This window comes from Myodes glareolus, chromosome 24, assembly GCF_982192425.1.
Source record: "Myodes glareolus chromosome 24, mMyoGla1.1, whole genome shotgun sequence".
Classification (NCBI taxonomy): Eukaryota; Metazoa; Chordata; class Mammalia; order Rodentia; family Cricetidae; genus Myodes; species Myodes glareolus.
The window spans coordinates 9,691,114-9,835,292 of NC_142049.1; the positions used below are offsets into that span (position 1 = coordinate 9,691,114).

General features: G+C 43.2%; 3 protein-coding genes and 1 pseudogene across 4 annotated transcripts in view; all 4 read left to right on the top strand.

Moving 5' to 3' along the window:
• Nucleotides 1-6,773: 6,773 nt before the first annotated feature.
• On the top strand, nucleotides 6,774-65,834 carry LOC125401005 (lysosomal Pro-X carboxypeptidase-like). Of its 2 annotated transcripts, none has more exons than XM_048435218.3 (9): nucleotides 6,774-6,904; nucleotides 29,428-29,568; nucleotides 33,954-34,055; nucleotides 44,032-44,213; nucleotides 45,034-45,191; nucleotides 46,093-46,262; nucleotides 54,354-54,518; nucleotides 55,346-55,533; nucleotides 65,102-65,834. In XM_048435218.3, the coding sequence occupies exons 1-9, from the start codon at nucleotides 6,899-6,901 to the stop codon at nucleotides 65,316-65,318; spliced, it is 1,329 nt and encodes a 442-aa protein (XP_048291175.1). In that variant the 5' UTR covers nucleotides 6,774-6,898; the 3' UTR covers nucleotides 65,319-65,834. The 2 variants fall into 2 exon arrangements, with proteins under 2 accessions (XP_048291175.1, XP_048291174.1); XM_048435217.3 differs by lacking the exon at nucleotides 6,774-6,904 and adding an exon at nucleotides 7,493-7,664.
• Nucleotides 21,058-22,172, top strand: LOC125401057 (endoplasmic reticulum-Golgi intermediate compartment protein 2 pseudogene; annotated as a pseudogene).
• A 45,485-nt stretch (nucleotides 65,835-111,319) lies between the features above and the next one.
• Nucleotides 111,320-113,167, top strand: Fam181b (family with sequence similarity 181 member B). Its single transcript, XM_085683032.2, has one exon. The coding sequence runs from the start codon at nucleotides 111,435-111,437 to the stop codon at nucleotides 112,716-112,718; it is 1,284 nt and encodes a 427-aa protein (XP_085539158.2). The 5' UTR covers nucleotides 111,320-111,434; the 3' UTR covers nucleotides 112,719-113,167.
• Nucleotides 113,168-143,629: 30,462 nt separating this feature from the next.
• Nucleotides 143,630-144,179, top strand: part of LOC125401071 (olfactory receptor 5V1-like) — a 960-nt gene continuing 410 nt past the window's right edge. Inside the window, exon 1 of the mRNA XM_048435302.3 lies at nucleotides 143,630-144,179. This exon is cut by the window's right edge and continues 410 nt beyond it. Coding sequence (XP_048291259.3) covers nucleotides 143,642-144,179 — 538 coding nt within the window. The 5' untranslated portion in view covers nucleotides 143,630-143,641.

Consider the following 144,179-nt stretch of genomic DNA (forward strand, 5'->3'; position numbering starts at 1 on the left):
ACTGTATGAATGGTTTCGGGATTGACCGTTTGGTATGAGTAACAGTTGATGTGTTTTTCCCTGGGGAAGGCTATTACTCCATCTCTCCACTTTCTTTAGTTTTCTGTAGCTCTTTGCATAGGGTGAGGCCTTGTGGGAATTTTCCCCATCTAATTTGGTGTCGTCGTTGCTTAGCTCACACTTAGGATTGGACAAGGTCTAATGGAGGGCATTATTACTTTTATTTTGGGATTTTAGGCAGTTTTCCCTAAAATCTTTTTACTAATTTGCAAGCTTTAAGATACTTTGACATTTGATGCTGTATTAGCTGTTAGGTGAAGTTGAAATTGAAGTTTTTGAAGAAATACATTGCAAAAAAATTTACGCAAGTATAATTTGGTTTTACTTCTGTGTATCTTATGTATATAACAATAGCCTTCACCTATATTGACCTTACTTAAATGCTCTTAAGTTAATCTTAAATTGAAAGAGAATAGAATATAATATAAGCCCTATTAAATCTTTACCCTAGCTGTGACAGATCCGCTTGTAACCTCTGTTAATTAAGAACCTCAGGCGGGAAGATAACTTCTGCCCAGGAATTCAAAACCATTGCAAACAACAAAGTGAGACCCCACTGTCGAAACAAACAAACAAAATATTTAAATTGTCCTTATATTTGATAATGTGATTACTTTAACACATAGGAAATGAGAAATGTACAAAATTAGAGTGCCTTTTTTTTGTCTAAAATTGAAGTGACTTTTTTTTATATCTTTTGTTTAATTACCTAGATTCAGTTGAAATAAATACATTTAGAGAACGTCTTTAGGGTGTCTGTGGAGTGAGAGGTTATAACCCTGGCCGCAGAGCTAGTGAGCAGCAGTTGTGTAATTCTAGTGTGAGCTGTTCTGCTTTTCCTTGTTTCCAGGGCAGTCTCCCTGCAGCAAAGTCAACTACCCCTAGGTACAGGCACCCACTCCTTACCCTCCCACCCCAGCACCCACTCCTTACCCTCCCACCCCAGCCTCTGCAGCACCCTCTGCTTTTGTCCATTGACCCTCACACTGAGGGAGTTCCCAGTCTTCCAGCTCCAAGTGCCTGGGACTGGCCATTTGCAAAGTCATTTCTACCTTGATCTTTCTTCTCTCCTCTCTCCTCCCTCTCCCTCTCTCAGAATAAGGGAAACATGAGAATATAAATCCCTTTTGTTTGTCTTAGTGCTCGATGAAATATGCACCCTCTCTGGGTGGTGTAAGCGGTTTAGGTACCTTCTATAAAAGGAATCTCTTAAGGACAAAACTAATGTGATTATCCGAGTGTGAGAGGCGCAGTCAAGGCTTAAAGGGAATCTGTTAGAATAGCTGAATGTATCTGCTTAATCCCCTCTTGAATGTGGCTGAACAATGCTCTCAGAGCTATTGGTCCTTCTGTCTTCTAGTCAATGCCTGTCTCCAGAGGAAGGGGCTGTTTGCAGCTTTTGGTAGCCCTGTGCTTCACCTTCTCAGCTGCACAGCAACACAGGAGAAGCCCGGACAGGCCTGAAGCATCGATGGACAGATACCCGTCTCTTCTGGGTACCGTGAGCAGAGCACATGGTCCAGGGCCGGCCTTTTCCTGGGCTTCTCTGGAAATGAGGTCACCAGGAGGAATGGCATTTGGAGAGCACTGGTCTCAGTAGCGGGTGACAGAGTATTTGTGGACATTTAAATTCTCACACCTGAGTTAGAAGAAAGGCTGAGCCGCTCACTCCCTGTTAGGGCAGATGAGGAAGGGGAGCATGAGAAGGGGAAAAGTGACAGGGAGCTGAACTAGGCACACTGTCTGTGAGGGGGAGGGGAGGTCACAGTTAAATGTCAGCTCTCTCATTCATAAGCTAGAAGTAAAATCTGTCACAGGAGATAATTTTGAGAATGAAAATGGGGAATGACCATGGAAGTACAGTGGTTAATCCACGGCATTTATGTGTGACATCTATGTGTTTCTTCACTTTTTATTTCATTTCACATTGCAAATTCTTTTTCTAGAAGTGTACTCCCTTTCCAGACGTGTAATTCAATGCAGCAATGCTTTTTTTTTTTTTTTTGAGTACTCATACACTGGACAGAATGCACAGATCTGGGAAACCGGCTTGAGTAACTGAAATTTAACAGGGTCATAGTCTTGTCAGGAGGAGGCAGGGAGGTAGAAGATATATCTTGAAAAATGTGTATTGCCAGTGATTGGTGATTGGTGATTAGCAATAACAGCCAAGCCTTGGGACAGTGCCTGCTGTTTCCCAGAGGAGGAGCAGAATGTTTTACCCGAGTTTCTCACTCACTCTGCAGCCGTGGTAGGCGGTGACCTCATCTCCCAGATGCTTTCTCCCCGTGTTATAGCTAGTAAGAGGTTGACCAGCAGAGTCCCTGTGACCTCAGTCTAACTTGCCCATAGTGTAGCCTGAGTTATGAAATCATCTTTAGAGGAGTCGACCACAGGTGGGTTCCAGGGTAGAGTTGGAAGTGCACAGAGTACCCAGGAGACAAGACGTTCCAGGAGGGAACAACAAGATTATATTGCATTGTTGGAAAAGCGCTTGTGTGGGAAAGCAGTGTGGAACAGTTTGAGACCAGCTGTGTGGACATCTGGGGCAAAGTTGTGATGCTTACTAGGCACTGTCGGCTTGACTGGGTTTAGAGTCACCATGGAAACGCAAGTCTGGGTGTGTCCATGCGGCTAATTCCAGAAAGCCTTAATCGAAGAGGCAAGACACATTCTGAATGTGGGTGCCACCATTCCATGGGCTTGGAGTCCTGGGGCTGAATCAAAAGCAAAATGTCAGCCGAGCATATATATACACTTGTCTCTCAGCGCTCTGTCTGTGTAGGCAATGAGGCCCATGGCCTCACTTCTGCTGCCCTGACTCCCCCACCATGATATGCTGTTCCCTCAAGCTGAGCCAAAGCAAACCTACCCTTTTTTCCTCCCTTCATCCCTCCCTCCTTTCCTTTGCTGCTTTTGTAGGATGTCTTTTTTTATAACAATGAAAAAGGTAGCATGCCCAGGTTATAATCTCCCTCACTGACCTTTGTGGGAGAAGTAAGTAAAGTGTTTAATTAATCACCTGATTAATAGCTCATTTTATTTATTTTTAGTGTTCTTTTTTATTGTTTTTATTGAGCTATACATTTTTTTTATCTCTTCCCCTTCTCTCTTTCCCTCTAATAGCTTATTTTAAATAAAGTGTGCAGCAAGGTTGGAATGATTGCCACTTTATGGTGCAGAATCATAGAATGTGCTCTCAGTTATAGATTCTAAACCTCTGAGGATGGGAGCCTCTTAAGATATGGTGGGCGCATCTTTTCAAGAGGAAATCACGCTGAGCACTTGAGAATGGAGTCATCAAGATTATAAAGCAGCGTGACCGCTCAATCCAGGACCACTTGTATTTTGGATGAATGATAGATTTGATGTGAACCTTAAATGAGAATTACGGGATCAACTTGAGATGCATTTATATAAAGTATTGAGTTGAAAAGAGGGAGGAATACAGTTGGCAATTCCAGGAAATGGGAATAGAGACCTTTGTTCAAGCTCCGGGGAACTCCCATGGCAGGTTTCTTAAGTCAGTGTTGCTGGGTATTGTGTGTTTCAGCTGAGGTCAAACTGGAAATCAGGCTTGCCCAGGAGGTAGAATTTGGAGAGGCCTTTCCCCTGTCTGTTCCTTAGTTTCCATTGGCTACTCTGAGTGAAGGCCTGGAAAGCTGCGGCTGGTGCTTGTTTCTATCAGACTGACAATGTGAGGGGCAGGACCGGCAGGAGGAGAAGCGATTGGAGCAGAGTGGGGTTAGCCGGGAATGTGGAATGGATTCTGTGGTGTGAAATGGATTCTGTGGCCGACAGGGAGGGATGGGAACCTGACTTAACTGTTTCCCTGGCCATACTTCTGGACAATGAAATCCAGTTGGTATACCATACAAAAAACAAGTGTTTTACATTGCTCCTCAGAATAGTTCAGTTAGTACCTAGGGAGGTTGGGGCAGAGGTTTTTGACACAAGCTGGTCATACTCCAGGACTCAGATTCTGTTTTTTTTGTTTGTTTTGTTTGTTTGTTTTTTGTTGTTGTTTTTGGTGTGTGTGTGTGTGTGTGTGTGTGTGTGTGTGTGTGTGTTTATTTCACCCAAGCTACTCACCATCCATTGGAGACTCTCCCTGGGGCTCATATGATGGCGGTGCCAAGAGTTGGAGACTGAAGCTGCTCTGTTTTCTCCATGTGGCTTTTCTCAGAGGGCCCTGACAGGGGCCTTCACATTCTTCAGAAACCTGAGAACTTGGTTTGCTCCCTTCTGCTCCCACCATTCCCTGCTGCTTGCTGCCAGTATTAATAACCCACAGGAGGCTTCATATCAGCATGTGGGCTGTGAGGACAATTATGTAGTAGCTTAGGACCAACCAGTAAATTACTCCATGACCTGGGAATTCAGCAGGTTACCAGCTTCTCTCAGGTTCGCTCACTTTATTGCTCTCCCTCCTGCTGCACTGATATTCGTCTGTCTGGTCTGCATTCGGCTCATTCCTCTCATGACTTCTCCTCCTCCTCCTCTTACTTCCTTCTTTCCTTCCTTCTTATCTACCTGCTTTTTCTTCTCCTCCTCTTCCCCTCCACCTCCTCGTCTCCCTCCTCCAAAGTCTAAGAGGCGGATAACTGCCCTTTTAAGGAGACTGTTCATTAAGTCAGTGGGATGCTCTGGACACTGGGAAGGGACTTTTTGAGCTTTTGTTTCATTGCATTCATCCAGTGTCCCCAGGCATGCTAGCACCTGCCTTCCATGGTCCTCACCAACGCATTCCAACCTTTCTTTTACAGCTGCCACATGCTACTAACAGGCTTGTGCATGGAACATAGCCTGACGTGGAAGGAAAAGGCAGGGAAAGCTCTTCGGTCACTCCCGTGTCCCCTCCAGCTATTCCAAATGAGAGGCGTACACACTGTTTTCCCAATTGTGATCATCTTCCTGGCACCTTTGAACGCATGGTTCCCTTTATCCAGTGTGTTCTTTGCCTTCTTCCACTCGTTTATTCTCATCCTCCATATCTTTTCTTTGGATATTACAATCTCCAGGAAGCATCTTAGTTTGGGTTAGCGCACATAGTCATGCATTTTGTTTAGAAGGAAGTGTGGGCAGATAGATGATTAAATACTGATTTGTGGGCTGAAGCCAATTGCTTGACTGACTGGCTGGGGACCTGGAAACAATACCACTGAAAAAATGGTGAGAAAGCCATCCGGGAAGAGGGTACACATCCAGATACCTCACAGTGAGCAGCAGATGTGAAGATGCTTGTGCCCCATGTTAAAGGTTCACTAAAACTCGGGAGGAGTCCAATAATCAAGTATAAAGGATGACCCTTTCTGTGTATAGAAAGTAGTAAGTTCTTTGACTGGCTAGCCCTGTCATTGTTTAATGGACACATAAACAAAATGGTCATGGTGGCAGAGATAGAGGTTTTTAATCGGTTCAACAGCTTGGATGTCCATTTACCAAAGATCACCTGGCTATAGATGCTGCCGAGTACCAGATCTGTCAACAGGGAGAACAATACTGAACCCTCAACAAGGCACCCATCCTTAGGGTTACCAGTCAATGACCTGGTGGCGTAGGACCACTTCCATCATGGAAAGGCCAGTGCATTATCTTGAATGGAATAGATAATTATTTTGGGGTGTAATTGTGCCTTTCCTACACATAATACTTTCATCGAAATTCCCATTCATGAGTGTCCAGACTGCCTTAGCTCCATGATGGTGTTCCAGGCAGCATTGTTTCTGACTAAGGAATTGACTTCATAGCCAAAAAAATGTGGTAGTGGTCTCATGTGTGTGGGATCCACCGATCTCACTTTATTCTTTATAGTTCTGAAGCAATGGCTTGATAGAACAGTGGGATGGTTTCAGAATGACGGTTACAGTGCCCATTGGATGCCAGTAATCTAGAGGACTAGGGAAGATTCTCCAGAAGGCACTGTATTCCTGGGATTGGAATCCAACAGATTGCACTATTTCCCCCATCACCAGGACTGTGTGTCCAGAAACCAAGGGGTGGAAATAGCAATGAAGAGGTAAAAATAATTACCAATTAGCTAAATTTTGTTTCTTGTTCCTAGGACCTTATGTTTTCATGGCCTAGAAACATTGTTTTTGGAGCAGGGAGTGCTTCTACCAGGAGGCTCAACCAAAATTCCATTGACCTGGAAACTAAAGTCACCCACTTCACAGATAACCGTGAACTCCCGGGGCTCTGAATCAGCACATTAACAAAGGAGTTACAATGTTAGCTAGAGTGGTTGGTTCAGACTGTAAAGAGAAACTCAGATTGCTTCCCCACCAATGGAGGTGAGGATGTCTGTGGTTCAGGAGATCTTTTACTTCATCTCTTGGTGTTACGATGTCCTGTGATTAAGGTCAGTGGGAAACCACAGCAGTCCAATTCAGGCAACGTGATAAATATTCCAGATTCTTGACAAGCGAAGGTTTGAGATGCTTGCTGAGGGTGGCAGTGTAGAAGGGAAGGACGCCTTGACCATTTTCTGTCAAACTGGCGTAGACAGAATCTGAGGGATGTCCTTCACCTGTTACAGGAACGGCTGTTCCTTCTGGGGAGTGCAACTCTGGACCAGGTACTGTGCTAGAGGAAGAGGCCAGAAGTGGGGAGAACCGTTTTGGACGGGAGGGGCTGAGGGATTGAGGGCTGTCAAAATGAGGAAAAGGTGCAGAAGCAGGTGCCATTAGGAAGGAAGGAGGGGGCGCTGTTGGAGGAGGGATCTGCCATCTTTGGTGCAGGAAGACAAAGTTACCTCAGAAAGGATGAGTTGTGCCTGCTATGAGGCAGCCGGGGTGACTGGAGAGCAGAGGATCATGGAACCGGTTAGGCTGGCATAATGAAGGTATAGAGCCTGAACAGCCCGCAGGAGGGCAGAGCGATCTGTCTAGCCTTGCTTCAGTCTTTGCTTCCTGAGAGCCACAAAGCTGAGGTCCTTTCACTTCTTTTAACCTGCTTCCTCTTTTGTGAGCAGAAATGACGGTCATGCGTGGTGCACACGGTTACTGCGGTGGTTGAGTGAGCGGAGGTCACATAATGCTACCACGCCCGGTGATGACCGCCAGTGAATTGCCTTGGAGTCTTTATTGGTGCCCTTATGTAGGATTTGCTGAGAACAGAGCTGTTGCAATGGGGCTGCTGCCGTGCCAGCCAGCAGCTTGGCAGGGACAGTGAGGCAATTCTAAAGCCTGACCTGAGCAGTAGGCTTCCGGAAGCCATAAATAACTGTGGTGCGAGCCCTGGCTGCCGCATAAGGGCTGACCCGGAGAACAGCCAAAGGGAAGGGGGGCTGGGAGGAGGACAGATGGTGCCAAAGGGAACCGAGCTGCCTGGTTTTGGGTTTCTCAAGGGAGCCTGCAGCCTGGAGCTGTGGGCTGGACAGGCGCGCGCTTCTGCCGGTGGCCGTCTCTCTCTGCCACCCGCCCTGCCGGCCAGCCTGAGCCATGGGCGGCCTGGCTTTCCTGCTCCTGCCTTTCCTGGCACCTGTGGCCACCGCAGCCGTCAATCCAGCCCTGAGTGCCCTCGCCAACCTAAACTTGCAAATCTTCCCCACATTCCAACCTAATGAGGTCAATAACTACTCAGTGTTTTACTTCGAACAGAAGGTAATTAGGGGTTGGGAACTCAAGGTCCCAGATCCCAGTTATTTGATCGTCTGTCCTCGGAGGTTAGACACCAGAACACACCCCGAAACCCAGACTTCTTAATGTCTAGGACCTGTTCAGTCTTTCACTCACAGTTTACAGAAACCAGGCATTCAAATTTCTCCTCCCATGACCACTTACTTAATATCGCCCCTCCCCCACCAACGGAAATGTATTCTCTTCCAGTTCTGGAGGTCAGGCCCCCAAGACTTTAGATTTTTGCTTATCTGTAGCTGACTGGCTACCACTAACCCTGCGTGCGCCCAGCCAAGGGCCTCGGCCGGAAATCCCTTTACTTTCTCCAAATTCAAACGGCTGGGGGTCGGCTCTTTCCCCTAACTTAGCATGGTAATCATCCTTTGCCCCGCGGCAGCCCCTAAACATGAATTTCAATGCCTTTACCTTTGAGATAATGCAGAATATTAATCAAATCTGGAGTGCCAGCCTGTCGTCTTTTTATCATGCCAAAGTTGGCCTTCCGGGCGTTTAGTAAGTGTTTAACAGGATTCGTTTCCTTCTAATGCTGAACATGTACAGCCTGGACTCATAGTGGGGGCTGAAGGTCTGTGTCCACATATGACGTGGATGAGTTCAGGTCTCTGACCTGTAGCCAGGTTTTACAAAAAGCTTTCTGGATGCTTCATGCTTGTCTTCAGGCATGGAGCATTGCCCCACAAGTCTGGATGGAAGAGGAACTCAGGACCTGTGACAAAGAGTCCTAACTTCTTGTTTGCATTTCTAGGAGTCAGAATAGAAAAAGGCATGCATGTGGAAGACAGTGGGATTAGAAAGAGGGCCAGACTCTGCTCGTGAAGAGGCAGAACAAGAATCTTACTCTACTAACTCTGTAACCTTGGACAAAACAACTCACAGTTCCTGAACCTTCTTCCTTCCATGCTGTGGTGGTTAATGTTGGTTAAGTAAGAGCTGATGTGTTTCTTAGCAGAGGAAGTTTAGATATCTTAAAAAGGCATTTACCAATGAATGGTTACAGACCTGTGTTAGGTTTGGGTTGGAATGAAGGCATGCATGCCATGGCTTTCCAGGATGATTTTTGGGAAACGATTGGGGGTGGGGGGAAACTTGGTTTGAAACAGGATATCTCTGTGTAACTTTGGAGCCTATCCTGGAACTCTCTCTGCAGCCCAGGCTGGCCTCGAACCCACAGAGATCCACCTGCCTCTGCCTCCCAAGTGCTGGGATTAAAGGTGAGCGCACCACCAGACGCTGGGAAACGATTTTTAATCAAATACTTTGGACTGGTGAAGGAGAGGAAATACTCTAATTTTAGCAGAGGTATCAAGAAACGGAAGTCCTCTCCTGGGATAACTGCTTCAGTCCTTTAGGCGGCATAGTTTCTGCCTTTGTAAAACCCTCCTGTGCTTTATACATTGCTGAGGAAATGGAGGACTTTTGGGTGGAGCCAGCCACAAAGGACCACAGCCCCTTCTCCCTCTGACCTCTTCTCAGCAGGAGCATTCTGTGTCTATTTGTTTTACGGGCGTGGGGCTGTCTGTTCGTTTGGCATCCTATTGCTAAAAGTCAAACTGAGAGAAGACTGTTGAATAGATATTCTTTAAAGTCCCTTTGAGAATGATGAAGAGAAGCTGTAAGAAGAGAACGGAAAGGTAGAATCCATTTCTGCTGCTATTTCTTCACCATAGCTTCCTTGGCTGCCCTTTACTCCTTAGAAATGTAATTAATTCTCTGTTGGTTTTCATTTTTGGTGGTTTTGCAAAATCTGTTTGGCTCAACAGCAATTTTTACTTCCAGGTTTGGATTTAGTTTGTATTTCAGGTCATAGGTTCCATATGTCTATTTATTATCATAGAGAAAATGTTCTTAAACTAACTGATTGAGGTTTGCTACAGTTTTAAGAAGAGCTCGTGTCCATGTATTTATTGTACCCTCCAGTAGCTGTCTATTTATGGTCTCCATATTTTTAAGTAGAACTGCTATGGCGTTAAAAATTAACTCTATGTTAATCTTTTTAATAGAACTCCTGAAATACATTTGTTATCTCTTTACTACTCCACCCCTTTGGGGCAGCACTGGTGATTAAACTCAGGTCTTGTGCAGGCAAGGAAAATGTGATAGCTAGCTCTAATTGTCTCATTGTCTTGGCTTCCCCACAAAGGTGGGTGAGTGTGTGCTCAAACTTTAGCTCTTTCTGCCTCCTAGTCCTGGCTCCACTTGGGTGCTGAAATTAAAGGCAGGGTAACTGCCTTTCTTAACTCGTTTATGCCGTCTAATATCATTATTATATAATTATCATTACAGTTAAAGTTTGGTTTCTGTCTAAGGTTTCCTTGCCTGTCATTATATCTGTCCAGGAAAACAGGCTAGTCCTGGAGGTCCTTATATACACAGAAAGGGTGTTTTAGGGAGTAGATCCTGTAAAAGATATAATCCACTGCTTTATTTCCCTCCCCTGCTTAGAAGTCCATCATAACTTAAAAACATTATTTCGTGTGTATAGGTGTTTTGTCTGCTTGTATGTCTGCGTCCCATTTGTGTGCCTGTACCCGAGGAAGCCAGAACAGGGCATCAGATCTCCTGGCACTGAAGTTATAGATGTTTGTGAAATGAACCCAAGGCCTCTGGAAAAACAGCCAGGGCTCTGAACTGATGAATAATCTCTGCATCCTCCTTATAACGCTGATAGCTTGCAGGATAAGGGCCAAACGCTTGGGCATAGAGTATGTTGTTCCTCACCATAAAGTTCCAGCTGCCGGCTCCTTTCTCACACATTGCTGGCTTAGCATCCCGGAGCGAAAGCTTCCATGCATTTTGCTGTTTGAGGAATTCTGTCCAGAATATAATTCGTATTTTCCATCTTTGTCATCTTTCTTTTTAGACATGCCCTTCTATCTCAATTGAACTGCTGCCTGTCTTGTGAAATCTTGACTTTAGGGCAATTCGACTGTTTTGTTTTGTTTTTTTTTCTTTTGGTCTTCTTTACATTCTGTATGTATCCTTCCAACTTGAGAGCATCCTCCAGCGCTTCCTGTAGAAGAGCTATAAAAAGAGTAAGGGGTTTCCATTTCCAACTTGAGAGGAAGGTTGGGAAGTAGGTGGTGAGCGCATTGTTAGCCACAAGAGCAATAAAAAAATGTCCTTGAGACAGCCAAAGCAACAGGCCAAGGAATGGGCAGAATAGACATCGCAAGCTGCATCAGAAAGAGGAGATGAAGAAATAAATGCAAGGGGATAAAAATCAAGCGCCAAAGACACTTTACATCCTCACCCCTGGATACAGGAGGAAATTAGAAATCTGGAGAAAAGGCAGTCATTTCTTATGTGTGAGATTTCACTAACACCATTAAAACCCCTGTCTTGTTTTTTTTTTTTCTACTTCCCATGTAGATTAGATCCATGTATATCTCTCTTAGGGTTCTCATTGTTGTCTAGTTCTCTGGGATTGTGATTTGTTGGCTGGTTTTCTTTGCTTTATATTTAAAAACCACTTATGAGTGAGCACATGTGATAATTGTCTTTATGGGTCAGGGTTACCTCACTCAAAGTTATGTTTTCTAGCTTCAGCCATTTTCCTGCAAAATTCAAGATGTTGTTTTTTTGTTTTGTTTTGTTTTTTCTGCTGTGTAGTACTCTATTGAGTAAATGTACCATATTTTCCTTATCCATTCTTCGGTCGAGGGACATTTAGGTTGTTTCTAGGTATGACAAACAAAGCTGCTCTGAACATAGCTGAGCACATGTCCGTGTGGCTCAATTGAGCATCCTTTGGGTATATACCCAAAGTGGTATTGAGGTCTTGAGGAAGGTTGTTTCCGAATTTTCTGAGAAACCACCAGTTGTGACTTTTATCATGCCTATGAGAAAGCAAGCCCAAAGACACAAAGTAAGTCCCTTCAAATTCAAATTGCTAATACATAGTAGAGTGGACGATTAGGATCAGGTTAGTATTTTAATTCTTTTCTCTTTCCACTATATCACAGAATACGTGTGGTCTTGAAAATAAAAAATTTAAAAGGTAATGGCATTAAGTTTTAGTTAAGTAAAACAGGAACTGATTCCCCACTTCAAATATGTTGGAGCCATGATACAACTGCACCTTGTGGAAGTTTTCCATAGGAGTCCACATGTAATAGAAAGTGTGCTATATTTGTCTACACCCAGTGAGTCTGGCCAACTACACTGTGATTTAATAACCCCATTTAAACAAAGAGCTGCAGGCCAGACAATGACTCTGACTCATCAGATAGGAGAGTAAGGAAGTAGTTGTTATTCTTGGTCAATTTTTATTTCTGTGTAGTTTGAGGCAGGGTCATGCTGCAGACACGGCCCTTGTAAACACTCGGGAACCTCTGCCACTTCCTGAGGCTGATGGCTTCTTCCTCTGAGGGAGCAGCTCAAGGGACCCAGCAGGGAAAAGCAGGGTGACAACTCTCCTGTCCTTGGTGCTGATGGGCTTCCTATCCCGCCCCCCCTCCCCCGAACAACTGACTTTAGGTGGTGCCAAGCTGTGCAGATGGACGATAGAGACTGGGATCGTTTTTGTTTGCCTGTTTATATGGTTGGTGTCTAAAATACGGCTGCTCTTTAAAAAGAAAAGAACTCATGCTTACTGAGTACTTTTCTGGGAGTGTGTGTGTGTAAGTATAATGTATATGTACAGAATTCATTGTGCTCAGGTAGTTACTTGCCAACTGGTACGGAAGCCTTTCAATATTTGAAGACCTTGATGAAGAACGGTTTTGGTGCCCCCAGGTAGTCAGCACTTTAAAGGCAGGAAATTGCTTATGTTTCTTAATGTTCCTCTAACAGTGACTTCCTGATTAGTTTTTGTTGTCAATTTGACACGACCTAGAGTGACCTCAAAGAGTGAACCTCAATGGAAGGAGTATCTACATCAGTTTGGTCTGCATCCACGCCTTTGAGGAATTGTCTTGACTGCTGGCTGGTGTGGGAGCTCTCACTGAGGGTGGTACCATCACCCTCTCTATAAGAAAGCTTCCTAAGCGTAAATCTGGTAGCGAGCCAGGAAGCAGCGTTCTTCCATTGTTTCTGTTTCAAGGACTTATCTTCATGTTCCTGCCCTGATCTCCTGCCCCAGTTCTCTTCCCAATGGACTGTGATTGAGAAGTGTAGGATGAAAGCCCTTTCCTCCCCTGGATAGAGCAGGTATCCAGAACAGGTTAAAATAATAACAATATTAGTACTGTCCCCTAACCCTCCTCGATAAGACCGCTGGGAGTTTTTTTTGCATTGCAGTTATTGGCACACACTTCCAGCTTACTCTGCCTTGGGAATGGTAGAATTATCTGATTCATCCTTACATCCACACCCAACTCCAATCACTCAGAGCGCGGCTCCTTTATATTTTATGTCCTCCTCTCCATTTCCCATATTTAACCACAGCGCGCTGTATCCAGACCAAGTTATTTCAACGGCCTGTCTAGTCCCTCTGTTCTCTTAGGGTCAGCCCTGGTTTCTCTTGAGCTTCTCTTCCAGTCCTTATTTTAAAAGTCCCCTTAACCACAGGGATTTTTGTCAGATGATCTGAACTGATAGAAGCCACCTTTTCCTTCACTCCTGTAGTGCTTGCCATTTGAAGCATTCAACACTCTGTTAACCGGGCCCTGCTCTGTGAGACCGCCTCAACCGTAATTGCCTCTCTTACTATGACATAGCCACAGGTTGTTTGTCTTCTAGCAGAATTGCTACCCCCAGAGCAGTAGAATTCCTCAAGCCGCTTGGATTTTTGTTTGTTGATAGAAATGGTTTCAGATTCTTTAGCGTGTTTGTGCAGACATATGTAGTTTTGCTTGAAACCAAAATGTTAAAATCCATGAGGACATGGTGGTGTGGGCCTATAGTTAGAATCCTGGGGCGGCTTAGGCAGCAGGATGACTGGTTTGAAGGGAACCTGGGCTCCTACAAAGAGTTCCAGGCATCCAGGGCTGGAGTTACATAGTGAGGCAGTATCACTAAAATGAGAGGGGGAGAGAGCAAGCGAGCGAGCGAGAGAGCGATGATAGGATAAACGTACTAGCGTTCGTTGGATTGACTTTATAATTCATGATGACTGGATCCCAGCCTCCATCGTATCAAACATCTACGTTGTACAGGCCTTACAGAGATGAGCGTTTTCCTTATGTTGGCAAGGGATGGCCTAGAAGCAGGGTGAGCAGGAAGTAACTGAAAGGAGGTGAACAGAGTGAGAGTCAGAAGGGAAAATGCTACGATGAAAACAGCTCCCCACTGAGGGAAAGAGCCCCGGCTCTCTCTCAATGGTTTGCTGATTTTCCCTTGATAACTAAATTACCCCTTGCTGAGGACTGTGTCAAGTGAGGGAAAAGAACCCCATACACTTGTTTCTCCTCTAGTTTCCCCTGGGCTTTTATTTATTCTCCGTCTTGCCTTCTACCATGTGCTTGCACAACCGTGGAGCCTGCTGAGAATCTCTGACTGGCCTGGTGTTCCTAAAGGCTACCTAGAGTGAAGCAGTGGATGGCGGGGGGGGGGGGGGGGGGGGGAGAGCTCGGTGGGGGAAAAGACCTGCTTGTAAGCTTGAGGACCTGAGCTCTGCTTCCAGCACTCTCTGAAAAATCTGGGCAGGGCCTGGTGCAACCCTAGTGCTTGCAAGGGGAGTGGCAGAAGCAGGGGGGTCTCTGGGGCTCACTCACCTCTATCGTAGCTCCAGGTTCAGTGAGAGACCCTGTCTCAAGGGAATAAGAGAGAGAGATGGAGCAGGCCAATCAAAATACTTCTATTGGCTATGTGTGCGCCCAGTCACATGCACTTGCATACACCGGTAGGCATGTGACTCCACACAAAAAGGGACACAGGCTGCAGCAAGGGAGACATCTCAAGTTTAGCTGTCATTCATCTGGGGCATGCTGTGGATGACTAAAAGCAAGCATTCCCCAAAGGTCTGAGGCCACAGGAGGAAAATGTTACCACTTGCAAACAGTAGTGATTATCTTCTCATTGTGGTGGGTGGGGGCTGTAGTTTTAAGGGGGAGGAGATGCCCCATAAGAAGTAGAGATGGCAGACTAATTATAGTCCCCGAATCTGTTTACCTCCATTGTGCCCCTTTGCTTTCCATTAACTTATTATGTAAATGGAAGCCTTTATGGTGAAGGTTTTCTCGTTTGTGTTATTTAGGGCAATTCTTTCCCTTGTGAGGCTTCCTTATTAAAGGCTTCAGCGCCTCGTTCTATTGTTGTGTGAGAACAGAACTGTGTCTGGAAAATCTATCTCCAAACTGTTTTTTAGTTTCTCCAGGGTCATGTGCCGAAAGTAAACAAAGACACAAAGTTATGATACATATTGGTGTGCTTTATTTGTATCCCATTATGAGCTCTCCGATGGCTATTATCCTCATCATAATCATTTGCTATAACCAGATATATGTTGAGCCTTTGCTGTAGGCAGGGACTTCTAAGTGCACCACCTGAGACATTTGCCATCCAGTAGGGAAGGTTTCAGTGCTCCTTTTTGGATGGGGTGGCTCAGACGCAGAGATACGGCAATGCTCGCTGGAAGTGGTTACTAGCAAGAAAGTGGCACCATTAACACTTCAGTTGGGGGTTTGTATGCTACAAGAACTGGGCACTTTGCAATGCTCTGAAGGAACGCAGAGGCAGGGCAATGTGGTGACCTCTGTATTGAGGACTTAACAGGATCAGAGTAGGTTCACTCCTTCGGCCCTGTCTCGTCTTACAAATCTTCATGGAGGGGAGAGCACAGAAGTGCTTGGAGGACGATGATGGAGGGGGTTTCTGCAATGACTGAGTGAGAAAGGCATTCTAGGCAGAGGTGCTTTGTGCACAGAAGCCCAGAGACTGGATGGATGTGTCATTGCAGAAGCGTTCTGAAATGTGAGGTGAGAGGGGCAGGTTGCAGGAGGTGAGGAAGAGGAGGGTGGGCAGGGCCCAAGAGAGACACCATCCACTTCTTAGAGAGCTGGCTTTCGCTGCAGCCTCTTAGGGAGCAGTTGGCAGCTCCTTTTAGCTGTTCTTACCCACGTTCATCACATGCGTTTCTTGTACAAAAATAATTTCTGTTGCCCTGTCATCACCTCCTTTGACTAGCCAGCCTTCTGTCCTGGCTAGTTTTATGTCAACTTGGCACAAGCTAAAGTCTTTGGAGAGGAAGGAGCCTCAATTGAGAAAATGTCTCCACAAGAGCCAGTTACAGGCAGGCAAGCGTGTGTAGGGCATTTTCTTAATTAGTGATTGATGGGGGAGGGGTCCAATCCATTGTGGGTGGGAACATCCTGGGCTGGTGTTCTAGGCTATGCGTTTTAAGCCAGTTGAGAAAGTCAGAAGGGGCAAGTCAGTAAGCACTCCGCCATTGCCTCTGCATCAGTTCCTGCTTCCAGGTTCCTGTCAGATTGGAGTTCCTTCCAGTGGCATCCCTCAAAGTGACTCAGGATATGTAAACCAAATAAATCCTTTCCTCCCAAAGTTGCTTTTCGTCATGAAGTTTCATCATAGCAATAGTAGCCATGGCTAAGGCAGCTTCCTTGAGAAACAGAGAGGTTCAACTTAACCCTTGTTTCTAATATGGCCAGACACACAAAGTAGGCACTCAAATAATGGGAGGGTGAGAAAGGCCTTGGGCTTGGGAAGAAGCAACTGGGAGCATGGATCGGTGTTAATGGCAGTCATTTATGTGTTTATGCTACTCTTCTACGCTTTCAAGGTTGGATTCTCAATAATCTCGGGTTCTGTTTACATAACCCTGTACTGACCTGCCTCTGAGGGAACAGTCACAGAGAATCTCTGATGGTGCCCAGGCCAGCACTGAGCTATGTAACCTAAGTCCTACTGGTATCAGTCTTCTGGTATCATGCCATACTTCCCACTGTTTTGATCTTGTCCTCTCTTACAGTCTTCCTGACCCTCTTCCACAAAGGCCCTCGAGCCTTGGCAATGGCATGATGTAGATATTCCATTTGTGGTGAGCATTCCATTGACACTCTGCACTTTGACCAGCTGTTCCCGTGTCAACCACTATCCATTGCGTGAAGAAACTTCTCTCAGAGGAGGTGTGGGAGCTGAACTACTCTATGAGTGTAGAGATTCGAATTTAGAGGGATGTTTGATACTAGGTTAATTTAGCATAACAACAGTGGTAGACTAATTCCTGGGACTGTGAGCTACCAACCATGGGTTCTTGCTCAGGTTTATGGCACTGGGTATGTGTTTCCTTCTGTGGAAGAGCCCTTAAATCCAACCAAATAGCAGTTGGTTGTCTTTATAACATTCATGCGCATCTTAGCACATGTCTCGACATGTTGGTCATTATTGTTGTTCACAAGGTTCACAGCTGAGTAAGACTGCTGATGACCTCTCCAGTAAGCATCCATGGCACCTTCCAGCACTGTGAAAGATAGTCAGCATGAAGGAAGCTTCCCAGTCAATACCAAGCTGATTTCTCCACGGCCTGCGACCAAACTGGTGTCTTCAGAAATAAAGTCTTCCTATCACGTCCTGATGGATAGCCAAGAGCAATGTCAATGGCCTGTGTTGTTTGGGGATATGTGTTTCTGTCTTAGTTAGGATTTCTTTTGATATGACGAAACATCATGACCAAAAGCAACTTGGGAAAGAAGGGGTTTATTTCAGGTTTTACTTCCAGTCCATCACGGACGGAAGTCAAGACAGGAACTCAAGCAGGGCAGGAATATAGAGGCAGAAACTGATGCAGAATCTGTGGAGGAGGGCTGCTTATTGGCCTGCTCCCCATTGCTTGTCCACCCTGCTTTCTTATGCCTTATGGGACCATCTGTCCATGGATGGTGCCATCCATAATGAGTGAGACCCTGCTGCTTCAACCATTAATCAAGAAAATGTCCTACAGATTTGCCTATAGGCTGATCTTATGGAGGTGTTTTCTCAATTAAGATTCCCTCTTCCCAGATATGTCTAAGCTTATTGGATTGACAAAAGTCAAACAGTGCCGGGTTTCAGGGACATCCCTGGCTAACAACTCAAGGGGAAGTATTCAGTTCTTTGTTTGTCAGCCATGGCTTCTGGAAGGAGCATTATCCAGTCTGTAGGGAAAGTCCAAGTAAACACTCTCCCCTCCTCTCTTCCACACATCACACACACACACACACACACACACACACACACACACACACACACACACCTTATAAAATAGGTTTCCATGGGCTTTTCCAATTCTCTTTAGTGTTAATTGTCTTCCCACCTCCTTCTTTGGCCCGTGTTCCCATCCCTTTCTCCGTCTGAACTTCACTCCTCATTAATGTCTCTCCCTGTCATATCACCTACCAGCCCTACTCCCTGAAGATCTTTCTTCCTTGTCTCTTCCTGAATGGCTCCGTACTAGATGACTGGTTTCTAGAGGTACTCCAGGTAAACACACAAATCTAAATATTCAATGCTATGATCCGCATATGTGCGAGCCCATGGGGTGTTTACCTTTCTGGGTCTGCTAATACAGACCTCATTGGATATAGTGTTTTCCAGCTCTGTCTATTAACTGAAGGTTTTATTTTTCTTTATAGCTGACTACAGTCCTGTTATCTAGGTAGCACATTTTCATCATCCGCTCATCAGATCATGGACATCTAGGCTGTTCCCGTGCTCTAGATACTGTGAATAGAGCAGATGAAGGCAGAGATGAATATGATGTCTCTGTTATAGGAAACAGAGTCCTTTGGGCATATGCCCGGGAATGGTGAGGCTGGGTCATGTGGTAGGGTCTGTTTCTAGTTATTTTAGGAACTGCCACACTGATGATGCGATGGCTGCACCAGTTTGTTTTCCCACCATACACAAGAGACCTAAAAAAAATTCCACCAGGAAATGCATAGAACTGGTCAACACTTTCTACAAAGTGGCAGGATAAAAAAAGTCAGTAGCCTTCCTCTATCCTAAAGACAGTCAGACAGGAAAACACAAATAAACAAAACTGGAGAAACAATCCCATTCACAATAGCCTAAAAAAAAGTAACCCTAAAATACTTAGTCAATGAATTTAATAAAGACTTCTGCAATGAAAAATTTTAAATGCTGAATAATAAAATTAAAAAAGACACCACAAACTGCAGAGACCTCCCAAGCATGTGAATTGGTAGAGTTAAACATGTCAAATTGGTCATCCTACCAGAAGCAATTAATGGATTCAATATAATCTCCATCAAAATTCCAATATAATTCTTTCTGGGAATTGAAGAAGCAATCTTAAAATTTATGTGGAAGCAGGAAAAGGCCAGAATCTACAGATTTTTTTTAAAGATTTATTTATTACATATATAATGATCTGCCTGCATGAATGCTTTGCAGGCTAGAAGAGGGCACTAGATATTACAGATGACTGTGAGCCACCATGTGGTTGCTGGGAATTGAACTCAGGACCTCTGGAAGAGCAGCCAGTGCTCTTAACCTCTGAGCCATCTCTCCAGCCCAGAATCTACAGATTTTAAACTTATATTGGCTTCCTTGTATTTCAGACTTGATAATAGTTTTGCTGATAGGTGATGTGTGTGTGTCAATAACCACAGAGCAAGACTACAGGAGAGCTAACCACAGACAGCTCTGATATGGAGCAAAGCTTGACAGGGGAGCCCGAGAATGAACAAATGCTTCACACAGAAAGTGACATTGAATAGTCAGAGCAACGGGCAGCCTTCAGCATGAACAGCTGAACTTTCTTTGACTTCCTTTGAGAAAGATCTATTTGCCCGTAGTCATTCTGTAACCATGCTGTCCAAACTAGGCCTGCCCCTGGAACACGGTCAGAGTGGAACTCAGACAGTGCTCATTTGGGGAGTTTGTTTCTTTGCTGTCTGGTTCCTGTGTTCTGTCTCTATACTGCAAGTCCTGCTAAGGCAATGACCACATGTATGCAGCTTGCTTACTGTTGCACCTTTGCCACTGATCCCACAGAACTACTCCAGAAGCGTGTGCCCAGTGAGTCGATGTGACCGCTGGCTGTCATTTCTGTGTGTGCATCCTATTAGCTCCAGGCAGGTGTTATCCAAGATGTCAATGTGGTGCCAAGGGGATCTAAAAACAATCCAAGGAAGCCACTTGGCTGCATTTTTGAACTTACTGCTATTGTTCTGAGCGTTTTAGTTTCAGCTGAGGATGTCCTCCCCTTACCAAAGTGCTGACGTATGGTGCTCCAAACAATGCACACTCTGTAGCTTTTCAGATCATGATGAGCAATCCCTGGGGGCTATTTCACAGAGAATCAGCATGGAAAAGTTGATGCTGGAGTTCCCAAGGGGACAGCTCAGGACGTACTTTCTTCAGTTGCTTCCTTTTCTGGAGCCTATTCACGTGGGGACTTGGTAAGGTTTGATTTCCACAGGGGTGTTTTAAAATTGTTTTTCTATGTGATAAAACCAGCATGTGGTGTTGTATAAAAATATTGATGTGTTTGTGTGTGTGCTTGTGTGAAAAGGGACACATTCATGGAGGCTAGAGGGCAAACGTGTGCATGCAGGAGCCCATGGAGGCCACAAAGTGGTGTTGGATATCCTGGAACTGGAATTACAGGTGGTTGTGAGCTACCGTATGGGGTCTGGGAACAGAATCAGGCTTCTCTGCAAGAACGTTAAGTGCTCTTAACTACTGAGGCATCTCTTTAGCACCAAATTCAAAGCAACTTCCAAGACCATTGTTCAGTGGTTCTCAAATTGTGATTTATAGAAGATCCTCTTTGGGCAAGGAAGATTTTCATTGTAACATTCTGATGTATGTTAAATGTATACTAATTGGCTTGTATCTATTACTCTTTAAAAAACAGCTTTGCAGTAGCATCATACAGTGGACTGTGTTATGCGTTTCCAGACCCATTCATCTCCTGCCTCCTGCCTTCCTAGCTCTCTTTCTGTTTCACATCCTCTTCCCACATAGTCTTCAGACTTTCATTTCACATATATTTTAATATTCCATTATTCTCTTTTAATTCTCCCAACCCCTAAGATACATATTGCCTCTTTTATGGTCTCTTTTCTACTTTCATATCCCAAACATAAACACACACACATTTACTTGCTATAAACACACACACATAAATGCACATACATTTTGATTGATTTTTGTACAGAGTAAGCAATGGGGGTCTAGTTTTATCTTTTAACATATAGGTGTCTCCTTTTCCCAGCAGCCATTGCGGAAAGGCAATTTTCCAAGCGCGTGTTGTTACAGCCTTTGTAAGACATCAGGCCTTTGCAATGGTGTGGGTTAATTTCTGGGGCCTTCTTTTCTAGTTCATCCATCTGTGTGCCAGTGCCAGTGTCATGTTTAGTGTGGCTGCAGTGTGATTTGAGATCAGGTATTGTGAAACCTTCAGCGTTGTTCTTTGTGTTTGGGATTGGCTAACCAGGGTGTTCGGCGCTTCCATATGAATTTTAGGATTCCGTTAGAGATAGATGCCTTTCCTAAGGTTCCGGACAGCTAAGTGGAGAGAGACATCAGCCAGTGGGGAAACAGTTTCTCTGATAGCATTGACTACTATGGCTTTATTAACAAGAATGGAATCCTCAGTGTACCAAAATACATGGATGAACCACAAATATGAAGCAGATAAGGATTTTTCTAGCACGTTGAAAATCAGCACAGACACTGAAGTTGCCAGGAAGCGCCAGGAAGTCAGAGCAGACGTACTGGATTCAGCGGAGACTGTGGTTGCCCCTGCAGATGGTCTAGCCTGCGAACTAGGAGTGTCTGACCTTTCTCCACGGCAGAGAGGGTGGCAGAGCAGCTGATTCAGAGCAGACTGCAGGAAGAGCATCCGCTTCAAGGTGTGGTTCTCAGAAGAGCTTTAAAGTGCAGCAACGACCCTGCCGCCAAGGGAAGATGACTGCGTGCGCAGAGTCTACGGGCATCTCTCCGTCAGTAAAGCAGCAGGAACTTGCGCATAACTGCGGACGACTTAGAACTTTTCTCACAGAATGAATTGTGTGCCTTTTGGAGAGTGTGTTCTCGGAATGGAACTGAAAAGATGGCTGTAGATCACAAAATGTTCCATGTAAAGTATTTCATTACAGTTGTGCCAACAGAGCCACACACATAAAAGATGGGTGTCAACAGACGCCCATCAGTTCCCTGTGACAGAAAGGGAACGAATCATTAACCACACTGCAGGCAGCCATGCGTCTCTGGAATATTTATGAATCATGATCTCAGTTCTCTCAGTGACAGTCACTGGGGAACACATGTCTTTTTTTTTGTTGTTGTTAAGACTCTAGTATTATTGGAGATATTTTTTCAACAACAGACATGTTACATGGAATTGGAAAATTTATAGTGGAAATAATCCGCTGTCATTTCAGACTTGGCTCCTACAAGTCAGTCCATTTTCTCCGCCTTGAAGATGGCCATACAAGCAACCACTGACCTCTTTTAGAAATAATACACATCATCACCTCCTGCGTGGAGAAAGCTATTTGCCTGAAACATAAAACCTATTCTAATTATAGAATGCTTTGCGATATATTCAAACAAAAGAAAATATGAGAATCCAGAAACATGCTTATTAAAAAAAAGGAAAAAAAAAGCAGAGAAGGAAAAAAAACCAAACCGAATTTTCCTGTATATGTCGTGTTTGCTGCAAACGTGTTAGAAGAAATTATGCAGCTACTGGAGAATCTCCCAGCAGAGTGCCCCTGAAGGCAGCGCTCTCCCATCTCCCAGTCAACGGGCAGCGTGGAGAGCAGAGCCCAGAGGACGGAAGTGAAGTCGTGTTTAAGGGAAAGGGCAATGATGAATGCAAATGTGTGCATCCTTTTGTTTTTTAAAAGATGTCAGGGTAAAATGTGTAAAACATATGGAAAACTAGTTTAAAAACTGTAATCAGATCATGTGGTTAATAAAGAAAATGGGCTGGCCCTGTGTCACAGCCATGTTAACGTTAACCGTATGGACCTGTTGTCCAGTATTGGGTTCTGATGAAGGGGACTCTTTCCTTTAGGCTCCCCTCAACTCCAGTTTCCTGACAGTTAACGGTTGGTTCTTGGAAGACGAAGGTGAAGTTTCCCAAGGGCAGGTATATAAGTGCCATGATATGTGACAGGTGTCACTCCCAGCCTGTACATGGGGGCACTGCAGGGAGAAGAAGGCACAGTTCAAAACTACATCCTTGATAGAATTCCCAGCACCACAATAAAGAAGTAAAGAATGCTGTAGTGACCTTCTAAAGCTTGTCTCCCTATACACTCTATGGAAAATTATTAGACAATATTGACAATAATGTGTAGTTCAGTAGCCAATACCAGGGTGCTCTGCAAAGTAACTATAGAGTTAATTATACAAGAACATAAGGGATCTGCCGCTCCGTGTTTTTGCCTACTTTTACCATCTGCAGATTATACAAACCCTGACACACGTGAAACGGTCACTCACAGTGATTTGTGTAGCAAGGCTGAAGGTTGTTTCTTTTTTTCTTTTTTAAAAATCAACAAGTTATAGGTTACAATCGGAAAAGAGGTGTTGAGAATGGATCAGGGTGAAAAAGCAAAATCCACATTTGTAGACATTGCGCGTTTACACTCAGCCATGAGGCTATCCTGCACTGTGCAGAGCAGCTGCACTGGTTGGCAACCTCTTTGCAGGTGCAGTCCCTGGGCCCATGTCACGCAGCCCCCAGGCCGCAGGTGCAGCTGCTCTGCAGCCTTTGCACTAGCAGGAGCCTGCAAGAGAGCGGGTTGAAGTCATGATGAGGTGAAGTCCCAGGGCAGATTCTGACAGTTGAACTAGCAAGCGGCATGAGGTTTTCCATATTTACTGATCTAAGGTTTGTCAGATATGAATTTCCTAGTAATAACCTTTGCCCATTGTTTTGGCTTTTTCATATTAATTTACAGGAATGCCTCATATACTGGGGATTATAATCCTTGGTTATGAGTATTATGATTGCACCTCCATAGCTTGTTCCCACTATTTAAATTTTGTCTTTTAACGAGTAGAAGTATTCTGTTTGGTTGATCAGGTTTTGATTTTGCTTTATTTTGTTTCATTTTGTTTTTTGTAACATGAACTCAAGTCACCTAAACTGGCCTCAGACTCACTATGTAGCAGAGACTGATCTTTAACTCCTGCCTCTACCTCCCAGGTGATGGAATTACAGGAGTGTCGCACTATCAACCAGTTTAAAGGGTTTTTTGATAATCATATATTAAATTTTATTCTCTTAAAAAACCAAAAAGATAAAAGTCACCAATTTGTAAAACACCGAGGAAAAGTAGAGCGTTGTATGTTCATTCGGAGAGGAAAACAGATGGGCGAGGCAATGTTCCGAACAAGACAGTGCCAGGTCTGAGGCAGTGTAGGCATCACTGTAACACCAGGACCAGACTGCTGCCCCTCAGGGCTCTGGGTGGAACAGATGAGGCTTAAATAACTTAAGGGAGCCCTATCAGGCACCGTTAAAAGCTGTTGAACTTGTGTGCCAGCCTTTTTCCTCTTGTGGTTCTTTTTGTCTTTTTCTTTTTCCTGGAACTCGCTCTGTAGACGGGGCTGGCCTCGAACTCATTCTTAAAGGCAGAAGCAGAACCTGGAGGCTACATCATTGAGGGAGAAGACTGGGTGGGTTTCAGTCCCTATCAGACACATTGGCAGCGGTGGTTTAGAGGGTGGCCTGTCACAAATTAATGTCTCAAGTGGATGGTTTTAAAGATTAAAATAAAATGCTTTCTTGAAAAGAGGATAGGCAATCAGGGATGGGGGTGATAGCAACAATACACTCAGTAGTAATGCGTCTGGAAACTGGCATTTTGTATAAAGTAAAAATTTTTGATTAAAATACGCAATATTGAGTTAAGAAGTTAACTGACAAATGATGCAATACCTTTTTAAGTTTTAAAAATGAATCCAGGAATTTTCAAATAATGAGTGAGTCTTCTCTGAGATTTGGTTCTTTGTGTTTTGTTTGTTTGCTTATTTTGTTTCCCCTTAGATTTTATAGTTGGACTAAAATACAGCATTGCTCCAGAAAAATTTTGTTAGTGAGAACTGGGATATTGGTTACTTGAGACTGAATGTTGCTTTTCCATGTCTACTTGCTAGAAAATGCAGTCAGTTTCAGGGAAGAAAATACTGATTTTGAATTACTAAATTCTTTTTTTAGTAATTATAGTATTATAATCTCTTTAAAAGATTTAATATTGTTTCCATGTTTTCTAAGGACTGTGTTAAAATTTTATTGAGATGTATTTTTTTTCCATTAAAATCTATGTTTAAAGAAAAAAAAAAAAGCAAAAGAAATAGGAACCACAACGGAATGCTTCACCATTAGACCAGGTCAAACATAAGAAAATACTACATTCATATAGCAATAAAGAAACAAGCAACCAAGTATCTTAGTTACCAGGGAAACAGGAATCAAAGCTGCATTAAGAGTCCATCTCATCCCCAAAGGGATGCTGCCATCAGGGAAACAGACATAGCAACTCTCCACAAGGATTAGGGTGGCGCTACACAATGCTGGGAGGGTTGTGAATTAATAGTTACTAGGGAAAATATATAGAAGCCCCTAAAACAACTAAATAAGAAGGTACTGTAGGCTCTAGCCATACTATTTCTGCAAACACAGTCCCCCAAAATATATACTATCATAATACAGAGATTCCTATACATCCTGTTCATTGCAACAGGGTTCAGAACGGCCAAGATATGCAACCAGCCTACTTGACTACCAACAGACAAATGATGAAGAAAATTGCTATCTATCCAGAATGGAGTTTCTGTTTCATAAAACTCCAAGGAAGTGTATATTTATTTCCTGTACACAAAAAGTACAAAATTACGTCATTTGCTGAAAGTGGATGAAACTGGAAATTGCCGTGTTAAGTGAAACAAGCCAAACTGAGGAAGACAAAAATGACTTATTTCCCCCCATATGTGGCATCTAGATATAGATACCCCATACAAGGAGAGTGGGATTATTTATTTAGGCAGAGGAACAGGAGTAGCAGGAGGTGTGAATATAGTCAAAATGTTGCATGAAATCCACCTGTCTTGGTTTAGTTTCATCGCTGTGATCAAGATCACGACCAAAGGAAACTTGAGATGGTTTACTCTTCCAGGCTTACTCGTCCATTAAGAGAACCAAGGCAGCAATCTGGAGGCAGGAGCTGAAGCAGAAGCCTTGGATGATGCATACTGACTTGCTCGGCCTGTTTTCTTATACCACCCAGCGCCAACTGATGAGGGATGATTTTGCCCAGAGTGTACTGGGTTCTCCTACATCAGTCGTCAATCGAGAAGATGCTCCATCAGATTGACTTTAGGCAAATCTGTTGGGCATTTTCTCGATTAGTGATGGATTTTCCCTTTCCAGGTTGTGTTTTCTCTCTCTTCCCTCCTCTCTCTCTCCTTCTCTCTCTAGGATACCATCATTTTTATATACTGTATGTATGCTAGTAACCAGGATATCATCCCTTTGTACAATATATGTATGCTAATAAAAACTTAATAAAATATTCTGGAAAAATTATTCACAAAATTACAGCAAATCAAATTTGTCTTTCGCACTTTACAGTTTATGCAACAGTGCCCTCTGGTGGTACAAAAGTTGCTGCCCTTTTATGTATTCTCTCATTGCTTACTTACTTCACTAGGGAGTTTCAGTGGTTCAAAGCTTCTTGAAGTCATGGAAATTCATTGATAGTCCGAGTTATTTAGCAAACTGAGACGCCAGAGTCTTTTTCTGATGACACTGTTAAGTGTTACAAGCGCACTAATTTTGGCTGCCTCAGTGTTTTGGGTGCCCCGAGGGTAGGCAACTCTGTTTAGTTAGCAAAGAAGAGAACAATTTGCTTTCAGGGAATTTTGTCAGCTCTTCTTCAGGGCCCCAGTCTTCTGCCATAAGGAAGCTGTGTGCACTTCAATAGCTTGAATTATTGGAGAGTGTTCAAATTCGTTTTCCTACCCAGCAGACAGTGTTTTCTCAAATGTGCTGCTACTGAATTCTCAGTCACATCTCCTATTTTCTCAATTGCTAGCATTAGTTCAATTGCTAACGTTACAGCATCTTTATGAACATATGAGAAATTTAATAGCAACAAGGATCACATCCTTAGAACGGAGGAGCCAGTCATTTTGAACTCTATCCAAGTTTCTTAATACAATATCTGTCTTTTATGGTCACCACGGTAGCTCCTTTCAATCTTGCTTTTCAAGCTATCTATTCAATACACAGAAGGAGGGATTGCCACTTTTTTTTCAGTGATGGACTCCTCTACAAAATTTATATTCTTCCTTCTGCATTTTGTCAGTTTCTCTTTCAACCAGCATTTCTGTGAGCCTCCTCAAGATTAGGATTGAGGAAGAGAGTGCTTTTCTGTATCCCGATTAGTCAGGGCAAAAGGACGTGAAAAATAAGGTACCCTGCACAGACAGATGATCTCAGTGGGAGGGTAACAGAAATGCTCCCCCCCTTGCTCCCCCCCCTTTTTTTTCAAAGTGGAGGGTACTGCAGCTTACTGGAGAGCTTATGTTTACCATGCACAAGGCCCGGGCTCCAGTCCTCAGAACTCAAACAGAGCCACAAAAGCAAGCAGAGAGTATTAGACCTCTGGAGTCTCTGGGGAAGAGAAGGGAAGGACAGTTTCTGCTCCTTGGAGTCGTGTTCCTCTCGGACAGTCTTGTCATTTCCCAGGTGACCCCCACATGATCATCTGGGGTACCGTTTTCTCTGTAAATTTTTGATCCCTAAAGCTCCCACATCCATTTTGACCAGGAGAACAACGGTAAAGCATTGAGACAAGTTCTTAAAAGGCTTAAGAGTGGAAATAAATAAGTCATGTGGTATTGCTCAGGGATCCTGTTCTCGCATCTGGGACACCAAGCGCCGGCTCTGACCGGAGGTGGCCAGGCGAGGCTGGAGCTCAGTGCTCTGTCTTATCCTTTCTGCCTCAAATTGTCACCCAACGGTGTTTAATAAATTTAGTATTATTTCTGGATGTATACTTGATTCTTGAGCAGTTAAAAATGCAAACGAATCTTTGCCACATAGATTTTACTTAGAGGAAGTCCTCATTCCTTCCTGCCCTTCCTGCACTCAGATCCTTTCCACATTTCCACACGGTGAGGCAGGAAGCATCTCTTGAATTCTTTTTTACTGTGTTTTAGGAAGAGCTGCCGTGTGTGACCAGAAATGTGCTTTTTTTTCCAGGTCATGCCTGTGAGCCTTTCACGGCATACGACCTACTTTTGTTACGTCACTAAGGCAAGTTGTGGAAGGGCTTCGAAGTTCCATCTCTGTTGACCCCTGGCACAGCATTTGAGCTCCTTGAGCTCAGCTTGCTTAGAGCAGGGCAGGTGCCATGGCTTCTGCAGTCCTTTCATGCTGTGATTTCTCCAGTCCCCACTGCAGGCCTTGGAAAGGGACCTGTGGGTCTCAGTCTGGACGGCAGAGGGCGCGCTGTCCCGTGTGCCTGTGACCACTGGGTACTGGAAGCAGCCTCATAGCTGGGCTGATGTTCCTGATGGAGGGAGGGAGCCAGGAAGACGCCAGAAATTCATGTTGTGAAAAGTCTCTTAGCAAAGACAGGTTAAATATTGGATTCTTTACTGTTAATTTCCAACTTCTAAGTAAGCCATTAATTTAATGTGCATCTTAAACAGGTAGCTCTTTAAAAATGTTCTTACACATTCATGGATTTTCATGAATTTAATATTTAAATCGACTATAGCATATATTTCCTTTCTATCTTATTGGTTTTGTGTCCATTGTATTAAGATGTGAACCAATGATAATTTCTTGTAATTTACTTCTGTATCCGTTAATGTAGCTTTACTAATTTTTGAGTAGGATTTCCTTTTTTGTTGGCCAGTCTTGTAATTTTCTGGTCCCAAATGTCAATCACTCACCTCATTAAGAAGTTTTGTTTCTTTTGTTGGGTCTTGTTTTGGTGGGGGATAGATAGTACTGGGCATGAATCTTGCCACTTAGAATGTCTATTGGTGGGACAGTGTCAATGTTTATACACCTGTTCAGTGGTTCACTAGTTCTGGATTTTGACCCTGAAAGCTTAGGTAATGAAAATTCAGATAGTATGGGCTATCTTCATGTTGCAGGGGGAGGACACGCTTGTTCATCTCAGCTGCGCAGCTAGCTTAGTCCCAAAACAACCACACAGAAATTGTACTGATTAAGTCACTGCTTGGTCCATTAGTTCTAGCTTCTTATTGGCTAACTCTCACAACTTGATTTAACCCATTTCTATTAATCTTTGTATCGCCACGTGGCAGTGGCTTACTGGGAAATTCAGCATGTCTGTTTGTGGTGGATCCATGGTGTTCCTTGATTCTGCTTTCTTCCTCGCAGAATTCAGTTCTGTCTTCTCCGCCTACCTAAGTTCTAGCCTATTAGGCCAAGGCAATTTCTTTATTCATTAACGTATACAAGCAACACATAAAAAGAAGGACCTCCTACATCATCTCCATTTTGAAAAATATTGTGATTTACTCAAAACTGCTAAGAGAATAGATCCTAAGTGCTCTCCCTAGAAGATGTAGTAAGTATGTAAAGCAATGCTTATGTAATTAGTTCAATTTGCCAAGCCACAATGTACACACATTTCAAAAGATGTTGCACACTATATTACTGCAAAAATAATTACCATAATAGTTACTACTGATAAAACCAAATTAAGCTTCAAGTTTTTTTTTTGATTATTTAATGATCCAGGTTGATTTCCGTCAATTCCTTTTTATGCTAGCCTGATGACTTTCTTTGACATGTGTCTTGTCTGTCTTGTTTCCAATGTAGGTTGATCATTTTGGGTTTTACAACACAAAATCTTTCAAGCAGCGGTACCTGATCGCCGACAAGTACTGGAAGACGTACGATGGCGTAATCCTTTTCTACACTGGCAACGAAGGGGACATTACCTGGTTCGCAAATCACACGGTATGTGGCATGTAGACATCATGAGGTCACTTGAACAATTCGCCTTTACTGTGATGAACTGGAGATGTTTTCTGAGATTGATCACGAGATTTATTTTTCTCTTTGTGGCATTGGGACTTGAACCCAGGACCTTGCACATTCAGAGTAAGGGTCTGACCACTGAGCTGTGGCCCCAGGCCTGTTTTCATTTTTAATTTTGAGGTATGGTCTGACAAACACCCCCAGATTGACTTTGAACTCCCTGGAATCCAGGCAGTACGTAAATTTGAAATTCTTTTACCTCAGCCCCATAAGTAGCTGGGATTACAGGCCTGTACTACCAGGTCTCGGTTATTATTATTGTTCTTACTTATGAAGCTATTAAAAAGAGAAACTCACCAATAATTCGAAAAATAGCAAATTTGCATAAATAAACAAGTCTACAAAGAATAAATAAAGATAGTCAAGAGGACTCCATGTTCCACTTAATTGTGAGTGAGAACAACAGAACTCTATTTTCAGAAAACTGAGTTTTTTAAGTTAAAAATCTTGATTTATTGCATATAGAAGTTTTTGGGGGTTTTTGGTGTTTTATTTTTATTTATTTATTTATTTTATTTTGGTGCAGGGATTTAAGACAAGGTCTTTCTACATGGTCCTGACTGTTCTAGAAATGATTTAGACTAGGCTGGCTTAGAACTCATGGAGATCCACCTGCCTCTGTCTCCTGAGTGCTGGGATTAAAGGTGTGCGCCACTGTGCTCAGCATATATCGTGTGTTTTGATTATGGCCTCTGCTAGGTCAATAGAAGAGTGGGATTTTTCATACATTTGTTCAGCCTTGTGCGTTTGGAGGACGGTGTTATATTAAGCATGGAGTCGGTGTCCAATAAATGCTTGTTAAAGAGACGAACAAAACGGAAGCAAAGTGTGAACAAGTGTCAGAAGATGCGAGTTTCACCACCAGGTGGGGAGGGGCAGAGGTAAAATTGCCAGTGTATCTTAGTCTTCTTCCTGTTCTCTCTGTTCTCTGATATTCATACGCATTCACACAGTAAGATCCTTAGCTTGCTTCCGTACCTGTGTTTCTCGTTACCTTTCACTAGGCTTAAATCTGTTAGTAAAACCTAAATTAGAGCACGTGAAGACATGACGTCCCCCTTCTTGGCACATCAGGACTGCGAGCAGAAAATGTCAATTTTCCGCAAAAATGCAGGCTGAATTATGATAGAGAATATCGTATTTTCCAGAATGGGAGTATCTGCCACGGCGCTGGGCTTTCGGGAAGCCACGGAAAATACTTGCTCAGTCAGGTGAAATAAAGATGTGAATTCTCTTACAGCTTCTGAGTTCTTCATTTGTGATCCCATCCCCATAGAACTGTTAGGAATCTAAATATCTAGAAAGCAGGAGAAAAGAGATCCGAGACATGGGTCAAGGGCAAGCAGGATTGAGACTCACTTCCCGGCAGACTCCTGCTGTTACTCCTTGCGAAATCAGAACTGCCTCCTCTCTTTTCTCTTCTTTAGATGTGACTTCCCTTTTGTGCCAGAGCCACAGGGCAAGGTCTCCTGTCTAGGGCCCACTCTTTAGTTTAGGCGGAGAGCTGGTTCTGCCTCCAGCGGACCCCACTGCTGTACAGGCTCCGCAGTGGGAGTTAAGGCTCACAGGGCATCTCTGCCATTAGAAGGGGAAGAATGAAAAGACACTCGGGGTAGGAGCAGGTCCAGACAGTCGACCAGAAAGAGATCCTGAAAGGGCAGATCCTCACCCTCCCGAGTTCAATAGAGCTTCCTTTGCAGACTAAAACCTCACGATTGCGTGTTCACCTCTCTGTGTAGAGTTCCTGAGAGATTACATAGTAGAGACGATGTTAGCCAGATTTGCAGAAGTTTCAGTTCTTGCTTTGTAACTTGGTTGTTTGAATTTGGGTAAGCTTTTAACTCTACAGTTCAGTCTTCCCATCTGTTAAATGGGTATAATAAAATATCTCTTTCCTAGTATTGTTTTGAAGACTAAATAAAATTAAAGAACCTGTAGAAATACAGTGTGATGTTGTAGGGTATTTGTATACTGTGTGAAGAAGTATTACTGTGGTTGGTTTAATTAGGCAGGAGATATAGGAGGGGCTTCTAGTCTGACAGAGGAGGTAGGAGGAGATTATTGAGGAACAGATGAAATGCCAATAAGCCATGGAGGGAGTCAGGCCTACAAAATGAAAGCCACATGGCGAAACGTAGATTAATAAAACCAGATTCATAAGCTTTCACAATTAATAAGAAGTCTCCATGAGTATGAGCAAGGAGGTCAAGACCATGAGAGGTTCATCTACAGAGACAGTGTGCCTGAGCTAATGGGAGCTCACCAACTCCAACTGGACAGGGAATGAACAAGCATGGGATCAAACTAGTCCCTCTGAATGTGGTTGACAGTTGGGGCAGACTGAGGGGCCACTGACAGTGGCACTGGGATTTGTCTCTACTGCACGTACTGGCTTTTTGGGATCCTATTTTCTTTGGATGTATACCTTGCTCAACCTGGATGTAGTAGGGGGTGGGTCTTGGACTTTCCACAGGGCAGGGTGCCTTGTCCTCTTTTAGTACTGGAGGGGGGTGGGTTGGGAGGGCATGTGGAGGGAGTGGGAGGAGGGGAGGGAGTGGAAATTTGGATTGGTATTTTTTTAAAGTTAAAAAAAGAGAAATATCAGTGTTATTTGGGCTGGCAGCAGAAAAGACAGTCTGTCTGCAGTGTTAATACATGTAACACGTTATTTAGCCCTCTTTTGAAAATTAAAAATGCCTTTGAAAAAGCAAATAATCACTGATTGCACCAGGCATCGGTTCAGCTAAGCTGCTTCCTGCCAAAGCCTGAGGTCAGCTCCACAGAGGTCCATTTCCACTCTTAGACACTCGCAGCCTGGTGATGTAAGACGGACTTGTGAGTTCCTGTTGCGGCAGGTAGAGGGGTTCTTGCAGCACTCTGTGTGGAGGGGAGATGGACAGTTCTGCTGGGCTGGGGCATGCAGGGGAGGGTGTGGCTGAGCTGGGTGTGCAGGGGAGGGTGTGGCTGAGCTTGTGTGCAGGGGAGGGTGTGCAGAGGAGGGTGTGCCTGAGCTGGGTGTGTCTGAGCTGGGCGTGCAGGGGAGGGTGTGCCTGAGCTGGGTGTGCAGGGAAGGGTGTGCCTGAGCTGGGTGTGCAGGGGAGGGTGTGCCTGAGCTGGGTGTGCAGGGAAGGGTGTGCCTGAGCTGGGTGTGCAGAGGAGAGTGTACCTGAGCTGGGTGTGCAGGGGAGTGTGTGCCTGAGCTGGGTGTGCAGAGGAGGGTGTACCTGAGCTGGTGTGCAGAGGAGGGTGTACCTGAGCTGGTTGTGGCTGGACCTCGGCTATGTGGCAGGAGTGAGCAGCTCTGCAGAAGAGAAGCGGGGTCTTGAAAACCACAGGTATCAGGCCAACATGTCCATCATCACAGACAGCTCTTCTAGTTCCTTAGAGACTGCTCAAAACAACCAAAGCCATTTTGAGATTCCTATACCTTGTTAGGGAGTAGTAACTTATTCAACTCCAGCAGCAGCAGCAGGAATGACGTGGCTTTAATCCACATCTAATCAGTTGATGCTGTCTGCCTGGGATGCTTCTTAGGAAGGGTCTAGAAGGCACCACCCAGTCAAAGGGAAAGAGGCAGCAAAGGATTAGAGAAGATCAGTGTGGGAGAGTAAGCAATTCCGGTGGCCCCAGGTGACTGCTCTGCATGGCAGCCTGCATTTCAGTCTTGGTTCCGTCACCTATGTGAACACTGAGCCTTGGGTCTCAGTGTCCGTGTCTGTAAAACCACAGTGTCTGATCCCTGTTTATTGCGCTAATTAGGTGAATTATTACATGTAGTGGTTAGAACAATGTCGGAAACCTTGGAAGTGGGAGTTATTAACAGCTGATGTTAGCTAGTTTCCTAACATTTAAGATCAAAATCCCCAGGGAGTTTGGTGTGGGTATCAGAAGAGGAGGTGACATTTGTAGTGCAAAGACAACTACAACCTAGTTTTTGTTTTTTGTTTGTTTCTTCGTTTGAGATAGGTTTATCATTGCCAGCTCAGGCTGATCTGGAAGTTACTATATTATATAGGTTGGCTTCGTGCTAACGCTGGGGGACCCTCTGTCTGTCTCTCTACTGCTGGCGCTGCCACACTTGGCTGCAGAACCCATTTTCATTTCACTCTAAGATAGTGTGGTGTGATGTTCAAACACGCAACAAGGATCACGTGTATGTGGAACACAACATAAATTGCACAATTTTTTTTTTCCAGAAAACTCTTTCTGGTGTGCTTTAATATCTATTTTGTATGGTCTGCAAAAGTTCAATGTGATATTTTTTACACCTCAATTTTACTCCTGAATTTGTGATCTCTTCCCAGGGTTTCATGTGGGATGTGGCTGAGAAGCTAAAAGCTTTGCTGGTGTTTGCTGAACATCGATACTATGGGGAGTCCCTGCCCTTTGGTGAGGACTCATTCAGGGTACGTACACACTGTTTTTAAGGTTGTCCTTTTTGGGGGGTGGATAGGGCAGGGTCTCATATATCCAAGTATGTCTTACCTTCACATTTCACGTGTTAAGATTACAGGTATGCAACGGACAGTGTTGTATGTGGTTGTAGTGGTTGTATGTGGTTCTGTGTAGTGGTCTTCTGTTTGTGTTTTAACGAATAAAGCTTTCCTGAAGACCCAAGTGCAGAGTTAAGTCACTAGAGGCTTGGCGGTGATGGGACACATCCTTAATCCCAGGACTCAGGGGACAGATGGATCTCTGTTAGTCCACACCCTGGGCTACACGAAATTGATCCAAAAAGAGAAGAGAGCTCAGGCAAAGGCGATCCTAGCACTTGAGAACACAGGCCTTTAATCCCAGCACTAGGGAGGTGGCGACAGGAGTGATATGGCTGAGTGGAGACATGAGCTCAGTCAGTCTGGGGAGCAGTCAGTCTGAGGACAGGATCAGCCCTTGGTAGAAGTAAGAGCTCTTTAGTGACTGGCCACTCTGCTTCTCTGATCCTTCAGCTTTTGCCCTCTGATAGCTGACTCCGAGTTTTTATTATTAAGACCAATTAGAATTCATGCTACCTTCTGGGATTGAACCTAGGGCTTCATGCTAGACAGGTAGCCATCTTCCCAACACAACTACATCCCCAGCACTATTCATGTTTTTCATATTTTTCTTTCTCCTCCCCTTTACTGTTCTGGAGACAGGGTGGCACTACCAGCTCATGTTAGCCTTGAACTCATGATTCTTCTTTGTCAGCCTTCCAAGCACTGGTACTACAGGTGTGTGTGCTGTCGCCGGTCACGGAAGGTTCTTTTGCTCACCTGGATAGTAATTGTGCATGGGAAAGAATGCTGGTTTCTGGCAGATTTTTTTTTTTAATTTTCCTTCAATGTCCAAGAGCTACTAGTTATGGTAGCAGCCAGACGGAAGCAGTAGCAGATAGAACCTTCTAATGTGACAGTCCCGGGCCAGCTTTGGGTTTGGGGACCCCTAATCCCACGGGTTAAAGACCCCATGCAGAGCTTGGGTACTGGAACCCTTGGTTTTCGGCAGCAGTTGGTAAGACAGCTCTTATCCTAGGGCTTAAGGCCCTTGGCTTGGGAGACTTGAAAATTGTCTGGAATGCTTCTGGTGACCCAGACCTTCAGGGTCTCTTCTCTGGACTGTCATCAAATAACCTTTCATCAGTTTTCCATGCTCTGTCCTGGTCTAGTTTTGCTTTTCTTCTCACACTGGCCACTCTTGGGACTCTACTCACCAGCCTCTCACCAGGCATCTACGGCAGTTTATGACTCCTCCTGCCTGGCACAAAGTGTCTGCTTGGGCAGCCGCTGGCTTCTCTCAAGGCCGCTGTGCCCTGGTCAGGTCTGGTGCCCTGACTTAGGGAGTCACACAGCATCACGCCTTCCACATTGTATCGACTAGAACCAAGTCACTAGGTCTAGTACAAGTATCAAAAGGTGAAATTAGGCTGTAACTTTGAAAGGAAGGAATGTGAACAAATTTGCAGACTTTAAAAAAATCCCTCTTAGTTTCTGAGTTCAGTGCTACTTCACATTGCAGAGGGAAATGGACCCACACAGAGAGCCAAACCATCATGGAACTGGCGGAGTGGGCTTCCTTTACTCAGGGATCATTGTCTTCCAAGACACTTTGTTTCCCTCTCAGCTTTATAGCTGTTTGTGATTGGCAGCTGAGCTAGTTCCCACGGGTGCTGTAGTAAATACATCGCCTTTCTGGTAAAGAAGAGAGAGTTTATTTTGACTCAGGATCCTCTTCTCAGTTGTCCGCAGGATTTAGTTTGTATTGGAATGTATCTTAAATAGTTTAAATATATAGACTTGAAATAAAATTATAACAGCTGCATTTTAAGCTTAGTTTCATATTCCATGACATTTATTGCTAAATGTTTTCTATCACTTCTACAACCTCAACGAAGCCTTGAACAAATAGCATCTCGTGCAAATGACGTTTGGAAAGGAGAACACAGACAGGACATGTGACAGACTTGGGCAGAGAACACTGTTGTCCCCTTGGAAGAACAAGCTGGCAAGTTGTGCTGTGATGTTTGAAATGGTGATGTTTGCAGGGTAGGGCCAAGCCAGGGCTGCCTTGCCAAGGAGGTGGCAAGGTAGCATTTAAGCTCCTTCAAGAATCACATAGGTGGGTTCACTTCCCCCATGGCCAGCGGTCCTGCTGAGGAGCTATAGGGCTCTCTGAGGTGAAACTGGGTTGAGAGGCTGGAGAAGGGGAGGACACAAGTCTGTCAGTGCCCCGAGTATTCTTCACTGTCTGGATGGCTGTTGTTACTTCCACGCAGAGGAGCTTGAAACTGGGGCCCAGGCTTTCCTCAGTTATGCTGCTGGCTCACACCTCCTCTCTGCCCCTGTGTCTGACAGTTAGACTGGAGCTCTGAAGTCCTTTCAGGACACTTTCTCCATCCTCCCTGGCTTCTGACAGATCTTTGGGTTTGGCGATTGTTTCAATTCTTCTTTTTTTTTAGAAAGTAATTTTACTAAATTATAAAAGTTTCCATTTCCGCCCCTCCTCCCAACACCCTCCCACTCCCCCCACTCCCTCTCCTTCTCCCTCTTCGTCCCTAAGGGCAGTCAGGGTTTCCTGCCCTGTGGGAAGTTCAAGTTCCTCCCCCCCTCCCTCCAGGTCCAGGAAGGTGAGTATCCAAACAGACTGGATCCCCAAAATCCAGTATATGCAGAGGAAACAAGTCCCAGTGTCATTGTCAATGGCTTTTCAGAAAGACTCTGGGCCAGTCACATTCAGAGAATCCGGCCACATTCAGAGAATCTGGTTGATTCACGTCCTCGTTCAGTCCCAGTCCAACTGGCCTTGGTAAGCTCTCATTAGATCCGTCCCCTTGTATCAGTGGGTGATAGCATCCTTTGCAGTCCTTATTTCCTTTTTCATTTTCTTTGTCCTTCTGCTCCTCATTTGGACCTTGGGGGGCTCAGTCCGGTGCTCCAATGTGGGTCTCCGTCTGTATCGCCATCCATCGCCAGATGAAGGATCTATGGTGATAAGCAAAATATTCATCAGTATGGTTATGGGCCAAGGCCGGTTCAGGCACCCTCTCCTCTGTCCAGAGAACAATCTGGGGATCTCTCCTTGGACCTGGGATCCCATATATAATCAAGTCTCCTGTAAACCCTAAAATGAATCCCTTAGTTGAAATATATTCTTCCCTGATCCCCTATTCATCCTTTCCCCCCCCATCCCGGTTCACCGAGCTTTCCCCATTCCTCCCCTACTCCCTTCTCTCTAACCGTCTCCCCTTCCAACAACCCACCCCCCCCCCCCCCATGCACCCGAGGTTACCTGGGACTCTTGTCTATTTCCTACCTCCTGGTGGATAGCTAAATAATCTTCATCAGGTTCATCTTCTTATTTAGCTTCTCTAGGATCACGAATAATAGGCTGAAAGACCTTTAATTATGGTTAGAATCCACTTATGAGTGAATACATACTGTGTTCCTCTTTTTGGGTCTGGCTTACCTCACTCAGTAAAGCGTTTTCTATTTCCATCCATTTGCATGCAAAATTGAAGATGTCATTGTTTTTTACCGCTGAGTAAAACTCTAATGTGTATATGTTCCACACCTTTTTTAACCATTCTTCTATTGAGGGGCACCTAGGCTGCCTCCAGGTTCTGGCTATTACAAATAGTGCTGCTATGAACATAGTTGAACAAATGCTTTTGTAATATGTTAGGGAATCTCTAGGGTATATTCCCAAGAGTGGAATTGCTGGGTCCTGAGGGAGGTTGACTCCCAGTTTCCTGAGAAACCGTCACACTGATTTCCACAGTGGCTGCACAAGTTTGCATTCCCACCAACAATGGATGAGTGTTCCCCTCATTCCACATCCTCTCCAGCATAGGCTATCATTGGTGTTTTTGAGTTTGGCTATTCTGACAGGTGTAAGATGATATCTCAAAGTTGTTTTGATTTGCATTTCCCTGATCACTAAGGAGGTTGAGCATGACCTTAAGTGCCTTTTGGCCATTCGAAGTTCATCTGTTGTGAATTCTCTGTTCAGATCAGTACCCCATTTTTTAATTGGGTTAATTAGGGTTTTAGTGTCTAGTTTCTTGAGTTCTTTGTATATTTTGGAGATCAGACCTTTGTCTGATGAGGGGTTTGTGAAGATCTTCTCCCAGTCGGAAGGTAGCCTTTTTGTCTTACTGACAGTGTCCTTTGCTTTACAGAAGCTTCTCAGTTTCAGTAGGTCCCATTAATTCATTGTTTCTCTTATTGTCTGCACTCCTGGGGTTCTGCTTAGGAAGTGGTCTCCTGTGCCTATATCTTGTAGACTACTTCCCACTTTCTCTTCTATCAGGTTCAAAGTGGTCAGATTAATGTTGATGTCTTTATTCCATTTGGACCTGAGTTTTGTGCATGGTGATAGATATGGATCTATTTTCATTTTTCTACAGGTTGACATCCAGTTATGCCAGCACCATTTGTTAAAGATGCTATCCTTTTTCCATTGTATACCTTTAGCTCCCTTGTCAAAAATCAGGTGTTCATAAGTTTGTGGGTTAATACCCGGGTCTTCTATTCGATTCCATAAGTCGACTTCTCTGTTGTTATGCCAATACCAAGCTGTTTTCAACACTGTTGCTCTGTAATAGAGTTTGAAGTCAGGGATGGTAATGCCTCCAGAAATTCCTTTATTGTATAAGATTGTTTTGGCTATCCTGGGTTTTTTGTTTTGCCATATAAACTTGATTATTGTTCTCTCAAGATCTGTGAAGAAGTTTGATGGGAATTGCATTGAATCTATAGATTGCTTTTGGTAGAATTGCCATTTTTACTATGTTGATTCTCCCAATCCAAGAGCAGGGGAGGTCTTTCCATTTTCTGGTATCCTCCTCAATTTCTTTCTTCAAGGACTTAAAGTTCTTGTCAAATAGGTCTTTCAATTCCTTGGTTAGAGTTACCCCAAGATATTTTATGCTATTTGTGGCTATCATGAAAGGTGATGTTTCTCTGATTTCCCTCTCTGCTTCTTTAACCTTTGTGTATAGGAGGGCAATCGATTATTTTGAGTTTATCTTGTATCTTGCCACATTACTAAAGGTGTTTATCAATTGTAGGAGTTCTTTGGTAGAGTTTTTGGAGTCGCTTATGTACACTATCATATCGTCTGCAAATAACGAAAGTTTAACTTCATCCTTTCCAATTCGAATCCCCTTGATCCCCTTATGTTGTCTTATTGCTATTGCTAGAACTTCAAGCACTATATTGAAGAGGTATGGAGAGAGTGGACAGCCTTGTCGTGTTCCTGATTTTAGTGGAAAGGCTTTGAGTTTCTCTCCGTTCAATTTGATGTTAGCTGTCGGCTTGCTATATATTGCTTTTATTATATTCAGGTATGATCCTCGTAAACCCAATCTCTCCAACACCCTTATCATAAAGGGGTGTTGAATTTTGTCAAATACTTTTTCAGCATCTAATGAAATGATCACATGGTTTTTTTCTTTCAGTTTATTTATATGATGGATTACATTGATAGATTTGCGTATGTTGAACCAACCCTGCATCTCTGGGATGAAGCCCACTTGATCACAATGGATGATTTTTCTAATGTGTTCTTGGATTCGGTTTGCCAGTATTTTATTGAGTATTTTTGCGTCAATGTTCATGAGTGAGATTGGTCTGTAATTCTCTTTCTTGGTTGTGTCTTTGTGTGGTTTTGGTATCAGAGTAACCGTAGCTTCATAAAAAGAGTTTGGCAATGATTCTTCTGTTTCTATATTGTGAAATACATTAAGGAGTATAGGTATTAGCTCTTCCTGGAAGTTCTGGTAGAATTCTGCATTGAAACCATCTGGTCCAGGACTTTTTTTGGTAGGGAGATTTTTGATAACAGCTTCTAATTCTTCACGACTGACAGGTCTATTTAGATTGTTCAGCTGGTCTTGGTTCAACTTTGGTATATGGTACTTATCTATAAAAAATATCCATTTCTTTTACATTTTCCAACTTTGTGGCATATAAATTTTCGTAGTAAGATCTAATGATTCTCTGAATTTCCTCTATGTCTGTTGTTATGTCCCCCTTTTCATTTCTGATTTTATTAATTTGCATGTTCTCTCTCTCTCTGCCGTTTGATTAATTTGGATAGGGGTTTGTCAGTCTTGTTGATTTTCTCCAAGAACCAGCTTTTTGATTCATTGATTCTTTGGATTGTTTTCTGTGTTTCTATTTTGTTGATTTCAGCCCTCAGTTTGATTATTTCCAGTCTTCTAGACCTCCTGGGTGTATCAGCTTCTTTTTTTTTTAGAGCTTTCAAGTGTGCTGTTAAGTCTCCAATGTGTGCTTTCTCCGTTTTCTTTAATTGGGCACTTAGTGCTATGAACTTTCCTCTTAGCACTACTTTCATAGTGTCCCATAGGTTTGCGTATGTTGTGTCTTTGTTTTCATTAAATTTAAGGAAGAGTTTAATTTCTTTCTTTATTTCTTCCTTGACCCAGGGGTGATTTAGTAGTTGACTGTTCAGTTTCCATGAGTTTGTTGGCTTCCTGGGGGGAGCATTGTTGTTGAATTCTAATTTTAGTCCATGGTGATCTGACAAGACACAGGTGGTTACTAATATTTTTTTGTATCTGTGGAAGTTTGCTTTGTTACCTAGTATGTGGTCAATTTTCGAGAAGGTTCCATGAGCAGCAGAGAAGAAGGTATATTCTTTCCTATTTGGGTGGAATGTTCTATAGATATCTGTTAAGTCCATTTGATTCAATACCTCCAATAATTCTCTTATTTCTCTGCTAGGTTTCTGTCTGATTGACCTGTCCATTGGTGAGAGAGGAGTGTTGAAGTCTCCTACTATTAGTGTCTGTGGATTGATGACTGTCTTGAGTTCTAGAAGTGTTTCTTTTACATAAGTAGGAGGCTTTATATTAGGGGCATAGATATTCAGGATTGAGACTTCCTCCTGGTGAATTGTTCCTGTTATGAGTATAAAATGTCCGTCTCCATCTCTTCTGATTGATTTTAGTTTGAAGTCAATTTTGTTGGAAATTAGAATGGCTACACCTGCTTGTTTCTTAGGTCCGTATGCTTGAAAAACCTTTTCCCAACCCTTTACTCTGAGTAGATGTCTGTCTTTGTGGTTGAGGTGTGTTTCTTGTAAACAGCAGAATGCTGGATCCTGTTTTCGTATCCAATCTCTTAGTTTGTGCCTTTTTATAGGTGAATTGAGTCCATTAATATTAAGTGATATTAATGACCAGTGGTTGTTGACTCCGGTTATTATTATTTTTTGTTTGTTTGTTTAATAGAGTTTGTATGTGTCCCTTCTTTGAGTTAAGCTCGTGAAGGGTCGCTAGATGTCTGAGTTATTGTAGGCAGTGTTGGCAATGTTGGATTCCTTGGGTTGTGATTTTCCTTCTATTACTTTCTGTAATGCTGGGTTTGTGGCTACGAATTGGTTAAATTTGTTCTTATCCTGGAATATTTTGTTTTCTCCATTGATAGTGAATGATAGCTTGGCTGGGTATAGTAGTCTGGGTTTGCATCCATGGTCTCTTAGTTTCTGCAGTACCTCTATCCAGGACCTTCTGGCTTTCATGGTTTCCATAGAGAAGTCTGGTGTAAGTCTGATAGGTTTACCTTTATAAGTTACTTGACCTTTTTCCTTTGCAGCTCTTAATATTCTTTCTTTAATCTGTATGTTTTGTGTTTTGATTATTATATCACGAGGGGATTTTTTTTTTTTTGATCAAGTCTATTCGGTGTTCTGTATGCTTCTTGAACCTTCATAGGAATATTAGGTTGAGAAAGTTTTCTTCTATAATTTTGTTGAATATATTTTCTGGGCCTTTGATCTGCAGTTCTTCTCCTTCTCAATCCCTATTATTTTTAGATTTGGTTTTTTTTTTATTGTGTCCCAGATTTCTTGAATGTTTTGTGATGAGAATTTGTTGGATTTGCTGTTTTCTTTGATCTGAGCATTTATTTTCTCTATGGTATCTTCAGACTCTGAGATTCGTTCTTCCATCTCTTGTATCCTATTGGTTATGCTTGATTCTGTAGTCTCTGTTCATTTACCTAGATTTTCCATATCCAGCCGGCCCTCGTTTTGTGTTTTCTTCATTGCCTCCATTTCAGTTTTCAATTCTTGAACTGTTTCCATTACCTGTTTGATTGTTTTTTTCTTGGTTTCCCAGTGTATCATTCATGGATTTACTCATTTCTTCAAACTTTTTGTTATACTTCTCATCCATTTCTTTACTCATTTCTTCAATCCTTTTGTTGTACTTTTCATCCAGTTCTTTAAGGGTATTATTCATTTCCTGTTTAAGGGACTCTATTGCTTTCATCATGGCATTTTTTCCCAATTCTTCTGAATTAAGAGGTTCAAGTCCTTCTATTGTAGGGTCGTTGGGATCTGGTGATTTCATGTTGTTTTTTAGATTGTTGGAGGAGTTCTTGCCTTGGCGTCTGCCCATCTTTTCCTTCAACTGCTCTATATTGGATCTTCTGGTACCAGATCAGGTTCCCTTGTTGGGCAGGGACTTCAGTGACAGAATGTCTACCTTTCCTCAGGCAGTCTACTGAAACACAGGCACTCCCTCCTGCCGGGTTGCACTCACAGCCCCGGCCCAGTGCGCAAGGGAGCTGCTCTGGGGAGATCTTGTGGCCCCAGAGGGAGGGGAGAAAAAGAGGGTGGTATACCTGGATGAAGGCTGGGATGGGATTCGGGAGAGCTCCGCAGGGTGTAGCCACCACTGCAGGGCGACCAGAAAGTCGAGGGGGGTGGGGAAAGTCTGAATTCCTCCTAGCGGAAGACCTCGGGCCAGGAGCAAACTCACCCCTCCTCCAATGGATGTCTGCTAGAAGATCACTGTCTCTTGTTGGCCAGGAATGTGGCTGAGGTGATTCAGGGCCTGCCTGTCAGGCAGGCTCTCAAAGCACAGGAACTGCCCCTGTCCGGCTGAGCCCACAGCCCAGGCTCAGAGTCTGTTTCAATTCTTTTAGTAGTTGTTGTGTTTGTGTGAAAACCAAACAACCAGGCTCTGTCTGGGTAGAACTGGTGGACTCCAGGCAAGAAGGAGAGTTATGTTTTCAGGGTCAGACACTTGGCAACAATTTTGAAAAGTGTCCCAATGACAATCCTCTGCAACTTTCTTTCTACTTCAGAAACAAAAATATCCTTCAAACCTCTTAAGATCATTGACATTCATCCACTCACAAAACAAAACCTTTGCTTCAGGTGCCTGGCCTGGGAAGGCTACCTGCAGGGATGCCTCAGGGCCCACGTTATTCCTCCAGGCCAACATTGTATATTCGAGGGGACACCGAGCATGTGCTGGCAAGACCACTGCCATGAAAGCAAGCAGACCAGGAGCTTTGGCTTGACAATTGCCCTTGGTGCTCATGGGAAATTTCTGCACAACCTCTCACTCAGCCATAGGCTGATTGTTGTACCTAATTGTTTTATGTTTGTGACAAAGAAAGTAAAGGAGCCTTACAAATTTAAAATAAACATTATAAACCACATCAAATAGTTGTTTAAATTTCTTGACAAAATCAACACTGTGGCAGCAGAGTTCATGTGGTAAAAATCTTTAATTAAATAGGTCAAGTTCTGCTACTGCTAGAAAGTTGTGTTTAGAGATGTGTTTGGTCTTGCTTTTCGTCATGTATTTTTTTCAGTAAATTTAGAGAGAGAGAGAGAGAGAGAGAGAGAGAGAGAGAGAGAGAGACTGATTCCATTTAACACAAAATATATTACGTTGCACAAACTCAAATCACTTTTCACGAGTTGTTGAAATCTTGACTCCCTTGGCTTTCACTGGGCTTTTTGACTCAACTTCCTAGAAACTCTGGAGAAAAGCTTCCATGATTCAAGTTCTGTTCTGGATGTAAGCTTCGCCTATGCGGCGACTGTGGCCACATTTACAACTGTCTTCATCCTTCCAACCCTCAGGATGCCAAGCATTTGAATTTCCTGACATCAGAACAAGCTCTGGCTGATTTTGCAGAGTTAATCAGACACTTGAGAAAAACTGTCCCAGGCGCCGATGGTCAACCCTTCATTGCTATCGGGGGCTCTTATGGCGGTGTGCTTGCAGCCTGGTTCAGGATGAAATATCCTCATTTAGTAGTTGGGTAAGTAAGTGTATTTATACTGACTGAGAACTTGGTTTTTTTTTGTTGTTTGTTTTGGTTTTTGGTTTTTGTTTTCTTTTCCTTCAAGACAGGGTTTCTCTGTGTAACAGCCCTTGCTGTCTTGGAATTCGCTCTGTAGACCAGGCTGGCCTCGAACTCACAGAGATCCACCTGTCTTTGCCTCCTGAGTGCTGGGATTAAAGTCATCATGCCTGGCCCTGGCTCCACAAGCACTTTTTATGATCAAGACAAGAGATTCATTCTGGGTAAATTGTTCCATGCTGTTGTATAGATGTTTCTGGATCCTCCCATTAACAGCTATGCTATCTTTCCAATCATCTTGTTAAGGCTCAGTTTCCATTTTAATTTATTTTTTCAAATTATTTCAAAATTATAAATAATGTGTAAAATATTATAGAATATTTATATTTGAATTTTGCATTAGTTCTTATTAGTTATCGAATCTTTTATGCAATGTATTTCATCCTTTTCTTCCAACTTCTTTCTGATTCATCCCCTCTTCCCCGACTTACACAACTTTGTGTTTTCTCCTCTTCTTCCTCCTCTTCCTTCCTCCTCCGTCTCTGAACCCATCAAGTCCTATTTGTACTACCTCGTGGATATGGAGGGTGGTTGACCTTCATTGCCCACACTGTTAAAGATAACCGACTCTCCCTCTCCTAGCAACTGCCCATTGCCAGTTTGGCACGGGCTCACCCACCTCCCCTCTCTAGGCGAGGTTTTGTCTGACTGGAGCTTGTTGTTGAAAAACTTACTTGAGTTCCGTGTTCTTTCTTCTCTTGTTTCCCGGATAATTCAGAGCTCTTGCAGCTTCTGCCCCTATCTGGCAGTTTCAAGAGTTGATTCCCTGTGGTGTGTTTATGAAGATTGTAACTGAGGATTTTAGGAAAAGTGGAGAAAAATGTTCGGAGAGCATCCTCAGGTCATGGGGTGCCATTAATCGACTCTCAAATACGGGTAAGCTTTAGCTAAAAGAATGTGTTTTCATTGAACTTCATTTGTTCAATACTTCCTTAATTGCATACACACACGTACACACACACACGGATTTTTCTGCCTGCATGTATATCTGTGTACTATGTGTATGCCTGATGTCCACCGAAGTCAGAAGATGGCATCTGATCGCCTGGTATTAGAGTTAAAAATTGTTGTGAGGTACCACATAGGTGCTGGGAATTGAACCTTGGTCCTCTGGAAGAGCAGCCTGTGCTGAGCCATTTTCCCAGCTCCCAATTCCACCTCTTAAGACGCATACATTTTGCTAAAGCACAGTATAAATCTTAAAAAGAAATCAAAATTTCTGGGTCAATGAATTTCCTGATGTAATTATCATCCACATCAACAGAGAGCATCATCAGACTCTCAGAAAGCCATGGTACATCATTAGTCACGTCAGCAAGCCTGCATGGTCCATCACTCTCCTCTTGCCTCCATCTCCAGTTGATTTTACTCGTTCTTCTCTTCTTCAGAAATTGGAATTGTACAGTGTATATATGTGGCATGTTGGACCTGGTACCTTTTGTTTAGCTGCATCCATTTGCTTTCTGTGGTTGCTTATTCATTCACATTGCTCTATAGTATTCCTACTTACTTCAAATTAAATAAGTATTAAGTATTCCAAATTAAAATGGGAAGTCATAAAGCATACTAATTTTGGTAAGTCCCATGATGAAGTCAAATTTGTTTGCCATGGACTTATCAGATTGTATTAAAGCATTTTGTTGAATAGTGCAATGATTCTCGGTGAAGTAGCACAGAAAATTATATCTTCTGTAATGCACCATGAAGAACGAGAGCTCTCTAAAGACTTATGTTGACTAGGGTTTTGCAGTTTTTGGCAATGTCATTCTGTCTCCAGGTAGTGGTCTACCATGGCTCTCCAGAACCTTACACCTGTGTGCTTCCCTAAATGCCGAGGACATCCAACGCCTGAAAGACTGGATCGCTGAGACCTGGGTGAACCTGGCCATGGTGAACTACCCATACCCAGCCAGCTTCTTAAAGCCTTTGCCTTCTTGGCCTATCAAGGTAACAGGACAGTGTCCTGCCCTCATTTATAAATGACTGTGTGGCTTTCATCAGAAGAAGAAATACTGGTGATGGGGGTCTGTGGAGCATGCAATTTGGGGCTGATTTTCTGATTGTGTTACCTTGGATGTTTTAGATAACTTTTCTTAGCCTTAGCTTCCTCTTCTGAGAATTAGAGATAAAATGCATCAATTATCATAAAAGATCAGTGGTTGCTGTTAATGAAATAATTACCAAATCCAAGGCTGTACTTTGTATATATAGTTTATCCAATTTTACGATATATGTTTTATGTCTAAATGTATACACTACATGGTAGAAACTTGATAAGTGACCTATTTATTGAAGTGCTAATATAGTCAGTGAGCTGCTAAGCCTTCTAAATGCTACACACCATGAAGGGTGATCGCTATGCTGAGCAACAGAGTGGGAATAGCACTCCTGGGTGTTATTGGGAGGGCATGGCCCCAGGCTGCTGCTTATCCACCGGCATCCTGGACAAGGCCCTCTTTCTCCTTGAGGTGTCATGTCTTTGCTTGTCAGCCTCAGAAGAACAAGGTATCAGTTACAAATGTTTTTAATAAGATCCAAATAATACGGATCTGAGAAGTGTAAAGACACTGATTTATAGGTTCTGCAAATGCACAAACACTGTCTTAGTTAGGGTTTCTGTTGCTGGAAAGAGACACCATGACCATAGCAACTCCTATAAAGGAAAACATTTAATTGGGGTGGCTCGCTTACGATTCAGAGGATTAGTCCATTATTATCATGGCAGGACATGGCGGCATGCAGGCAGGCATGGTGCAGTAGAAGGAGCTGAGAGTTCTAGATCTTGATCTGATGGCAACAGGAAGTGAACTGAGACACTGGGCATGGCTCAGGCATGTATGAGACCTCAAAGCCCACCCCTACAGTGACACACTTCCTCCAAGAAGGCCACACCCACTCCAACAAAGCCACACCTCCTATTAGCACCACTTCCTATGAGTTTATGGGGGCCAATTACATTCAAACAACTTATACAAACTTAAATTCTTTTCTATTTTAAAGATTCTTTTGCTACCCACATCATTTATTGTATATTCTCTTTAAGTAATTCCTTGTTAAGAACAAGAGTTTTAAAAAGCAAAAGACAGTTATGTTTTTACGATACTTTTGCCTCCACAACGAGAATGGGAGCGGGAAAAGAAAATTTAATTAGTTGTGTGAGAGCCAAGTTTCAACAGCTCTTCAAGTGTCCCACTGGACTGATGAAACTATACCTCGCTTAAAAATTTATAATTAAAATAAAATAAGTCTACTTGCTCTCAGAGTTATTTTTATTTATATAGAGAGTGGGCATCTTATACATAACAGATTGGAAACTAACATGCATTGAATTAAGGTGGATGTTGATAACACAAAGTTATTATTAATATATTATTATTTTGAGACAAATTATTATGATTTTGAGGCAAAGCTCACTTTGTAACTTAGGGTGGTCTAGAACTGTCCATGTGGCACAGCCTGGCCTCAAACTCACCACCTCTTGCCTCCATTTCTAAGTGCTGGGATTGTAGGAGTGCACCCCTATGCCTGAATACAAAAATTACTAAAAACAGCTGCCGTCTCTTTCATAAGAAAACCTGGATTTAAGCATTAAGCTTACCTCTTTGTACCCTATTGTTCTCCAATGCAATAACTACACACATATCATCATTCCACTTGAAGAACAAATGAGTTGTTAGATACTGTGCCAAACAGGGATTGGCGGACTCCACATATAAAGAACTCTATTTTAGGTGTGGTGGGCCTCAAGAGTTTCTGTCAGTTTTGCAACTGAAGCACAAAAGCAGCCGTGGGTAATCCGTGAGTAAGAATGGCCAATCATACTTTGTGCCGGCAGCTAGCTGCAGTTGGCCTGTAGGTTAGTTTGCTGACTCATCATCTAGAGAGAACCCTAGGGAGAGCTTCTTCATGGTACCAGCTTTCATCAGGACTTGGATTAGAGAGCAACAGTACACCTGGGCTCTCAGTGTTCCCCCTATAGAGCCTTATTGTTTAGTCTTAAGAGGAAACCACTGTTTCTCCATCCTCTTTAAAGAATCAGTTGCAGCCGGTGGAGTCTGTTTCAGAAGGCTTCTGTTTCCAGTTCAGCACAACCCCCTCTAAGCTCTGTGTGTATATGATTCGGAAGTTTATTTTATTTTGCAGAATAACTTCTTTTTACCTATAGTTGCCTCTTACTTTTTAAAAACTGAGACCAATTCTTGTCATTCTCTGTAATAATTTCTTGCCAAAATAATTCTATTTTTTTCTTTATTTTTGATTATATTAAGGAGTTCGCTTTTGTGAAACGGTTTTGTGGAATAGAATCTGGGGCTCATACATGAGATGCAAGCACTCTACCACTGACCTAAACTTCTAGCCTGATACTGACAAATTCTTGTTAGCTTATAGATTATATTTATGATTCTGTTTCTTGTCTTGATGCCCTCCCACTCCTCTCCCCCACAAAAAAAAACTTAAAAAAAAACCAAACCCCAAACCCACTTCTTTTGCAGTTGGTTCGAGAGCCTCCCATTGCCTGTCTCTTCTCTTTCCACACTTAGCTGCACATTTAATTTTCACGTATCCCTTTCTCCCATTTTCACTGCCCCTTGCTCCTAAACCGAGCTTCAGATTGCTTTCTGTTCTCTGCTCCTTCCGTTTCTCCTTTCTTGACCCTGTCTGTCCTCTCAACCCCCTCTAATCCCTGGAACACTACCCAGCTGGGGACTGCTCTTTCACTTGGCCGGTTCCATTTAACCAGAACCCCTCCTCCTTCGGATGCACTTCCTCCTCTTTAAAGGGCTGACACACAGACCCTTTTCTGAGTCCCTAACTCAGACTTAGCGTCGTGAGATAGACGACGCTCTCTTGGGTTGCAAGAGAGCGCTGGCTGTTTCCCATGCTGTCTGCGCCACGTACATCTCTGGAGTATCCTCGGGCAGCGACTAAATGCTGTTTTCCACGTCAATTCAGCGCTCATTCTCCCTAATTTGTCCCTGCACATTGTCCCTATTTGCTTTTGTTTACTGGTAACAGAAGCTGCCACAGTCATGCAGAAATAATCACGGACTTGGCTGGCAGAACACAGGGAGGAAGAGAAAAAGGAAATAGAAAACCCTCTGTCATTTGACGGTTCGGGTCACATTACAAACCACTACGCCTCTTCTTAGCTTTAAAAGTGCTTTTTAAAGGAGGCTGAAGTTCGTTAAATTCTGTAGTCTTTCTTTTAGCTGATAACCTAGCGAACGTTTTAGCATCTTTAGCCCAGTCTTCCGAGCACGCAGGCACAGCGAAATAGTAAGACATAAAAGGGAAAATCTCTTCCGTTTGTCTCGGTGTTTGATAATGTATGCACCCTCTCTGGGTGGTTTAAGCGGTTTCGATGCATTCTATGAAAGGAGAGCTTTTACTGACAAAACCAATGTGATTATCTGAGGCAGTGTGTGGAGGGGAGGGACAGGGGGAGGGAGCGGGGTGGGGGCGTTGAAATCTCGGAGAAAGAAAACCTCGCCTAAAAGCTGAATGTATCCGTTTAATCCTTCCTCTAATGGAGGGACCATACTTTGTAGAGAAGACTGATTTTTTTTTTTAAGTTCATCTTCTCTCTTTTTAAGAGTTGTAGCTTTGCTCCCACCCGCTATTTCTTTTATTCTAATGCCTAGCCTCCTAGGTACTGGCACCTAAGGCTGTTAAGCAAACCGTTATCCTCACTTTCTTGCCTATGTGTTGGCAAGAAGCACAGAACACATTTGAGTGCAGATCTGACCACTCCAGCATTGCATAAATGTTCTACTTTCTCCTTTTCTTTCATGTCCTCGGCAAACGTTGGCTTTGTAGCCCAGGCTAGCCTGGAACTTGTGATCTTCCGGTTTCGGCCTCTCTGGTGCTGAGGCCTGTCTTCCACACTTTTTTTCCTGAACCTTTAAAAACTAGAATTATTAAAATGGACATCCAATGTTCTTAAGAAATTCTTTCTTAGATTTATTTTTTATGTGTGTTTATTTTTTTGCCTGAATGTGAGGATGTACACCGTGTGCATGCCTGATACCCAGGGAGTTCAGAGGAGACCATCAGATCGTCAGGAATGGGACTTACTGCCATGTGGGTGCTGGGGACCCAACCCAGGTTCTCTGCAAGAGCAATATGTGCTGAGCCACCTTTCCTGTCTCGTAACATTTTTATTTTATTTTATTTTTGTCTTGTAATTTTTTTTTAAAAAAATATGTTCCTTGAGTGTTTACATTTACTGGGAAACAGAAACTAAACTGTCTATTTGATTCAAGTGGCTGGCACGGAGTCTCCCGGTAATCTGCTGCTTTAGTTTCTTTTAAACTAGCGTAAATATATCTAAACTTATCCTGTAACAAAATGACTCTTAAGTTTTTATAAAAATCAAATAAACTAAAAACATATAAAGTTTAAAAAACCCAAACAATTAAAAGACATGGCCTTATGAAGATAAATGTTGAAGCTGGACCTTGGAACACAGGCTTGTGATCCTAGCTACTTGGGAGGCTAAAGCAAGAAGATTGCAAGTTTGAAGGCATTTTGAACAACTTGGTGAACTCTCTGTCTTTCTCACATGCACACACAAACATACACACACAATCAAACACACACACACACACACACACACACACACACACACACACCTACCTTCCCACTTAAACAGACACAGGCAGAGACACACATACACGCACGTACACACACACTCCAAACAGAGCTCACAACACACAAACGAATAGCCTGATGCAGGGGATATTTGTGTGCTGAGACTTCGAGAGAAGCGTTTGCCACACTGCTGTGGGCGTTCTTCCTTCCGTCTAATTAAATCACAGCCCCTCAGTAAACAACTAACAGTGGAAGCACTTGCCCTGACCGGTTGGCTAATATTTGCAAACGATCAGCGTTGAGTTGAAGTATTCCATGAGGTTGTGCCAAAGTTGATAATGTTTGACTCCTAAGTGTGACAGTTCCTTACGGTTTCCCTTTGACTTAATATTTATGTGCTTTATGCAGATTACACAACTGATTAAAAAGCGTGCGACCATCTCCCTTTGGATCCCTGTACTGTTGAGCAGTCATGAATTAGTGCAGAGTGCGCCCCTTATTACAGCAGGGCCTTTTGAAGCTTTGACATTCTAAGTAGTATGCAAGGAGACTACAGGGTTTTCACTGATATATAAAGGCAGCTTGATAGGAACTAGTAAAGGCGTTACAATGTTTCTTTCCTTTGAACTAGTAATTCCGGTAAGAAGTTATTTTGAAGTAATTAAAGGTAAAGATTTAGCCGTAGAGATACGTAGATTTATTTGTAATAATAAGAATCCCAACCTACTGGGCTATGGTGGCACATGCCTTTAATCGTAGCACTCAGGAGGCATTGGCAGGTGGATCTCTGTGAGTTCAAGGACAGCCAGTTTCAAAGCCAGTTCCAGGACAGCCAGTACTGTGACACGGAGAATAACAATGTTTCAAATGAACAGCCTTAAGGCTTTCTCCGTTGCTCAGCTTCCAAGTCTCACTGCTCTGCTATGGATTGTTTTACATTGGTGGGTGTTTACATGGGTGTCCTTCTGACAGGTTGGTGGTCAGAACTGGACCCTGTCCTCCCAGGAGGATCTGCCCTCAGAAAGGCAGTGGACCCAGGACTCGCCATAATCAGGTCATGGAATTTCCATTAGCAGAGGCCACGTCTGTGCCCGAGATGTTCTGGGGCTACAGAAAACCATGAATTGTTATCTGGTGCCAGCCCCCAGCCACGCTTGTGTCTTTTAAGAGACAATAACTGCTCTTTGCAGAGATGCTATTCATGGGGACTCCTTTTCTTTCCTCAACAGAGGCCCAGTGTTCCTGCTCTAAGGGAAGGGGTGGGGGCCAATGCCAGCATATGAGTCAGCCCCACTGGCTATTGTGCCTTCCAAGAGTTTTAGGTATTTGTACATCAACCCCTCTTTTCTCCTGCCTAGCTTGCATCATCCACTGGCCTTGTCTGCCACACTGCTCGAACAGAACGTTTTCCTCTGAATCTACTCTGTCGTTCAGGGCTGGCCTTGGAAAGAGCTCAGTCTGCTGAGGCTGTCAGATTCAGAAGGGAGGGAGTGGGGCTCAGGAGTTGGTGATGGGTAGCCCAGTACAGCCTGTGATTGACTTTTAGCATCCGTATCATTTTATATATTTCTAACTGCTGTCTGTCTTAGGGTTGCTTTCTGAGAAAAGTGGTATTGTTAAATGCTAGGTAACTGTTGATGTACCATGAATAATTAGAAGAGTTTTTAGAATAGTAAATCACTGTTTTGACTTTTAACTTTCTGCAGCTGGCATTGTCTGTGGCTTCAGGTGGAACAAGTTTGTACTTCCAGTTTTGTAGTATGAGGGGGCCAGCTTGTTGGGGTTTCTGTCCCGCCCGGTACCCCACAGCTGGCAAATTCCAAAGAGAAATCACACACAGGACTCCATAAGGTTATAAACTGATTGGCCCATTAGGTCAGGCTTCTTGTTAACTCATAACTTATGTTACCCCATTATCCTTATCTATGTTAGCATATGGCTCTGTACCTTTCTCAGCAGGGCAGGTTACATGCTGCCTCCTTGGTGGTCTGCACAGGAATGGCGGAGGGACCTTCCTCCTCTGTAGCCTTATTCTATTCTCTTTGCCCCGCCTCTACTTCCTGTCTGGTTGACCCACCTATACTGCCTGCCTGGCCAATCAGCGTTTTATTAAAATATGATTGACAGAATACAGACAATTCTCCCGCATCACAGTTTTGCTCAGATTTGTTTCCTTATGTGCTTCTTGAACATGGACACAGGGTATTTTTATGACCTCATGGTTATCTGGGTATCTTTTCCTTTAAAAATTCACATTTATTTTTATTTATCTGCTTGCATTTGTATGTGTGTGTGTTCATGCATGTGTATATGTGTGCACGCATGCGTGTGTATGTGTGTGTGTGCTCGTGTGATGTGTCTGCAGGTGTACTTACTATGTCATGCATCTGGAAGTCAACTTGTGGGAGTTGATTCTCTTTTTTCTACCACGTGGGTCCTTCATATTAAACTCAGGTACTCAGGTTTTACAGTAGGTGGCTTTGGCCACTGATTTATCATCCTGGACCTCATAGTTGTTGTTTTTTTTTTTTTTGTTTTTTGTTGTTTTTTTTGAGTCTGGGTCTCACTGTATAGATATAGCCCAGGCTGGCCTCAAATTCGCAGAGCTCCATCTGCCTCTGCCTCTGCCTCTGCCTCTGCCTCTTGAGTGCTGGGATTAAAGCTGTGTGCCCTTACACCCAGCTCTTCTAGTTATTTTTAAAGGCATATTTAGTTATTTGGATATGATAGTTTGTGATTTTTCTCACATTTAGAATTTCTAAAGCTTGCTATCAGAGTCTATGCACAGACCACCTTCCTGGAAAGCCCTTTTTTAAATCTTATAGGCTCTGAGGAATCTTGCAGTCAAGAAAGCTATTCACCTGCTGGGGAGATGGATGCCTCGGTGGGTAAAATACTTCCCTGTGCAAGCATCAAGACAGGTGCTCAGATCTCTAAAACCCACATGAAAAGTCGGGTGGATGTTGTGGCCTGCAGGTCACCCCAGCACTCAGAGGAGACAACGGACCTCTGGAGCAAGCCGGTTACCTAGACTGGCCATGTCAGTGATGTCTGGGTTCAATTAGGAAGTTTTACTTCAATGAATTAGATCAAGGGGGTCTTAGAAAGACTCTTGATGCCAACCTTGAGCCTCACATGTACCTAAACACATGTGTGCATGCCCCTACATAGATGTGTGCCTCACACGTGTGAATGCATATATATGCACCATGAAAGAAGAGAGAGCAGTCCATATTTGCTAACACATGCCTTCTTGAAGTTACATGAAGTACCAATTAATAGTCCATAGAAGAATTGCTATGAATGGGCTGAGGTAATGGCTTATTTGGTGAAGTGAATCGTTTTTTGTTTTTGTTTTTTTTTGTGTGTGTGTATGTGTGTGTTATTATGCTGTAATTTTTTTATTAGTATCTAACTCTTCCTTTGTTTATCTCTCCAAAATGACAGGTCGTGTGCCAGTATCTGACAAACCCCTACATGTCAGATTCCCTGCTGATTCAGAACATCTACCAAGCTCTGAATGTATATTACAATTATTCAGGCCAGTCCAAATGCAACAATATTTCTGAAACAACAACTGGCAACTTGGGGTCCCGAGTTTGGGGCTACCAGGTAAGCATGCGTGGCTGCTGAGGCCTCTTTCTTTCCATTGCTACCTATAGTTGTGCTGCAATAGTGACCAGAGGAGAGTTTATCACCTAACCTGCGTTCACATCTCGACTGTATTATTTATCTGCACTGTTAAGACTAATGATGATGTTGGTGATGGTGGTGGTGATGATGATGATGGTGGTGGTGATGATGGTTGTGTTGTTGATGATGGTGGTGATGATGATGGTGGTGATGATGATGATGGTGGTGGTTGTGGTGATGATGATGGTGATGGTGTTGTTGATGATGATGGTGATGGTGTTGATGATGATGGTGGTGGTGTTGATGATGATGGTGGTGGTGATGATGGTGATGATGATGATGATGGTGGTGATGATGATAGTGATGATGATGATGATGGTGGTGGTGATGATGGTGATGATGGTGATATGATGATGATGGTGATGATGATGATAATGGTGATGATGATGATGATGGTGATGATGATGATGGTGGTGATGATGATGATGATGATGGTGATGGTGATAATGATGATGCTTTCCTCCTAAGATTGCCTTTAGGGTTAAATATGATCATAAATGTGAAAGAATACTTCTTGCAAAGAAAGGAGTACACATTGTTCTGTGAACTTTGAGCCTTGTCTTTCTATGAGAAATAAAGGAGTTGCGTGGCTGGGATGTAAAGTGGGGGGTGGGGCTGAAGCTCAATTACAAGTTTAGACCCCAACTTTGCTACCCACTGATAACAATGCTACTCTCTTTGCTACTCAGCAGCTGGATGATCTTGAAGAGTTCATCTCTTCATTTCTTTTCTTGGTTTACTTTTAGACCTGCACGGAAATAATTCTGCCCTTTTGTACAAATGGTATTGATGACATGTTTGAGGCCCGCGTATGGGATTTAGATAAGTATTCTGACGACTGTTATAAGCAGTGGGGTGTGAGGCCACGCCCTTCCTGGGTCACTACCCTATATGGAGGCAAAGACATCCGTTCACATTCGAACATCATTTTCAGGTGAGTTCTATTGGTTCCATAGAGGAACTTTGGTTGTTGGGGACTACGGCAGAATGGCTGAGAGAACAGAATTAGGAACGTGTGAGACAATAAAACAGCACAGACTGCAACAGTGAGCCCTTTAGGGTTTTCTAGTACAATCTCTACATCAGGAAACAAGACATCATCTTTTGTAGTCAGTTTGTGCGATCATTGTTAGGAATTAGAGCACTAATACTCAGTGTTGGTTTAACAGACACTTTGGCAGTGCCCACTCTGTAGTCTTTCCCATACTGTAAGATATGAGGACCTTTAAACTAATTACCCAGAGTCCTCACAACTCCTTTGCAGAAGCCCAAGTAGGTTGATTGTAACATGAGGGGCCGGCTTGTTGGGGTTTCCGTCCCGCCCGGTACCCCAACAGCCGGCATATCCCAAAGAGAAATTACACACAGGACTCCATAAGGTTATAAACTGATTGGTCCATTAGGTCAGGCTTCTTGTTAACTCTTATAACTTATGTTACCCCATTATCCTTATCTACATTAGCACATGGCTCCATACCTTTCTCAGCTGGGCAAGTTATATGCTGCCTCTTCAGTGGTCTGCGCAGGAGTGGCTGAGGAAGTTTCCTCCTCCCTAGCCTTATCCTATTCTCATTGCCCCGCCTCTACTTCCTGTCTGGTTGACCCGCTTATACTTCCTGCCTAGCCAATCAGCGTTTTATTAAAATACATGATTGACAGAATACAGATAATTCTCCCACACCAGTTGATGTTAAGGGAGAGTTCTTCCTTGGCCTGTACGCCTACAAACCCACTTGTTCTTTGTCAGTGACTTCAAGAAGCAACGTATTTGATACTGGTGGCCATCAGGATGAGCTGAGTTGTCTCTAAGTACAACTGGCTATGATGCTACAGTTCTCATGTCTGGCTAGGCTGTCCGCCCTTCAGTGGGCATGACTGACAGGAAACAGACAGCTTCTTTTGGTTTAATTTCTCTAAATTCTATTCCTCATTCTCAACTGGACTCTTCACCACTATGTTAACCAGTTCAGCTCTGTAAAGTGGTGGCTGGTCAAATAAATCCATCTGCATTCTATCAGGTTTAGAGCATTTGAAATGAGAAAGATTGGAAAGACTGTGGACACTGAGAAAGGTGTCTGCATTAGCCTTTGGGTCTGGCTTAATTCTGCTGTCAGAAAACACTCACAATTGGGCAGCTTAAAAGCGGCATAAACTTATTTCTCACAGTTGTGTCAGCCGTGAAATCTAAAATGAAGGATCTGCCAAGTTCTGTGTTTTATGAGGGCATGTTGTCTGTCTCCAAGGTGGCACCTTCATGGTGTAGTCTTTAGAAGGCAGAAGGCAGAAGAATGGGGAAAAAAAAGCTAAATTAGTTTCCTCTAGCCGTGTTTATTTGAGACAACATTTCACTATATAGCCGTGCTGGAACACATAATGTAGACCAGGCTGGCCTCTAACTCATAGATATTCACCTGCCTCTGCCTCCCAAGTGCTGGGACTAAAGGAGTGCATCACCAAGTCTGGTTTGTTTTAGCCTTTTGATGATAATCCCCAGTAAGTCAATCACTTCCCCAAAGGACCTGAGCGTGGTGTCTCTAGACTCCTCTCGGTTCTAGCAGAGGAGGAAGTACTTTATCAGTGTTTCTCTCTTGGAGATTGTCTTCAGGAACTGTTGATACCCTTCTTCTAACATCCAGGACTTAAAGCTCATAAGATAAAGACCTTACAATAAACAAAGCCGAAGATCAAACTTAATTAAGGGGAATCTTTATCCTTTGTTTGAATGTTTAATATATGAGTTTTGGTCAAATACAGTCTCTTTTCTTATTGGATTCAGCCACATCAGATAATTTTTTTTTTTTTTTATTTGAGCCTGTCCTGGAACTAGCTCTTGTAGACCGGGCTGGCCTTGAACTCACAGAGATCCACCTGCCTCTGCCTCCCTATTGCTGGGATTGAAGTTGTGTGCCACCATGGCTCGGCTCAGATATTAGTATTATGTTTGCCTGCTTATTGTGTTCATACTCGTCATGAGCATTATCTTCATTTTCACCAGAAGTGGGGCAGATTTTGTGAGCGACATTTCTGGACTAGAGCAGAAGTTGTAGTGGCTCAGTATTAGGAACGACATTTTAAGAGAGTCAGTTGCACAGATGCAAAACCAACTTGTCTCAAGTGAAATGACCCGTGCTCTCTGATGCTCAGTCTTGCCACGCGAGAAATAAGACAGCGACACCTCACAGAGCTGCGGTCATGTTTAAAAGAGTTAGTCCAAGCTAGACCTCGTGGCACAGGTCTTTTGTCCCTGCTACTCAGGAGGCTTAGACAACAGGTTTGCCCACTTAACAAAACCGAATAAAAGTTAACTCAGCCAAATACTAAGCACTCAGACACAAACCTGGAAAACACATGTGTGTAAAAAGTAAAATGAAGTCTATTTTCTCTCCAAACTTTATATCTGTGTGCTGTTCCTATCCAGCCCAGAAACCACAGGGAGACCCACAGAAACACAGCCACATGCTTCTAGACACACAGAAACACAGTTACACACAGACACACACATATAGTTACACAGAAACATCCCCCCCCACCCCTCTGCTTTTCTGAAGAAGCTGCAATCCTAAGTAAAAGAACAAAAGAAGTGCCTCTGGTATCTATTCTGTGTGTATTGTGTAGACATGTCTACAGGATCGCATGAAAAATATCTTTGTGTTTAGGCTTCTCCTCTACATACACACACACACACACACACACACACACACACACACACACACACACACCAGTATGGCGGCTGCTTTGGCAGCTGGAAATTCAATATGAAATTATCGTTGGATTGAAGATTTTTCCATTAAGATTTGCAGTGAAATTAAGTCAGGTGCAGCTTGGGGGTGTTTTTGTTCTTTCCATAATTAAATGCATGGCTTCGGGCAAATTGCTAATTTATGGAATTGAGAAATCATAATGATTATCCAACACAGTTATTTAGAAAACAAATAGATTGCTATGGGGGTAAGTGCCACGAGGACGGAGGTTTTATCTGTACTGTCTGCTGAGCCTGCTGTGCCATTGACCACCAGGCACAAGGTGGAGGCACTCAGAAAGCATTGGCTGGGTAGCTGAGACCACAGTAAATAGTGTCTGTTATAGTCCTGCCTTGGCAATTCTTTTCATGGTTTTCTTGGGAGGATTTGGGTTTTCTAAAACTCATAGATTATTTCTCCAATGGTGAGTCTCATTTATTTAAGTATAAATTCAGAAGAGACCCCTTGAAGAACTGGTTAACTAACATTGTTTCCCAGGCAAATTAATTATTACCAGTGATTATGTGAGGTTGACTGTTGGGGATTTTACCCAGGTATCTGGAGTCCCTCGGGAAAACAGTGTCTATCCTGAGATTTCCCAGTGGCTGGGGTAGCTTTCATTGATTTGAACTGAGAAATTCAAGTCCGTGTGCTGGGGGGGGGGGGGGGGGGGGTCTCTGGGCAACTCCAAACACTGTTGCTAAGTGACCAGGTGCTGCAGATGACCTTTCAAAGCAGATGCAGCTTGCTCTTCACGTGGCTGCCTCGACGTTTTGTTTTGCAAATGCTGGAGCATTTCCTGACTGGGTTGGGCCTGTCAAGCTGGAGCAGTGATAAAGGCCATTTGTTCTCCCAGGAGAAGCCAACCTTTTATTTTTAACCATACCAGTAAAGCCTGTTTTAGGAATAACTTTTTTTCCCCCGTGAGAATATTAACACATTTACACTTCACATGCCTGAATGTTTTTCTTTTCTAATTCAATTTGTGCGTGCTTTTATCTAGAAAAGACTGATAGGGTTAGTATTCTGACTAAATTTGTATAACAAATACTTTTGAATCCATTTTCATGATTTGTGTATCACCTGGAGGTATTATCCCTTCCCATGCTTACAGTATATGATAATAATGATAAGAACTGGACACCTGTGTAGTATGTTATAGCTTGTGCCATATTTTCATATGTATTATTCAGATTTGACCTCACAACATCTGTGTGAGAGAGACTTTTTAAAAAAATTTCTTTCCAAACTTGACTTCGAAAGAACAAATAATCCAATAAAGAAATGGGGTACAGATTTAAACAGAGAACTCTCAACAGATGAACCTCAAAGGGCTGAAGGACACTTAAGGAAATGCTCAACATTTTTAGCCATCAGAGAAATGCAAATCAAAACAACTCTGAGGTTCTACCTTACACCTGTAAGAATGTCCAAGATAAAAAAACCACTGATGACAACTTATGCTGGAGAGGTTGTGGGGAAAAGGAAACACTCCTGCATTGCTAGTGGGAGTGCAAACTGGTATAGCTGCTTTGGAAATCAGTACGGAGATTTCTCAGAAAATTAGGAAACAAACTATTTCAAGACCCAGCACTACTGCTGTTGGGTATGTATCCAAAACACGCTCAATCATACCACAAGGACATGTGTTCTACTATGTTCACAGCAGCATTATTTGTCGTAGCTAGAACCTGAAAACAACCCAGATGCTCCTCAACCAAAGAATGGATAAATAAAATGTGGTACATTTTACACAATGGAGTACTACACAGTAGAAAAAAATCGACATCTTGAAATTTGTGGGCAAATGGATGGATCTGGAAAAAACCATATTGAGTGCTGTACCCGAGACCCAGAAAGACAAATATAATATGTACTCACTCATAAGTTGCTTTTAGACATAAAGCAAAGGAAAACCAGCCTACAGGCCACAACCCCAGAGAATGCAGACGACAAAGAGGACCCTAAGAGACATACATAGACCTACATAGGAAGGTAAAAAAAAGACAAGATCTCCCGAGTGAATTGGGAGCATGGGAGTCACAGGAGAGGGTATAATGGGAGGAGGTGGAAGGGAGGGGAGTAGAGAAAAATGTATAGGCCAATAAAAACCATAAAAAGACTTTAAAAGGAAAGAAAATAAAGAAAATATCTTCTCAATAGTATGCATAGGAATTGAGGTCCCCAGAAGTCAAGCAACTTAGTAAAAATTTAAAGCTTATACTGACATCCTGTTGTTTTTCCTGCTTCCACACACAGCTGAAAGCCCTGGAGTGGGTGTGTCCTGCTCACTTGTGTGGCCTCTGCTCTTCTGTGTCGGAAACTACTGAAGAGGTCAAGTGTTCATGAGCCTGCACACATGTCCTCACAGATCTCCATGGGGGACGTTCACTGAGAGAACACAGATAATCTGACACTTAATTTCCATAAATATTTGTTTGGCTCCTTCTATGAGCCGCACCTGGTTCTAGAAACTAGGGACTGAGCAATAGAAGAACCCCAAATCCCCAGCCTTGTAGGGCTCTGGTTTGATGGGCAATAAAAAGGTCATTTTAGCAACTGTACGAAAGAGAAGGAAAGGTAAGCCAGGGAGGGGTTGATGAAGTCTCAGAGGAGGGAAAGTGTCAGGAATACAGGGAACACACACCCATATATACACAAATGTATACACATGCATGCACACATATGCACATACATTTATGCACATATACATGCATACACATACACATACATGCACAGAATACATGCATAATATATATACACACATACATATGCATGTGCATGCATACACATGTACACGCTTGCATATATGCACATGCAGACATACGCATAACATACACGTGTACACACACACACACACACACACACACACACACCAGGAACACACTTGCTGGGTGACAGCTTTTGCAAAATCACCTGACTAAGGGCAGGACCTTGCTAGCTGCAGGCTGGTGGGGAACACTACTCCAGAGGAAGGAGCAAGGACCAAGGACATCTTATGGCTGGAATGTTCTTAGTGGCTTAATGAGGAAGTTTATCACTCAGATAAACTCAGAGAGACCACAGAGGTAATGCAGAAGCCTGCAGGTTCTAGAAAAATAACTTGAAATTTGTCATTGAATGAGATGGGGAAACTGGAGTACTTGGCCAGCAGGGTAAGACAGTCTGAAGTTTCCAGTAGAGAGCACTCGGCTTATTGGTGTGGGATTGTAGAGGGGAAGGAGTGGGTCACCTCCGTAACTCATGGTGAGACAAGATTTGGATTTCGGTGTGGGAGGCATGTGAGGAGGAGTCAGATTCTGGATGTATTTTAAGACATAGCTGACACAGCTCTGTTGACAGATAGGTGTCAGACAGAGACAGGAGGATGGTAGTAGACCTTTGACCTGAGCAACTATGAACGTTGATGAAGGGAGCGACTGGTGGGGAGTTGAGAAGGATAAGCTCCTTTTGGATGTGGTATGTGTGTGCTGTCTAGATAGACTCCCGTGTTACAAATGCCACGTAAGTAGCTGAATTTTGATAATAAAGCGTTTGGGAGACACGGCATTTGGAATTTGTAAAACTTTCTATTACTGTTGGAAAATGCCCACGAGAAACAACTTAAAAAGAAGGAAGGCTCAGTTTTGGAAGTCTTAGTTCATGGTTGGCTGACCTTACTGTTTGGGAACCCATGGCAAGGGTGTAAGTGGTGGAGCTACACTGTTTCCCTCCTGGGGGGGATGTTCATGCACAGAGAGGATGGGGGAGATTGGAGGAGACCCAAAGGCATGCTCTCAGGGACTTAAAACATCCCACTTGGCTCCACCCCAGCCTTCAGTACATGGGCCTTTGGGGGACAGTAGCATTCTGTGTAGAGATTGGAAGGTTTTTATTGAAGTAGCGATTGGGTGCACCATGGGAAGATGTTTATTTATCTGATAAAGTAACTTTGAAACTTTGGCATTTCAGTCTTGCTAAAATGCCAGACAGGTGGAGTGTGCATCAGATGAAGTCAGATCACACACAAGCATTTCCTAGGTTTCAGGTGGCAGGGTAAAGCTCTTCCAAGAGCGGGGGCATTAGCCCAGTGAGGTGGCACGGCAAAGAAAAGATAAAAGCACTTGCTACCAGACCTGATGGGTGAGGGATTGAGTTCGATCCCTCAGTTCCCATCTGGCAGAAGGAGAAAACTGAGACCTCCGAATTGTCTTCTCTCCTCCACATTCACAGATGTACATCATGGTATGCATGCATCCCCACATTCATGTACATATTTATAATAACAAACTTATTTATTTATTTCCTGAGACAGGGTTTCTCTGTGTAACAACCCTGGCTGTCCTGGAGCTCGCTTTGTAGACCAGGCTGGCCTCGAACTCACAGAGATCCGCCTGCCTCTGCCTCCCAAGTGCTGGAATTAAATGTATGTGCCACCACCCGCCCGGCTATAATAAAAAACTTTTAAGGAGGAATATGACCTGATACTGGTCACCGCTTAGCCCCACCAGGCATTTCAGTGTTCATTTTTGGGTTAGATTTCTGAGATTCTATGGCTCCACACAACACTGTAAACTTACCTAAACCATCATGAACTGTGTGTGTGCATGCATGTGTGTGTGCGTGTATGTGTGTGAATCTTTTGAGCAAGTCTATCATGTGGATCTTGAATGGGAACCGTGAGGTTGACAGAATCCTGTCCTGCTGTCACACATATGTTAGTGTCTTAATTGTGCTCACACATGACTTCAGTTTTTCGGTGGTGTGCGGCTTCTGACGTTGTCCTTCATGGCACCATCTGGTGGTACATGTGTTTGCAGAGATTGGCAAGAGGAAATTAGAGCTAAGCTATAGTATTTCAGTGGACCTCTGCATGAGACGGGTTTCCTATGACGAGGAGGCAGGTGAGTACTCCCATCCAGTACGAAGGGTCCTTGAGAACCTCAGTCGCACCTCATGCATCTTTACCACACTTTATATGGGCCCTTGACTCTGGGCAGAATCAGCAGCTGAGATGTGGAAGGCCCTAAACCTGGCTTTCTATTTTACTAGTGAGACTAAATACATCCTCTAGGCTATTATTATTTTTCAAATCCCAGCGTGGCTCCCGTGATGGGATACATCCACTGCTAAGTTGACAGGAACCTATTCTCCTGAGAAGAGAGAAGGCCAGCAGAAGAAGGCTTTGATCAGATCAGCCCGTAGGTAGATGTGAGCTGCCCATTACTGATGGCTAATTTACACAGGAGGGCTAAGCACAATTTAAAGAAGTTATGACTAAAATGGATACTACAGTAAAAGCATATTTAATGGCAACACTTCAGAACCATTTTCTGATGGTGAGTTTATTAATATTCAAAGCATTAAAATGGAGGATCGTGTAAATCATTGTCAAGATGCAGAACTTCATAAGGGCCAAAGGATTTAATTGCCAGCTGTAGGAATGCCTTGAAAGTGTTAATGCTAACTATGGTGATGCCATTTACTTTTCAGAAGCAAGTCGTGGTCAAATATTGAGGAGATTTCATAACTGATGAGATACTATTAAGTCATTCATGCTACCAAAACCAAAATTTGTACCAGGACTCGATGAGGAAAACCGGCTTATAGATTTATCATTTTTAACCGATCTAACCACTTATTCAAATGAGTTAAACATGTATCTTCAAGGCGAAAACTAACTTACCAATCAATACAATTTCCAAATCATAACAATGTTCTAATTGAAACTGAAATTGTAGCAAGCTCAAATTAAGACAAACACTTCTATGCAGCTCAATACTCCGGCAAAACAATCCCCTAAAGTGCAAAAAGCACGCAGCCTTGTGTGTCGATTTGACACCAAAACTTGCAATCAGATTTCAGGTTTTTTGAACACGAATTTGGTACACTCATGATTCAGTATTTAGTCCACACAGACATGTTTCCTGTCACTTTCAAATAGTTCGTGGGGCTGTAGGTTGACCCTCAAAAAAATAGAAGACCACGTGCGTTTACAAGACCAGGGTCATACTGTCTGTGCGCCACAGTCACGCCTTAGGCCTCTTCCTGCTTTTTGTTGTTGTTCACGCTTATGTTTGTAAGCAATCATTTACAAGAGCGAAGCATGCTGAGAATTAAAACCAAAATAACCAGTGAGTGCCACGAGTACTTCCATCAAACCTGATATTAATGCATTCCTTCTAGAAATAGCCTCAAATCTCCCCCAGTCCTATGCTGCTCTCTTTTCTCCTTCATTTATAACAAATACTGTAAAAAGAAAATCCGTGGAGTTTCAGTACGTTGATATGTGCATCCTCCTCTTAGTAATTTGCAAACCTGTGACCTGCTCCACCGTTTGAAAAGCCCCTTGAGCAGGGGGTTGCGTAAGGATGGATAAGTGAAGACCTCCCGATGCTCTCTGGTGGCGGGCGTCACAATATGTTTACACAGGTCATTTTGTTGCTCATCAGGTGTTGTTAGTGTTTGTGCATTTGGCATGTGGCCCAAGAAAATTCTTCATCGTCAAAACTGACCTAGAAAAGTCAGGAGGTTGGACACCCCCTAATCGAGGTTAAGCCGTGAGGTCCGCGGATTCAGCCTTCCTTGGTTCTGTGTTTTGTGGAAATAGCATAAAGCTTAAGCCCCAAGAAAAATTTTATATGACAAAGTAGATCCTCAGACCAAACCTCCCAAATTGTTTCTATTTTCAGGTTTATGCCTAAAGAATGTTTCTCATATTTTACTTGAATGTGCTCATAAAGAACTGACAACCTTAATTTTGCTTGTTTCCCTCACTGGCAGCAATGGTGACCTGGACCCATGGTCGGGAGGTGGAGTTACTGAAGATCTCTCTGATACACTGGTGGTAGTCAACATCCCAGAGGGGGCCCACCATTTAGATCTGCGATCGAGCACGGACACGGATCCACCGTCCTTAGAGTTAGCCCGCACCGTAGAAGTCAAACACATGAAGCAATGGATCACGGACTTCTATAGCAATTACAGAAGGCAGCCCTGAGCAACTTAAAAAAAAAAAAAGACTTTTATTTTCTTCTTTTATGTTCGCTCCACCCACATACCCATTCAGTTTGATTTTTTATATGTAATTACTTTCTCTCGTTTGTCAATATATGTGTTGGGCCAAAGCTGAGACAGAAGAGAGCGATGACGGGGTGGGCATGGCCATCCCACCCAGGTGACTGCTCCGTCCTCATTTCCTTGTGTCGCTCCTCAGGAAGAATGTCATCAGGCAGCTCTCCTGCCATCAGAACCGGCATGGTTCCTGACTGTCTTTCGGCAGAGGCAGAGCCACTTTTCTCACAAGCGGGGACGTGTCCTTGGTTTTGAGGTGGTCGTCTCTCTGGCCCATTGTGAGCCCCCATTCCTGGCACCAAAGGAAAAGCAGAAGCTGGGCTAGAAATGCTGCAGCTGCAACTGGTGGGCTGCGTGATGCCAATCCAGGAAACGGGGCGGCTTCCTGTGAGCTCCATGGTGGCCTTTGAACTGCGCTGCAATAAAGACCAAGGCAGACCTACCTGTGTGTTGCTCCCGTCTCCAGCTGTTGGGAAGGCAGTGTGCCTGGGCCGGCTGCCTTTGCAAAGTTCTTTCTTTTTCTCTTTCCCCCTTGGCAGCTTTCCTTAGTTCTGGATATTTGCCACCGTGGTACTGCCAGGAAGAAATCTGGCCTTCTCCTGCTCCATTGCTCTTTGTTTCTAAGGTCAGTTTTGTGGTAATTTAGTTAAATTTTGCCAACTCAGGAAAATTGCTCTGTTCGGTCTTTCACTTTAATTCGAACAGGCTCCACGCTGTGGTCACTGATGATACTTAAGTGAAAAGACTTTTAAATTTGATGAGTAAGCTATTCAAAGATCAGAATGTAGTCTGGTTGTCTTTTACAAATATTTTATCTTCTGATCATTGCTACTGGTGTCGTTAGAGCCCTAAGCGACAGGACACCGAGCAGCAGGTGCGTGGGGACTTTCCTGTGTGGCTTCCAGGCGACAGGCAGAGTAATGTATGCAGGTGGCATACTTGACACTAATAAATGACGGACCCTTCCCATTTCCAAGGGGTTGGAACTTCCAAGCGGTTCTTACACTGAGGCCTTTCTTCCAAAGGGCTTTTCTAGGATAGAAAATAAAGCTGAGTCCAGACCTTTCAGGGACACAGAGACTAACAGTCTCGCCTCTGCCGAATGATCTTTTCTTCCTAGCTTCTTTTTACTTTCTCAGTAATATTTTTCAGCCTGTGTTTGGGAATGTCTAATGCTTCTTAAAAAGAGAACTCGAGCTGGGTCATTCCAAAAACCGAGTTTTTATGGGCGACTGAGCTATTTCTCTTATTTCCCTAGCATACGGCAGCATCTTGGTCTTGCTTGGGAAGCCTTCCGCTCTCATTCTTATGGGCAGTCATTTTATCACTGCATTTTGGTTAGTGCTTTGTCTCGGCATCAGAGAACAGTCTACTGGGCAGTTGTTAAAGTCAAGACAAGACCCGTTTTTATTCTTTGTCCCCTAAGAAGTTGTATGATGAAGACTTGGGGCTTTAACACAGGGCATTCTTATTGTAGGATTTCAGCGCAGTCTCCTTGATGTACTTTTACTAATTTAGAATCCATAAAGTGCTTTGAAATTTCATTTAACATTGATTATTTGGAGGCATTATGTCTTTCTAAAGAAAAAAATTTTAAAAAGATAGTTTTTTTCCTGGCCAGCATAATTTAGACTTTGTATAAAGTTAACCTAAGTATACTGTACTAAATTTTTACTCAAGTTGAAAATGAATGAGAATATTAAATCTTATTAAAAGTAGCCAGGCAGATACGTTCAACCTCAGTACTCAGGAGGCAGAGACAAGAGGACGCTTGCAAGTTCAAGGGCAGCTTTGCCTACATAGTCGCTTTCAGGCAAGCCAAAAAACAAAGTTGACTCCAAAAAAAAAAAAAAACCAACCATAAAACCCAAAAACCCAAACAAACAAACAAAAACCAAAATAACCCTCCCAAAACAAAAACTTAATCCAAAACTTAAAACTTAAGTTTTGTAAAGTTTAATATTTATTTTTATTTATCTACTTATTTATTTATTATTATTTATCTCTTTATTTTAATTTATATTTTATATTTTAGCTTTTCTTTACTCTTTACTTTTGAAAAAACTTTAAAGCATATTCTAATCATAGGCTATACTGGGTTGTGACATGGTAACATTTCCCCAGTGTCCCCCTCATGTCTTCTTCCTCCCATTCCTGCTGGCCTCCTCCCTCCTGTTCTCACCTCTTTTTTTTTCTTCTTTTTAAAAAATTGTGAACCAATGGGTTTCCTTAAGGTCACTTACAGGAGCATAAGTGAGAGGGGTTTTGTTGTTGTTATTGTTGTTGTTTTGCTTTTTTCCTTACAAGAGCAGAGGCAAATTACCACTGGCTACACCACAGGAGAAAATACATTTCTGTCTTCCAGCTACCATTGATTGTCTATGGCTCTTCTGGGAGGGGTAGGGCCTCATGAGCCTGCCCGCCTCCACGATGGGCCCAATCTTGTGCATGACTGCTTCAGGTAATCCCAGCTACTGAAGAGTGTAGCTGTCTTGCCACGCCTGGAACACAGCGTCGCACAACACTCCATTCCTTCTGGCTCTTACATTCTTTACCCCCGCCCTTCACTGATGCTCCATGAGCCTTGGAAGGGGTGATATGGATGTCCCATTTAGGGTTGACCTTCCAACAGTCGTTTATGCTCAACGTTTAGATCAGTTACAAGTCTCTGCAACAACCGCTGCCCACTGCAGAAAGAAACTCCTCTTACCAAAGCTCTTAGCACCACTAGCTTATAGGTATAAACAGAAACATCTAGAAGGCGATTGTAATGCCAATTTAGCAAAACAGTAGCAGCTTCCGCACTATGGGCGATGCTCGCCCTAGCCATGGACCTTTGACCTAGTCTATGACTCCAGTTTTAAACTCATGCCTGTGAAACGGGACTCAGTTTCAATCTGGAAGTGGTTGGTTTCTCTCCCAATAGTCACGCAGCTGCTCCATTTAGTGGGCACCGCCCGGCAGCTCACCGGTGCTCACAGAGGTTGTGGCTGTAGCTCTGGGGTGCTTGGACGGCTCGGGGAGGAGGCTAGCTTGAAGCTATAGGTTCAAGAACAGCCTGGCAACATCCTGGGATTCTTGTAAGGAAAAGGGGAAAGCTTTTCTTAAAGCATCCTTCCGCTGGATCTCCCCTGACTTCATCAGACAGAAAAGAGAAACCCAGAATGTAAGTGCTGTTCTCCTTTTCTGCTTTTGTTACCCTAGAGGCAATGGGTACACTAAAGAAATCCAGGTGCTGAAAATTACCCAGCAATTTAGGGTACTCGATATTTTCGCAGGGGACTAGTAGCCCTTCCGCCCGTTTGCATCAGGCATTCCGGAGAGCCGGGAGATTCTCCAGAGCAGGCCGTTTCCAGACCAGCAATTAGAGGATGAACTCAGGAATCCAGGCCAGTCCAACCACCACCCTGAAAGGGCCTCGTCTACAGCCTCACAACCCATTCTTCGGCACAACTTGGAGTTGATTCCAAATTTATTATGCTTCATTTTACTCGTGTAACTTAGACTTTGAACTTAAGAAGCAAAGTCTCAGTAAACCATCGTCTGAAACAAAGGGGGAACTTATTGACACCATACCAAGATCTCCCCCAGGGCTGTGGTCACTAGGTATCATGACAAACTAGATCTGGGGCCTGCCAAGTCTGTAAGTCAAGATGGCACATTCTATGTCTCTGGCTTTCAGCCAAGACAACCAGGTGCCAGCCGGAGGGACCAAGCTTTGTTTCTGAGATGTTTATGGTTTCACCACAAGACTGAACTCTCCAGTGAGTTTATAAAAGTGCAAATGCTGAGCCCTGTCCCAGAGTTTGTAGATCGTTATGGGGTAAACCTCAGTAAACTGTCTGGTTGCCACGCGATTTGGGGATCTCATGCTTTGACAAACACTATTGAAAATCATTCTGTGTTCGAGTCTCTTCAGACAGAACATGCCATCTCTGTTCATCTCCACCTGTTTCTGTCCGAGGGTAGGAGCCCTGCTTTAGGCTGCAAGTCCTGCGATGGACTTTCTGTCAGTCAGCTTCCTCCTCCTACCCCACAACAGGCCCAGGATGACTTCCCAGACTGGTGTTCCCAGTGCCCCGCAAGTTCTCATATCTCAGGCAGCTAGGGAAGGACAGCATCTTGAAAACACAGTATAGATCTTAAGGTGGAGGAGAAACAGATCAGGTAGCTCGATCTCATGTTGTCTGCTTGGGAAACAGATGTCTGACAAATGCCAGCATCATATCCTGTAGAAAGGTCCATAGGTCAGAGTATCTTAATTGAAATTTGAATAATTATTTGTTATCTGCAAAATGCACATGGTGATTGTATAAAATGATGACCAAAAGTAGTTTCCCTTCTCTATCATTTCCCTCCCTACTTCACACTGAGGCTCCAGCTAAGGGTGTGTTCAGCGCTAGACGGTGCCCTGCCATTGAGCTTCTTCAACTTTTGCAACTCTTATCAACAGAGCTAAACATAAACCATTGTTCTAGAGCTTAGAAAACGCAGAGGTGACAAAGGAAACACAATATCCACTCTAGTTTTGCACTCTAGCTAAAGACACGGGATGGCAAACCTTTGCAATGTGTTGGTACGTTTGTAAGTGCCGCAGAGAACTGACTGCTTGTTCGGGATGCTTAGCTAGGAATCTGAATGAGTGTGAGAGGGATCACAATGGCTTTCCGGGATGTAGTATTTCAGCCGTCATCTCCATGAAGAATGGGAACCATGCCCAGAAAGTCGGTGGAGAGAATGGCTTGTGCCACAGCTCTGAGCATAACATCTTGAACGAAGGGCAAGAAGTCTGCCATCATGGTACTGGGGACAACCACGTAGACCGTGATCTAAATTAAGATAGAGACATGAACTTGGCGAATGCTCACACAAGCAGAACCCGATAAGGACATAAAGGGTGAGAAAACGCAGAGGAGCCTTCACATGGGAACAGCAGGAACAGACTTTCATCGGAAAAGTATCACTCCAGCTATAGAGTGCAGGGTGAATTATAGGAGGAGGAGGGGGCAAGACAATAGCATAGAGCACTGTTGCAGTTGTCCACGGACGGTAGCATGAGTAGTAGATTAGATGCGTGTGATCTGAGAGAGGTTTAATAAGGGAAGTTATTGGATGTGACGGGCTAATGGGGTTGATGGTGGCTCCTTTACTGATCCTGTTAAAACTCCAATCTGTGAAAGTCTGCTCTTTTAAAAAAAAAGATTTTATTTATTTTTATCTGAAGTGCATGTTATTTATCTGAGGTGCATTTTATCTGAGTTTGCCTACATGTCCGTAGTAAATATATCACACACATGCAGAACCTTCGGAGGCCAGAAGAGGGCATTAGAATCTCTGGAACCAGAGTTATAGACATTGTGACCTGCCATGTGAGTGCTGGGAACTGAATACAGGTCCATGGGCTCTTAACCACTGAGTCATCTCTTCAGCCTGAGAATCTGCTCTTTAGATCTAAATCATTGATCCCAGTTGATGACAGTCCCTCACTGCCAACCTCGAGTATTTTCACAATGCTCAGGTCATTTTTTGGATATCATAATTGATATAACAAAGAATTATCTTTTTGAGATGATAAAACTGTTGATGTTAGGGACTCTAACCTAACATCATGTTCTCACCTAAATCATCTCCAACAGCCTTACACCTTTCTCTGAACCATACTAAACCATTGCGTTTAGTATGATCCCTACTCCGAAGCTCAATGTCACTTGCACTGGAGCTTAAGTAACTTCATTTTTGGAACAACTAACACCAAGTTTTGGAGGGTGTTTGTTCCCTTATGATTAGTCAATATGAACACATATCCAGTAGCAAATCAGTGCTGAGCAATAATAAGATGAAGAACTAAGGGAAAATCCCCATGTTCTCAGGGACTTCAAAGGTAATGGAGAGATCATTGTAATGTGAAGTGACTAAAAACACTGGGGCCAGAATTTTTATTGCATTAGGAAGTCGGAAAACAAGAACATGGTAGTGACAATTTCACCCTGAGGGTCTGAGAATGACATTTAAACTTGGACTTGGACAGGAGTTTGCAGGAAGGTTGATGACTAGGTATAGTAGGAAGGTGATAAGAGCACACTTATTGAGAAAACGTACATTCTGTATCTGGAGTTAGGCAGGCACCAATCATACTGTAAAAAACAAAACCAAATATATCCCCCACTAATGTTATTATGGCTCTGATCAAAACAGAACCCCAGAGGGCTTCCCCTTGACCACATGGATCATAATCGACAGTCCTGGAATTCTCCCTCCTGTCTTTTCTGTGCTTTTGTTCACGGTGTTCTTCTGCAACCCTGGCAGCAGGACCGAGAGATGCTGAGAACAGTAGGGACTGACTCCCTTCTGACCTGAAGCGCTGCCACGGATGGAGTAGTGGCCTTGTCTGATTGTCTCAGAAGGGTACTTTGCTATGCTTCCTCATTTCCAAGTGGAATCTCCTGTGGCAGAGAGGCAGGCACACCAATTTCTGCAAACTTCCTACCCTGCTGTCTTAGGGTTCTGATTTCGCTGCTGGCTTTGACCCTGAAGGCATTTTGGCCTTCCCTGATCTCCTTGCAGGGGGACTTTCAGGGTGAGGAGGCGAGACTCGCTTGCTAACCACTGGCCATTTACAAAAATAAGTTCTACCTTGCTGTCCCCCAACTTTTGAAGAATAAGAAAAACAGACGTGGGACCAAAAATCCCTTTTGTTTGTCTTAGTGCTCGATGAAATATGCACCCTCTCTGGGTGGTGTAAGCGGTTTAGGTACCTTCTATAAAAGGAATCTCTTAAGGACAAAACTAATGTGATTATCCAAGTGTGAGAGGCGCAGTCAAGGCTTAAAGGGAATCTGTTAGAATAGCTGAATGTATCTGCTTAATCCCCTCTCGAATGTGGCTGAACAATGCTCTTGAAGCTATTGGTCCTTCTGTCTTCTAGTCAATGCCTGTCTCCAGAGGAAGGGGCTGTTTGCAGCTTTTGGTAGCCCTGTGCTTCACCTTCTCAGCTGCACAGCAACACAGGAGAGGCCTGGAGATGCCCAAAGCATCATCAAAAATGCATGATGCTTCTGCAGAGTACAGGGAAGGCTGTGTGCTTTCTCCTGGCATCCTTGGAAGCAACTACAGTAGACCCAGTGGGAAATGGCATCTTGAAGATCCCTGCTCTCAGTCCCGAGAGACACGAGTTATGAGATGAGCTCAGCTACTTCTCTTTTAGGTGGTTGAGTAGGTAAGTGGAGCAGGAGGAGGGAGAAAGGAGACTGGAAGTTGAATTTGGAAACCCCTCTGTGAGATAGCATGGAAGTTAATACTCTCCTACGTTTAAACTCGAGACAGTAACACCTGCTACGTGAATTGATCTCGGGCATCGAAGGTAAAACTGGAAACACAGACAGGAAAGTGTCTGAATACATTTGCAGTTTCTACATGTAAAATCTTGAACGCTTCCCTGGCCATGTTGTCTTTAAAATTCCAGATTCTTGCTTTTTAGAAGACAGGCTTCTTTTCTAGACATATGCTTTCACTTACTGAAGAAAGCATTTGTTCACTGTTCACGATCTGGGCATAGTTTGGGGATACCGATAAGAATAAAGCTCTAACTTTAAGAGGGTCATAGTCGTGTAGGGGGGGTGGAATTATAAAATACATCTTGAAAAGTGAATTCTATGAGTGACTAATAACAATCTGGGTCATTAATAACAAGATCAGAGCCTTACAGGAATACTTACTGTTTCAACAATAAGTTCCCCTGTTTCAATCTCCACAGCCATGACAGCAACTCCTCTCATCCCATTTCACAGCTAAAGAAGTAAATAACTTTCCCCTAGTGTCATAGCCGGTAAACGGTAGACCAAGGGGGCTCTTTGACACTGTAGTCTGAACTCTTCCTCATGGTGTATTCTAAGTTAATAAAGACACCTTAGCGATGGTGACTCAAGATGGGTTTCAAAGCCTCTGGAGACGTGTACCTTGTTCTTGCAGAAGAAAGGCCGTTCCAAGCTGAGGGAATGGCCTAGAGAAGACAGGCACCCCTCCAATGGCCTTTGCCTAGGGTGGAACTCGAACTCAGGGCAGACTTCAAACAGCAGTGAGATGGGACACAGAGTCACCAGGGGCCAGAGCATGACCTCCCTCGCTGTACCTTTGTGAGAAAAAGCTGGGAAATGATCCTCGTCGATTATCTTCTTGATAGCCCATTGGTCAGAGGAGTGTTTACAGAAAGGTGGTAGCGGTTGGCCTCCTTTGTGGCGCAGAACCCTGGAGTGTGCGCCAAACTGTAGAATCTGAAACCTTGGATGGACTGCTTTCAAGAGGACGAATGAGAGATTGGCAGGAACATTAAATGGGAATTATGGGATCATCTTCAGATGCGGGTATAGAAACTGGTGAGCCCAAAAGGGGGAGAGATGTAACTATTAACTTCCAGAGCTGGGAATGGAGCACTTGCTAGGGTTCTGGGAACTTTCAGAAACAGCAGGTTTCTTCAGTGTTGCTGGGTATTGTGTGTTTCAGCTGAGGCCAATCTGGAAATCAGGCTTGCCCAGGAGGTAGAATTTGGAGAGGCCTTTTCCCTGTCTGTTCCTTAGTTTCCTTTGGCTACTTTGAGTGAAGACCTGGAAAGCTGCGGCTGGTGCTTGTTTCTATCAGACTCACAATGTGAGGGGCAGGACCGGCAGGAGGAGAGGCGATTGGAGCAGAGTAGGGTTAGCCGGGAATGTGGAATGGATTCTGTGGCTGGCCAGGAAGGATGGGAACCTGACTGTGCCCTGCACAGGCTGGGAGAAGGTTTCTGGCTAGCGTGCTATCCTAGGGAAGGTCTGAAATAGGAAAAGGAGTGTGGGAGAGGGGAGGGCAGAGGTGTCAGATAAAGAGCATCGTTCGTGCAAACGTCCCGGAGAGACCACAGCACTTGAGAAAACTAATTTGCGTGCGCTACTCTTATTTGGAACAGCTGAAGTGCAGTGAGTTGCGAGTGAGCTGAGAATTTTCTCTGTCCTTCCCTTCCACACCCATTCCAGGTTCCATGAGCCGGCTGGTCAGCGGAGGGCTAAGGTTGAGGGGAGGGGGGCAGGGGTGGTGGCTATCAGTGCGAGGGAAATCAAGTGACAGCATGCCTGGGGGGGGGGTCACTGAGTGATTTTATAAAGCAAATGTTTCTCTTCCCTGTTTTCCTGCAGCCACCCCCTGGGCCTGACTAGCACACTCCCCAAAGGGTTTACTGCCCACCTCTTTGACACTAAAACCCCCAAAATGTCGCTAGAGTAATGAGCCGAGTGCAGACCAGACAGACGAATATCAGTCCAGCAGGAGGGAGAGCAATCAAGTGAGCAGACCTGAGGGAAGCTGGTAACCTGCTGAATTCGCTAGTCACAGAAATAATTTACTGGCTGATCCCAGACCACTGGATAATTATCCAGGCAGCCCCCATTCTGGTGTGAAGCCTCCTGCTGCTCGGGGTTATTACTACTGGAGGTGAACAGCGTGTGTTGGTGGGAGCGGACCAGGTCTCCAGGCGGAGGAGACAATGTGCAGGCCCTTGCCTGGGCCCCCTGGGTTAGGCCTCACTTGGGAAAACTGAACAGCCTCACTTTTCAGCTCCTGGCCCAGCCCTTGCATAATCTGCAGGGAGAGTCTCTCAAGGATGGTCAAAACAGTGGGCAAAGGAAATAGCCATCGAAGCTCTGGAATTTCACGGGTTTGTGTCAAGAACTTGTTGCTCTGTTTTCGCTCCGAACTAACTGGAAAGGTGTTTTGAGGCCTCCTCGGAGTAAGTCAAATTAACATCCACGGAACAATGTCAAAAACACTCGCCTGTGACATGGCGTGGGAACCGGACTTTGTTGCCCACAAGTGGGGTCAGGGATAGTGAGGGCGTCTCCTCCAGAGCTTGCATCACTGAAGCGCATGACCTTAGGAAACATGAGATCATTTCAGCAGGTCACTGAGATGGGGATGGAGATGATTATGTCATTCCCTGGTGTTTACTCGTGTCTCTTCATCTTTTTAAAAATTTAATTTTAATCTTAGATCTTCTGTGCAGGTTTCATGCACGTTTACACTGTATCCTGATCACATCCACCATCCCTTCCCCCTCGTTCCAAACAATTTTTATTCTTTGACAATCTCACATGTACATAAGGAAATTTTGATGTCTTCCCTCCCCATTACACTCTCTCCCCACACTTGCTGCTGAAAGTCTTCTTTACAACAAATCTTTTCTTCCTTTCATGTCTTTTACATGTGTGTGTGTAACACACTGAATTTAATTAGGGTTGTTTGCATGAGCATGGGTGGGAAGTCATTTATGAGGGCGTGGGCCATCTTATCAGAGGGTATAAGATGGAAGAAAGTGAAAGTCCTGTCCCTAGCCACCATTTGTTAGGTTTTATGTTGTGAGATGGTCATGAGCCTTTGGCGGTCAGGAGGAGAAAATTGTTTTGAATAGGAAGTGCTCCCTATAGGCCCATGAGTTTAAAACTTGGCTCCCAGTTGATGGTACCATTTTGGGAGACACCAACAACTTCAGGAGCTAGAGCCTATGTTGTAGAGATCAGTAACTATGGGCACCTATATGGGTGCTGTGTCTTGATACAGACCCCTCTCTATTCTCTTCGTTTCTTGTTCACCACGCAGTGAAGAGCCTGCTCTGCCATATATTCCTGCTGCCATATCTTCCACCTCACCACTAGCCCAGATGCCCTGGAGCTGAGGTCTATGGACTTAATTAAGTTCCTGTACTGCAAGCTAAGATGAACACTTCTTCCTCTAAATTGTTCTTATCTGGTATTTTATCAGAGCAAAAAAAGTAACAAATGAAGCATCTTTCTCATTTTTTAGTAGCCCCATTATATCTTTATTGGTCTCTCCGCTGCATCAAATATTAATCTACATGTTCCTTCTTCTAGTGCCTCAACATACATGGGGAAAGGGCCACAATGAAGAGAGGATATAGTGCTAAAATAATCACATGGCATAATGGTTAGATGACCTTCTAGGGCCACACTGTGTTCAAAATATTACGGGAATGAAAATAATCAATTTATGTAACATACTAGGTATACTACCCGGAATGTAAACACACTTTTAAAAGTCTACATTTTGGGTGGCCGGATTGCTCAGTGGGTAAAGGCACTTTTTCCCAAGCATGATGATCTGACTTAGATATCCATAATTCATGTAGTGGAGGAAGAGAATTTATTCTAGCAAGCTGTCCTCTGACTTCCATATGCAAGCCATGATCTGTTGGCAGAGGCTGCTCCTTTGTTTCCAGCTGCCCAGACCTGAAATAATCACACAGAAATTATATTATTTACAATACTGTTTGACCAATAACTTAAATGTATTTCTAGCTAGCTTTTATATCTTAAATTAATCCATTTCTATTATTTTATATTTTACCATGAGGTTTGTGGCCTACCAGCAATGTTCGGGGTGGCAGCTTGTGTCTTTCTCCTCTGTCGGCTATGTGGCGTCTCCCTGACTCTGCTTACTTTCTTCCAGCATTCACTTTAGTTTTCCCACCTAGCTGTATTCTGCCCTATTACAGGCACAAGCAGTTTCTTTATTCATTAACCAATAAAAACAACTCATATACAGAAGGACTTCCCACACCATTGATCCAAACACAGACACATACACACATACACAGACACATATACAGACACAGACACACACATAACACACACACACACACACACACTTACATAGACACACATACACAGACATATATATATATAGAAACAAACACACAGACATACATGTACATCCATACACACAAAAAATGAATGTAAGAAATTCAAAACGCGTATGCTTCTATCACTCATATAAAATGCCAAATATTATTTATTATTACAAATGATGAATCATCCGTAATACAAAATCATTTTTACTCATCAGAGAGGAGAAGAAGGAAGTGTTTGGTAACACGCAGCATTGCTGAGAGCAAAGGAAATTAGACGTTATGTTGCTGGCATTAACCAGAGAGCCACTTGACAACAACGGTAAATAAAGTGTATATATCTCTTTTCTTTGCAATTGTGTTCTTGAACTTTATTGCAGAAGCTGTCAACTATATGAGAATATCCGCTAAAGTATGTTGTTTTCTGATGGCAAAACACTAAGAAAGTGATCACAATTAAATCGCTTGATCTAAACGGCTGTAATTTTGTAAGTATAATATTGTACTCTCACATCCAAACACTCACAAAGGGGACCGGTGAGAGATCTCATTGGATAAAAAAACTTTTTGCCATACAAGCCTGATGTCCTCAGTTTGCTCCCTGAGACCCATGTAGAACAGTGGGGTGTGGTGGACTTTGTCTGTAATCCCAGCACTTGCACAGGGAGATGGGAGGTGGGGACAGGAGGATCAGCTAGGAACTTCCAGGCCAGATCAAGTGAATACTGGAGCAGAAATAACAAGAGAGACTGTCTCAGAAAGGTGGAAAGAAAAAACCTGACTCCCTAGAGTTGGCTTCTGATTTCACACATTTAAGTGTGTGTGTGTGTGTGTGTGTGTGTGTGCGCGTGCGTGTGTGTGTGCACATGCCTGTGTCACAACATACACACACATACACCTAAATAGTAAAAGTTTTAAAATTTAAAAAGAAATACTCAAGAAACTGTGAGTTACCTTTAGATTAGACAAAGGGAGGATTGAGAGACAGATTTCCTTTCCATTCTAATCTTTCCTGTCTCTAAAACTGTTTACTATGTGGACATATCTTCCTCTGAAAAACAGAAATACAACTGATTAAAAATGACCTGTGCAGTTTAATGTAGGGAACTGGAAGGATGGCTCAGTAGTTAAGAGAACTTGCTGCTCTTCTAGAGGACCAGAGTTTGATCCTTATAACAGTAGCTCACAATTGTTTCTAACTCCAGCTCTTTTGGCTTCTGTGGGTGCCTATACACACCTGATGTACGTGCATACACATATACACACACACACACACGCATGCATGCACACACACACATACACTCATAAAATAAAAGTGAAACTATCTTTAAAAATGTAGTTTAACTTTCTTTAGACTTGATTTGTAATTAAAAGATAATTTGGCTTATTCGTTTCAGGTACTTTGGTAAAATCTAGCAAACAGTCTCTAGGTTTGAAGTTGAACATGGTCAACTGGGAAGTCAGGGTGTCAGAGAATGGATTTGCATTGACTGAATTAAAGGTTACTCATTCAGTAAGATTTCCACCTTTGAATTGAAGGCAAATGTTCTTAACTGCTTTATTAGGCTGCCAGGGGAAAATTGGGTGAGGGGGCCAACAGCAATGTTCATAAATTACAGAAATGGCATCTTTTCCATCGTGAGGCCATTAGACCAAAGGCAGCCAAATGTTCTCCCTCTAATTCTTCACTTGTTTATGGGCCTCTAATTACCCAATTAGTATTTATTTATAGATTCAGTTCACCTGATGTTTTACTTTTGTCCTAAGTGGAGAATGCTTTTATTTTCTATGTAGTCAACTTGGAATATTATCCTCCAGCTTCCTACTATCAAGCGAATCCTGGGCCCTCTCCTCCTCTTCCTCCTCCTCCTTTTTTCCTCCCCATTCCTTCTTCTCCTCACTCCTTGATGTGGGATTCCCCTCTGAATGCTATGAATATATTTTATTACCAGTGGCTGATAAAGATGCTGCTTTGGCCTATGGCAGGGCACAATATAGCAAGGCTGGAATTCCAAGCAGAGATAGAGGAGGGAAGAAGGCAGAGTCAGGGAGACGCCATGCAGCTGCTGAAGGAGAAGGATGCTGGAAACTTACCAGTGGGCCACAGCCTCGTGGTGATACACAGATGAATAGGAATGGGTTAATTTAAGATGTAAGAGCTAGCTAGGAATACACCTAAGCTTTTGGTCAAACAGAGTTGTAATTAATATAGTTTCTATGTGATTATTTGGGTCTGGGTGGCTGGGAAGAGAACACACAGTCTCTGTTTACATCACTCCACCTCCATCTCCCCTTCCTTATGCTTCTGTCTCTCACCTTAGTTCAATCCCTTGCCAAGCTCATTTTTTTTTGTCATCTTAATGTGGCTCCCATCCATCACCAACTCTCTCCTCATTCTACGCTCACACGGTGGCCACGTGCTGCACCTCCCTGAGATCTACACATCTTGCTCTACCGGGTTATTTGTCTTCCAGTACTCTGGTTCCATTTTCTTCTCTGGGGACACCTACACTGATGTTTTCTCTCAAGGGTTATACGTTGATTATTAATTATCCAAAACACCTGGGATCAGAAGCAGTTTGGATTCCATAGGCTTGAGATTTGGAGATATGCACATAGACATAATGAGGTATCTTGGGGATGGAATTCAAATCTAAACATAAGCAGATCCATGTTTCTAATTGAAATAGTTTTAGGCATGAAGCAGTGAGTGACAGTGTGACAGCTTTCACTCAGGGCATTATGTTCTGATTTGGATTCGAGCATCAGACTGGTGACGTTCACTTTGTGTTGGACTTTGTATACTAGTTTTTACACATCTATTTTGTTCCCTGTATTTTGCTCAGACTTCTTAAAGCTGTTGTGGCATCAAAATGGAACTATATTTTTATATCTATTTTTCTTACTAGGCAGGGAGGGCCTCCAGGGCAGGAATGGCTTATTATTCCCTTTCTAAACGGTCATTTGCTGCTTCTCCCCCTCTTTTATTGATTTTTTATTGAGAGTTCTACATTTTTCTCTGCTCCCCTCCCCGCCTCTCCTCTCCCCCTTTCAAACCTCCCCCCAAAGTCCCCATGCTCCCAATTTACTCAGGAGATCTTGTCTTTTTCTACTTCCCATGTAGATTAGATCTATGTAAGTCTTTCCCTTTTACCCAGTAGATGAAGCACAAGAAAGTTTCTGTGTTAACTCATTTCACTAATTCTTTGGCAAGCCCTAGAAACATCTATTAAGGCCTTTGGTGAAGATTCAAATAGAAGAGCTAGAGGGCTGGAGAGATGGCTCAGCAGTTAGGGGCACTGGCTGCTCTTCCAGAGGATCCAGGTTCAGTTCCCAGCACCCATTCCCAGTCAGGCATCTCACAATCACACGTAACTCCAATTCCAGGTATTCCAACTTCCTTCTAGGGCCTCCTTGCACACACGTGTATGTATCTCTCTCACACACATGCACACCTACATGCACACACACAATCTTTTTTTATTTTCAAGGTTTATTACATCGCTATAATAATCAAGCAAAGTTTCCTAGACATGACACCAAAGACAAGAAAATCGGTAAATCAGACCCCATCAGAGATCAACACTGTTTACACCAAACACTCTTGGGCGCATGAACAGACAAATGACAGACTGGGAGAACGTATCTGCAACGCAATCTCTTTTTTAAAAGCACAGTCTAAGTGGTTTGTTGAGTGGAAATTTGAGTCTTTCCTCTTGGTATCTTGTTGAATCACCCAGCTCCAGTACCAGTCAGGTGGCAGACACTCAAGGATAAGCTGCCAGTTTAACCGATGACCTCTGCGTTAGGCACCGTCCATTCCTGCCTGCAGCGCCCCCACTGGGTTATACACCTGCCTGACCACATCCTCACATTGATTTGCTCGGGCCAGTCCGTGTGAGTCTGTGGAAGAGATTCTGGATTCTTCTGCACGCTTTTCAGCAGGAGTGCATGAAGGAGAAGGGAAGCAGGGCTGTGAGGCGAGCACTGGAAGAAATGCGCCCAGAGGACCCAGGGCCTCGGCAGTTAATATGCCCCAGGACTGAGGAGGAAACATCTTGTAAAAGCTAGCTCCCCTCAGAACAATGTGGCCTTTTATTTTTTAACTTTGGAATGGAGCCTAGCTGTCCATGGAAACAAAGAGAGGAGAGAGTCACTGAACAGTCTCACACATTTTAAAAAAAAACCCACACAAAACAAAAAACCAACCAGAATGTTTGTCTTTGAAGTCTCCTTTCCGTCATTTAGAAAACTTTGGATTATAGGAGTGTTTTTTCCTACTTTCCCCCCTCAGTTCCTCACCCCACCCCAATTTTTCTTTTTCTCCCTTTTCCCCCCTGAAGAAAAGAGGACTGGGTGTAAGGGAACCTTCTTTTGAAACAGGGCAGGAGTCATTAATTAAGACTCCCATTCTTTCCTTCTGACACTTGCTCATCAATCAGGCTCCCCTTAGCATTCTGATGACCCTGCTGACCTGGGTCTTCCATACTGTCTGCCAGCCAGAGCTGAGACAGAGACCACACACCAGAAGAGAGAGAGAGAGAGAGAGAGAGAGAGAGAGAGAGAGAGAGAGAGAGAGAGAGAGAGAGAGAGAGAGAGACTGGGCACAAAGCCAGCTGGTCTGGAAATCTTGCTCGTGGTGAAGCTGGATAAAGAAGACATTTCTTTGTAGAAGGAAGTGTAGCTTACCGCACACAAGTGGTGATCTACAACCACCCTTCTCTTTCTCAGCCTAGGGCCCGCCATGAGGCTAGGAGTCTAGCCAACTGAGCTCAGGAAAAAGGCAAGCAATTCCTCTCTGCCAGTTCCATCCTGATGAAAAGAGCCAGCTTTCACCCTCACTCAGCAAAGTGAAGAAGGTTGATCCGGGAGGGAATCCACCTGTCTGGGGTGTGGGCTTTTAGTTCTCTAGTTTTCTTATTTATTAATGTAAAACATCAACCTGTAATCACGTCTATGTGACCAAAATTACGTATCAGGAAGATTAGTGAGTTGTAATTAAGTGACAATGAAAGTAGCAAAAATCACCAACACAGATGAAAAAGCAAGAATTGCATTACCCATACTTGGCCACACTTTTAAAGTCAGGATTAAACAAAGTGTGTGTGTGTGTGCGTGTGTGTGTGTGTAAACATATTTGTATATACACACATAGTTTACTGTGCTATAGAAGTGCTAAGGTTGTAGGTAACTTTCATATGTATATATATTTATTATATATATAATTTTTTTTGCTATAAAGTATTTGCAACAGAGAAAACTAAAGAGAAAAAAATGGGGGAAGGAATTGGATGTATTTGTCCACAGTAGTAGATGTAAAACAATAGCCAATAAGCATGGAAGATGTTCAAATTCTTTGACTACCAGGAAAACACAAGTTATTACTTTACAAATACTAAGACCAGTATAACTAAAAAGAAGTCAGGCAAGTTCTTGGTCATCCAAGCAGTATTGGGGTAGTGAAAAGGAGTGGAGTTCAAACTTGTTAGAAGGTGGATAACAGACCTAGAAAAATAAGAGGTGATGAAGAGGAATGCTTGAAACCGAGATGAGATAAAAATTTGAATTATTGGCCAAAGGACATTGTAGGATGATTTGTGGGTTGGAGTACGGGAAATGATCAGTGGAGGAGAGGAGACTAAGGGACACAGAAGGCAGGATATAGAGCAACATCTACCGATCTCTGAAATATCTCAACAAAGTTATTATAGCAGAACAAAGGGGAATGTGCAGTACAATGCAAAGAGAAATAAAGAAGTCTGTGAGGAGTCAGCAGGTGAGAGCATCTAAGTCTAGCATGATCCAAGTCGGAGCGTTTGTACTGAAGAAAGGTGAGAGCAGCAGAGAAGTCTCACAATGGATGGGAAGAGCTGTCCCTTTATCTGGGCTTTCTGTACAAGCAGGTTGCAGATAGATTAGCAGCCGAGCGTGGTGGTCCTCCCGCAAAACTGAGATTCTTCTGGGAATCTCCAGGGGAAGTACAAGTCTGACTCTATGCTGGCTTTGTTGAAGACTGCTTCTTATACCCAGGAATAAGGTTGCTAGGGGAGGTTCAGATATCTGCTGAGATAGAGAGCATCGGAAAGTAGATAGAGCACAGGGAAGACTCAGAGACAGGATGCCCCAGACACCTGTTTGTATCTGACTTCAGTAGGAACACAAGGCATGTGACACTAACCCAATAGCCTTGAGGCAGATAGGGATGTGTGGCTGTGGGTGCCGGAAAGTCGAGGAGGGACGGGTCTTTTCCAGACCTGTGAGCTCTTGAAGCTCTGGATGAAGGCAAAGAATCTGGACCAGAGTAAACATGGCAAAGGGGGATTACAGGATTCTTCTTCTACTAACTCTGTGTTTCACAACGGCATACAGCAACACCCTGCCGTTCACTGGAAGCAGAAGGGAAGGAAATAGGTAGAGGTAGCAGTCTTTATTCCAGACAACAAGGTGGAGTCCTGTAGTTGTCAATTAGTGAGTCAAACCGTCCATCTCCCAACGCCGGCTTATGAACAGGAAATGCACATCAAGTAACCTACCGTTAGCATTAACAATGATTTTAGCCACGTTTCCACAGTACCTAACCCCTGCTGGGTGCTCTGGGGTGGGTCCCTGTCATTTCTGTCACTCTCTATTAAGCAATCTTTATAAGGCAGACTATCGAAATGTAAATGTCATAGCTTCTCTTGCATAGTCCATGTTGATGAAATCTGTTGGTATCTTGGTCCTTAGGTGATCCAGTGTTGGTAGGAAATGGGAAGAGTGAAGACGTCTTTATAACTGGCAAAGGCTAGGGTATAACAGTTCATCGAGTCTTGGAGTGTTGTTTACAGTAGGTGTGCTGACTGTATGTATGTTTTCCCAGAAGGAATGCTGATGAACACTCTCTTTGGACTATCTAGATGAATTTTTTTTCTTTATAGGTGTTTTGCCAGCATGTATGCCTGTGCACCGCAGGCATGCAGTGTCTTCGGAGGCCCAAGGAGGGTTTCAGATCTTCTATAACTGGAGTTTCAAATGATGTGATTCCTGAACTGAACTCAAAGAACTGAACCATCTCTCCAACCCCGGATACATTTTAATATATTATTTATCATGTTACGTTGAGCATTCTGCTTTTCTCTTTTTACCTCTGGTCTCAGTAACCACTAAGATGCTTTAAAAAATCTTCCGTGTGTGAGTGGGGTTATGAAGTAATTGTCTTTCTGTGCCAGTGTTATCTCACATAAGTTACTGATCTCCAGTTACATCTGTGTTTCAGAAAATGATGGGATTTCATTCATTCTTGTAATTCATTATTTGTTCAGTAACTCCAACATTCACAAACTTTGAACCAAAGTCCCCCATGAGCCCAGATCTTTCTTGCCATCTGTTTTGGCACCTTATCCTCTTTACTTGCTGAGGGTTAAGAGACAGTGCCCACCTCCCAGCCTAGAGCCCTGAATAAACTAGATTAAGAAACAGCCTCACCAGAGCAAATGCTTTTCAATGAAATCAGAAAGCCCAAACCCTTACCCTAAAGAAGGGTTTCCTTTACCAATGAAGAAAGTAGACAATTCAGAACAGGGCTACTATTCTTGGAAAAATACTAAGTCCTCGCCCTCCTCAACTTTTAAGGAGTACTGGGACAATTAGATACAACATGGAATGTTGATTTTTTCAATCTATATCCTCCATCCACAGAAGTACTAGTTGCTAGGTGGTGTGGGAGAATTGTCTGTATTCTGTCAATCATGTATTTTAATAAAACGCTGATTGGCCAGGCAGGAAGTATAGGTGGGTCAACCAGAGAGGAAGTAGAGGCGGGGCAATGAGAACAGGAATATTCTGGGAAGCAGGAGGCTCCCTCAGCCATTCCTGCCCAGATCACCGAAGAGGCAACATGTGAGCTGCCATACTGAGAAAGGTACTGAGCCGTGTGGCTAACATAGATAATGATAATGGATTAATATAAGTTACAAGGACTAATAAGAAGCCTGACCTAATGGGTCAATCAGTTTATAAACTAATGTAGACTCTGTGTTATTTTCTTTGGGAATTGCCGGTTGTGGGGTAACGGGCGGGACAGAAACCCCAACAAGCCAGCCCTCATGTTACAGCTAGGTGTTTTGTTTTAGTGTCTAGACAAGCACGCCAATGTTTATTTGTGCCTAAGACCTGCACACTCTATGTATTTCACATGTTACTAGCCAGAGCTTGGGGGATTTATGTATTTATGATCCACATGTAGATAAGGACACACATTAAATAGCTGCAGGGTTGTTTAGTTGCCCAGAGGCAGTGTTTGAAGTCCACCTTATCTGCTTCAAGGCCCTGCTTTTCCCTCTCCCCTACATTCCTCCCCCTACTGGAACGGTCAGGTTGCTTTCTGTCTGAGACAGCGTGGCCATTCCTGAGTTACAGTTTCATGGGCAAACATAGCTACAAAGGAGGGAATGGATATGGAAGATGATAAACACACCCAGAATTGGATTCGGAGAGACTATAGTTATTGGTAATTGTCATGCATTCGGGGCCTTATAGTTAGAAAGCTTGCCACATTTCATAGCTTGTCTTCACCGAAGTCCTGAAGCAAATATCCCTTTATTCTGCTTGTGCACATTAGGGAACCAAGGCTAAGGTGTTCTGCTAGGTTTCCAGAAAACAGGTCAGTGTGGAATGCAAATCCTCAACCAAATCCTTCAATTTTCTGTAGAGATCTATGCCCATAGATTCTACCTTCCTACTAGGTGAAAAACAGAGGTAATGACAAGTACTACGCTGCTGTCTTCTCCCTTGCAACTGGGGTGCAGGCTACTCAGTTTTGCTTCAAGTCCCACTTGCCCACGGACTGGTGGTTGTCTTTGTGTGTCTGGCTGTGATGTTCAGGACAAGTGGAGTCTGGATTTTTGACAGGTGATAAATGGCCGTGGCTTCATTTCCTTGCTTTTGGTCAGAGCGTTGGCAGTCAGTGAGAGCATCTGGGAGCCAGCTGCCCAAGGCTGGGGCATGATGAGAGAGGGACCTTTCAGAACATGTTTTTGTGCAGCCTGATGCAGTTGCAGGCCCCTACTTCCATGGCCATCGAAGAGACACTCGACAGGAACTCAGGGCTTTCTTACCATCTGGTTAGCTGCCTTTACCTCTCTGGTTTTGGGGCATCAAGAGGGAGATGAGGGGTAAAAAAACTGTGCCCACTTCCCAGTTTGAAATCTTGCATAAGCTGGATTCTATATAAATAGGAGGGAAAGGCTCCAAATGAACTATAAAGAGAACTGATGTGTCTCTTATCAGTCAGCGCCTGTTGAATCTGCCTGGACGATAATCACCATGGTTACCAAGGATCTGGGCAGACAGTCATTATTCATCCCTGTCCATTCTTTCGCGCTATTGTTTTTTCATATAAAATCCTGAAAGACTATCAAACGACTAGCTCCTCATGTTGTGCTTGCTCTTTGCGAACCACAGCCTTCTCTTCCTCTCCCTTCTGTCTCCTCCGTGCCTTCTGCCTCCTGTTCACCTGGCTCCACCCCTGCCCACTTGCTGTGTGATGTCCTCAGCTGAGCACCGTTCACTCTGAGGGATCTCTGCATGAGAGAGTTGGAAAGCACGCTATCAGATGTTCACACCTCCAGCTGTAAGCGATGAGTTGATTCACAGTTCCGGTCCTCTGACCATTGCATGAGTGTACTTAAACGATTGTTGGTGCGTGTTGTCTGACTTTGTCCCGATGCCAGGAGAGGAACAGGTGTTTAACACTGGCTAAAGTGCACACTCTTTATCTGTGAATCCCTGGAAGTCCCTTCATTGTCAGACGGAGTAAGAGATGATCCCTCATCAGGACCAATGCACTTTTTTTTTTCTTTCATCTCTGGAAAATGTTAACACATTACCAATTAGCTGTACTCATAAATCCGTGATCTTTTAACTAACTGAGCCTCTTCACTGACAGTGTCCAGTGTCCACTGACAGTGTCCAGTACCACAGAAACAGCAGCAGGACTGACCCCTTTTCCAAGAATGAATTGACTCATTTAAACTTTCCACACAGTTTTCATACTATGTTGCCTATCAAAATCCATAAGAGAAATAATTAGTAAGCTGCAATAAGAATCCTGCCTCTCTTATTGACTGCTGCAGATCTCGACACCTTGGCAGCATGCCTTTAATACATGCTTGCGTGATTTGGTTTATATACTCCAGGTGAATTCAGTTTTTGTCATAGTCCCTTACCTGGGCCAGGGATGAGGCGCAGCTGGCAGAGTGCTTACCCACTATGCTTGAAGTCCTGGGCACCATCCCCAGCGCCCCATCAACTGAACCTGTTGTTACACACCTGCAATTCCAGCCCTTGGGAAGCGAAGGTGGTGAGGTTAGAAGGCCTAGGTTTTCCTTGGCTATATAGTGAGTTTGGGGCTAGCCTAGCTACCCAGGACCTGTCTCAAAAAGAAAAAATGACATACGTGCTTAATCATTCTTTCATTATTTTAGTTTTATTTATTCTTTAAATAGTGTTATGTATTTATAGGTAGCATCATTGGAATAATTTCTTATCAAATGCAAGTGGAAGAATGATGGTTTCAAGCAGCTGTTGGGAGACGGGAAAGATGAGACTACCTACCCATTTCCCTACACATTTTGTGACCGTCTTCCTCATACGGTGCGGAGTTTTCTCTTCCTCATGAAGATAGCAATAGGAGTTGACTCAGCTGAAATGATTTCCCTAGCCCGCCCAACAGATTGCAGTTTAGATCTCTGAATGGCTCTACCCCACACTGCCTCTGCTAGAGGGGGTGGAACTTTAAATTTGCACTTTACTTTTGCACATGTTTGTGTGTTAACATGTGTGTAGCATGATGCATATATAAAGGCCCGGGAACAACTTGAGGGAACGGGTTCTCTCTTTCCACTATGTGGACTCAGGAGGTTAAAGTCAGCTTGCTAGGGTTAGCAGCAACTGTCTCCCCCCGCCCCACAAAGTCACCTGTCTAGCCTGCTGTGCAGTCGGGCTGTGGAGAAGGGGATGCAGCAGCTGTTTGGGAGGGCCTGTGGTAGAGAAATGAATCTGAGGGTTGTGACTTGAGCTGACCCAGGCTGGCATCAGGTGGTCAAAGCAGGATGGAGCACAGCATGGTGGCAGGCTCTTTGCCAGTGACGGTATTTAGGCAACAAGAGGTGGAACAAGTCAGGGAAGGATCTGGAGCAGGTGGGGAGCTGGCAACAGATTGGGTGGTGGTGGTGTAAGAGTTGGAAGGGGGCTGATCCCATTGGGAAATGAAACTCCTTAGCGAGAAAGGGCAAACAATAGAGGTAATGACTCGCATCAAATGGTATATCTAATTTTTTTAAAATTTTACCTTTTGACATCTTTGTATAACATTATTTCATTGTGCATTTTGACCACATTCACCTTCATTACACCCTCTTGCCTCCCACTCCCTCCGAACCCCTGAATATTGCATTTAAAAATACTTCTAATTTCATCAATTTGTTGACATACTTTTAGTTTTTGAGATGGGATTTCCTATGGTCTAGCTTGATCTTGAACTCACTTATGTAGCTAAGATGGCTCAGCTCCTGAGTCTACCAGATTACTGGAATCACAGGTAGGTGTGCCACCATGCCCCTGGCTTCCTTTTGTGATCTGTCTTCACAGCTGAGGGCAGTGCAACATAAAGAATATTAGACTTGGGAATCTAAGGAATCTTAAACCCCTTTCCCCTCTTCTATAGAGTACGGTTGCCTTACCTCCCTAGATCACATTTCCCGTATCATTAAAAACCTGCTTATTCTTTAATATTCTAATTGATGCATTCTGGTATGTGGGTGTTGTTGTCGTCTTTAGCACTGAGATGCTAACACCTGCCTCTCTCGGTGGTCATGAGGATGCAGCAGAGACTGTAAAGTGCCACCCCAGATGCTGAGGGCACAGCTATTGAGGTCTTAGGTGCTCTGTCTCGCATACAACCAGCGAAGCTGTGTACATGAATGAAAGGCAGGGAAGCCGTGGTTCTAGCTAGGGATGGTAGGGCAACGGGTCCCCGATTAAAAATGGGCTGAAACTTTCTTTAGGGGAGGTAGTGGAGTCTGATTGAAAACAACAAGGAGTGCTTAAAAAGCAGCTAATTTATACAGGGAAGGGGCAGGGCTTCGTCTTGTTGCTAAGGTCCTGATTGTTTCCTGACTGTGTCTGTGTGTCTGAGTCTCTGCCGGGCCATTCTATAGGCTCCTTTCAGGAACTTGGTGATCTTGGCCCACAGATAATTAGATCAGTGTCATCACTTTCCCCATTCCCCCCTTTTATTCTGCTGGGACAATTTCCATAAAAATAGAAGTGGATAATATCCCTTTCCCATTAATAAGGTTCAAGTTCTTCCTGGGTTACAGCTTGGCGGAGCCATCGTATAAAGTCCCAAGTCAGCTCGTGAGTGAGCTATCTTTAAGGAGCTTATGAGTCCTGAATGCTCAGCCAAGTAACCTGCTTGCCAAACTGGATTTTCGAGACTCTCATGGTATAAAATATCTTTGACTGTATTCTGTAGTGTAATTTATTCTGTTGATAGTAACATTTACAATTGGCCACTCATATTACAAGTTCTGAATCTGTAGATTTGTACAGTATGAATAAAAAATGTTAAAAAAACCCTGAGTGTCATCCTCATCTTTATGTCTAGCAGTCTGGTGGAAGAGACAAGGGGATTTCTGCTTGTTCCAGGCCAGCCTGGTCTACATCGACAGTTCCAGGCCAGCCTGGTCTACATCGACAGTTCCAGGCCAGCCTGGTCTACATAGACCTTCCAGGCCAGCCTGGTCTACATAGACATTCCAGGCCAGCCAGGGCTACATAGTAAGAAACTGTCTCAATTTTTTTCTCTCTCAGAAAAAAAAATCCTCTGTAGTTGTACTGAACACACCTAGACTTTTTTTTTCTAAAGAAAAGTTTATATTTTACCTAAATACTATGTCCTTTTTATCTGTCAGACTTGTATATCCATAGGCTTTTGTATAAGGAGGGCAGTCCTTAAATCATGCCTCCATGGATACCAAGAGACCAGTGTATTTACAATTCAATGGAAAAAGATTTTCATTTTTAATAAATATTGCTAGACTAGGTGGTCATGATATGGGAAGGCAGCAATGGAGATTCTAGCAGGATACAAGTCCTCTAATAGAGGTAATGGGAAAGGAGGGGCTGTAATTAGGCAGGGAAGAGGCAGATAAATACAGAAGAAGGACAAGGGAGGTAAAATAACAGTGAGGAGTCTGAAAAAGTCACAGGGAGTCATACAATGAGCTATCTACCTAAAATAGTATGCCGTATGTAAACTGGTATATATATACGTATGTGTATATATATGCCGTATATATACATATAGATATATACATACACACATACACACATATTATAAATTTAAATGTATATTTCCCACCTGGGTTAACTAATGCTCCTTTTAAGAGCCAAAGAACAGCTAACAAAAATCCCAGCAACAGACATGAGAAAGTCTTCTTCTGAGTTATTGACCAGGGTCACTGAAGAGACTCCCCAAACGTTATGGATTATGCTATTGCCCTTGTTTCCCCCTCAGAGGTAGACGGTAAGTGCCTATCATTGAAGACACCGTGCACTTCAGATGTAGGCCCCAGAAGCCTCTGTGCTGGAACCGACGGGATTGCCTCCTCCCTGAGGACTAGTTTCGTGTTACCAGAAGGCACCGCACACTCCTCCAAAGAAGAGAAGCAACAAGTAGTTCCACTCAGCTATGCAACTACTACCTACGGAGCACAATGTCCGACCAGTGTGACATGATAGCCCTAAGGGGTCAGGAGTGGCATATATACATTGTCACTAAACAAAAGCTCTCTGGTTGGACTTGAGGCTTGGCTAGCAAATGGATCAAGTGAATTCATGAATCTTTAAGGAGAACCTACAACCACCACTAAACCATCATAATCCCTATCTACACTTTGGTTTTTTAAATAGAATTATTTATTTATTTATTTATTTATTTAATAGCCCAGACACAGTTTCCCCTCCCTCCCTCTGGTCCCTCCCACACCCCCTCTGATCCTACTACTTTTGCTATTCTCATTGTAAACTTTCTTGAGATTTTCAAATCTTATAATTTCTCTGTCATCACCTAAGAGTTTCTTCTACCTCCATCACGTGGACTCCTGCACTCACGTGTGTATCCATCTCCTATGCACCTGTAGTCCTGGGCCAACAGACACAACTAAAATCACCTAGACAGCAAATAAAACTGCCAAATTATATGCTTTCCCCAGGCTCTCAAATAATTTATTTGTTGACTGAGGTTTCTGTCCTGCCCAGTTCCCACAGTCGTTAAGTCCCAAAGAAGTCACACAGAGGTCTATGTTAGTTATAAACCCATTATAAAACCCATTAGCTCAGGCTTTTCTTATTAACTCTTATAACTTATATTAGCCCTTTATTCTTGTCTATGTTAGCTACATGGCTCGGTACCTTTTTTGGTGAGGCAGGGTCACTACTGTGAACTATACTTCCCTCTTCCCTGAATTCTCATTGCCCTGCATCTACTTCTTGCCTGGTCACCCCGCCTATACTTCCTGCCTTGCTACTGGCCAATCAGCATTTATTTAAAATATAAGTGACAGGGTACAGACCATTGTCCCACAGCATTTATCTGTGCTTTTATAGTCATTATTTCTATGTTCCCTTCCTATTGCTTTTTATTATATGTTAGAGAACCACAGGTATAAAGAACTGAGAAGAGAAGCAGTGATTCTTATCTATAAAGGCATCATTTATTGAAGGCATCTGGAGACAGAGATAGAAGGAGAAAAGGCATCCACGGGAAGCTGGAGAGGCTCATGGCTTCTTTGATGAAACAGACACCTCAGGGCTGTGTGACCTCAGGGCTGTGTGCTGAGAAGCGCATAGGATATGGGGTTGTCATGAGGGGGGAGACAAAATGTGAGGCACGGAACAGCGAGGAACGAATACAGAAATATTGCTATCGGGCAGTAGAAATACTTTCTGCATAGTGCTGATGTTAGTACGGAATGGGCTTCTTGCTCCTTCTCCACCAAGGTTTGGGGCCTATAACTTCCCAGTCATGGCAAAGCTCACTCACTTCCAGTCTTACTGTTCCTCACACATTTAACTCTTTCTACTCCTCCTCGCCCGACTCTTCTCACGCCACACTTTCAATTAAGCAGTCACACCCAGTGATGGCTCCTGAATCCTGTTATCACCTCATATAGTCTTTCTATAGGTAGGTCCTTACAACCTTTTACCACGGTTTGGAGTTCTGAACTTATTGAAGACACCCTTGTTAAAAGCTTGGTGCTTTGTGCTGCCATTGGGAACTGATGGAACTCTTGGAAATTGTGACCTAGGGACAGGAAGTCAAGGTATTGAGGGCATCACTTTGAAGGGATGTTGAGACTCTGGCTCCTCCTTTGTCTCTTTCTTTCTGGCCACCATGAGGTGAGTAATCTTTTTGGTCATATACCCATACTATGACATACTGGTGACTCTCTGGGTTGGTTCCAGAATAGTGTTACAATAGACATGATTGTGTATCTTTTGGATATCCACCCCAATGTGAGACTGCAGGTGTCTGTGGTTCTCTATTTGCTTCCTGGAGAAAACACATTAGTATTTGGGCTGTACTAATTTAAATTCTCACCAAACAATGTCTAGGGGGTTTTCTTCGCATCCTCTCCCACTAGTTCCCTCTTGATTTGATAATAGTATATGCGCTAAAGTGGGAGGGAAATAAGGAAAGTGGGACTTCCTGTACTCTCTCCGTGAGACGGTCCTCAAGCCACAGCGAAAAGCATTTTCCTGGTGCTCTCTCTGTCCGTATCACTTCTTGATTCCAGTTTGGACGTAAAAGTAAAGGGAGCAGAAAGGAAACCAGAGAGAGACAGGAAGAATATATGGGACCATGAAGTAATAGCTTTAACCTGGGAAAATTCAGGAATGGCATGATGTTCCTGGCTCCAGACTGTTAGATGTGAAAGACATGCAAGTTTAGTGCTGACCTGGTGGTAATTCTGGTCTTTCTTTTTTAACTCTCCTACTGCTATGTATCGTTTCTCCTCTTGATGGTCTCCCCAACTTTAATAGCTTACTCGGTAGGAAGGACTTTGTTTACTCCATCTTTCCTGGAGCTGAAATCTCAGAGCTTACTTTGTTTGTAACTTGTTAGTGTGATATTGAACTTTATGTAGAAGTTCTACATAAGCTGTAGGGAACCTTCCTGTGTATTCTTCCTTTAGCCTTGTTAAATGTCAGGGCATGCATCACTAGGATGGCCTAAAGAAAAGAAATGAACAGGAAGAATGCTAGGTACTTAAAAAATAGGTCTCACATGTCAGGCAACAAAATTAGAATTAGAATTCATTTTTTTCTCTGATGCGTATGTCATTTCCACAAAAATATCTGGAGTGTGGTCTCTGATGTCAGGTCTCCTCCACTTTGAAAAAGATACCGTCTTCAGGATGGCCCCTCTCCTCTTTAGAGAGCTCTAAGCAATTTCTTCATGAGGTTGTTGTAAGAATTCTCTCCTTCTAAGTTTTCATTAATGTGTCCCAGATGAAGTATTTGATTTTTAAATGAATAATTCTTTCTCTAATCTTCTCTCAAGTCTTTTCATTATTTGACCAAATCCATCATGTCATTCCTGAATTTTCCTGGGTTTCATATTCTTTCTTTTCTCCTTTTGTTTTTCTTTCTGCTCCCTTTAATTTTATGTTAAATGTCTTTTACCTGTCTGCCATCTTTTGCCAGACATTGAAATGCATCTTTTCATTCCTTCTCAGTGAAATTGCAAATCCGTAGGAAAAAGGTACTCACCCATTTAGTGGCAGCATCCTCCCTCCTGTGGTTTGATTTATCTTCATTGTATTCAACTTTTAAAATTTTTTACTTATTTTTAGTGCATTGGTGCTTTGCTTGCATTTATGTCTTTATGAGGGTGTTGGATCTTCTAGAATTGGAGTTATAGACAGCTATTAGATACTGAGTGGGTGCTGAGAATTGAACCTAGGTCTTCTGGAAGAACAATCAGTGCTCTTAACTGCTGAGCCATCCTCCAAGCCCCATGAGGTTTAATTTTAATCCTTATCACCCCCTGCGTCCCTTTCTTCCACATCAACTTCAACATATCATTATTCCTTAATTTGCGGTCTTTAACTAAGTGGACTGGGGACCCCTTAGTGCAGATCTGGAAATTTCTCTTACATTGCATTGTATAAAGTTAAAGGTCTTCTGATCAGGTTAATGATGGTTTAGAAAGGGTTAAGTCACAGGATGGCTGGTGATTCAGTCATGCGTGTATTTCCTTGTAACATGAGTGCCTGCTTGTTGGGGTTTCTGTCCTTCTACCAGGTCCTACAGCCATTTGGCCCCAAAGAAATCACATAGTGGTCTATATTAATGATAAACTGATTGGCCCATTAGCTTGGGCTTCTTATTAACTCTTATAACTTATATTAACCCATTATTCTTATCTATGTTAGCCACATGGCTTGGTACCTTTTTCAGCGAGGCAGGTCACATCTTGCTTCTTCCGTATCTGGGTAGGACTGGGGAGGACTGGGCGTCCTCCCTACCAGAATTCTCCTGTTCTCATTGACCCACCTCTATTCCTGTCTGGTTGTCCGGCCTATACTTCCTGCCTGGCTACTGACCAATCCGCGTTTATTTAAAATATAATTGACAGAATACAAAATTGCCCCACACCATTCCCTAATGAACATTCACTCCATAGGCTAAATGCCACACTGTCCTCAGGTGTGTCAAGGCCACACGGGCTGGTATGGTCATCCCGGGCTGACATTTTCAAGGGAACGTGAAATATAGCACTGTGTATTGTTCTGATGTAGATAAGGGTCTTGACAACCGTCAAGGCTCACACTGGGCAAAGTCATCCAGAAGTTGAGCCATTTTATTATGGCCCCAGGACTTCCTCATACGGGAAGCCCAGGGCTTATACTGGTCAGCTGTGACTCAGTAGTGGTAGAAAATGGAGAAAACAATGCCTGTTGGTGAGTCACTATGGTTACTCGCTTCAAAAAGGATTGGTGCACATTTACTTTGCTCAACCTCACAATGTGTTCATGGTAAATGTGATTTACCTGCTTGCATGTTAAAAAACTAAATCAGTGGCTGAGAGTAAAAAATAAAATGAAGTTTTTCTAAAGAAAGCCTGAAACTTGGTAGAAAGGAAGTGTCGGACTTTTCTGTACAGTTTTGTAAATGAAAATTTGTGTTTGTATTCCAGTGACCTTGAGCAAAGAGATCGCAAGTGGAACTTATTTATTTTCCAGAGTGCCCCTCAGACGTCTCTTTTAAATTCCCTGTAATGAATGCTTGTCATTCTTGACAGTAAGCAAGGCTAAAAGATGAGAGGCAAAGGAGGACACTAATGGAGCAGTCAGATCTGTAGCATAACCAGGATGAAAACCTATCTGAAGACTTGGAAACACACAAAGAATACGGTGTGTGTTAAACGGGACTCATGGCACCGAGAAAACCCAAGAGTCACCACAGGGCTAGCTAGCTACTGCCACAGCAAGGTGAAGCCTTCTTTCTTCTCAAGAACGTTATTTGAAACCAGGATTTTTATCATCGGTTAGCAGAAATCCTCCCTTTCCTTGCCACAGTTACATAGCCTAGAATAAGTCTAACAGTTGAAGAGAGCTTTCTTTGTTTCTGACAATCTCAAATCTAAAAAGCAAGGCCGATTTCAGAGCAGAAGACCAAGATTAAGGGTACCTCAGAGCTACACAGCCAGAAGAAACAACTGGATTTCCTCGAAGGGAGATTTCTTACTCCCCAGAACAGTGAACAAACTGAAAAGAATGGCTCTTGTTCCTTAGAATGTTCAAGGAAGAGAAAGACTACTGCTACTAAGAGGCGTACACACGCACACACACACACACACACACACACACGCATACATATGTGTGTGTGTATGTATGATAGATATGTAAAAAAATCTCCCCATGGACTAATGCAGAGTTCCCTCACAATTAGATCATTCCCTTGCAACCTCAAAGAGCCTAAGACTCACTCTGGGATGAACAAAAGCCAGCACCATCTTAAGCTGCATTCGGAGCTTCTGTGTCACGCCGCTTGTCACAAGGAAGCTTCCTGGACATTTTAGACTTTTTGAAAAAAACCTGCAATTCAATAAAAATGAAGATTTTCCTTTTAGGTCACCGTTTCTTCTGGCAGACTGAGCCTAAAGTGCACTTTATTTTCCTTTAATTTAGCAGCTCCAGCAGCTTTTCCAGTTAAATCGACTGTTCATTATTGAGCCCCATTTATGAAGGGGCTGTGCGGTGCAGTTTAATGAATCCTTGGCACAAAGCGTCCTTTCAGGGCCGGCAAAGAATAGGCGCTGTTCAGGCCCTGTAGGGCTGTATGTCAAAGCCAGCCCATAATGCCTGTCAGCCAAGGGCAGAAATTCCCACTGATATAAGAATGTGCAAGAAATCAACTCTCACCACCGACGAGCAGATTAAGACACGATCAGGAAATGAGACTGTAGGTTTAGAACAGTGACACCTGCTCCAACAGAGCTCTTTTCCCATCCCTTGATCACGGCGGTTGTCGTGGGGGTGGGGCGGAGCTGTGGCGGAGCCAAGGCTCAGCGCTCTCCAGGTCCTCCTGCTGGAAGGAAAGACGCCGCCAGTGGGGGTGGCTTTGGGCTAGGCCCTCTGCTAAGTGCCTCCGCACACGTTTTAAACTTTAATCCTTATAATGAGCCTGTGAGGGCTATTTACATACGACGGAGGAGGAAACTGAGGCTTGTGTGCTTTCCTCTGTGGTTCAAGATTGCAATGCTAATTAGCAATGATGAGGTGGAATAAATGTCAGTCCGGCTGTGACAATGGCTGTCTTTGCCAGGGCTCGGAAGGGAGGCTCAATAAGTAGGTTTGATCCTTCGGGAATATCCAAATTTTAGTCTTCCGGAATAATGAAAGCTTTTAATTTCTTGGAGTATATGTTGAGCGCTGTGTGCTGGACACGTGGGATGCGTGTTGCAATAGAGGCAGAAGAGAGCTTGCTGCATGAGGCGAGGCGTGGTGGTGAAGAAAGAACCTGTTTTCAGGGGTAGAGCCCTGAGAGTACAGAACTGCCTGTAGGAAACCTCAGCAGAGTTCTCACCAAGTGTGACTGTGACGAAGGTCAAAATGGTCAAAGGATCACCACATAAATGACTTCTCTGAACCTTCAAAAGACACCCATCCCTGGGGATTCTGGATTCTCCAGATGGGCACGTGGATTGGTTTTCTTAAAATGTCACGGAGCAAATGAAGTGTTGAAATACGGTTTTCAAGAAGGTAAAATAAGTTACATGTAAAAGGTACCCTTCTAGTTGCTAAGTAGTAACAGAACCATTAAACTGTTAGGATGTGTTCAAAAGGCATTTAATAACCCATATATATGACTGATATGTTAGATAGGCATATATGTATCCCACCTCAGGTAACAGGTTCATCTCAGCCTTGCTATTTTTGACTCTCTGAACCCCATCGATGATAAGTAGCCAAGATAATGTGTGTGCTCTCACACACACACACACACACTTACTATATATATATATATATATATATATATATATATATATATATAAAGGCACGATATAGATACATATGCAATGTTACCATAAGTTAATTGGGTTATATAAAAATCAGCTAGCTATTTTTGTGGTTTTCTTTCTGTGGGAAAAACTATTTGCATATGTACTGAATGAAGCTATCAGGTCTGAAATAATTTGACTAACTTAGGAACTTTCAATGATAGAAGATGTAAGACAAATTAAATCACGTTCCTGCAGACAGTCCTTCAGTGGCTTATCGTCAGGAGAACCCTGAAAGAGTGTGGGGTACATCTTTCTGTCTTTCTAGGTTTGGGGTAATTTTCCTGACAACCCCCTGCCTTCTATGGAAATTCGTATGTGCCTAGAATAAAGAAGTGATTTGTTTACATCTGGGTGAGCCAGTAGCAAAGCATAGCAGAAGCTCAGCTCTGCTATCCCACAGACAGCACTGGTTCCCTTTAGTGCTGGGGAACCCAGGAATCACATACCGACCCTGATTCCTTAATCTGGCATTGCCACGGGAGCCCTGAGAGGGAGCTTGCATTTTGCTGAGTTTAAAGAATCAACAACATGAATTTTTTGCTTGGACATTTCAGTTAATTTTAATTTAATGTAAGATTAAAAATCTACATTCCTAAGGTAGAAGTTAGGAAGCTAAACTCAGCATTTGCTTCCTGCTGGTAGAACGGACATAGCTTGGTTCCTGTACCAATGACTGACGGAGGAGAAATTGGGGGATGAATCCGCAGGGGAAGGAGGAAGTCAAGACTGACTGGGAGAATTGAATCTACCATGGGCTCAGCTACTCTAGCTCTGGGGCTGAGATTGCTCTTCTGATATAACCTAAGCTGAGAGAGGAAACATGTGTTTTTTTTTTTAACCCTGTCAGTTTCTGGGTGTTGTATGACTTTGAACAAGGTGGTCTCTATTACTGAGATCAATGCTTGCTGAGGGAGGAATTCCCTGGTGAGCCATCAGTAGCTAATAGACTGAGCAGCTGGGCCAGGAATGAATCAGCGCTCAGAGGGAAACAGCACATAATCCACTATCCCCTGGTTTTGTTTTAGGTCATGGGTCAACCCAGACTAATGAAGGTAAGAAACGGTAAGTTCAGAAGGGTTCTTGGCTCATTTGGGCTCAGTGCAGAGTTGTCAGAGTTCATAAGGGGGTCTGTTAGAAGGTAGAGGGAAGTAAGGCTCAGTTTCTTCCTGGATTTCCTGCTAGTATAGGGTGGCTGTGCCACAGGGCCACGGCGTTTGCTAACAGTCATCCCTATTCGTGTCTGTGTGTCAAAGATGCAAGAAGTTATTACCGACGGTGCATTTCTTTTTAAACCTTTTTCAGAAGACTGACTGCGGTGTTCTCCTCAGAAAGAAGGCCTTCATTCCTAACCTCTGTCTGTTTTCTGCCAAGGACTCACTTCTTTTTGTCTGGATGCTAGGTGAGAAAGGCAGCCAGCCCAGTGTTCTCAACAACACATTCGTGATTTCCAAGTCAAGGGAGAGTATGGTCGAGCGGCTCCTGCTTTTACCTAAGCAAAGCAACGTTCTCCAGAGGTGGAAGGGCAAATGTTTCTGGCCAACCTCCTAGAATAGGCAAGGGTACAGCAAAGTGGCAAAGTCAGGGAGAACAAAATGTCTAGCATGATAAGGCAGGACTTCCGACTCTGAAAAAGGCACAATGGCCCTGCATCCAAAATGAGACATGCTTAGGCTGGGAGAAGACAGTCCTCTGTCTATCCATTTAGTACTTGGGACTGTAGTCAAGATTACATTCTAGGTTCTCAGAGTTGGGATTCGAGCCCTGGCTCAGAAGTCTTCTGGTCTAGTGCTCCTTCTGTGCAACCAGACCTTACTTCTGTTCTCCAAAGAGGAACTAGCAGGAGCGGCAGCACTTGGACAACATGGAGGAAGCGGTTGCCTTCAGCGAAAAGGGAAAGGATGCTCAAGGAGCTGGGATGCTTTGGAAGAGGGGCTGGCGAGAAAACTGCTACACGTGGGAGCTGGGGTGAGGGAGATCTTTTCCCTATATAACCAGACAGAGCATAGTGTCAGGTTGGAGGTGGGGCAGAAATCCTGTTGTTCCAGGAAGGTGCTGCCAAAGCAAGGCAGTGTGGCAGAGGTCATGGGACAGGAAGAGAAATAAGATCTTTGCTTAGAATCTTCAATGACTCTTTTGAGGATCAAGTCTAAGCATTCAAGGCACCCTTTCTAGAGTGTTTGTTTGTGTCTGTGTTTGTGTGTGTGTGTGTGTGTTGCTTTAAAAAAAAGTCCTGCACCTCGCGGAAGCAGCACAGTAGTGGTGGTATGGTGGCATGGTGATGGTGGTGGTGGTGGTGGTGGTGGTGGTGGTGTGTGTGTGTGTGTGTGTGTGATCCTTGAAGGTGTGAGAGCAGGAGAACCAGTCCTGCCCATTGTTGCCGTAGCATTGGGTAAGTTAGTCAGGGCAGCGCTGGAGAGTTTGTCCTGTTGGCGAGGGTACAGGAGAGCTGGTGGGCTGACCAACTCAGCTACCAACCACATCCAGATCCGGGGCTATGAGTTGACCCACTCCAACATCCACTCAATCTATGATCTGCTGGAGTACGTGAAGGGGCTGGTCCTGCAGGATCTCCATGACACAGGGAAACAACAGGATACCTAAGAGGCGTCCCAGAATCCAATATTGATAATGTAGCAGAAGCCAGAGGCCTTTGAATCAGGCCCATGCCTCCTTGTAACAGACATTTGCAAGTAAAGAGGTCTAGACTAGAGTCTAGACCATAATGAGATTTTTTAAAATAATTTTATTTATGTGTTAATTATTTATTTGTTTTTCTCTAGTTTACAGTGTTCTGTCTTCATGTATGCCTGCAGGCCAGAAGAGGACAACAGATTTCATTACAGATGGTTGTGAGCCAACATGTGGTTGCTGGGAATTGAACTCAGGACTTCTGGAAGAACAATCAGTGCTCTTAACCTCTGAGCTATCTCTCCAGCCCCCGAGATTTTTTTTTTAAATTTATTTTTGGAGGCAGCTTGCAAAGGCAGAGGACAGATACAAAGGGATGGGGTAATGAGTGGATAAAGGCACTGTAATAATTCACGAGTAAGTTTTTATGTGAAAATGAGTTCATTCCCAGCTCCTTTATGTACGTAACAAATAGCAATTGCTGGGTTGTAATACAAGTGTGGCTAACTTTGTAAGAAACATCCAAACTGCCTTCCAAAGTCTTCCAACAACGAATGCCTGTTGCTTCACCTTCTCTTCAGCATTTGGTGTCTTGGGGATTAGGACTACGCTAAGAGATACACAGTGGCATCTCATCACTGTTTGAAATCACAGTAGATCCTAAGAAAGATACGGCACATCTTTCTAGGTTCTTATCAACATCTCCTGTATCTCTGGGGAGGAACATGTTCAGATATATCCTGTATCATTGGTGAGGATTGTGCTGCTTTTGAACAACTGAGCTGTTCATAAAAATCATTTTGAGTTTCAAGAGCTCTTTGTGTATTTCAGATAACAATTCTTTATACAATGATTCTTTATCTTTTCTGCCAGCCAGTGCTTATTCTCTTGTTTTGATATTATCTATTGTAGAGAAGTTTTCTGTCAGGGGGAAGTCCATGTTATGGATTATCTCTCTCATAGGTCCTAATTCTGGTGTATGTAAAGCATCCTGTTCCTATCCATAACCTACCTGCCAGACTTTTGCATTAAAGTGTTTGATGCACTATGAATTATCATTTTCATGTGTAGGATTATGTTTTGATTCATTTCTCCACGTGTCAACGTACAGCTGCTCTAGCACGGTTATTAAATAGACCATCTTTGTTCCATTTTGTTGCCTTAGCTTCCTTGTGAAAGTCCCAATCTCGGTGACTTTTTCTGTTGCTGTGTAATAAAATGCTCTGGTAAAAGCAACTTACAGGAGAAGGGCTCATACTGGCTTACAGTTTCAGGGGCATACAGTCCAACATGGTGGGGAAGGCCCGGTAGCAGGAACAGGGGGCATGGCCACACAGACAGGAAGTAGAGAGTGAACAGGAAGTGGATCTAGGCTAGAAAACCTCAAAGCCCACCTTCTGAGATCTATTTCCTCCTGTCAGACTCCACGACCTCCCATGACAACATCACCAGCTGGAGACCAAGTGCTCAAGCATATGAGGCTGTGGGAGACATCCCTCTCACACACATGCATGCGCGCGCACACACACACACTCAGGGGTATTTCCGAACTCTGTTATGTTACATGGATCCCTTTGTCTATTCAGTCACCAATGTCATGTTTTCTTGGCTACCGTATCTGAAGTAAGTTGCTGAAATCAGAGAGTGGCATTCCAATTTGGTTCTCCACCTTCAGGATTCTGTTACTAGCCTGTGATTTTGTACTTTTATGTTACTGTTTACGGTGATGCTGTGAGGGAAACACCTTTGATCAAAACTCTCACTGCCTTTTAACTTGGCAACTTAATAAAACATTTAACAGCCCCTCTCCTCCTCCTCCTTCTCTTCCTCCTCCACCTCTCCTTCTCCTTCTCCCTCTCCCGCTCCTTCTTTGTGGAATTTCCCAGCACAGTGAACTATTATCTCTCTTTCTCTCATGCAGCCCAGAGGCAGTTTTCTTGTGTGTCTATTGAACAATGTCCTGAGTACTGGAAACCTGCGTTTGTCATTTGTCTTTGTCCAGTACATGGTATATTTAGGCTGTAAAAAGTCTGCAGCGAATGCCAGCTGGACAAATGACCCTATTCGTAGATAATCGAAACATGTCTAGCTCCTTAGGACTAATACCAAGTAGGACGTGTGAGTACTTGGTGCTTAGGGTGGGGCCTGATACCTTACATATCCCCAGAATAAATAAGGGTTAGAAAGAGTAAAGTAGAATGGAAGGCAGACTTGAAGGCACCAAAGACCTGGAAATTGAGGATTTGAGGTTGAAATGAGACACTGCGAGCAGAGAAATAACCTACCAGAAAGTACTGTTAAAAGAAGAAGTGGCTATGTGTAAGGGTTCAGAACTGCTTCAGATGTGAGGTGAACACTGGAACCATGCTTGTTGAGAGGATGAACATGTGAGGGACTAAAGAAAGGCTACAGACGAGATAAAGGTGAAATAGCAAAGGAGTACATTGAAGGGAAACCCAACCGCTTGAGAGGAGGAAAAGGTGGGAGGCTTTTGAAAGAGTTTAGAATTTAATGTGGGCTTTAAACAGGATAAGAGTCTTAGAAAATGCAATGGAATTGTGATTCTGGGGTTCAGTTTTATAGAAATATGACCCAGTACACCTGTCTTAAAAGTTGTGCTTTCTTGGTGAAAGACAAATTAATAACCACGAAGACAGATTAAGGACAGCACAGCAAAAGTAGCCATTGTTGGGGGAGTCAACGTTTGCATTCTCCTCTTGTAAGTGATTTGAAGGGTGAGCGGAGTGGGCTTTAAATGTAAGTGTGGTGTCCTAAGACTTGAAAGTGCTGCCTTTTAACTCGTTTCCTCCCTTGATGTAGCCAGGAAGTTCTCTCCTGAAAGAATAGGCAAGCTTAATGCAATTATGCAATGCCCGCCCTCCCCGGTGGAGCTATGAGCTGGGTAACTCCAGCTGGCCTCCCACAAGAGAGAGTTAAACTTCAAATGTCCCTCAAGCCATTGTTTTAGCAGTCTGCAGAGATGTGTTCCAGCGGCTGATCGGAGCTGCTTAAGCTGTTTAATTGAATGAATTCAACCTCATATAATAGGATCTAGGTCTTTAAGCATTTCCGTCTGGTGCTCCTGATATTGAGCTGCTGGGCTGCTCCAGGGGCCAGGCCTTATCGCAGAGCTGGATGTTTCTAGCTCACGGTCTCACATTTTTGCCGCAAACCTCTGTGAGCTCACAGCAGACTTCAGCTTTGTTCTGACAGATGCCACTCCACGTCAATGCAGCTGGAGCCTAGTGTCCCTAAGAGTTTGGCTAAACTCTGAGCAAAAGAGGATGCCCTGCGGGAGCAGCTGTATAATTCCTTCATTTCCAGGAAGAAGAAGAATTGTTATTCAGAGATAAAGGCGTCAACTCCATCTTGGCCTCACCTGCTTGAGTCTGCAGTAGAAAAGCCACTCACTCTATGGAGCAAAACCTGATGAATTAGAACAGAAGAGAATGAAAGAAGAAAGGGCAGGTTGATTTTTAAGTCCTTTTTTTTCTTGTCAATACAATTTACACCGAAGAGAAGCTGAGTTTTCTTGCTTGGCGATGTATGATTTATAAAGGCCAGCATGATGGATCTTAAGAGGACAGGTTTGACTTTTGGCTGTGGCTTGAGAGCCCTCTATGGCTTCATGTACTGAAGTGCGATGCAACCCCTGTTGTGAGGCTGGAAATGATCTAACTGCAGTGTTTAGAGGCAGGGATAGGGCCGTGGGAAGTGATTAGGATTAGATAAGGTCATTAGGGTGGAGCCCTGTGACTGGATCCTGGTGGCTTTATAAGAGGAGAGAAAAGACCAGAAACCACACAGACACACAGACACACACACACACACACACACACACACAGAGAGAGAGAGAGAGAGAGAGAGAGAGAGAGAGAGAGAGATGGGGTATCAATTATATACATGTTCCTCATCGCTAGCCCTGCCCCACTTTGGGACTTTGGCAGTGAAAAGGCCATCAGGGCTAGGGAGATGGCTCATCAGTTAAGAGCGTTTACATTCAATTCTTTTAATAAAGTAGCCTAGTAGCAAAAACGGACTAATACACACCTGCAAACCTGATGAGAATACAAACCACTTCTTCTGACACTTCTTCCATGATCCCTATCAGTCAATCCTGTAGGCAACTGCTCTTCCGGTTCCAGGCATCATACTTATCCCATGTAATATTTTTGAGATAAGTTCATTGTATCACGAGTAATAAAAACCCAGAGGCAGATATTGGGATTCAATCTGGAGATTAGAAAAGCAAAGCAGTCAACCACCAGAGAGCTCTTACCTCTTCTAAATCTTCAGACTGAAAAGAGAGCAAGTTCCTGTCTCATCTCACTTAATCTCTAGGTTTTTATTGTTCATGCTATGATTTATGTAATTGCATCTGTGCTTTGCACTTTTTAATAACAAATCATACTCTATTCTACTATACAAAGTAATAGCTAAAATAACTCAGCAACCATTCCCTGTTCATAAAATTCCCCATTATCTCCCTACTATTTATATAGTAAGACCAAACTCTGCAATCCAGCTATGACCTCCTTCTTTTCACTTCTACCTATGCAAACCCTTTTCCACACAAGTATCTAACTGTTCTTCAAATACGCTTGTCCCTCTCCTCTGTGTAGTATATTCTGAGGGGCCTTGTCCTCACCGGAAATGTTCTTTGTCCACCCCCACCCCATGCAGGCTCTTCTCAGCCTTCAGATCTGTTTGAAGGTTCCCCCGCTGTCTTAGTTAGGTTTTTATTGCTCTGAAGAGACACCATGACTACGGCAACTCTTATAAATAAAAACATTTAATTGAGGGGGCTTGCTTACAGTTTCAGAAGTTCAGTCCATTATCAACCTGACAGGAAGGAAGCATGGCTGTGTGTAAGCATGCTGGTGTGCAGCTGAGAGTCCAGACCTTGACTCAGAGGCAACAGGAAGTTGACTGGCACACGGGAGTGAAGCTTGAGGAACAGATCTCATCTCAAAGTCCATCCCAACAGCGATGCACTTCCTCCAACAAGGCCACACCTCGTATTAGTGCCACTCCCTTTGAGGGCCATTTTCTTTCAAACCACCACAGGGCAGTTACTTCCTAGTTACTTCCTTTGTCTCTCCTGACATTCCTCTGTGTATAGTATAGATTGCACCTTTTGATCTGAGAATGGGAAGGTGTGGCCAGACTAGTGTCAGGACATTGCCAAACTCTTTGAGTAAAGGATTAACAAATATGTATTTCTTTTGCCTTTTGAAATTATAGTATCATCCCATCATTTCTTCCTTTCATTTCTTCTTCCAAATGTACCCGTATACCCCTTCATCCCTCTCTTCCAAATTCATAGTCTTTTAACTGTGAAATATGTACACACATGATTATGTATGTATACATATGTTCACACATACATAAATACAACCTGCTCAGTTTGGGTAATGCAACTTGTCTGATGTTTTCAGGGCTGACCATTAGGTATTGGATGATCAATTGGTGCACTCTGGAGGATTTTAAGTCTAGAAAATTGAGACTTTAATTATATTAATATTTGAGTTCATAAGTACTTGCCAAAGAGCTTGAGCCTCACATGAGTTAGAATTTTGTGACATTCAACAAAACTGGCTTGGAAGTGTGAGTTGTGAAGGGTTATTTTCTCAATTGCTGACTCTCTTCTTAGAGATCTGGTCTCTATCTCTGATCAGGTAGGGAATTTTTCCTCGAAGTTTTCCAAAACATTTATCCACACAGAGATGTATACAAATAAACACACAAAAATAAACTTACATACACATAAACACACACACACATACGTACATGCACATACATTCTCACACGTAATATCATATATCCTAAGGTTCACTCTTTTAACAATATTTCTGTAGTTGAATTATTTTATTTTAAAATTCTATTTGAGGAAGAGTAAGTGTGTATTAGAAGGTACTGATGCTGTGTTTTGGTATAGGTAGGCATTGAGGAATGATTAAACCAAGCTAACTAGCATATCATCTCATGCTTATTTTTTGTGGTGAGAATATCTGAAATTTACTCATTTTTAAATATATCATGCTTTAGTATTGACTATATTCATCAAGGTATAAAATAGATGCCAAGAATTTACTCCTCTTGTCTGACACTGTATGTATTTGAGTCTGTAGTTTTTAAGAACAGGATCATAATCTGCAGACTCGGCTGGCCTGAAATTCATCTGAAGCCTAGGCTGGCTTCAAACTTCAGTTACTCTTTGTCTCAGCCTCCCAAGTACTGGGATTATAGGCATGTGCCACCATGTCCAATAGCTTGGTACATTTCAGGGGACATCCCAGTCCCCCAATACATCCTTACTGGACTCTGGTAACTACCATTCTACTGCATGCATATGAATTTGATTTTTATTTTTCTCTTGGAAGATTACACCCAAATGAGATCAAGCTAGCCACGGTGGCGTGTGCTTCTAAACACAAGTCTATAACAAACTGCACGTTTGTAATATATTTCAGTGGTAAGTGCCTGCCTAACTTATGTAAAGCTCCGGGTTTCAACCCTCAGCTCTGTAAAACCAAAACAAATCAAACGAAGCGAGAAGTGATATTGTCCAGTATGTTCTATGCCTGGCTTAGTTCACTAAGCACAGTGTTCTCCAGGTGCATTTATGATTTTGTAAATGACAGAATGTGATGTTCTGAGACTAAACAGCAAGCAAATTTCTGTATATACACTCAGTGACAAGTACAGAGTGGGAGGCAGTTGGCAAGGCGACAGCTCAGTTTCTTTAACAAAACAAACACAATGCTGCTAATGATAAAAAGGACTCAAGAGATACATGAAATCTTTGTCATTTCCTTACCAGAAGGGTAGAAGCTAATGTCCCACCCTTTAAATCAGTAGTAGCCTTAATCACTTGCTTAACCAACAAAAAACAGTGAGAGTGACTTCCTGAGGGTTCCAAAACTAGAAACCTGGCAGATGCCTCATGGGCCTCTTGGAGCATCTTCTCTAGAACCTCCTATCTTTCTTCCTAAGAAGTCAGAGTCCTCTTAGATCAGGATGCTGGAGACACCAGCCTATGAAAGATGTCAGTTTGGATCCTCTAGGTCAGCCCAGCATCTCATAAACCAGATGCTTCACGTAGTCAAACTACTGATCTGCAACATTTCAAACTTTGATAATGTGTCTATTGTTTTGCGCTGCTCAATTTTGGAGTCACCTATTACATAATGAAAGATGGGAAAAGTAAGATTTTTTTAACTTGTATTTTACATTTATTGGTTCATGTGTGTGCATGTGCGTGCATGTGTATGTGTGTGCTATGGAACCTGTGGAGGGGGTCACAAGACAACTTGTAAGAGCTGGAGCTCTTCTACAATGTGGGTCTTAGAGGTGGAACTTAGGTTCAGGCTTGGTGGCAAGAGCCTCTATCTCATGAGCCATCTCCCTTGCCCAACATTTCATATTTTAAACCAAAAGTTGAGATGTAGTGTTGGTAGAAGGCTCACGGGGGTGGGTGGGATGTGGGGTGGGGTTGGGTGAGAAACAAGACAAAAGACACATTGGGTGTGTGTGTGTGTGTGTGTGTGTGTGTGTGTGTGTGTGTGTATCTGTGAGGCAACATTGTATTAGGATGAAAATGATACCTTATAAATTGTGTGAAGAATTAAGTTGCTTTTCTTGAGATTTTCTAATTAACTAGTGACAGGAAATTGATTTGGGAAGAATAAAGAGATGCATAATTATTTCTTTCATGATGAATGTGCACTCCTGGCACCTCTGGGGACTAAGACTGTCCTGCAGGGAATATGATTAAAGTTAAAAAGAGGGAAAACAAAATAAGTAAGTCAGCCCCTGATCATGCTGCTGTATTTACCCACAGAAAGGAGGCAGCTCTCAGGTGGGCTTTTGTTCGCGTAATGTTCTGAAATCCTTGTGGAAAAGAACAATATGAAATCTCAATTCTCCCAAATGGTTTGGGGCGAGTTCAGCTCTTGAGCCCCTGGGGGGGCTCAGTTCCCAAGGAGACTAATCCCACTTGCTCAGCGTTAGGCATCACCAGGAGGAAAGAGCTCTCCATTGGAGATCTGCAGCTCCCCTGGTGCAGGCGGGAGTTGAGTCCCTCTGCTCCATAGGAAGTGAAATGTATTGATGTCAAAGCCATCAAGTGATTACTTTTACTCAGGGGGGAGGAGGAGGGACTGAAGTGCCTGGCAGGAGCGAGCCATTGGCTCAACTAAAATCAATTTCATCCCAGATGGAACTCTTCCGAAAAAGAAAACAGTCGGACGAGGTCTGTGATATAGTTGGATAAGTTTGAGCTCTAGGAGCTTCCTCTGGTTTTAGAAACAGAATAATTTTAACCAAAGTTATTCTCTGTTGACCCCTTCCCATAAACATCATTGCTTTCACTTGCTATGCCTCTTGGTTGTTCTTTCAGAGAGAGACTGCATATTTGCTTGAAATACTCGGGCATATCCTTTAAGTCTTTGCTCCAACACTGCCCTGTCTTTGTAAATAGCTTATCTTCTTTGGGAAGTCTTGAGGGTCTTTTTTATCCCACCAACTCTGGAGCCTTTAATTTACTTAGGTCATATACTACAATGATTCATGTGCATGTCTGCCTTTCCATTAGAACATATACCACAATGCCTCATGTGCATGTCTGTCTTTCCATATGCGTGTCTGTCTTTCCACCCTAACATATACTACAATGACTCGTGTGTATGTCTGTCTTTCTGTTAGAACATATACTACAATGACTTGTGTGCATGTCTGTCTTTCCATTAGAAAGCGCTAGAATCATGGCTTCTTACCTCCGCATCCCTAGTTTTTTTTTACTCCAGGTGAGTGTCAATATTTTTCTGCTGAATGAGTAAGTGACTGGATGGGCATAGATGGCAGCGTTGTGAATCATGAAAAGTTATACATATTTTACTTTCTGTACACATAGTTGTCAAAAGCGTTCACTTCTATTATCTTGTTGGTTTCTCACCAAACAGTTCTCCTGTTATTTCTATTTATAGGTTAGAGTCCACAGAAGGAGCTTTGTACTGTCAGACAATAAAGGATAGCCTTTGGGTATAACTTCAACTTCGTTCACTGTCCTCTTAAATTTTCTATAGCCACAGGCACAGCTGCTCCCTTGCATTAGGAAATAGGCACTTGGATAGGGACAATGGACAAATGACATTGATCTTATGATCCGTATGTTGAAATAGAATGGGTTGGACATAAAAAATCAAGAACATGGAGTTCACTGGGTCGCTATTTTATGCCAGAAGGAGGAAGTGAACTAGCATTCACCATTCCAGGAGAAGTCACATTTGCCTAGCAGGTCATACGACCTCTCAAAACCCATGGGAATAGTTATGACTATTCTTGTTTCTCAGACGAGGAATGGAAATGATATGGAAAAGTTAGCTTTGATGTGTAGAATTCTAACTTTCTAGGAATGAAGAATTTTTTTACAGATGAATTTTCATGGTCCATTTATTTTAAATATGATGATATTATTAGAATTTTGGTTTCTTTCAGACTTTTAAGTATAGAATCTTGTGCAGTGGGCCTCTGGGCATTTCTAATTAAACGCTTGTCATCTCTACTGGACTCCGTGTGTCTCTGGCCTTGGACATCACCAAGTGAACCCGAAAGAAATGGCAATTGCGCCAACTTGGATTAAAATACAAAGTTTGATTCAGCTTTATGGGTTTGTTTAAGTGCCTCTTTCCCTTTGCTTAGACAAAGCCCGTCTTCTTTGGTAAGGGTGTATGTCTGCTACAACAGGTTTCTGCTATTGCTGCAGAAAAATGGGGCTTCACAGGAAGTCTTTGATGCTCCTCTTCAGTGACTGTTGTGTGCACAGGGCTTTCCTGTTTTTCCATCAGTTAATCCTCATGAGTACCTGTGACAGAGAAGACTTGTCAAGGAGTACAGCCACATCCACAGGCCGCTTCTTTTATAATAAATACTATATGTGCCCAGTGAGGTGAGCAGCCACACCTGTGTTTAATATGAGTAAACTAACCAAAGCAAAGCGTGGTGGGCCAGACTTTCAGCCCCAGTCACAAGGCTTAAACCAGAACCCAAGTCTTTTACCAAAAACTTTTCATGCTGGACCGTGTTCATTTTCTCTGTCTCAGGAATGAATCTCCGGTTTAAAGTATCAAGGGGATTGTTTAAAGACCCTGGAAATGTGTCAAGGACAGTCTACATGGCTTGAGAAGTAGGACAGAGGAACATCTGGGAGCTGCCCACATGCCTGAGGGAGGCGTGGAGTGCGAACTCTCTCTCTCTCTCTCTCTCTCTCTCTCTCTCTCTCTCTCTCTCTCTCTGGCTTAGGGAGACTGACTTCTTCCTCATTTGCCTTTTGGGCCAAGTGCTGGCTTCTTCAAGCTAGTATTAACTTCTAACAACCAATCAGTAGTAGTAAAAACTTGAGGGTCTCGGGAAACTGATCAGAATCTTAGACTCAGAGTTTGAAGAAACAGAATTTTCCTCCTGCATTCTGGGAATGGCATCATTTGGGGAATGGCGTTGTCTGACTGGGCTAGATGTGTCTGTGGCCAATTCTTCGAACTTTTCAGAGGTCCGGTTTCTTTTGTTGAATGACGATAAAAAACACGCAGTTCACGAGGTTGTTGGACATGATTAAAAGTGATAGTAAAGTACGGACAATGGCTCAGGGCAAACATCCAGAAGCTGCAAACTAGTGGACCTCACTGCTTCCAGAGTTGAGATCGAAACCCAGCTTTGTGGACTCAACGTCTTCTTTACCTTAGGCACCCAGTCCGGAGCCAGGGTGTGTTTTTACAGGGGCTGAGCTGCGTTTGAACACAGGCTTTCTCCGCAACCCTGGCGGTTGAGGCCAGTCAAAACAAATGCCCCGGGGCACAGGGTAAAAAAAGGGTTAAGGCTTGGGAAAGCTCAGAAAACAAGAAAAACCCGAGTTCACCCCCCTCGCCCCACCCCCTAAGCCTGGCTAAGCAAGCCCCTCCCCTCCGCTACCGGGGCGGTCGCCGGGCTATCCCACCCTCCGCCTCCAGCTTACAAGATCTAATGAGCTCCCCCGGGAGGTTGAGCCTCGAGCCCCGGCCCGAGCGAGCAGACAGCGCCGCGCCTGGGCAGAAGCCGGCCGGGAGCGGACGGGCCGCGCTGCGGACCGAACCGCGGCGATGGCGGTGCAGGCTGCGCTGCTTAGCTCGCACCCCTTCATACCCTTCGGTTTCGGAGGTTCCGCGGAAGGGCTGGTGAGCGCCTTCGGAAGTTTGGACAAGGGCTGCTGTTTCGAGGACGATGAGAGCGGGGCGCCCGCGGGAGCGCTGCTGTCGGCATCAGAGGGCGGGGACGTCCGCGAGGCTACCCGCGACCTGCTCAGCTTCATAGACTCGGCGTCCAGCAACATCAAGCTGGCGCTGGACAAGCCAGGCAAGTCCAAGAGGAAGGTGAACCACCGCAAGTACCTGCAGAAGCAGATCAAGCGCTGCAGCGGCCTCATGGGCACCGCGCCTACGGGACCACCATCCCCGAGCGCGCCAGACGCTCCAGCTAAGCGGCCACCGGGCGCCCCGGGAGCCCCAACCGTCGCCGCCCCGGCGCACTGCAAGGCCACACCGAGGAGGGAGGCGACACAGGCCGCGGCTGCCGCCAGCCTGCAGAGCCGGAGCCTGGCTGCCCTTTTTGATTCTCTGCACCAAGTCCCCGGGGGCGCAGAGCCGGCAAGCGGTGGGGTGACCGTGCGGGTCCCGGGCCTCGGGGCAGCGAGCGCTGCAGGCGACGGGGCCGCCACCGCGGGGAGCTCAGCGGCCCCGGGCGCCAGGAAGGTTCCTCTGCGCGCCCGCAACCTGCCCCCGTCCTTCTTCACTGAGCCGTCCCGGGTGTGTGGCAGCGGCGGCGGCAGCGGTGGCAGCGGCTGCGGCTGCGGTCCCTCGGGCCAGGGAGTGAGCCTGGGTGACCTAGAGAAAGGGGCGGAGGCCGTCGAGTTCTTCGAGTTGCTGGCGCCGGACTTCTGCGCTGGTAACGAGTCGGGGGTCTTGCTGGCCGCGGAGCCTCTGGACGCGTTCCCAGCTGGAGCTACAGTCCTACGGGGCCCCTTGGAGCTGGAGTCGGGCTCCTTTGAGCCACCAGCGATGGTAGGGAACCTACTCTATCCTGAGCCGTGGAGCGCCCCGAGCTGTCCTCAGACCAAGAAGCCTCCTCTGGCTGGCGTTCGCGGAGGCCTGACCTTGAACGAGCCTGTGCGCCTCCTGTACCCCACCGCCTTGGACTCTCCAGGTGGGGAGGACACACCAGCTTTGGCCTCTTTTCCTCCCTTCTTCCCAGATTGCGCGCTGCCGCCGCCCCATCAGGTGTCCTACGATTACAGTGCGGGTTACAGCCGCGCGGTTTACCCCAATCTCTGGAGACCCGACGGGGCCTGGGAAGGGGCGTCTGGGGAAGACGGGGCGCATCCAGACTAACTGTGAGGTACCCTTCGTTTCCCTTATGACTGCTGTGTGGGTATCTCCTGAGTGGAGAGAAGATGTGAAAACATTAAGTGAAGACAAATGGAATTTAAGACTACAACAAAACAAACCACAATTCATCTAATAAAAGAAACTTTAAGACAAGAGATGAAGAGGAGTGGGGAGTTGTTTTCATCAGAATCTCAGATTTTATTTTCTTTAAGTCTAAGTGGCCCTTAGATTCTTACTTGGGCAAGAGCCCTAAAATCCCGAGAAAGGGCTTGGGGACTAATCGGGTGGGATGACGGAAGGGTCAAGAACAAGACAGAGCTTTTGTAGTCACCTGCCTCATCTCAGTTCAGCCAAGGTCAGTGTGTTGAATGTCTGTCCTTACCCCTTTGAAGCAGCACCTTGGTGTCCCCTCCCCCCGAGTACATTATGAATTAAAGCCCATATTGAAAGAATCAGAGCAGAGATATGTGGTCATTGAGTCGAGTGTTTTCTTAGTCTTAGTGTTTCCACAGATCTCTCAGACTTGCTAGGCGGAGGCTGCGAGCAGCGGTTTGGTGTTGGTAAGGCCAGTGCTGACCTCCCTTCCTTCCCCGTTTTCTTTTTCTGCTGTTTTTTTTTTTTGGGGGGGGGAGTAGGGTGGTGGGTGGAGGCTGACAGAGCCATTACAACTATTTTTTTTTTCCCCACGGTGCTGGTTATTGAGCCAAAGGCTTCAAACAAGCAAGGCAGAGGTCTCCCTCTGAGCTTTATCTCCCCCCCAAGCTCTGTGTGTGATTTTCTTCTTTCATTCTCGGGACACCCGCCCCACCCCAGCCCCACACACTTTTCTCTTCTTAGAGAACCACTTACCTAGCTCTCGCTCTAGCCCCTCATTGCTCTCTCTTTCTGTTCGCCTCCTTTGGCTCTCCTAAATCTCTGAGTTAGGAGAAAAAAACCTGGCAAGCCTAGAGGCCCATTTCTCTTTCCCTTTAGCAACCATTTTGGGAGCGGGGAAGGGAGACAGGGTCTAGCCTCTTTGTTTCTAAGTTTCCTTGTTACAACAAAGAATGACAACCTTTCTCCACTTTCAACTTTGCAGCTCTTTGGGTGGCTCAGAAGTGAAATACACAAACTGTCTTGAGACTGTTGCATTGCTTGGGCCAGCGGGTATATATGTATTTTTATAAGCATGTAAGCGGTTTCTGCACCGGAAACCACTGGACATGCTATTCTCACATTTTGTTTGTTTGTTTGTTTTCTTTTGGACCTTAAGAAGCTGTACAACTTTACTACCTCCCTTCCAGCTGCATCTGTGTGTCCCACATCCTTGCTCCCCAGCCTACCTAACCTTACTCACTCCTTCCTATACCTTACCATGATAGGGAATGGTAGAGGGTACAAAGTTTCCAAGGGTTTTTTCCCATTCTCTTTATAAGCAGTCTGACAATGGAATCTGATGGGGGTGTGTGTGTGTGTGGGGGGGTATGTGTGGATGGAGACTTTAAGGGGGGGGAGTCAGAGAAATATTTTACTCAGTCATGGATGTGGCTGGGAGGAGTCGCAGCACCCTTGATGATTGAGGGCCAGAGGAAGAAAACCCCTGTGGGAGGTGAGCCGCTGGAGGTGAGAGAGGAGGCTGCTGAGTACAGACCCGCAGGTAAGAATGCAAGAAAAGACCAAAACCCAGAGACGGAGTCAGGGCCATCTACAGACTGCTGCTTCTGCGCAAGGCAGCCAAGACAGGCGGTCAGAACAGCTACACGTGAGAAAGGAAAACCAGTGTTGCTGTCAGGGATTAAAAAGCCAGGGTGTCAATGTCCGCAAAAATTAACAACACTGCTGTAGATTTTGGAAAAGGATTGTTCAAAAAAAAAGAAAAAGGTATATGAAGCAATGATGGGTAGAGCTCCAAGTGCTATTACCGAACCACTCTTCTCTGAGCAAAACTTTTCTTAAGGCAACTTCATAGGAGGCAGAGCAGTAACTCTGAGCAAAACTTTTCTTAAGGCAACTTCATAGGAGGCAGAGCAGTAACCATGAAAAGAGCCTTCCAGTCTGGAAACCTGGCTGCTGCGTTCCTTCACGGCGGAGAAACGTGATCCACGTCAATGTGTTAACCGCGCTGCCGCTCAACAGCCCTTTACCTTCTCTAAGTTGTTTTACAGTGAGAATATTCCAGGGTAGAATTTCACAGTCAGACTTTAACACCGCGGCTGTGACTGTTCTTAAGGTTTGCCCTCACTGTGGTGTTTCTTAATTCTCTTCTTTCTTCTTACCCAGTTTAGTAAGAACAAGATCTCTTTTGATCGGCACCATGTTTGTTCTGCCTTCTGCCGGCACCACCTGTTTCTATGTGCCAGGTGTCGAGCCAAGCATCAGTTGACTAATTATCTTTCTGGGGACGGTGGGCGGGGGGAGTTGTCTGTTGCTCCCCTGAAAGCCGAGGCTCGGACAGGCAAAACTCTAACTCATTGAAAGCAAGCGGTGGTTTAGATCCATGAATACTTGGCCACTAAAATCTACCTGTCATTTGTGATGTTTCGCTATGATTTTCACACACGGGGTTTCTAGCTGCTATGCTAAACCAGTAGCAGAATTTCCTAATCCTTAGTACTGTTGAAATTTTGGGTACAATTCTTTACGTTGCTTGCTGTCCTGTGCATGACCAAGTGTTTAGCAACCTGGGCTTGTCCATTAGATGCTACTGGTACCCTGCTGGTTGTGATGATAAAATCTATCCCCGTTGTCACATGTGCCCTCAGATGCAAAATTATTACTGATTGAGAATTATTATGCTTGACAAAGATAATCTTTGTGACTTTGGGGGTGTCCAGCACTTTCACATCAATCTTATTCATTTACTTATTTATTATTTTATTTACTATGCATATATATATATATATATATTTAATTTTGATAAAGGTCCAAATTTAGGTGCTGTTATTTTCTTTATTATTGTTGTTGGTTAAATAATAAAAAAGGCCAAGGGAAGAATAAAATCAATTAACTTAGTTTCATCTTATTATTGTTTATTTACCAGTCATGGTTCATTTCCTGTACTGAATTGTGGTTTCCCCATTGGCAAACTGGAGAACAATCTATCACAGAGGATTGCTGTAAGACTTTGTCATAAGGTGTTTACAAAAGCTCACCAAGAGGGAGGGGGCAGTATTTGATAGTCTGGGCTTGGCTTTATGTTAAACTGTCTTGTTTTCCAGGCTCCTATGTGTACCGGATCCTGACAGGAAGCCCAGTGGGCAGCAGCCTTCCAAAGACCACTGGCTGAAGGAGGTTCCCTATTACTGACATGGCACTTCCACCCCATTTTCCCACCTCTGATTCCTCTTTTTCCCATGTTCCTTTTCAATCTGAGTTTATCTGAATCTGCTGAGTCACACACTGTATGACAGTGATGCTCACAGTATCCTTGTCAAAGGTGGATCTTCGTTGTATCTCTGGTGTAGTCACATAATCATCATAAAGACTTATTTTTTTCTCAAGGAATGTAATGTCCTTGTAATTGTATGCCTGGACAAGCTTGAGACCCTGTTTAGTTGGTAATGATAATCGTGTATGTCGAACACATGTTCTTTATTGCCTCTTCAGCTGGTCATTCTTGATTCCTGGGTTGAGTTTTAAGAGTCATAATGTCCCAACTCTTCATCCATGTTCATTCAAGCTGCCACATACCCATTTTCACACCACTGGATACTGGCAAGATAGAGACCCTTTGTTTCAGTCACCCCTTTCCCCATACCCTTCCAGCTTCTCTCTGCAATTCTACAACTGTCAGGACCTCATCCTACTCCTGTGGCCCAGGGTCCTGCCACCCCTGCTCCACAAGAAAACATCACTCCGTTTATTGTCTTTATTCTCTATCATCAGCCTTCCTATTTCCTCATTTCCCCTTACATTCTGGAGGTAAATCTTTAGCACAAATTAAAAAAATTGCAAGGGGAGAAGAATACTTGAGTGAAAATCTCAACTTTTTGCCAAGAGTCTCTGGGGGAGGAGCCCACATGTTTGCCTCTACTTCGTTGGCTATATTAACTTTTACTATTTTGAGTCGAGTGTGATCAACATTCTAATTTCCTAGGTATGCCCATGTTTAAGACGGCACATTGCACATGCCAAGGAATCCCTAAATCCATAGTCTATTCTGCCTCTGCCCATCATCCCCCAGGAATTGCTCCCACTGAGGTCCCACTGTCCTACCTAGGAATAGAGATGCTCCATTTTCCTAAACACCCACCAGATGACTAGGGGGCCTCATTTCCTTTCCCTTAACCTTGTGCCCTCCCTGTCTTCTCTCCTCCCTGAAGCCCTTGCTCATTGGTGTTCGTCGGAGCCCCTTTGCCTTTCTTCGCTGCACTCCTGGCTTTCTCCTGGGAGATGGTGACTTTCCCACACCTCCATTTGTTCTGTATGTTCTGATGAACCCACCCTGACCCAGCCTTGCACTTACAGCGTCTTTCCTCCACATTCGACAGTTGCTTACATACACTCTAGACAGTATGTCCTGGGGACTCCTTAACCCCCCAGATTCTATGTTTGAAATCGAGGATACCCTCAGACTGATTAGTCACAGTCAACTTAATCACATTACTTCTTGTAGCCGCTCCCATTCATCGAAACGGCAACTGACGCCTGCTAAGTTAGTATAAACATTTTGTTCATGATTTGAGATCGTGCTCAATAGACCCATATCTACATTTATATGAATTCATGTTTATATAGTCTCTTACATAAGAATTGAAGTGTTACTAGGACATTATCTAAATTAAGATGCATTTCTTTCTCTCTTTCAATAAATGACTTAAAAAATACAAACAAACAAACAAACAAACAAAAAACCAAACCAAAGCTTAGGCAAGGAGCTCTAGGACACTAATACTTCCTTTTCCATCTATTCCTGAACTTAGCTAGTGTTCATTAGACCTGAGGTACTACCTCCCTGGTGGTCTCGAGACTAGAATGATTTAACAGTAATTAGTGGATTGGAGTTTCAGTTTGAAAGATACTGACTTAAATTCTCGCCTGTCTCTGTCTCCTCTACTCTGCTAGTGATATTTCCTTGGTGTGAACCCTCAGTACCTGTCACCTGACCTACTCCATTGACGCCTTAACTTCTTCTCTGGGCCTGCAATCCTCTTGTTCATCCTCTCCATTCCTTTCTAAGGTGAGATATCAAAAAAATCCCTGCCGGAACTTCTTCCCTTAAAATTCTTGAATGACTTCTTCCTGTTGCTTCCTTTGCTGATTTCAAAGTCTTTGCTTGTAGGTGCGGCTTCTGTCATCCTTTCTAACACCACCCACAACTCCCCTAAGATAGGAATCACAGTTGCTCGATGGCTCCCTGCCCATGAATGTGCTGGACTCTGTACGCACTCCTGTACCACTGCAGCCCAGAGTGCCCTCTCCTGACTTCTCTGCTTTCTTCCTACATCAGTGCCACCCCCGTTTCATTTTTCCCCTGGTTCTACTAAGCACTTGTTCTCAAATCTTTTATTCAATTCCAAGATTATCTTGTCGCAATTGATTAGATGTTGTAAAATAGCTGTCCTTCCTCTGCCTTCTTCCCTGGGAGCCTCCACAGCTGTGTTGTTTTTGGAACTGGACAGCAGCAATGCATGGTCGATGACGTCTGGATGAATTTTATAATTGTAGTTGATGATGTCTGGATGAATTTTATAATTGTAAAGAGATTTCCCTTTAGTTTTTTCATTTGAGCCTTACCTAAGTCTTGTAAAATGGCATTTGCTGAGGACATGGTATGCAAAGAGAATCCCCCTTCCATAAGAATTAACTTGTGGTGGAAATTTTGTACAGGTGTAACAACCACATGAGCAATTGTAGAGACACCTAAAGGCATAGTTACTTTGCCTGGAACAGCACATGTGTGGCAGGTGGACATGATATTGGTGCCATGGCTTTAATTATTTGCTCTGTCTGTTTGGTGTGGCCAGATCTTTCCTCTGTGAGTTTATTATACTAAAAACTTTTCTCTTCCGACAGTGAATTTAAAGTTGAGATGTGCACCTTAGACAGAAGTCCGTGAAGTAATTTGTTCCTTTGTGAATGATGAAGACCAAAGAAATGTCAGAAAGTTTAGGTGATCAGTGGATGGTATGAATAGTTTTAAAGGCTACTATTTCTAGAAATGCATTTCAAGTTACATTCATTTTTCTGTTTGCTTTGGTGCTAGTGGAGGAAGAGGAAAGGAAGACAGGAATGAAAAAATAAACAAATGTCTATATACTTAGGGAATCCACCCCTCCACTTAATAGCAATATAAATGTAATGGGTATAATTATATCCCCTAAAGGATATGCTGAAGAAATAACTCCTAGGGGCTCAGGATGTGCCACTCTTTAACTGTAGGGTATTTACATAAATAATAAAGGTAAAATGAATTCATTAAGGTAGAAGCTAATTCACTATGACTGATGTATCTATGAAAGGGAAACTTGGACACACACACAGACACACATGCACACACACCAAAGATGCTTTTAAGAGATAGGGAAAAATCAGTCGCATCTATTAGTCAATGAGCACAAGGATGACTGGATAACACCAGACACTGTAAATCGCGGAGCGGTTAGAGCATCACCCTGCCCAAACCTTAAGTTCAGACTTGCAGCCTCCAGAACTGGAATACAGTATATTTCTATGATTTCAAGCCACCCAATTTCACGTGTTGATATAAAAGCTTTATCAAAATGAAGAAATGCCTCCTATGATGACAATGATGAGAAAAAAATCAGTTATATTTATTGTATCACGTAAGTTCTTGTGCTTAAAACAGACGTATGTAATTATATTACATTTACTTTATTTCATACTAGGTGTGACCAGTTCTGAGTATTGGCAGGATCCAGATGAATCAGTGATATTAATCCTACCAAACGAGAGCCTTCAGTTCTCATAAGTTAGTTTTGGTTGAATTTAAAATTAGTGAAGAACATTATGGTTTGATTTCTTTTCTTTTTTTAAACCAGTTATGCAAAAATAACTTATTTTTTTCTCAGAGTAGGAAACAGTAATGAAGAATTGTTTGGCTCTTCATTTGGTTCTTATGGAAAGTGACCACACGCTGCTTTCATCATGTCTTTGTGGTCAAGGTTGCTGCTTTTGACATGAAAATCTGGACACACTTTCTTGCGCATGTGCGAAGACTTGGAGAGAGTGTGTTTTCTGACGAGGGAAACCTGCTGGGCGAGGAGAGTCATCCATGTAACATTAATTTAGTTGCCCATTCAAAGAGCATTTATAGAGCTTCTCTGGTGTGGGAGGTCCTTCTGTCTGTGTGTTGCTTTTCTTGGTTAATGAATAAAGAAACTGCCTTGGCCTGTTGATAGGGCAGAACTTAGATTGGTGGGGAAGACGAACTTAATGCTGGGAGGAAGAAGGGCGGGGTCAGGGGACGTCATGGATCCGCTGCCTGAGATAGACATGCTGAAACTTTGCTGGTAGGCCACGACTTCGTGGTGACACACAGTTTAATAGAAATGGGTTAAATTAAGATGGAAGAGTTAGCCAATAAGAAGCTAGAGCTAATGGGCCAAGCAGTGATTTAATGAATACAGTTTCTATGTGGTTATTTCGGGGCTAAGCTAGCTGGGCGGCCAAGACGAACAAATGAGGCCCTCCTCCTACACTTCTCTGTGCCTTCCACTGGGTGCCAGGCATGAAGCTGAACAGACAAGAACAACACAGTTCCTAACTTAGGAAGCTTGTGCCTTAGTGGGACAGATGGGCCTATGACACATAGTCCTAGCACAAAATAATAGCTTTTGAAGGTAAGGTATAAATGAGATGCCAGGATCACCAGTCTGGTGAACTGTGTTATGGAAACCTCCCAAGAACTGTCCCAGCCTCTTTCATTTTCTACATCTTTATTAAGCCACCTACTGAGAGTAGGCCCTGCTAAATGCTAGGGATATGAAGATGGGAAAGACAAACAAAGAATCACTGCTAGTATGTGATGAAAGTGCAGAAGCAATCATACATCCCAAGTAGAAGGGAGGACAGCCACAGCGGTCACACATCCTACAGAGAAGAGAGGGTGGACTGGGCAGAGTCGTCATTTGCAGAGATTTGATTCCCTTGGTCCAAATTGACCAGTATGAGGCAGGAACCACTTCTTGTTCCCATAAACAGGGAAGTTTTGCTCATTCAACAGGGCCCTTGTCTTATGACCATAAACTTCACTTCATCTACTACTATCTTCCCAAGTCAAAGCTCCTCTCCCATCTGGAGTTTCTTTATGTAGTGGCAGAGTTTATCGAATGCTGGAAGATTGACTTGTATTATTCAAAAATCTCAGAAACTCCAACTTACAAGTCATGAGTAAATTTGCTAGTATTCAGGAATAAGTAGACACAAACCAGGTAATACTGACCAGGGGAATTCCTAGCTATGCCTACATAAAAGCTATGCTAACTAGAACTCAAGGAACAAGCACTTGGGACCAGAGATGTAACATATCTGTTAGAACAACTCCTCAAATTGGCACATCAAAGACTTTTTTTTAATGTTCAATTAACTGTTTAAGCTTTACCAAGTTTGCCTCAATATCTATGCCTTAATGTCTTTCCATCTTCCAAGAGTGTGCCAGAACCTGTGGGGGTTCATACCCCAGTCACTTATTGCATCCAAAGAAGTTCCATTCAAGGGAGACCATCACTGTTTTCCAAGAAACACTGGGTTGCACAGATCATACATCATGAGCTTGCATAGCCAATGGGATTGGTGGAGGGTAAGACTTAGTCTGTTTTTTCCTGTAACTGTTACAGAACTACAGTGCAGCAAGGTCAGCTATGGAGATTAAATTGTCTCCATCAGGGCTTCAGGGAGACTCACTCTGGAGGTGCACACAGGTCCTTGGTATGCCACAGGAAAGATTTTCTGAATGTGTTAGAGCGAAGTAAAGTTGTTTCTTGATGCGCTTGAGTCAAGTGCAGGTGTAAGGGGAGGAAGCAGTAGCTATGGATGCCCTTTGTGTGCCTTCAAGCTGCTTAATAGGTAAGTTTAGATACTTGGGAAAATGTGTGCTGGTAAATTGCCTTTCCCTACCCACAGAATCCAGCACTTGAAGAGACTCTTTCTGATGTAGGCTGGCAGCGAGTAGACATAAAACACTCACCAAAAGGAAGCTTACTAACTCCATAGGTCACAGGGAGTTTGAACTTATGCATACTCCAGTAGCTCTTTGTAGAGATTCTGCTCGGGAAGCTTCTCAGAATGGGGGATACAGTTCTTACAGATGTTTCTATTGAAAACTGGGTATCAACCCGCAAGGGGTAGAACTCAGACTCTGGGGACAAGGGATGCCCTTTGAAACACTTTCTCATGATGTCTCTGTTTCCTAACTAGCTGTCCTGCCTCAGTTACCCTAGTTGTGTACCTGTGAGTCTTTAAAACAGTGTTTCCATAGACACTGTATGGCTCGTGATAGCCGTGAAAGCCACCCTGGCAAACTTGCTCCACCCAGAAAAGCAGACCAGCTAATGCTGCAAGTTTCACTTGCTGCAGAAACCCCAGCATGCGTTGTGGGGAAACAATCTCTTTGGTGGTCAGGTATACAGGGCCAGGATAGATAGAGTCTGAAACCTGACACCCCGAAGACTCAGACCCACCACTATTCCTCCTCATTTCTGTGGTCTAATAGAGCCATTCAATTTTTGTTTTAAAACCTGAAATATCAGGCTCCTTGGTCCTAAATCATTGCGGTTTACTTCCTGTTTCAGACAAACGAAGTCTGTCAGCTTTTCGTGTCAGCTTTTCGTATAACGACTCCTCTACTGTTGGGTGTGTGGTTCCTGGCTGTCCGGTAAAGGGATGGGAATGTTGATGGACATCTTTGTAACCGCTCGAGTTTCCAGAGGTATGTCCTGGGGCAGGAGGTATCACTAAACCAAATCTCCATGTTCTTCTTCTGTCAAATGGCAACACGGACACCATAGGGAGTTACAACTGCCTTAGATCCGTGGACCCAGTAAGTGCCTACCTAGCGTATTATAAAGACCAGTCTTGAGCAGTGACTATTATTAGTGCTGCTGGTGTCCCACGAAGATGGACTTCAGAGAGCTGAAAAAGAGCTTTGAACTTCCCAGTGCCTCCCCACTGCACCCAGATAGGAAGAACTAGATGTCATGGGAGTATTCCGTTCAGGATTTAAAGGCCTGGGGGAAGCTCTGCCACTAAAAAAACATGCCTTCTCTCCTCAGTGTTTTGGAATCCGTGACTAACTGGTCCCTTCAGATGAGCCGGCTTGTAAAGGAGTGACGGTGGAGTGCGCTTTGCCCTGGAAGACAAAACAAACGCGCACAAAGGGCTGTTGCCGCTGGGCAGGACTGGGGCTCCCTCCCACTACCCTAGGAGATTCTGTCTGGTCCTTCTGGAGCGGAGCAGGCCTCCCTCGCGGTCCGGATTCTGGGTGGTCAGCTTTGTGCTTTGAGACCCAAGGCTTCCGAGTTCTGGGTGCCCAGTGCTACTCAGACTTCGATCTCTTAATTCCCTCCCTAACGACAGGATTTCAAAGCAGCGCAGGGGATAAAGTGGCCCAGAGAGACTCAGGACACGTTTGAACAGTAGCCCAGAACTCAGACGGAATCTGAATCGTATTGGCACAGGCCCTGGTCATGGGTTGCTGCCAGAACATTGTAAGAAAACCCATTCTTGTCTGTACAATGATGGGGGAGGAAACAGGAAGTGAGGCAGCACGGCTTCAATTATTATCCTCTCTGAGAGTCTGAGCGGAGAGGGCTCCCCTACCCGCCTGGAAGTTGCCACACACCAAGTGCTGGGAATAAGCTGGACAGCAGTGGCGAGTGATGCAGCAGCAGCAGCCCCAGCCCCAGCCCTAGCTGCCTCTGCCGCCCAGACCTGAGTGACTAAGCTAGCCCTGTAGGCCAGGGCTAGCTAGGGTCAAGCTCTGTTTCTGCTGTATCCTATTGCCGTCACTTTGCAGAGTTACTTTGTCAAACTGCTATCTAGAAAGTGGTGCTAAAAGCTTTTTCTGATGTTGGGAGGAGTGTGAGGATGAAAAATACATCATGCATAGAGGTACTGCCAAGCACCAGGCATGGGACAGGTTTGCAGGATCTGGTATTACTTCTAAGACCTAAGATCTGGAAGTAACCCACTCAGGGATGCTCAGCATCAGCCACTTGACGCTCTGTGCATGAGTGTTCTTGACCTGAAACGCAGCTACCTTCTAACACTGTTTGCTAATGCTGTGTGCAAGGCGTTGGTAAATAGTACAGAATCTGGAGATCACATAGTCAGGGGATGAAATACACCTCACCCACAGCTTTCAGGGCTGATAATTGAACTTAGGGCCTTACATGTGAGAAACTATCATTCTATCGCCAGGTTTTATTTTCAGTTCTAAGGCTACATCCCAACAGTGAATTTATTTCAAATTCAGATGAGGTCAAAGATTATCGTGCTCTTGTCTTACTAGTCATATCAGACTCTATGCCAACTCTCATAACCGACTTTCAAAATGTTGATGTATTTCCTCTGGGCGATTTAAAAGCAATTGTTTTAGATTTACTTATTTTAATTTGATGTGTATGACTTTTGCTCAAAAGTACGTTTGTTCACCACAAAGAAGTGACTGTGGAGGTCAGAAGAAGGCATCCTATTCCCTGATGGCTGGGAGCTAACGTGTGGGTAATGGGAATCAAATCCAGAGTTCTGGAAGAGCAGCCAGGGCTCTTAACAGCTGCACCTTCTCTCCAGCTCCCCACCAGTGATACTTTTGCCTCTCTTCAGCTGAGGTGAAAGTTTAGAGCTAGATCCTACTTCATTGAGGAGAGTGGCCTTCCGTTTGTGTTTCGTTCATGCAACATGAGAAAGCTAGACAAACAGCCCTCGGTCTGCCCCTGTCTTCTGCAGGTGGACCACTGTGGACAAAATTGTCCCAACACCATGTTTGTGCCCAGATGTTTCTCCCAGAGACACACTGGAGTGCCTGCTTTCTTTCTTACCCTCTGGATCTTCCTATTTTTTTTTAAATTTTCTTTTTGCTAAGGTAGGGCTGATTTTGACATTGGCCAAAATTATAGGATAATGTTTAAAAGGAAAGAAGGAAAAGATTTTTTTCCCAAACACTTGAAAATAATTTAAATATTTAGCGTGTCTGGCAGCAAATGAGGAAATTTTATGGAATGGGAGTCACAATGTTAATATGAAAGTGCTAGTCTGGAAAATATTCAGAAATGTGAATTATATACACCCATACTGTTCCCCAAATGGAAAAGTTCCTTACCTCTGAATCTTGGTTCTCCCCATTTATGCAGAGAATATACAGTGACTCTAGTGAGACCAGTGCTCAGTGAGAAACAAAGACTTCAGAATGGCGAGTTTAATAAAATCCACCACAGCAACGGCGACTGATTTACTTGCCTCGGACCTTGGCTAATTTTGTCATTTCAGCATCTTTTAGTTTCCCCAGGTGTGGCGGGACCTCACGCGGATGCCATCAGAGATGTTATACCGCATTGAGTGTTCCTTTTTTTTTGTTTTGGTTTGAATTTTAGTATTTTATTTCATATATCCTAGCCATAAAGTCCCATATGGATTTTCATTAATTAAATTATTAATTAATTTCATTAATTAATTAATGACATGTTATCAAGTTTCAGAGATTTATTCATCAGTGTAATAAACTGCAAAAAAATCAACATGATTTCATGCATTCAGCAGTGTATTTCCTGGTTTAGGGGACAGCTGTGCGAATGGCTTTGAAAGACCTTCCTTATAAGTAGCTTTGTGGTGAGCTTCATGGTTTAGAAGTCAGGGCCTTCTTTCTTCAGTTTGCTGTAGTCCACATTCACAGAGTAGAACTTATATTGTTCACTGGGGACCGAGTTTCCAGGACGGAGCGGCAGCTGCGGCCAGGCTTTCAGCAGATTGCCCCGTGCTTAGTTTAACCGCACTGACTTCTCTTTCTCTCCAGGTTACCAATCTCCCCGATGTGGAGGCAGGCCCAGATCAATTCTTTGAGCGAGGCTCCGAAGAATAGGGCCATTTATATTTTTGCTTAGACGACTGGAAAATCCTTTTATCCTGCTTCACTGCAGAGGCTGGCCGAGCAAAACTCGGGGAATCCAAAGCCCGAAAGAGCCATCTTGTGGTCACACAAGAAAATGACTTCATCTCTTCTCCCGTGTCTTGGCCTTTTCCCCCCCCAATTAAGAATACTTTTATGTTTTTATTAGACAAAATTAACAGATTACAAAACAAATCATTTTCCAAATTACACACATCAATAAAAGAAAATAAACAAGTTAATACACAGTTCAGATGAACATTACTAAGAGTAGCCTTTTATAATTATTTCTTAAACACAGAAAAAGACCTGGTTATTCTCTACAATCTAATCAATTAGATGGGTTAATCCCGAAAAACAAACACCTTATAAAATAATTGATCATAATCCAAGCATTGCACATATTACAGATTTTTAAGTTTACTAAATTCATACATTCAGATTTTTAAAAAATAGAAACTGAATCGTTTGATTAAATTTACTTGTGATCATTGCAATCCCAGCTGTGTTTCTAGTCAGACAGCAGAGGTGGCCATAAGGAACACTGGGGGGGATCTGAAAGTGTTTCTCTACAATCATTAGCAATAACTGCTAATATAGTCATCCCTTGGTACTAGTGTGGAACTGGCTCCAGGACCCAGCGCTAAAAATGGCTGAAAATTCCCAGGTCCTTTGAAAAAGTCACACAGATTAACACTAAAAGTAATGAACGACCAGTCAGAACTTTTGGTAGCAGGAGTACACACTGAAAGAGCTGCGGGCCTCCTCTGGCTCTTGGAATTCTCAGGGATGAAAGTCTAGCGAAACAGGCGTTCAGGTACTGAGAGAATAAAACTCGAGTATGTTGCTCTGCTACACATCATGAATACTGTGGATCTGCTACAGCCTTCTAGCTCTAGACTAACAATTCAGTCATATGTCCTCCATATGTCAAATGCTATCATGAAAGAAGAGATACTAACTTTTTGGTTCCTATCTCTTCAGTAATTTAATAATACATGTTAAATAGTCTCTAATCAGTATTTCCTCCAACAGAGTTATTTCGGACAGAGTTATAGAAGCAGTATCCTAAAGAAACAATTGCAGATATTAATAACATCTGTGGAGTTGATGGAGGAAATAAGCAATGTTACATGCTGTCAAATTTGCCATACTTATAACACTGGTCAACTTAACCTTTTGTTAAATTTTAACGTCTTCCCATATAAAGACTGTAAGGTTGCACAGCTGCACTTTATCTAGAAAAATTGTTTATATCCACAAACTTTTCACATAAGTCAGCTTCACTGACTTTTATGGCTGAATCCATTTGTAATCCATGAGGGCTAATCTTGGTTGTCAACCCACTGATATCAATAATTAAATAAGAGCCAAGCAAGTGGGTACACCTGCGGAGAATTTTCATGAGTGAATCATTTGAGGTGAGCAGGCACATCCTAACTCTGGGCTGCACCTTCTGGCAGAAACCCACACAAAAGTACATGAAAAAGGAAGCATTTGCGTTTTGCCTTCTTCTTGTCATTCTTGCTGAAAAGTCATCATTCTGTGGCTGCGGCATTCATCCGCTTCCTAATTCTCATGTAGATGGAAGACCGGCAGCTCTCCAGGAATACCCCTGAACTCCAGCACCAGATGGGAACTCCTGAGATGGCCAGACTCATTGACTGAACAGCTAATGGATTCTTGAGTTTCTGGTCAAAAGATAAGCTACTGTTGGGTTCCAGGATGGCAGTCTGCACGGCACTCTAATAATCCTCCCCCACACATGCACGCACACAGGCACACACTATTCTGTTCCTTTAGAAAACCCCAATAAAACACAGCCCAGTTGATTATATGTAGGTATTATTGAATTAACTGTGGGTTACTAAAAAACGAACAAAAAGTTTTCTTCAATTAATAAATACAGTTCAGGAAAAATGAAACTACTATGTACTTACCAGAAAAGGACTTAATATATAAATACACATGTAACTATACAACTTATTGATACTCAGATAATCACAGCAAACTAATAATGCTGATCAGAGAAAATACAGATAGCAATTATTCTACCTTTTAAAGTCAATAAATTTTCTGCTATAAAGGATTCAAAACAAAGCTGAAAACATTAAATGTGCACACTACATGTGTGGAGAAGTCATGATGACCATCAAACGGGCAATGTGAGCGGGGGAGGGGAAAGCAAAAAATGAAAATTGTGAACTGTCATATTTGCTAACGCTACTTTTAAGCAAGTTATTTACCCCCTGAAAATATCAAGTTTCCATCTGTATAGTAAGGAAAATGACTATTTTACAGAATGCATATAAAGATCATAAGAGAAAGTATAGTGATATTTCATTTGTATATTAATAAATAAAGTTTGCCTGAAGATCAGAATGCAAAACAGCCCCATCAATCAATTATACCTACCAGGTAGTGGTGACACACACCTTTAATCTCAACAGCCACACTAGTTAGCCACGGAGGCCAGGCAGTGGTGGTGCACGCCTTTAATCCCAGCACTAGAGGGAAACATAAGGCAGGATGAGACAGGAACTTTCTCTTTCAGACTGAAGATTACATAGAGGTAAGAACTCTAGTGGCTTGGCTGCATTGCTTTTCTGATCTTCAGGTTGAACCCCTGTAGCTGTCCCTGGTTTTTATTATTTGTACTACATTTGGTGCCCAATGTTTGGGGTATGAATTCACAAAAATGTTGTTTGCTTGTGGCTTTTCTAGGCACTGGCACAGGCCAGAGCTGCACATGGGGTCCCAGTTCCACCCTGCTAGGCTTTCTTTTCTTTTGTCCCCAGGTCTCTGATGGAGTTTGAAAATTTCCTATTGTGGCTTCTCTGAAACAGTCCGCAGTTGCCACCCAAACTCCAGAAGCATCTGGGCTCCAAATGCCACAGGACTCACCCACCCTATGGGCTGCTGAGGCTTCTGTGTGTGTGTGTGTGTGTGTGCGCGCGTGCGTGTGTGGTTCAATGTTAGGTGCCTTTCTCAATCATTCTCCATCTTATTTTTTGAGGTAAGATTCTCACTGACCTTGGAACTCACCCATACAGCTGGATTGGCTGACCCCGAAGCCCCAAGGATCCTCCTGCCTTGGCCTCTCCAGTGCTGTAGCTACAGACACCAGTAACCACACCTGCATTTAACATGGGTGCTGAGGAACCAAACCCAGGACCTCATATTTATACAACAGGGAATTTACCGATTACACCATCTCCCCAGCCCCTGAAAAGAATTTTTCATGACTTCTCTGACTTGCCTTTACTCTCCATCTGCCTGGTATTCTCTAAGATGCAAGATCACTTTGATAGCCTAGCCAGCAGGCTACTATAGTTGACAGGACCAGTGAAGGAGCCCCCAGTAGAAGACTCTTAAGTACAATGTTCCTCATCTTTTATGATTACAATTGCTTTCTCAGTCACCAGACTGGCCTGCTAAAAGCTGAAACCCAACTGTGTAATCACAGAAATGTTTGCACCAACCTAAAGAGCTTCCACAAATGTTTTAGCACCACACTTGGCAATGCCCGTCTCCTCCAAAGTCAGATCACTGAAGGTTGGGAATGAGACAGTACTTTACCATACTTCACATTGGAAGAGTCTGCCAGGATCTGATAGCCAACCCTGACTGAGGCACCAGAAGTATTAGAGATCAACTCATGAAGGAAAGTTCTCTGTTGGGATAATACAGTCATGATGGATCAAACTGTGTAAAATGGGCAGTTACTTAAAGGTCTCCATCTCCTCTATGGAGAATTCACTCTCAAGAATACTGAAAGGGCTGCAAGAACTAGAAAGGATTGATCTTGCATTATTAACATGCAGCAACCTTCCTTACCCTTTCTGGTTAACTTCGGTATATAGTGCACTTTATCAGGTATGAGCACACCTACTCTGGTGTTGCTTTTTTAAGCTTCCTCTTGCCGGGTATATGGTCTCTGATACACTCATTTTCAGTCCAGTGTGTCTTTGCCAGTGAGATGTATTTCTCACAGGCAACTATTAATTGCATCTTGTTTGTATTTTCAGCCAGCCAGTAGTGTCTTTTAATTGGGAAGTAGAGACTATATACAATTACTGCTATTACTGAGAACACTTTGTGGTCTACTAGAACTCTGTTGATTGTTTATTGGTTCTTTCAGGAGTTCTTGTTTTGGTTTGGTTTTTTGTGCCCCCATGTATATTAGGGATTTTCGGGTTTCAGGGTAGGACATATTGTTTTTATCTATTTTTTTTTTGGTTCATCTACTCTTTCTATGCACACGCTTCCCTGTGCTTTTGTGACTGAGACTGTGTGTTGTCATCTGTGTGTGTTGCTTGTGGGAGTATCTTCCACACTGCTGGCTTGGTTGTCATGAATGGTTTTACTGATTCTTAAAGGTTTCAATTTCTCCTATTCTAAAGGATAATTTTTTTGGCATAGTATTCTTGAATGGTTTTTAGAGGTTGTGATTTTAAATCCATACTCAGCACAGAGGAAACTTTATATTTATGTGAATCACATACCCACTTATTTATTTATTGTTGTTTATTTCCCTGGTCACATACTCAGCACAGAGGAAACTTTATATTATGTGAATCACATACCCACTTATTTATTTATTGTTGTTTATTTCCCTGATCAGTCTACTAGTAAGTATATTCTTAGCTCCAGAACACATTAAATTTGTTAAGTATCAAAGTTTCTACCCAAATTAATTATATAAAATTATGCTGTGTGGAGGACCGCAACCACATACTCCATTACAAGATGGCGCTGGCATCCGGTTTCACCGCCAGGTGAACGCACATGTGCTTGGTAACTTCCCACTGCTGTCCCTGCCTACTCCCAAGGCATCATCTGGGATAATGGGCAGTGGACCAATCCAAGAGTGACACGTCCGAAGCGAGGACTGTTTCCTACATAAGGGATGGGTTCCTTCATTCTGGGTCTCCACCATGTAAGCTTATGCTCTCTCTCTCTCAAGACGCATTAAAGCTTTTTCTGCAAAAGGATCCTAGTGTCCCGCGTGGTTCTTGCGGGAGAGATGGTAGCGCTGGGCATCTGGTGCTGAAAAGCCCGGGACGCTGGGAAACTCTGACCACTGCTTGCACCGCTGGAGACCCCTTGGACACAAAGAGGATTCAGAACTGCAGGTCTGCATGCTCAGAGAGGTATGACTATTCCTGGATTTTTCGGTTTTGGGCTTGACTTGTTTCCGCATTGGGAAGGTTTCGTAGAGGCCTTGGTACTTCTTTTAGCAGTTCTCTTATTTTTCACCAGAAATTGCTTAAAAGATAAATCCTGCCAGGCGGTTGTTGCAAAAGCGGAGGAAGTCCAGGATAGCATATCAGAAACTGAGTGCAGTGAGAGGTTAGGTGCGCGCAAGAAAAGGACAGTCCCAGATAAGGAAAAAGGATCCCCTGGTGGTTCTAAGAAAATAAGAATGGGGGAGAAGACTGACCTACAAGGTCAAAAGCTTTCTGTTACCAACAACAAGATTATGTTGTTTGTGTTGTCTTTTGTGTACTGGACGGGAGAAAGATATTTAAACTTAGGAACTGCTAAGAAAGGTATTTTGAATTTAAAATATGGGCCTAAGGATTTGATGTTTTGGAAAAGAGGTTCTGTTTTCATCTCCACAGAAAATGAGAGCCTAAGGATTTACTTGAGATTTATGTGGTTTGAATCACTGAGACCTCCCGAAATGTTGGTTAGTAAATACCCCTAAAATGCAACGTACCAATTCAGCAGGAAGTATCCAGAGAGACTAACAACGCCCAAATTCCCTAAAAGATTGTTTAAATGGGGTCTTTTCAATGGTTGCAGAGCAGCAGGCCTGCTTCTCTGAGTTCTGCTTTACTCCATGCACCAGTTTGGACTCAGAATAAATGGAGCTGCGGCTAAAAGGCAGCTGGAGCAGAGCTTTGCTAGGTGGCTGTGGTAAAAGGCACATTGCCCCAGCCCAGTCGGTGCCTAGCCTGGCGGATGCCACAACAATGCAATGTGCCTGGAGCTGTGAGGGGCTCTGAGGCTGGAATGGCTTCTACTCCACTTGGCTAAGCTGAACTGTGCTGACTTCAGGAAGGACTGGTCGTAATTATCATAATAAAAGCGCAATCAAGGTTTAGCTGCAATAAACAGGCAGTACTTAAGTTTTTAAAAACTGCTTAGCATTTTAAGAACTCATGTCTTCCTGAAAGATTGCTGTATATACACTTGGTTTATCTAATGTTTCAGGATCCGCAGGGAGGTAGATGCGAAAAACCCTTGGATTTTTAAGGTGATAGGGTCATTGGCTAAATCTGTAACTATGGCGCCCTTCCCATCTGCCCCGTGAGCTGTAGCGGCTCCGGCACGGACTTTGAGATGTCGCTGGCCTGTGCCGCCTTGGTTACTGGTCCGGGTGTCAGCTCCCGCCACACTCTCCACCAACACAGCCGTGGAGAGCAAGGCCAGCCCCGCTGGGAAAGCAGTAAAACCCGGGATGGGGCCACCACTACGGAAACAGGCTCCATAGCGATACAAGCCGAAAACTGGCAGAGCAATGTGGACCCAGCACGGCTTCCCTAAAGGGGGGTTGTTTAACGGGGTTTATGCCTGCCGAGTGCGGCCTAGGGGAAAAAAAGCCCATAGTTTCCAACACACCTCTGGTAGACTTCTTGATGCAACTGGAGAATTGTGCCCCTGCAATCCCAGATACAATGACTGATTATTAAGCAATTGTCTAATTATCTTCTAGGTAATTGGACTGGAAAACTTGATGAGGAAGTAACAAGAATGACCCTCTAAACAGTGACAAGGGCATGGCCTATACCGATACCAGTTCTTGTTAAAAACAAAAAAAGGGGGAATAATGAAGGAGTTGCCCCAAACGCCAAGAGTGGCCATTGCCATGGCTCTGTTCACTATAAATTTTTTAAGTTTGGATGATAATGGCCAAAATGCTGCAACACGACATTGTTCGGATCCGCAGCGGCCCAAGGATTTGGTTAAATGGAAAGATGTGTTTTCTAATGAATGGAAAGGCCCGGATCCCATTCTATTAAGATCCAGGGGGAGCTGTTTGTGTGTTCCCACAGGATCAGGAAAACCCATTCTGGGTGCCAGAGAGACTGACCTGAACGGTGAAAAGTGACCCACAACATGCGGACTCACTTGAAGATTTGGCTTCTGTTCCTCCTGCCATTTTGCAGATGGATGACAATGGTTATGATGGAGCAGCGATGGGGGATACTCTCAGCCTTCCCGAAGCCAACACCAGTCAGCCATAGAGTGGTGGTGTTTCCTCGGTTTTTTACAACCAATAAGACTCTGGGGCTCCCCTACCTTCCTAGAGATGATTTATAAGCTTAGCCGAAGGATTCCAGTCCTGGGCTGTGTCCTTCATCTCCTACTTCAAAGAATGGGTGTGGGTGGGAATGTTTGGAGCAGCCCTATGCTGTGGAATAGTGTTTCTCCTCTGGATGGTCTGCTGATTCAAATCCCAAAGTCGTAGGGACAAAGTGGTTATTGCACAAGCGCTGGCTGCCCTGGAACAGGGAGCCTCTACTGATATGTGGTTATCTATGTTGAAGCAGTAAGGTTTATGCCAACCCGCTCCTACACCCCTAGGACAGTGGTCCATTGCACAGGGTGGAGTGCTTGGCCTAGCTAGCCCTGAAGGTTGTCAAGCTGAAGAGCATCGCACAGAGAATGGCCCTCTCTGAGAGATATGTCACCCTGCATAAGGGTTTCCTGCCGTATATTCCCTTTCCCAGAAAAATGGCAGAGGGCAGGCCGGATAAGTTCCAGGTGTCATGAACCTAGGGGCAGATTCCGTGCAAACCCATCATAATGTTTCCACTTTGGGAAGTGCGACCTCTATCTTTGCCTTCTGAGGGAGTTGCCTTTCTGCAAAGAAGTAAAAAAGGGGGAGATGTGGAGGACCGCAACCACATACTCCATTACAAGATGGCGCTGGCATCCGGTTTCACCGCCAGGTGAACGCACATGTGCTTGGTAAATTCCCACTGCTGTCCCTGCCTACTCCCAAGGCATCATCTGGGATAATGGGCAGCGGACCAATCCAAGAGTGACACGTCCGAAGCGAGGACTGTTTCCTACATAAGGGATGGGTTCCCTCATTCTGGGTCTCTGCCATGTAAGCTTATGCTCTCTCTCTCTCAAGACGCATTAAAGCTTTTTCTGCAGAAGGATCCTAGTGTCCCGCGTGGTTCTTGCGGGCGAGATGGTAGCGCGGGGCAATGCTGTGTTTATCTAAGCCTAAATGGTTCTCTTTTCTATTAGAAACCTGCAACACATCTTAATAAATACAACACATCTGAAACTTAATAAATACACTAATTGCTGACACATTTAGAGTAATTTACAATGATGCCTTCTTCCCATATTTCACTTCCACTAAGCAACTGCTGTTGGTAGCAGGATGAAAACTACTACAGAACATGCTCACAACCCAGGGAAGATACTTTCAAACCTAGTACAAAGTATTCAGGCCTTTAAAAATCTCACCTATGAATTACTGTCTAGGAAGTAATTTTATCTCCATATTAAAAAAAACCCCAAGAGGACTTGCTTTTATACACAGTACCCACCCAAAACCACCAAAGTATGATTTCTCTAAACCTTATAAATAAACTCCTAAATAAAAGAGTCCTAAATGCTACTATCAGAAGTGTCATTTCTTCAAAAGTATTATCAAATCTTCTTGCTCAAAGGAATTATACTTGAAAAGAAATAACACCCTTTGTTGATATAGTGCTTTTCCAGCTGAAAAGCATTCGCTGAAAACCACTTGCAGGAACTTAGAGAAATGGCTCAGCAGTTAACAGCAATTGTTGCTCTTCCCAAGGAAAGGTTCAGCACCCAAATGAAATAGAATCTTCTGTTTCCAGATCTCACAGGACAGTGTCTTTTTGTCTTTGTAAATGCTTTTCTTTCAGCAAAGAAGTTGGCCACCCTCATTGTTTTTAACCTCGAGGTGACTCTCATCCATACATTATATATTAACCTTTCTATAACTACCCAAGTTACACACACAAGGCTGACTGTGGATCACTGTGCTCTAGAGAAGCAGGTGCCCTGTTCTGGCACGGGTCTGATAGCTTCTGATGCTCTTTATATCTGCCTTCCTCAGCTTTGTACTGTGAGTGCAGTCAATGGCCAACAGGTGAAAATCCCATCCTCTGATCCTCTAAGCAAAGCACAGCTTTTAGGAACTTCAATAAAAAGGCGCTAGCAGGGAAGAGCAGCTGAAGGCCAGGACTCAATTAGTCCCAATGTTCCAGATGTCCCATGGCTTCAGAAATTTGATAAAAATATTTCCGCCATTTTGTCTGAGAGGTCCTTGGAGCCAGGCAAGAGGTTCCTGCTCTTGTGCTGAGAGGCTCCAGACAGATGAGGGAGTGGCCCCGTGGTCCCGGGGAACTGAGTACAGGCTCCCTCCAACTCCCTAAGCTTTTCTGGCCATCCAGTGGGGTGCTTCCTGGCTGCTGACTCTCCTTAGAACATTCCAGCCTGCCCCCAAGCACCTCTTTTCATCTGCGAGGTCCTTGGATCCCCCAACTCAGCCTGCCCCATGGCTGAGAGGTTGGGGAGCCAGTGAGAGTGTCCTTGCTGCTGGAGATTCTTTGTACCGCCCCACCCTGCATCCCAAGCCCACCTTTTCGTCTGTGAGGTCCTTGGAGCCAGACAAGAGGTCTCTGCTCCCGTGCTGAGAGGATCCAGATAGGAAGGAATGGGCAGGTGCCAATGCAAGAATTCCTCCAACAACCTGAAAAGCAACATGATAACACCAGAATTCAGTGAACATGAAACAGGAAGACTTGAACACCCTAACCCAGAAGAGGTAGAAGAAATCGACTTTAAATGTAACTTTATGAAAAATTATCGAGACCCTTAAACAGGAAGTGAAAAACTTCTTTAAAGAAATGGAAGATAAGACAAACAAAAAGTGAGAAGATATTAATAAATCCCTCAGAGATCTCCAAGAAAACCAAAAAAAAAAAAAAAAAGCAATCAACAGGTAAAGGAAACAGTTCAAGACTCGAAAACCGAAATGGAGAGTAATGAAGAAAACACAAGCCAAGAGATGGCTGGATATGGAAAATCTGGGTAAACAAACAGGAACTACAGAGACAAGTATCCATTCTCTTAGCCTGTGTCTTTTTATAGGTGAATTGAGTCCATTGATAGTAATCGATATTAACCCTCAGTGGTTGTTAAACTAGTCCCTCTGAATGTAGTTGACAGTTGCATGGCTGGGACAGACTGAGGGGCCACTGGCAGTGGCACCAGGATTTATCCCTACTGCATGTACTGGCTTTTGGGGATCCGAATCTCTTTGGATGTATACCTTGCTCAGCCAAGTTATAGAAATCAGGGCCTTGGACCTTCCACAAAGCAATGTGCCTTACCCACTCTTAGGATTGGATGGGGGTGGGGTGGGAGGGTGTGTGCAGGGAATGGGAAGAGGGGAGGAGAGGAGGGAGTGGGAATTTGGATTGTTTTTTTTTTTTTTAAAAATCTAAGAAGTGCTCACATAAAGAAAATGGAGAAAGCTCACATTAGAGACTTAACAGCACACCTGAAAGCTCTAGAAAAAAAAGAAGCAGACTCATCCAGGAGGAGTAGAAGATTGGAAATAATCAAACTGAGGGCTGAAATCAGCAAAATTGAAACACAGAAAACAGTCCAAAGGATCAATGAAACAAAGAACTGGTTCTTTGACAAAATCAACAAGATTGACAAACTCCTATCCAAACTAATCAAAAGGTAGGGAGAGAATACTCAAATTAACAAGATCAGAAATGAAAATGGGGTCATAACAACAGACACTGAGGAAATTCAGAGAATCATTAGGTTTTACTACAAAAGCCTGTATGAAACAAAATTGAAAAGTATAAAAAATGGACATTTTAAGATAAATACCACATACAAAAATTAAACCAAGACCAGGTGAACAATTTAAATAGACCTATAAGTCGTGAAGAAATTGAAGATGTCATCAAAAACCTCCCAACCAAAAGAAGCCCAGGGCCAGATGGTTTTAATGCAGAATTTTACCAGAACTTCCAAGAAGAGCTAATACCTCTACTCCTTAATGTGTTCCACATAATAGAAACAGAAGAGTCATTGTCAAACTCTTTTTATGAAGCTACAGTTACCTTGATACCAAAACCACACAAAGACTCAATCAAGAAAGAGAATTACATAACAGTCTCACTCATGAACATTGATGCAAAAATTCTCAATAAAATACTGACAAACCGAACCTAAGAACACATTAAAAAAAATCATCCATTATAATCAAGTAGGCTTCATCCCAGAGATGTAGGGCTGGTTCAACATATGAAAATCTAGCAATGTAATCTATCATATAAATAAACTGAAAGAAAAAAAACCCATATGATAATTTCATTAGATGCTGAAAAAGCATTTGACAAAATTCAACACCCCTTTATGATAAAGGTCTTGGAGAGATTAGGGATACAAGAATCATATCTAAATATAATAAAGGTAATATAATTTGATGGCAGCTAACATCAAATTAAATGAAGAGAAACTCAAAGCGATTCCACTAAAGTCAGGAACAAGACAAGGCTGTCCACTCTCTCCATATCTCTTCAATATAGTGCTTGAAGTTCTAGCAATAGCAATAAGACAACATAAGGAGATCAAGGGGATTTAAATTGGAAAGGCAGAATTCAAACTTTTGTTATTTGCAGATGATATGATAGTGTACATCAGTGACCCCAAAAACTCTACCAGAGAACTCCTACAGCTGATAAATACTTTCAGTGATGTGGCAGGATACAAGATCAACGCAAAAAATTCAGTAGCCCTCCTATACACAAAGGATAAAGAAGCAGAGAGGGAAATCAGAAAAGCATCACCTTTCACGATAGCCACAGATAGCATAAAGTATCTTGGGGTAACTCTAACCAAGGAAGTGAAAGACCTATTTGACAGGAACTTTAAGTCTTTGAAGAAAGAAATTGAAGAGTATAACAGAAAATTGAAACATCTCCCATGCTCTTGAATTGGTAGGAAAAACGTAGTAAAAATGGAAATCCTACCAAAGGTGATCTATGGATTCAATGCAATCCCCATCAAAATCCCAACAAAATTCTTCACAGACCTCGAGAGAACAATAATCAACTTTATATGGAAAAACAAAAACAAAAACAAAACCCAGGATAGCCAAAGCAATCTTATACAATAAAGGAACTGCCAGAGGCATTACCATCCCTGACATCAAACTCTATTACAGAGGTACAGTAATGAAAACACCTTGGTATTGGCATAAAAAGAGAGATGTTGACAATGGAATCGAATTGAAGACCTGGATAATAATCCACAAACCTACGAACACCTGATTTTTGACAAAGAAGCTAAAATTATACAATGGAAGAAAGAAAGCATCTTTAACAAATGGTTCTGGCATAACTGGATGTCAACCTGTAGAAGAATGAAAATAGATCTATATCTAACACCATACACAAAACTCAAGTCCAAATGGATTAACGACCTCAATATAAATCTGACCACACTGAACCTGAGAGAAGAGAAAGTGGGAAGTAGCTTGCAACACATGAGCACAGGAGACCACTTCCTATGTACAACCCCAGTAGCACAGACAACAAGAGCAGCAATGAATAAATGGGACCTCCTGAAACTGAGAAACTTCTGTAAAACAAAGGACACAGTCATTAAGACAAAAAGGCAACCTACTGAATGGGAGAAGATCTTTATCAACCCCACATCAGACAAAGGTCTGATCTCCAAAATATATAAAGAACTCAGGAAACTAAACATTAAAATTCTAAATAACCCAATTAAAAACTGGAGTACTGAACTGAACAGAGAATTCTCAACAGAAGAATTTCAAATGACCAAAAGATACTTAAGGACATGTTCAACTTCCTTAGCTATCAGGGAAATGCAAATCAAAACAACTTTGAGATACAATCTTATACCTGTCAGAATGACTAAAATCAAAAACACCAATGACACCTTATGCTAGAGAGGATGTGGAGTAAGGAGAACACTCATCCATTGCTGGTGGGAATGAAAATTTGTGCAACCACTTTGGAAATCAGTGTGGCGGTTTCTCAGAAAATTGGGAATCAGCCTACCTCAGGATCCAGCAACACCACTCTTGGGAATATACCCAAGAGATACCTAATCATACCACAAAAGCATTTGTTTATGTTCATAGCAGCATTATTTGTAAGAACCAGAACCTAGAAACAACCTAGATGTCCCTCAATGGAAGAATGGATAAAGAAGGTGTGGTGCATCTACACATTACAGTACTACTCAGCGGTAAAAAGCAATGGCATCTTGAATTTTCATGCAAATGGATGGAAGTAGAAAACACTATCCTGAGTGAGATAACCCAGACCCCAAAATATGAATGTGGTATGTACTCACTTATTAGTGGATTCTAGCTATAAACAAAAGACATTGAGCCTATAGCTCACGATCCTAGAGTAGCTAAACAATAAGGTGAACCCAAAGGAAACATATATAGATTCTCCTGGAAACTGGAAGCAGACAAGATCGCTAGGTAAAAGCTGGGAGTATAGGAATGGGAATGAGGTGAGGGGAAGGGGAGAGGGGAAGATAGAGGGAAGAAGGGGACACTTGGGGAAAGCTTGGGGGAGTGGGATGCTTGAGATGGATGAAGAACAGATATTGGAGCAGGAAAGGAGATATCGTAATTGAGGAAGTCATTTTGGGGTTGGCAAGAGGCTTGGCTTTGGAGGGGTACCCAGGAGTCCACGGGGATGATCCCAGTTAGGACCCTGGGCAGTGGAGGAGATGGTGCCTGAACTGGCCTTGTCCCATAGTCAGACTGATGACTATCTTGAGTATCACCATAGAACCTTCGTCTGCTGACAGATGGAGATAGGGACAGAGACCCACAATGGAGCACTGGACTGAGCTCCCAAAGTCCAGTTGAAGAGTGGAAGGAGGAAGAACATGGGCAAGAAAGTCAGGACAATGAGGGGTTGGTCCATTCACTGAGACAGTGTGCCTGATCTAATGGGAGCTCACCAAATCCATCTGGACTGGGACTGAACGAGCATGAGATCAAACTGGACTCTCTGAATGTGGCTGACAATTGGGGCAGACTGAGAAGCCAATGATAATGGCACTGGGATTTGTCTCGACTGCATGTACTGGCTTTTTGGGATCCTAGTCTATTTGGATGCATACCTTCCTAAGCCTGGATGGAGTGGGGAGGGCCTTCGACTTCCCACAGGGCAGGGTATTTTGCCCTCTCTCAGGACTGGAGGGAGAATAGAGGGAGGTTGTGGGGGGAAGTGGGCGGGAAATGGGAGGAGGCGAAGAAGTAGAAATTTTGATTGGTATTATTTATAAAGTAATGAAAAAATAAAAAAGAAAGTATAATCTGTAATGTTTTCTTTTACTATTGCATAAGAAACTCTACAAAGAGAAAAACCATTTCTTTTGTAAATGACAAATTTATACACTTTTCTACTTACTCGGTTTTTTTAATGCTGCACTATAAAACTCAATCTGAGGAAGAAATTATTTATGATATTAGAACTTTCTTAAGTCTTTAAAATGCACACAAAAAGAAACCATTTGTATAATACCTATTTTGAACAAAAGTTTTTATACCTAGTTAGGGGTTGAGTTGGTTGGTTTTATTTTTTTTTAAATAAAGAAAGTTAAAATGTAAAAAAATTTGGGATGATATGTTTATTGAAAGATGTTTGTGGTGACAAAAAGTCACTTACTATCACCAATGTATTTCTTGCTTTGGTTTGGCCACGTGATTACTACAACTCATTTTGTCTTGCCATACCCGATGAGTAAGTCCAACTTTTTATATCAGGAAAAGTCATTGTTTCCTGCAGAAGAAACTCTTGAAAATGACAACATAAATCTTACACCACACAATTAGCATTGTCCAAGTTCCTTCCAGGTGGGACAGTTCCATGAACAAGGAACAAAAATGGCACTCATGTAATGTAGAATTATAATAAAACTTTCATTAAATTGATTATCTGTGTGTCCCTATTACTAAGTTGTAGTAATGTGGTTATTATCTCTAGAGTTCTTGTTATTTTACATCCCGAAGGGGACAGTGGGAATAATATAAATTATGGACTAACCCCTTGTGTGAGTCCTAAGAAAAACTGTTGATTTCATTTTTGTCTACTGATATAATTTGTTGCTGTATAGCTTGATTTTTCTTGCTGAAACTATTTATTGGTAATATATTTTAATTTAATATGAATACAATATTTTACTGCTATTGATAGATAATGCCAATAATATACAGTCCTAAAGGTGCCATGATTTATGCTATATATGCTCTATTTTTTACTAAATTCTATCTCCTTATATTTTTCTATATGGCAGAAATTTGATTATTCTAAAAAGAAAAAAATCTTCCTGTGTAGTAATTTTTGAATCCACCATATGAAATGTTGTATGTCAGAAATGGTAAGAAAGTCTATGTAATTTCTAGTAGAAATGTAATGCTTTCTGTACTGCCTTTTCATTATTTCCCACCTGCTTGTTTATAATTTCCAGTTATATCACATAACCATAAAATACACTTGAAGAGATTATATTAAATAAAGCTTTCCTAAATCTCTGGTCTAGAAACTACTGATACCTACATAAGATTCTAAAATCTGTTTCTGATAATTGTTCTTGATAAAATCTTTTATTTTAATTACATCACAAGTTGTTAATAAATTATGTTGATATTAGAATAAAATGGTTGATAAGTATATGAAGCCTTTGCATGTGAGTAAATCTTGTATTCTGTATAGCTAGGACTATTAGTTTCATAGAATACATTGAAACGGTAGTGCACAAAATTAAGAAAAATGTTACTGGGTTTTGTTGTTTATATATTGATTCTATAATCTTAATAATAGGGTATATTTACCAACCAGAATGTTCTAAAGTATATTTCTTATAGTTTATTTTTAAAGAGCCAAATTTCTGTGAGAAAAACTGAGTTAGTAGATAAGTAAACATTTATTCTTGAAGATGTTGCTATTGCAAAAAAGAGCCCTATTTTGCTTTCATCTCTTTTATATTTGAAAGATTAACACATAGAATAAAATTTGAGCAGTCCATTGGGCTTCTAAAATTCAAAACCCTAATAATTGATATGATTCATTTTGTTTCTATCATTGCCATTGTTTTTCATTCAGGAACACCCTTCATCAACTTCATAATGACATACACATATTTTGTAAATATTTTAATAGTTTTCTTTGATGTATTTCTAGATTTGAAGTGACTGGCAATAGAAGTTTATTTACTCTGAAATATGTTCCGAATTTGTTGTTGCTTGAGGAATGAGAAGGAGCACACCACAGTCCTATCTCTTTTACTTTTATTTTGAAACAGGGCCTTGCTTTGTACTTTCGGGTGGCCACAAATTCACAATTCTCTGGTCTTAGTTTGCTAAATGTAGGGATGTATTATATGGGGGAAAGAAGAAAAAAAACCTTTGTACATTTTGCGGATAAAATCACTATGTATCATTTATATTATTTTTCTGTGAATTTTAACTTACTGAAGAAAGTATTCACTGTTTTGATGAAGCAAAATAAATAGGAGTAGGATTATAAGTTGTAAAATTTCATTTTATTTTCTAACCAGTTTTTCTATGAATTCTCAATATGTGATGTTGTACAAAAATGTTTTCAAGAACCACAAGGCAAATAAAATGCTAATTTTTGACTTTTGACTAACTTCCCCCAAACAGTCTGCTTAACATATTTATTATGCATGCATGAATGAAAATGTTATTGCTTATATCTTAAAGATGTGGTGTTAAAGTTATAGAAGCATTTCTACATTTATTTTTTCCAAGTCGAATATATGAGTCATTCATACGTTTCTGATTCCATTGTTGATGTTATTGCCCATAAATTCGAAGTTTTATCTACCAATGAATATATGTTTATATAATATGATAATTATGTAATAGAAAATATGAAGTAGGCAATTGTGTAATGGATTAATTCTAACTTAATTTAGACTAAATTAATATGTAGTGACATACACATTAAAATAAACCTTGACAAAATGAATCAAAAGTTTAAGGTAATTTGAAAAATAAATCAACATTTAATTAATTATGAAATAAAATAACCTAAAGATTCTTCTATGATTAATTAAAAGATGAATTTTCAAGGTCTCTTTAGTTACTCAGTGAATTTTCTCCTGATATGGGATGGGGATTTTTATTATATTCAGAAAAAATATGGATACCCAGAAGATACAGCCACTAAGGAAATCCAGAGCATGTTTACAAATCATAAGGATATATTTACTACACCAAACTTACAAAGGTAAAAGAAATGAATAATTTTCTTGATAGTACCATTTACCAAAGTTAAATCAAGATGAGATAAACAATTTAAATGTACCCATAACTCCGACTGAATTAGAAGAATTTTCTAACCTCCACCCCCCAAAAGGTCAACGATTAGATGCTTTTAGCACAGAATTCTACCAGAATTTCAAAGACTAGTTAAAGTAAATGCTAACACCCCTCAAAGTATTCCACAAAAAACCCCAGAAGAAACACAGACAAATTCATTTTTTGAGGCCACAGTTACTGTGGTACTAAAACCGTATAAAGACTCAACAAAATAAAGAATTACAGACCAATTTCCCATATGAACATAGATACAAAAATACTCAATGATATACTTGCAAAACAAATCCAAAAACATCTACCATGGTGAGACAATAGTATACGATAGAGGTAAGACAATTCTTCCACCACATTCTGCTGTGTTCCCATTTTCTCAGCACCAGGATCTCTGATTTATCACTTGAATATTCATTCTTTGCTTTCATTTCCTTAGAAACATCGCTGTGGACAGAGAAGATGGATGTACACAATCTTACCACAGTGACTCAGTTCATTCTCATAGGGCTCTCTGATCTCCCTGAGGTGCGTTATCCCCTCTTTGTGACCTTTGTCATCATCTATCAGATGACTTTGCTGGGAAATGGGGCCATCCTCTTGGCCATAGTGACTGGGAGAAAGCTTCAGATTCCCATGTATTATCTGTTAGCAAATCTGTCCGTTCTAGACATATTTTGCCCATCAGCCACTGTCCCCAAAATGCTCAAGAATCTCTTGACTGAAGATCACAGCATTTCCTTTGTTGGATGTGCTTTGCAGCTCTATTTCCTGGTGGCCCTAGTTGGGACTGAAGTTTTCTTGCTGGCTGTGATGGCTTATGATCGGTATGTGGCCATATGCTTCCCTCTGCGTTATTCCCTCATCATGACCAAGGTTCGCTGTGTGCAGATGTTGGTGGGGACCTGGGCAGCTGGGTTTCTCAACTCGTTCATCCACACAATGTCCACCTTTAGCCTGTCTTTCTGCAAGTCCAATCGAATTAACCAGTACTACTGTG

Bases quoted from the DNA above. Each gene is read 5' to 3' on its own strand.
- LOC125401005 (XM_048435217.3), top strand. From the start codon at position 7,503: ATGGGCGGCCTGGCTTTCCTGCTCCTGCCTTTCCTGGCACCTGTGGCC. The intron at 46,263-54,353 runs GTAACAGGACAG...CCAAAATGACAG, and splicing joins TGCCTTCTTGGCCTATCAAG to GTCGTGTGCCAGTATCTGAC. The intron at 54,519-55,345 runs GTAAGCATGCGT...GTTTACTTTTAG, and splicing joins CCCGAGTTTGGGGCTACCAG to ACCTGCACGGAAATAATTCT.
- Fam181b (XM_085683032.2), top strand. From the start codon at position 111,435: ATGGCGGTGCAGGCTGCGCTGCTTAGCTCGCACCCCTTCATACCCTTC.